Source organism: Dermacentor albipictus, chromosome 5 (genome assembly GCF_038994185.2).
Source record: "Dermacentor albipictus isolate Rhodes 1998 colony chromosome 5, USDA_Dalb.pri_finalv2, whole genome shotgun sequence".
Classification (NCBI taxonomy): domain Eukaryota; kingdom Metazoa; phylum Arthropoda; class Arachnida; order Ixodida; family Ixodidae; genus Dermacentor; species Dermacentor albipictus.
Genome location: NC_091825.1, coordinates 140,314,784 through 140,457,621, shown reverse-complemented (window position 1 = coordinate 140,457,621; position 142,838 = coordinate 140,314,784). Strand labels below are relative to the sequence as shown.

General features: G+C 46.8%; 7 protein-coding genes across 14 annotated transcripts in view; all 7 read left to right on the top strand.

The window, feature by feature from the left end:
- The first annotated feature begins 2,640 nt into the window (after positions 1-2,640).
- LOC135908367 (excitatory amino acid transporter-like) lies at positions 2,641-18,920 on the top strand. Its single transcript, XM_070539018.1, has 10 exons — positions 2,641-2,649; positions 8,117-8,252; positions 9,610-9,928; positions 13,666-13,708; positions 13,817-13,859; positions 14,108-14,294; positions 15,185-15,418; positions 16,531-16,725; positions 17,445-17,579; positions 18,640-18,920. Exons 1-10 carry the CDS (start codon positions 2,647-2,649, stop codon positions 18,797-18,799), a joined length of 1,455 nt encoding a protein of 484 aa, XP_070395119.1. The 5' UTR covers positions 2,641-2,646; the 3' UTR covers positions 18,800-18,920.
- An 11,045-nt stretch (positions 18,921-29,965) lies between these two features.
- LOC139046747 (cell adhesion molecule Dscam1-like) lies at positions 29,966-52,194 on the top strand. Its single transcript, XM_070539460.1, has 19 exons — positions 29,966-30,093; positions 30,225-30,506; positions 32,342-32,467; positions 32,931-33,074; positions 35,777-35,815; positions 35,891-36,172; positions 37,143-37,262; positions 37,374-37,520; positions 40,708-40,855; positions 41,544-41,692; positions 41,789-41,920; positions 42,945-43,109; positions 43,902-43,972; positions 45,626-45,863; positions 46,849-46,947; positions 48,530-48,718; positions 49,724-49,864; positions 50,329-50,516; positions 51,454-52,194. The coding sequence occupies exons 1-19, from the start codon at positions 29,991-29,993 to the stop codon at positions 51,523-51,525; spliced, it is 2,835 nt and encodes a 944-aa protein (XP_070395561.1). The 5' UTR covers positions 29,966-29,990; the 3' UTR covers positions 51,526-52,194.
- Positions 38,452-40,166, top strand: LOC139060128 (cell adhesion molecule Dscam2-like). Its single transcript, XM_070539016.1, has 5 exons — positions 38,452-38,541; positions 38,645-38,923; positions 39,649-39,762; positions 39,828-39,999; positions 40,093-40,166. The coding sequence occupies exons 1-5, from the start codon at positions 38,478-38,480 to the stop codon at positions 40,151-40,153; spliced, it is 690 nt and encodes a 229-aa protein (XP_070395117.1). The 5' UTR covers positions 38,452-38,477; the 3' UTR covers positions 40,154-40,166.
- An 8,838-nt stretch (positions 52,195-61,032) lies between the features above and the next one.
- On the top strand, positions 61,033-62,451 carry LOC139060129 (cell adhesion molecule DSCAM-like). The gene is made up of 4 exons (XM_070539017.1): positions 61,033-61,232; positions 61,320-61,601; positions 61,720-61,836; positions 62,268-62,451. The coding sequence occupies exons 1-4, from the start codon at positions 61,163-61,165 to the stop codon at positions 62,435-62,437; spliced, it is 639 nt and encodes a 212-aa protein (XP_070395118.1). The 5' UTR covers positions 61,033-61,162; the 3' UTR covers positions 62,438-62,451.
- Positions 62,452-62,930: 479 nt separating this feature from the next.
- Positions 62,931-72,870, top strand: LOC139060345 (cell adhesion molecule Dscam2-like). The gene is made up of 9 exons (XM_070539459.1): positions 62,931-63,021; positions 63,110-63,391; positions 64,079-64,219; positions 64,682-64,963; positions 65,693-65,809; positions 66,415-66,647; positions 67,800-67,974; positions 68,453-68,737; positions 72,689-72,870. Exons 1-9 carry the CDS (start codon positions 62,931-62,933, stop codon positions 72,868-72,870), a joined length of 1,788 nt encoding a protein of 595 aa, XP_070395560.1.
- Positions 72,871-73,041: 171 nt separating this feature from the next.
- On the top strand, positions 73,042-125,275 carry LOC135908390 (cell adhesion molecule Dscam1-like). 5 transcript variants are annotated; one of them, XM_070539010.1, is made up of 15 exons: positions 73,042-73,200; positions 73,324-73,611; positions 74,700-74,816; positions 74,891-75,052; positions 90,925-91,072; positions 103,952-104,100; positions 105,113-105,244; positions 108,703-108,867; positions 109,523-109,593; positions 110,725-110,962; positions 112,031-112,123; positions 112,972-113,163; positions 119,487-119,723; positions 120,575-120,798; positions 121,623-125,275. In XM_070539010.1, the coding sequence occupies exons 1-15, from the start codon at positions 73,119-73,121 to the stop codon at positions 121,704-121,706; spliced, it is 2,382 nt and encodes a 793-aa protein (XP_070395111.1). In that variant the 5' UTR covers positions 73,042-73,118; the 3' UTR covers positions 121,707-125,275. The 5 variants fall into 5 exon arrangements, with proteins under 5 accessions (XP_070395111.1, XP_070395112.1, XP_070395113.1 ...); XM_070539011.1 differs by lacking the exons at positions 73,042-73,200; positions 73,324-73,611; positions 74,700-74,816; positions 74,891-75,052 and adding exons at positions 75,515-75,726; positions 75,917-76,198; positions 77,012-77,131; positions 77,211-77,354; XM_070539012.1 differs by lacking the exons at positions 73,042-73,200; positions 73,324-73,611; positions 74,700-74,816; positions 74,891-75,052 and adding exons at positions 81,300-81,560; positions 81,964-82,245; positions 82,952-83,071; positions 83,205-83,345.
- Positions 125,276-138,057: 12,782 nt separating this feature from the next.
- LOC135908370 (cell adhesion molecule Dscam1-like) overlaps positions 138,058-142,838 on the top strand; it is a 45,357-nt gene continuing 40,576 nt past the window's right edge. Inside the window, exons 1-4 of one of the 4 annotated variants that reach the window (XM_065440140.1) lie at positions 138,589-138,830; positions 138,915-139,205; positions 139,280-139,399; positions 139,502-139,642. In XM_065440140.1, the coding sequence (XP_065296212.1) occupies positions 138,770-138,830; positions 138,915-139,205; positions 139,280-139,399; positions 139,502-139,642 (613 nt within the window). In that variant the 5' untranslated portion in view covers positions 138,589-138,769. Of the gene's footprint in view, positions 138,218-138,588; positions 138,831-138,914; positions 139,206-139,279; positions 139,400-139,501; positions 139,643-140,141; positions 140,327-140,490; positions 140,773-141,392; positions 141,513-141,618; positions 141,787-142,704 lie in introns of those variants that run through there. The other 3 variants (XM_065440134.1, XM_070539015.1, XM_065440135.2) reach the window with 3 other exon arrangements.

Here is a 142,838-nt window from a genome sequence, read left to right as displayed (position 1 = left end):
ACAAAGCATCCGCAATTGCGAGCCCTCTCTTTCGTTCTCCCACCAACGCCTCCCTCGCCAAGCGGCGGATACTAGCCGAAAGCTTTGTTTTCCGCGACGCAGACATTGTGACCACGTGTGATGGAGAATCCGCTACGCTTGCGAGGCCGTCGCTTCGAAAGCGCGCTCAGATGCGGGTATACCACACCACGCTGGCTGGGGAAGCGCTGCCTTGCGCCGTCATGCCGGTGTGACTCAACAGAGGTCACGGTCGCTGCTTGTGTACATGATTATCGGAGCCAGAAATGAGCTATGATGACCTGTCCGTAGGCGTTTTTGATGCGTGCGACGCGCCGAGCACTCGGCAACGCTGTGAGCACGAGGAAGCAGAAAGCAATCGTTGTCGTGAGTCTTTCGTTTTATTTGTCTTTGACGTAGCACGGTGAACGGCGTGGCCTTTTGCTGAATGTGCGATACCGACAACCAGACAACCAAACAACTTTTTGGAAAGAGCAGCCTGTTGAGTCATTGTTGCAATTCGGCGAGTATCTGCCTCCTTCGAATTTACTTTGCACACGTGCAGCACATGCACGCGTCATGTGCGCGAAATAAAGTTGGGCAAGAAGCGTTGACTTAAAGGTAACTCTACTTGTCGCTAACTTTCAACAAAGAAAAACATCACCAGAATTGAGGGACGACTCCTTCGATTCCGTACACATTTGCTGCGGCAGTGGCTGCTCGCCTAGCAACGCCTAACGCCCGCAACGAACGCTATGTCTTGAGCGCGTGCTTGCATTCGAGTAATGGGTTTCGCATAGAAAACTAAATGTCTTAGAAAGAGTAACTTTGATGGCGCGGTTTTCGAGATAGAATAGAGTAAGAATTGCCTCCGGTACGCTGGTACCTCAATAACCTCCCGAGTGAGCGCCGATTACGCATTTAATGGAGGAAAGCGGAAGTTGCGAAGTACGCGCACAGGGTTTCCTGTCTCGCTCACCGACAACGTTCGTTTCATTTCACCATGCAGGCAAGTGAATCAGCAAATGATAACGACGATACCTGTATTACCACAGTCCAGGATACTAGTGGATTGTTCATTTCAGCTGCCACTGATCGGCTGCAACTGTTCAAGCGAAAAAGAAACTAGCTGTGGGCGCCTTACTCGTTCTCGCTGGTACCCGAGCCCAGTCGATCAGCACTTCAGCAGCATCCGACATGGGCAGAAACAGTCCCTAGGTAGGCACTTACAGAATACACCCCTCCTTTTACACGCCATGAGATCACACTTCCGAAGTTCACTAAGCCTAGACATGGGCGAAGCCCCTGACAACTGGAAACACAGTTGTAGGTTTGCTAGCTTAATGGGTATCCTCGCCACTGGAGGCCTCCTTTTCAGGAAATTGTCGCGCCTTCCCAGCGATCGATTCATCAGAATTGGTGTTCGATACATCTACGCCACTGGCAAAAGCGGCACCGATCGCTGTAAGTACAGCCCTAAAATGGGCTAAAACCTCTCAAGATTTAATAATAAAATAACAACAAGGAATAAATAACGATTCTTCTACGCTCGTCAGGAGTATCGACAGTGCGTGTGATATAAAATTATTTCTTCAAAATGACGACGCGCTTTACGACGGCGATTTACCATGCGGCCTTCGTCCCTTTTCAGGCTTGTTGAGGCGCTGCCGCTCCACGATTTACTTCGTTCGTTGCGACCGAACAAAGCAGGCTAGCCGGTCCTTATCAGTGGCCAGCTCCCTAATAGACACCCTGCGAGACTTTTAGGGTGTCGAGAAACAGTTCGTAGCAGTCAAAGTTTCGCTCTAAAAGGAATCGTCATAAGTGGGCGGATGATGTTGGAATAGACCAATATAAATGTGAGTGAATTTTTTTATGCAAGCATGATCCACAAATGGACAACGAATTTAAGGGTATTCAAATTATTTCAAATACCATTGGCTGCTGTAAGAGATCCAACTAACAATCAAGGAAACTAAAATGGTATTCACCTTGTGGTACAAAAGCATTCGCAAATGCCCATGTAAACGTTGCTGCAGCTAAAGATCAATGCAGACGCCCCGAAGAAGATAATGTTCTGAGAACTTACAGAAATACCTAATTGTCGGAATAAAATTTCGAAAAAAGCCCTTCTGTGGTTTATAAATCGACGGAAGATTAAGAAGTAATCGCCAGTAACTTCAGGTTCCGTAAATGTAGCACAGAACAGAAGGCTCTAGACGAGACCTGCGTAGATGAAAATTTAATGCTGCAACCTTTCTTGCTTATCAGCAGAAAGCAGCAGCAGCCACCGAGTCATGCAAAGCAGTGGGTCCGCCGAAAAAAAGAAAGAACAGAAACAATGTACAATGATTTTAAAAGAGGCTTTGATATCTCATCGTATTGCTATAATATTCCTTATGTATCTATTACACCTTAATTCACTGTCGCCTTTATTAATTCGCAACAAGAAAAAAATTTGTGAATATAGTTAACGTAAGCTGTCACTGGCAGCTTTTATTTACCCGGCTACCAGAACCGCGTGACAATTTCAAAATCAGAAGAAGAAGCAGAAGAAGATACCCCGCGCCCGGCTTCCCTGTGTCGTTACGACGCAAGAGCAATCGGATCCTTCAGTGAAAGTTCGAAGCGACAGTCCGCAATTTCGTCATGGTAAGTAATCCTGGCACTCTCGAATGTCATCCCAACAGCAGTTGTCACTGCTTTACGAGTTGTGGACGGCTCTCAGGTGAATGGTTTACACTCGGGTCAATGTACCACAACGTACCGCAGAAAATTAAGACGAAGTGAGGGCAATGCTGCACTGTACGTGCTACGCTCTTCTCTAAAGGTTTCGCAAACCAGCTTATTTGAGTCACGCTTTCGTTTCGTGTATTTGGTCAGAAACCCATTGCCGTTAAACCGTTATTGACAGCACATACGTTAAGGCCAGCAGACGATAACCATCGGTTTACCATTTGCTGGGGCCTCTGGAGGTGCGCATATTCTGTTGTATAGAATTTTTTTTATCAAGAGAGGTGACGCAAATTGGCTTTTTGTCTGTGCCACCTACATCATGTATAGCTGTGAAATAAATCTGATTTGATTTGATTGGAGTTGACGGGACGTTTGAGATATATTTTGCTATATGCTCGCTTGTACAGCCTGGTAATGTGACTTGTACTTAAAAGTACATTCAAGCCTTCCTACAGAACCTCCACATGTTTCAGTACAAAAGAAGACCATCCACGGGGGGTGGATGGTCGTCTTTTTCACCATTCAGGAGTCATGGGCACACAAAATGGGGAGGGGAAGGTGGTTCCCCACCCCGTTCTGTGTACCCATGGTTCCTGAATGGTGAAATCGCCATATTGTCCTTGCGTTAGCTGCAACAATCGCTGCAGAGTCGGGAGCAATTGTCTAGTGACCACAGCACTAGCAAATCAAATTCCTTCCAGCACAGCTGTATAATGTGAAATTTTCTCAATGCATTATACTCATCGAAAGGCTAAATTAAGGCTGTAGCACTTGGTTTCGTAATGTAGACCTAAGCTGCGAAGAAAACGAGAAATTTACGACATTGGTCTCGAGGTTCTGCCTCACAGCTGTACCTAAAGTACCTCGTGAATTAGAGAATTCGTTACCATGCGACCAATAGTATAGAGTCCAAAATAGGGTTCATCAGCAATTATTTGGTGGCCGCACGACTAATTTTCCTTGTTTCTTTCTCATATGTCTCACCTTATACCCTGCTTCCTGCCTGTATTTCAGTTTCACTCATTTGTAAGTAGACAATGTTTGCAAAGAGCCAGGCGCAGTGTGAAATATTCTCTGATTTTGACATATCCAATACTGTTTTCCTATTTCCAGTCACCAAGCTTGAGCATCGGAAGAAAGGTAAGCGCTCAGGGACGGTCGCTGTGTGCAACTTGGAGCTTCATTTAACAACCCACCTTGTACTTTTTTTCTTCTTTTCCTGTGTTGTATTGAGTTTTTTTTTCTTTCAGTAAATGATAGGGAGCCTTCTTGCACACACTGGTCTCAGCATAGAGAATAGTAAACATCAAGCTAAATCTATCTATAATTTCGTTGGGCGCTGAGAAACACCGAGATTTCTTTCATTCGTCTCACCGCGTGCATTATCGGCCTGCCACTGCTATAACGCTGCTTCCGGCGTTTCTCATTGCACCAGAGTTGTAACACGCTTGGTATCTGCTAGGACACCTTTCCTACTACGCAGCAGCAGTTTCCTCGCGTGCTGCGCCACGTCATGTTGCCTTCGCGTATTGTTAAAACCCGGTGTGAGAAGATCGAGTGCAACCCTAAACCTTGATATCGCTTTCAGTGCTTCGCCTTAGGGAAGAAACTGCCAAAATGTCCATAAATGCGACACATTTATTTGCCGAGTCAGAGCCAATGTCGAACGCGAGGCCGTTCAAGGTCACAGAGTTTGTCGCTGATGCGCGCGCACCCTCCACCCCCCCCCCCACCCCCATGAACCCCCTCGCTGGCTGCTATTGGTTCGACCGCTCCTTACTCCAGACGCCGGCACGGGTGTGCGTGCCACGAATAGAAGTGAAGCGGTTGCGCTAGCCGTACCAAAGCCGCATGCTACCGACGTTCTGCGCGACGGGATACCGAGGAAGCATCAGCGGCCACCAAGGCCGGTAGGCGGGCGCAGCAGCTAAGTCCAGTGGGAGTGACATAGGGAGATACGGACCGCGCCGGCTTCCGAGAACGAGAGCGGGGTAGACGTGGCGCCGCGGCGATGCCGTCTCCCCTCACGCAACACCTGGCGCATTAGCGCAACAGGTGCCCATCCGGCCGCTCCGCTTCATCGAGGCGCGCTTGTTACGTGGCGTCGCAGCCAATGGGAATTTAGGAGCTGTTTCACTGTTACTGAATACAGACACCGGCTTTTTCACTCAATTGACCATTTGACGCTTTCGTATGGAGACGTGTGAGGGAACACACTGGACTGGTTTTTTTGTTGAATTCTTGATCTTGGTCTCTCGTCTACCTTGTTTCGTTGGTCAGTGTGACCAAGGAACCAGCTCGGTCTCGGAAACATGTCCAATGTTTTACGTCTTTCACTTGGTTGCTCACCGCAACTTCACCTTCGCTATGTTCTCGGGTCAGACCACCTTTATCGAAACCTTGGCTATATATCCATAGACATATTGCAGACCGCTTTGCTTTTCTATTCACTGAGTGACAATTAGAGCAAGCAACAGGTGCGTTGTAGACAAAAGTTGATTGAAATCTGAAAGCAATGGCTCCACAAACCATCGATGAACAGTCTGTATAGACTTCACACAGCCTGTGCACAGTCTAATGTGGCTGTTCGGGCGCGTTGGTAAGCGCTCGTGTGTCTCCTGTCTTCTTACTCTATCCTTGTCTGGTTATGCGCTTAAACGTTTTTGTCGAAACAGCTGAACCGTGACAGCCGAACCGTACACAGCCCGTACCACCTGTGCGTTGGATGAGCGTAGAAATTCTGTGTGATAGAGAAATACATTTTTGTCAGGCAGTACGCCACCCCGTGTCGGTTGCTGTCGCACACAGTTGCTCGTAAACGCATGACAAGGCACGGCACACTGTCAGGGCTGAGAATTCGACAAACAAGACACGTACTCAAAGACACCAGTGCACCGACGCGACACGAAGCTTGTTCCTTCTTACCCCTGTGTCCTGTTGGCAAGTGTTCCTGGCGCCGTGCGTGAATGCGCGAAGGCTCCCTATCGCGAGTAGCACTCATCCATAATTTGAGCGTCGTCCAAGGAGGTTACAAAGAACTTGCGGAGCGGAGGTGACGCCCGCCCCGAAACTGAAGCCAAAGACACAATCTTCCCAGGGCCGTAAGGGCCGTAGAGTCTTGCAGACACGTCACATTTATATTCACACTCTCTTCCGAAATATATATTCAGCTGATCGACAGCGCTTGTCCTGCGTCGCCCCAGTCACCACCATTCCTTGTGCGCTCGCACAGTGCAAAGACCAATGGACGGACATTACGGTTGACAAACCTATCGACGCGCTCGGCGTCCACCAGCGCGTCGAAATCGAGCGCTCGCAACACATTCGATTGGTCCATTCAGGGCACCGCGCTCTAGCTCAGAGCGCTCGGAGGTGCCCCCACCTTCAATGCGGGAACTCGATCACGTGGCTGCTCCGACAGCTCTGGGACTACCTATAGAACGTTCGGTTGGCGCAGCCTTTCCCTCTGGCTCGCATCTCGAGGAAGTTCCACATCGCTGGAAACCTAGTTGGAGAGTGGAGCGGTAGGGAACCAGTCGAACGCACAATTCATGAAGTTCAAGACGGCAGCGCTTATGACTCGAAACTAAAATAATCTAGTGCGTATATACTTTGGCCATCATAACAGTACTTAATCAACTATGCGACAGTGCATTGCCCTCTTAAGCAGACTTAACCGTTCAGATAGTCTGAATAGATCCTGATTTGTCCATGTCATTGCGAAATACGATTCAGACCAGCTTTTTCATATAAGCTCTAGACAAGACTCTTCGGAATATCTTCGAATAAACGCTTGCTACGCAGAATGGTTGGTGTCTCAATATTCCATAGAAACAAGTAGTGTCTGAAAATTGTTATACACGAAACACATTTATCGCTATTATCCATGTAACATCACCAGAAATCCCGCAACTTTATTGTCAGACACTGCATACCGACAGAGCTTCGAGGCGAAGGTCAAGACATAATTTGGCCTGAGGGTTCACGTAAGCATTCGTACTTAGCAGCTCGATTCTGAGCTTGCAGCAGTGCAACCTTATGCTACGTTAGAGTACAATGCCTTCTTAAATAATGGCAATGAACTATCACTAATACAACAGCCACGTGAAGATTCGCTGGACACTAAGCGAGGTTTGTAAGCCCCTGCAAAACGGAATGCGCAACTCCGTTTTTGTAGGAAAAGTGATTGTGGGTCCGTATGCTCCATGGTGTACAACTGTTATCCTTTGCTTAATGGAGCCGCTGCACACATTAGTCATCTGTTGGTCGGCCTATGCAATTCGCAACTAGAAAGCAACAGTATATTACAGTATACGGACTGATTCATTTTAGGTCTCTTGGAATTTTTAAAAATCACTTGTGGCTGATAGCATAACGCTTGTTCTCGAGCTGGATTATTCGAAGAGGCGGACATAATTATCACGAGAAATGAAAACGCATATTCCAGCTAACAAAACTGCAGTAATTAACTTCCTAATCACTTTATGGCACGTACTGCAATTCACCGATTGTAGCCGGTGAGTTCGCAATAGCAGTGAAATGCAGACACGTTTGCAGTTTGCGCGCAATTAATTTCTGTGCAAGGAATTTGTGTACAATATTCTGTCTGGGGGATGCTACTGCTCTGTTAAACTTGAATCGGTAGTAGATCAATCAACATAACCTTCCGCAACCCTGGAAGGGTATAAACTGTACGTTCATGCAAAAAATTTAAAAAAGGAACAATGCAAAAAGCAAGATGCAAGGTGGGGAGAGGCAGGAAAGTGGACCAAGGGTCCAAGTTGCAAGAAAAGAGAACAAGAAAATGAGTGTCCTCTTATTGGCCCTTTGTCCTCCTTTTCTCAGTTCACGTCCTGATGACAGCACTCTTAACGAGACGCACCGGGCAAGTCGGCGAAGCGATTCGAACGCGTTAGGTTTCCAACACTCTCGGTTAAAACAATAGCCCATGAAACTTGACACAGGGAGAAGAATCACGCCGCGCTGACTGACGACCATTTGTTTACTGCGCAACGATGTATAATGCGCGCCAAGAGAAAAATAAAAGAAGAAAGAAACGAAGGCGAGGAGGTTGAGTATTGAGATCACCTAGATAAATGGGGTATGGATTTCGGCCTCCAATATGTGTCGCCACTTCTCTAAGCCGCAGCAATCCTCGCCATGCGATTCCAGTGTTCTCGGTCTCCCGTTGGATGTATCCAGAGTGTAGACCGCAATGACCGCGCAATTCACAGAGAGCGCACGACGCATCCGCAATTTGACGCAGTGGCTGGGAAACCGCACAGGCGGTCAACGAATTTGACATGTTTCCTCGGAGATGATTAAGGAATGTACAACTGTTTGGACCAAGCATTGAATGACCTTTGTTCCCGCCTTTGAACAGGCCGACGCGGATGTGGGCAGCCTGATCGGAGAGAGAACGGGCCTCTCGTTCCTCGTCGGCAACATGCTCTTCTTCCTCACCAGCAGCTCCATCGTGGCCGGCCTCGGACTCGGATTCCTCACCAGGAACACCGAAGGCACGATTGCATTGAGCTTTCAGCTTCGCGTCGCGTTGTTTGGCTCGCTTAATTGCGTGCTGTGAAACACAAGCACGTTTAAAATGGGCGCGTCCAGAGGCGTGACACTGGTTGTACCGTGACAAAAGCAGGCGAATATTGCGCGGTTTAAAATCAGCCCTAGTTTTAGAACTTCTCAGCTGAAAGTGTAGACAGGGGGCGCGTAGAGGGTGGCCATCGTCGCGGACCAACCTCCTGCGATCAACCACTGACCTCGACATCATTCTGTCGACCAATTAACTGTAAAACGTGCGTCACAGAAAATGACACTGAGAATGTCATTTGCAGTGGACGTATTTAAATTATTTGCATTGAAAGAACTTGTGCCAAAGAAGGTGCGTTTGTGGTTCATCTCGTAATCGTGTTTTAGTATGTCTCCTTTTCCTTCCTTTTTTTTTTTTCGCGCGAACTGAGAACAACTTGCACAGCGGTGCGGAGGGTGCTGTTGCAGTTCCCGAACAATAAAAAAAAATAGTGCTGGAAGCTCTACTTAAGCGAGTGTAAGTGCTTCTGCTATGCGCAACTTCCATTCGGAGAGTTCTCACGCAACCCAGATGGATTGACTCTGACCGGTTAAAGGTGGAGTAAACTGACTCCATTGTGAAGCAACGGGGTTAGTCATGGGAGAATACGCATCTACTCGCACACAGGGGTTGCCAATACCGCCTTTGTTCTCCGATAGTAGAGGACACGCAGTTGTTGTCTCCACCAGCTAACTGGCCGTTCGTCGCGTACACAATCGTGCACTATATAAAAAAAAATGACAGAGATAGAAAGAGTATATTACTATATCCTTTTTTCCTATCCCTCCCTATGGCCGTATGATATCGCAGTAAAACCGAAATTGATACAAAGACAAGGAGATTGCAGGCCGTTGGATGCGACAATAAGGGCATAACATGATTAGAGAGGCAAACAAAGGAAGCTGCATGCTGAGGCTTCCTTTTCCTTCAATCGACGCGTTACCTCAGTGACTATGGCGTTGCACAGCAGAGCACTAGGCCGTGGGTTCAATTCTGGTCGCGGCGGCCGCATTCCGATGGAGGCAGAATGCAAACACGCTCGTACCCCGTGCATTGGGGCCACCCTGAAGAACCCCAGGGGGTGAAAACTAGTCCGGATTACTCCACTACTGCGTGCCTCATAATCAGATCGTAGACTTGCCCCGCAAGACCCCTGAACTTAATTTGTTTTATCCTCCTTTTCCATCCACTCTGGATCAAATCATCGTGTGTTTTGTTTTTGGATATGCGCGACGTGGGTTGCACGAGTTTGCACAACACAAAACGCTGGCTCATCGCCATTAATGGAATTTCAGGCACGTGGACGCGCCGGCACGTCTCGTACATGGCGTTTCCGGGCGAGATCTTCCTGCGGCTGGCCGGCGTGGTGGTGATCCCGCTGCTGACGAGCATGCTGGTGGCCAGCATTGCCACGGCGGGGCTGGCGGCCGCGCGCCGTGTGGGCCTCCTGGCGTTCGCCTTCTACGTCGTCAGCAAGGCGATGGCCATGGCCGTCGCCTACGCGCTCGCCGTCTCCCTGGACCCGGGAAGCCCTACGCGCCGCGTCGACGTGAGCGACGCGCGGCCCACCCGCGGCAGGACGCACTACGTAAACATAGTCCTGGACATCTGCAGGTTGGTAGACTGTCGCCTGCTGCCGTAGACAAGAACCTGTGCAAGAGCTCTCGCTCACGTATTCGCTGCAAGAAAGAAGGAATGGCTCATGAAAGGAAAGAATTGCCATCAGCTCAACCGTAGGAAGAAGCTACTACAGAGGAAATCCATGCCGATTTAAGCATTTTTCTTCTTCTGCGAAGCTTTCTTTTTGGGGAATCCGTATGGGCTTCTTTCGTACCTTCGTGCTGCAGTCAGGAGCAGGATGCTGAACCGAAAAGTTTTTGGGTTTAGTTCGGGCTCAGCTTCAGCCTACTGAACATCTTCCGGTTCGGTTCACGTTTAGCTCCGGAGCAAAAACATAACGTTCTGTACGAACAGGTATGAACAGGTTCATACAGGATCATAACGGTTCGCAATTAAGGAGAACCAGAAGAGCTTCAGGAAACGACGTTTTCCAGTCTCACGCGCGAATTTTATTTGAGCGAAAAGTAGTTTATTGCTACTCTTGCGTGACGAAGACCGATGTAACTTTGGTGTCTTGGATATTACGCCCCGAATTGAATACACTGTGACTGCAGGCGCGCATGCGTACTGTGATTTCTTTTCCTACACTCACGTTGCCCAATGCGTTGAAAATACAATTAATTCCGTTGTTGGGCCTGTAAACTGTCGTATATCTGCGTGAACCTCACCTGTTGGCGTTGTGGGACCAGTGAAGGAATAATATAGTAAGATTTGGTGACGGCACAGGCCTGTGTGACAGGCGTTTCTCTTACAAGGATGTTTTTTTCTGCACAGCATGCAACCGAACTCTAAAGTCGCGCCCATGCAAGTTCCGTTACTTCAAATGGCTGCAACTTTGACGCTATTACTTTCTTTTTTTTTTTCATAACTGTTTGAATTAACGCGCCTTTCACATTGCAAGCTTTGCAAAATTTTGTAGTTTGCTGTATAGTTGGAAGATATCAAATATTTTATGCTCATATGCACTCCAAACAGCCCTGGTTGCACAAAAATGTACATGAGTGTCAGAACTAAGTTGACGTGAAGAGATTTGAGTCCTGCCTGTATCGTGGGCATCGTTTGGCGGTTACGGGAGGCTTTGATCCTTTGTGCAACATTTCCCCTCTGACGTGCCCTCGCAGAGGGTCCACAGCAGAGGGTTAAAGCTTGCTCCAAGGTCCCTAAAATTGCCGCTAAGACACTTGAGCGAACTTAAGTAGCGTAGGCGTTTTGGAACGCTATGATATACGCTAACGTGGCGTAAATTATCTGCAGACATATTTCACGTTCGTCTAATGTCCATGCAGGTTGGGAATAAGTAGTGAATTGACCAGCAAAATGTAGAGGAATTTTGTTTCACTGATATCGTTTACCTTCAGGTTCTGAGGTTACAAATCCAGCATGATTCTAATGAAGACGCGTTATCTGAACTTCCCAACACGAAAACGCACTTGGTCCACACTGTACCGGCACACCTCAGTGAACATCCAACCTTCAGAGCACGCTTAACTATATTATTTGCATAATGCGTCACCACTAACCGTAACGTGCATATAAGTTATCTGCGGCAATGTTGTATACGTTTTAATTGTTTCCTTCATTGCGTTATTTATTTTTACGTCAGTGACTTGTTATTTAGTATTTATCAGCTAGCATTGCATAATTTCTTTTTGCTCCTTTTTTCGTGCTTTTCTTCTATCACCCTTTCATGCAATACTCATTCAGGGGCCTACGAGGTAACTGAGTAAATAGATAGATAGTGGTCAAGTCTTCTCCACTTATCGGTCTTCAGTTGTCACTCTGTCCACGCGGCATTAATCTTTTCGTTCGAGTAAAGGAACTGTCTCGCACACAAGCCTTAAGCGTACGTTCCAATCTCACTGGGATTGCTAGTTGGTTCAGCCGCGAAATACGTACGCAAGGTGCACCGTTCACCAACAGTCTTGTTTCAAAAACGCCGACGGCTCCAGCGCACAAATCTAATCTAGAGCCGTTAATTGTCAACAGATATGGCTGTAAAAAAACGATTCATATCCTCTTTTTACCCATGTCACTGCTACAGTCTAACCACGTGAGCTTGTATCTGGGCGAGTTGAAATCGATACACGGCTGAGCATACAACAAACAACGAAAATGCACGTACCGATCTACAATTGTCCACTAGCAACAGCACTCTCTTTGGCCGTCCGAATGATTGTATTCTAGTGAAGAAGGGACAGAAGGGACAAGCAGCACTGGGGCACTGTCATCGATATATAAGCGCGAGCGCACTACGCGAACTCTTGGTTTCGCATCAACGATCCCATCAACAAATCCCCGTATTAGTATGAATCAATGCTATATGTCTTTCTCGGTTAAAGGGGTACTGACATTACATTTACGAGTCTTCACTTTTTCGTTCGTTAATTTATTGAGCTGCAAGCAAAAAAAAAATTTACAAGCCTCAGAGCGCCGTGAATAACGTAATATAAAAGCTTTTACACAGCCAGTTTCGGTTTCGTTTCTCAGGAGAATACGGTGTCATGGCGTCACGAACTGTATGCGATCACGTGGGAGCAAGTCACTGCGACGCTTTTGATGCTCGTTCCGGCTCGTTCGGTCACCTCGCGTGCTGCTGCTCGTTGCGAGGACCGATGTGAGACCACAGCGGACGACCGTGGGAGGCGGAGAGTGTGTCGTGATGTCATGATACAGTAGCCTACTGAAAGGGAAACCGAAACAGGTTGTAGAAAAGCTGTCATAATAAATTATTGATGATGACCAGAGGTTTGTCACTGTTTTTCGTAGGGTTTATAGGTGCAATACTTTCATTTAACGTGAGAAATGAATAGTCGAAAATATCATGTCGAAGCATGTTTAAAGAAGATGGACCGATGACTGCTGTATGTATCTGTTTATTTGTTCAATACGATATACTTCAGTAGCGATTATAGACGGGTGCATTTTATTTTCGTTACTGGTTTTATGCTTCTCCTTGTGAGCCTGATAATAAGCCTCTGTCTCCAACAAAAAGTTTACTTGCGAATCAGTGCCCATTGTACACCTGGCGACAAAAGTTTACGGACCACGGGACTGTCTGAAAACGTTCAATTTCTGAGCAGCCTGTCGCAATAGCCAGTAAAACTGTGTAGGACAATGTCAGTATATTCTAGTCGAACCCCGCAATGCAAAACGAGTCTGCGTTGTGAGGTTGCGATGTTCAGTATTTTTCTGATTTCATGGTCCGTAACATTTTGTCGCCTAGTGTACGTCTTTCTGCTTTTGCTTCCGATGTTTACCGTAACGTACACCCTAACCAGGTGCTGAAGCTTGTCGAGAATTAGTGATATAGATCATAATAGACAAGTGTGTCTAATTTAAGCACAACGATAAGGAAACAGCACGGCAAGTTAAAACGTGCAAACCGCCTACTGCGAAGGCCGCGCGCGTTGTTTTCAAAAGTGCCTCCGGCAGGAAATAGGACAGCGCCGTGGCGCCATCAATCGCTGACCACCAGAACTAGAGAACGGGCGCGCGCAGCCTCCGAGCGTTCGGGTCTCGTTCAGATCGAGCTCCGTCCGCAGTCGCTAAACGATCACAGAGGTCAAGGCACTTGCTTTCAAAGTTGCGGAATATCGACACGGGTGTTATGGGGAAGATGTGACCTCAGTGCGCAGTTATTCAAAGCTAGAAACGCGCTGTCCGAATAGTTTCGAGAAACAGATGTCAGCTGTCACGTAAAGGGCTCGCCTTACACATAATCTTTTTCGCAGAAACGCGGTGCCGGGAAATTTAATGGAAGCGCTTATATTCACCGTAAGTACTTACATGCATGGGTTATGCGGAGAACGCAAGCAAAAATATTCTGTCAATGTATACTCGTAACAGCAATGCATATTTCTAACTCTCTATTTTTGCCTACAGCCGTACACTGTCGTCGAGGTGAACAGCACGGGAAAAGAAACCAGTAAGCCTCGTTGTTCGTTCATATACTAGCGAGAACGTGTGCATTACAGAAACGCTTTACCTTTGACTGGGTCGGCGTCTATTGTAAGAGGCGTTGTGCGTCCAGCAGCTGTATACTATCGATATCAGTGACTTTTTCTGCTACACTGTCCATGGACAGTCTATAGGTATTATAAGTTTATGTCCACAGAATAGCTATATATGTACACAGAATAGCGATATATATGTTTTTTTTTCTTTTATTGGCAGACATCAGCTTGGAGGGCCAAACGCCTGTGATACGACGCACTAGCGTCCCGAACTACGTGGGCATGACCGTCATCAGCGTGCTACTGGGCGCAGTCCTGGCCATCCTCGGTGAGAGCAGCCGCGGATTCATCGAGCTATTCGTGGCCGTCAACGACGTCATGCTTAACCTCGGACAGCTCATCATGTGGTACGGAGTGCAACGGAGCACATACGCGTAGCCAGCGCGCGGCACGGTTCTGTAAGCTAAACAGCACCGAACATGGATGCTCTCAAAGCCACGTTCTACTATGGTGGTGCCAGAAACATGCTCCGTTTATCACAGATGTACGTTAATCCCGCAGCTGCGGACTAAGTATGTGGGCAATTACGCTACTGAAGATACGCGTCTTTTGGACCGTGCACGGCATCCTATCGACTTGATGGGGGTGAACATTTCGCAGCCGCGCCTATGCGACTGGAAGAGTAGCACATAGAATGTATCCAGCCTAACAGTTGAAAACGGTACAGCAGCATTTACCTGGATGAACGTATTCAAGCTCACATCTGCTGAAAGTACTCGAGCATAGAAGAGGCAGGTGAACACCGCTAATTGTTCACTGACTGCAGCGTGATGGCAGGCAGGAAACCAAATTATGTAAATTCACGTTATGGATGACTGTGACGCTAAACTCAGGGACATCCTTGCCCTTAACTGGACGCCAATGTGAACCGTGGTTTCTAGGAAAAGGCCTAATCAGCCTTTTTTTTTTCGGTAATAGGAATAGTGCGAGGCATCTGTTGTCTACTCGTCGGGAACAAATTCAGCTGGTGGAAAACAAAACACACGCGACAGAACTGGTACGCCACATTTTCCCATCATTTTCTGGAATTCACCTGAAACCTCTTTCCTGTATCACTTCACAAAGATGATCGCACCTCATGAGAGTCCCAAGAGCGAAAAAGAAAAAGGATCCCTAATTATCGATGCATTATCGGCCTGAAGAATTCAAGTCGCATTACATGCTTTCCGCCAAAATGGTTTGGGAGACAGCTCTCATAAAATGGCTGATCGAACGGTTCCCCACGTCGTTTCTACAGGTACTTCCCCATCGGCATCTGCTTCCTGCTGACGTCTCAGACGCTGCGCTCCCATGAGTTCGTGTCCGAGACGCGCCAGCTCGAGACCTACTTTCTCAGCCTCGTCCTGGCGTTGGCCATTCACGGCATGCTGACACTTCCGGCGCTGCTGGTTCTGTTCAGCCGCACGCACTACCGGAGCCTCTTCTCAAACATCGGGCTCACTCTGGTCACTGCCTTCGGGACAAGTTCCAGGTTAGCATGAACGCCGCCCACGCACGGGCATGGTTATACCCAGTAAACCACAAACGTCTATACGATGTACGAATTAGGTCCTGATGTCTAAGTCCGAGACGGACATCTGCTAGACGTCATTTATGTATAAGTGCGCTTTCGCCAGAGAAATCCAGCACGTCTAAATTAAGTTGTTTTGATTTAAAAACTATATGTTATATCACATCTGATTTATGTTGTAACAACTTGACATATAGACTTTGTTCAGTCCACAGGTGTATAGTCGTCCTCACAAATGCTTTCGTTTCGCTGTGACAGAATTATGTTTTCTCATTTGTTCAAATTAGAATTTGAAATTATAATGTCTGCAGCTCATACGTGTGCATCGACTTTGTGTATTTTCTTACACAACCTACTTTTAAATCTATGGCTTATTCAAGATGCCACTAGGAGGCCTAGGATTACCCTGCACTTTTTCCTGCGCGTACGAGTGCAGTCGATGTGTATGTTCTTACTGTGCGGGTGTTCAGCCCATTGCATCTGTCGCATAAATTGGATAAAAATGAATAAGAACGTCTCACACTTGCCTTGGCTACAGCCAAGAACAACTTATGCATAATATAGTGACTTCATGGCTGCATTCACGGCGCTGATGTTGGTGTATTGACCCAAAGACTTCGCGACGGGGTCTCGTTTCAGCGGCTAGTACGGCGAATACCTGTTAGTAGCAATATCGCAGCCTTTCAAAAATTAACAACAGCGTCTAATCTGCCCTTCACTGAATCTTCATTTTTGCATCCTGGCATGTTTGGACTTTTCCTCCACCCCATCGTTTTGCCTATCGAGCTGTGTAGTTATTGCGATTCAACAACGATCCTCGGCGAATCCTGCGATGAGTAGCGGTAGTTCTAGACGCACGCGTTCATACCATTAAATTTAACTAGACGCCGGAATTGCTTGATTACGAAACTATATTACGTGAATCGCTACGGAGTGTCACTGGAAAGAAGTGACTACGTAGGTAGAGGGGTCGCGCTACTTACGACTCTGAATAGTCGAGTATTAGCATTGAGCCGAGGCGAGTCCGTGAATAGGGGTTAGTCGCCTCAAATTGCCGGTGTCGTGCGTTGCAGCAATATGACGCTGACCAGTACGGTGTCATCTCTGGAAGGCAAAGTGGGCCTCCACCCGACGGTCGTGCGACTCGTCGCACCGTTGGGGGCCACGTTCAACAAGGACGGTACGGCCATTTACATGGCCATCAATACCGTATTCTTGGCACAGCGAAGCGGGTACCATATCACCTTCTTCGACGTTCTCGCCACAAGGTATACACGGGAGAGATGAAACCGTGGGCATTTGCGTTTCCTGTGCTCCGGTCATGCTAATTTCGCACGTGTAGCACGCGTTGCCTATAGCTTTCAAGTGTACGAGGAACGTCGCTTCTACGAGAATCTGGTTCGTTCTCACTGTAACCGCTATGGAGGGCAACGTGTTGAGTAATGCAGCTTGCTCGGGGCTACAATGTGCAGAGCTGATGTGATTTAGTTGACATTAGGCAAGACACGACAATGTTAACATAGACGCTAAAGGCTATCCGGGACGTTTAGATATATCTTATGGGCACAAGTGGCTCGGTATGCCAGAAGACAACGTAAGAGCGGAATATGAATGGCAAGACTGCATACAGATTATGACACCACCGCTAAGTTACGTCAAATATTTGACAGAGTTAACTGTTTATGGATAAAAATGAAACGCGTGGGCCCCAAAAAAGAAAGGAATTCTATCTTGCAGCTTTCCCAGACTTTTAACGCACTAATTGTTATGAAATACGCAGCTACACAGCCACAAACCGCAGCCACGCACGCAGCCAGTCTAGACAAAACACGCAGCCAGTCTAGACACTGTGGTATTTTAAAACTATAGAGAGCGGCAGTTTTCGTGAACGAATTACATATACTTGGCGGTACGCGTGTCGGTACGTGTCGCGATCAAAAAGTCTAACGTAATTCCTGCCATCGCCTCTCCTTTCTCGTGTCGCCAGCGCCGTGACCGTGGTCATGAGCAGCGCCACGGCAGCCATTCCCGGCCAGAACGAGACGTGCATCATTCTCTCGACGCGGCTCCTGGGTCTTTCTTCGCAAAGCGTCGGCGTTCTCGTGCTCAGCGACTGGATCACGTAAACGCTTCATTTTAACGCAGAGTGGCGAATTACCGTGCCATCCTTTGGCAGACGATTGTTTTCGTCAAGTAACCAACTACAAATGCGGCGTTGTAGGTGCCGCGGATGCAAGCCCTACATAACTTCCCCCAAATGTTGGACAGGAGAGCACAGCGATATGACAGCCTCTGCTCAAATAAAAGACCACGCTTGTAGACAAGAGCTTCATGCAAAGAATTGTAGAGTCAAATCTAACGCTACAGTCTCCGTCCACCACCATTGTGTGGCAGCCAAGCCCGTATGGGAACGACGCGTAACACGTGGATTTGCCTAAACTTTTTTTCATGTGCCTACAGACGACTTCTTCAAACTCAATTTTTTTTTTCATCGTAGGTTATTTTGTACGGAAATTTGCACACTCAGAGTAGAGATATATTTATGCGCGGGAAATATATGCCTCAATAGACCTGTTTCTTGGCCTGTAGTTGGAGCTTGCTGAATTACGTTTTCTTTTTGCCCTAAATTAATGCACACACACAAAAAGAAGACACACAGAGGATGGCACGGGCGGCACGATGCGTTAGTTGTGAATGTTAAACACTGCACTGATCAAAACAAAGGTATCATAGCTCAACACAGCTGAGCGACATAGAGGGATAACATGAACCGAAATGTACTTTCCTAAAGAAGTTGTACTAAATAACAGCAAAATTACCGCGCACTGCACATCATTTCCAGTTTGCCTAAAAAGTTTCAGCGCCAGGCTTCTTTCTACTAATCTTATTATGGAACTCTCCGTTTGTAAAGTGACAAGCGCGTTTAAAAGCCACAAGGTGCCACAAAAATAACTGGGAATTAAAGAAACAATTGCGACAAAGAGAGCAGCTAGGAACTGACGACGTAAATCAGGGAATGCCCCTGACGATATGCTAAATGGTAACAGGAGAACGCATGCGTGGAGCACCAGTGCTCGTGCAACTGGAAGCAATGCCGTGAAGCCTTGCGATGCGGACTAGGCATCACCACAAATAAATGTTGTTTTTCTCCTTTGTGATGTCCACTTTCTCTCCGATCGCAGAGACCGACTGGCGACTGTGGTGAACGTGTTGGGAGACGCGGTATGCTGCTGCATCATAGACGAACGATGCAAGAACGTTCTACCTGGGACCAGCGAAAATATAGCACAGTCCCCACCAAGATCTCTCGACACGAGAGGGCCGGCAGTTCGCCCTGACTGAAGGGCCGTATGCTATGCCCGCAGGTGGCCCCCGTAATCGACTCACAACGGAATGAAGAAAATATGACAAGAAGCACGCTTAATGGATCTTTTGTTTTATGTTTACATTAAAGAATAAACGCAACAAAAAGTTTTCATGGAGACTTGTTTTTGTCAACGCCCGTTTATAAAAACATGCTCGCAATCACGCTGGCTCTGTGATGGGCGCTGGTAGCCACGCTGTGTTCTGAACAAGAATTTTAATTCAGGAAAGGGATAGCGCTCCATGCGTTACTTTGAACTCTGAATTGAACAACCACGCAATAGCACGCTCTGCATTTTTAGGTGGAAAAGAGAGACCCGTCCTCGCTACCAAGCCTTTGCTAATTATAATCAATCAATGCTCACTTTAGGCTGCTTTTCATACATACTGGTGACACTTTTCAGCTTCCACCGATATCCTGAACGTTTCATTATTGCTATGTATGTCTTACGGAAAGTGAAATCGTTAACACAAGAAAGCTAGAACAAACAAGCAGAGAACCAGCTTAGATTTTCCGGACGCCCACGACCGAAACTACGAACAAGTGCAGAGAAAGCGCAAACCTACGACGTGATCCCAGTCATGCGGTGCTGGCCATCCCCGCAGTGAATTCTCTACAATTTCTGTACACATTCATCGCAACCTGCGACTGTGTCATAGAAAACCGAACACACAGTATAGCTACTGGTTCGTGTTAGAACTTCCACTTCTAAAAAAAAAAAATACTCAGGGGAAACGAAAAGAAAATGCATTCAAAGTTTACTGCGAGTGGCGCCCTGTCCCGTTCTCTCCTCAGCGTTAGCCGCTCATCGAACGCAACCTGCCAATGATTTTAACGTGTTTCTGGTTCCGCCCATGTGTGTGATCAGGATAAAGACCATACGCTTGCGCCATATGTAAATTTAAGTCGGGATTTAAAATCTATTACGGAGTGTCAGTAGGGCTCGACGCCCTGGTATCGTGCTTTTCATTCTACTGCGCTCCGCTTGCAGCGATTCTGCTAGTGGGAACCAGATGGCGCCGCATCATCGAACTTCAGAAGCCTTAGTCCTAGTTGTTAAAATACACATATTACAGCTGAGAAGTGCGGTTGGCAGGAAAACAACGGTCCTATTAAATGGATATCGTGTCCCAGAGAAGTCGACAACGCCTTCTTCGGACAATCCTGGTGCTTTTTGTGTTTTCGCACAGTACAAGTGAGTGTTAGTTTTCGTTGCTCCGATTGACGCATACTCTGGGACCTGAAGCTTTATTATACACTGCAGGTAGACTTGGAGGCAGAAAGATCTCAGCGCCTGTAAAGAAAAAGAGAGATGGGCATAATTATATGTTATGAAATACGTGTAGTGATGGAGTATCGATGAACAAAAGAGTAAAGCAAACTGCAGGTACAATGGCTCTAATGCATGCAAGCCGATGTAAACGACGCAAAAAGAGAACGCTGTGTAGCTTTGCTTGGAAACAACTTTTCATTCGCGTTTTTCGCTTTCTGACAGCGGTGTTGTCCCTACGGCTGTACCCGTTCGCCTTTCCGGAAAAGACTATCGTCGGAACACAAGTGACCGCAACCTGCACAACGGTAGAGGCAGCGCAAAACGTACTTTTCCGCTGGTTCAAGAATGGCAGGCTGCTCACAGGATCGGAACCAGGTGGTCGAATACGTTTGAGAACTTTCCCCGATGTCTCTACATTGGTCATCGGGCCGCTTGAAGAGAATGACAGCGGAAACTACACTTGCACCGGTACGGCGGACCTTAAATCCGACTCCTACACGCAGACGCTACGTGTATTAGGTGAGTTACGTTCAAGTGGGATGTCATCGCAAAATTGCAGAGGAAACCGTTAATTGCCGACAATGATTGTTTGTTTAAGAGTTTCGCGTTTCTTCATAAAAAAAAATGAAACTTTCTTGCGCGGCAAACGCTGGCGATGCATAGCACGCCTTTCTAATCTCTGCGGCTGCACTGCGGCACTAGGATAAAAATTATGCAAGTTTCAATCAAAAGTACTCGCATTCAATTAAGCTTTTTCCTATTACAAGTATAAATTCATAACGCATAGCTCTGTTTATAGTAATACTAGATATTGGAATGTGCGTTGCACTAGAACTTGGTGGTTGAAGCGCAGACAAAAAAAAATATGGCGTGACTGAGTGATGTTGTGGCTGATGCCGACAGGTTAATATTTCATATTCGTTAAGAGCCCCGAAAACCGCTACGTGTGGGTCTGTCAGGTTCGTGGCTCGTGGCGCCTCCCGCGTTCCATGGCAAGAATTGGAGGATTCAAGTGAAGGTACTGAGTTATCTGGGTAATGAAACGACGCCTTTTTGCTACATCTCACAATAATGTGGCATTGCAGCGTAAGCTTTGAGGCACGCACTAAACTATGCTCGAGAATAAGTAGACAATGCTGCGACGCCGAGGTACTTGCGGCACAGGCGTTTCTCCAACAGCATAACCGCAGCATCGCATGCAGTCCAGGTTGGCTGACGCGAGCTATAACTCATGTTCCAGTGGCTGATTAATGTTAAGAAAATTTAGAGTAGGTCGAAGAAACGCACATCACTGCTGGAAGTTATACAGCTTCCAACTGCAGCCACATGACTAGTACGCACATATGCGTACCTGCGCGCTCGAAAATCTTATTTTGCAGTCAAGCTTACTTGGAATTCAAGAGACTTTCGTGCTATTGCAGTTCCGCCTAAATGGACCCACGAGCCGAGCGACGTCAACGTGCGAGAAGGCGACAATGTCACTGTCAGCTGCAGTGCGTCGGGCCGGCCAACTCCTGTAATAAAGTGGCAACGCAAGGGTACGTGAGTTGACAACAATACGCAAAAAACAATATCTTACATATGTGCGATCTGTATAATAAGGCATGTTTAACCTACCAAGATTGATAAGTGTAGCTGAAACGTCAGACGTGAAGCTGTGGTTCTGGCTACAACTGCGACCGTTGCGTTATCCAACGCGCTGTTAGATGCGAGCTGCCACACATTTACAGATGCATGCAATAACCGGACAAATGCAAAGGCGACGGAAGACGGAGCTGTCACTGGTATTAGATCCTCGTTAGAAAAACTCGAATGGCTGTTGTGCCTTTCTGTCTGCTCCGCTCTTTTGTGGTTTTGTAAATAATTCTGAAGAACCAAAACTTCAGGTATCCTTATTACTAGCTTTGATTGTCACATATTTTGCCTTTTTGACAGCATTCATTACTTAATATAGCTAGACCACTTGCACTGTAGTACAATTGGCGGTCGCATCAGAACGCCGTTTGACAAGCAGTACAATGCACCAGTTCGTGCAACAGCCGCATGCCTAGCAACGCGCCAAACATCTGTGACGTCAAAACTCTATTTCAGTGGCGTTTTTCATATGCGTCATTTAGGAGACAAAGGAGGACAAGGCCATGCCAACACTTCTCAGGGCGGGACTTTCAAAATCTCAAGAACAACCAAGCTGGCCAGCGGAGTCTACATCTGTACCGCAGACAATGGCCTACCACAGGTTCTGGAGCGGGAAATACGTATTACCGTATTTGGTAAGCAATCAAGCAACCCAGTCTGGCACAAAACCATCAGCTCCACAATTTAAAGTACGTCATTCGACAATACATCAGAAAAAAAAAACTGAGAGCAGCAGCGACGAATAACAAGCCATTGATTGGAACGCAATAAGGAGCAGATTGCTTCCCTTAATTTTGTAGTGCCATAAACAGCGGCGACATGTGTGGTTGGACACATGAACGCCCAAATGTCGTTAGAATGTAAAGGACAAATGAAAAGAGTAGATAAGGGAGAGTACGTAGTAGACTGCATTGTAGTTGTTTGACATACACCGTACAAAGCAGGGATCCATTCGATATCTTTTCGATGGCTGGGTTCAATATGCACTTTTGACACAGACTTGCGTGTGCCGCTTACACAACAAATCGCCCGCGCAACTTTTACGTGGCAGTGCCAGAGATGGCGCCAGCAGTCTGTGCTGAGCTCCCCAAGGCTCCAGTGTCTTCGCAGTGTAATCATACGCACGCTGAAATCGCCACAAGTACTACACCATAACCAACGGATGATGCTCTGCTTTGTGATAGCTATAACGCTGACCTTCCTACAAGCAACGAGCCCCGCGAGTGGCCAACAAGCTTCAGGTAAGCTAATAGACACAGGAAAGTATCCAACGAGTCTGAAGTTCTGACGCTTGCCCAATATACACGCAGGGCGTTTGAAAGGAATGTTTCGCCTTCAGCCATTCTCTTTTCCAAGCGATCCCACTGAAGGGAACAAGGTCACCGTCATATGTGCCTTAGTCACCGGAGGCATAACGTCGGGAGTCGAGTTCTCGTGGTACAAAGATGGAAAAGCACTAGCGCTCGACGACCGAGTCAAGATTCGCTCATTTCCGGACATGTCGACGCTGGTGGTGGATTCTCTGAAGCAAGAGGATTCGGGAAACTACACTTGCATGGGAAGGCTCGGAGGCCGCAAGGACTCGCACACGGAACAGCTGAGAGTTCTTGGTGAGTGAGCAATCCCACATTCACTTGCATGTATTTGAGGCAGCATCATTTTTAACGACAATACCGCGAGCCCAACAGAAACTGAGAATTGCACTGGACTACATCATCGCCTAGTTTCGTTAAGAGCTGCGATCGTAGGTTGTAAAATGTATGTTCTAGATACGCTCTCGATGAGGACATGCCGTAAACAGCGATCACAAATGTCGCCAGTGCGATTTTACGACATCGGTAAGAAAGTACTTCAGTTGCTTTAAACTTGCGGCTTTATTAACGGGTGTGTATCTTAAGAAGCGGCGACTTTACCAACACCGGTTGTCATTGACCCATTAAAAGGAAGATTTATTATAAGCGACAACACCATTATATTATAGTCTCTAAGCAATACTCAACCATATATTCTCAGTGCTCTGGTGTACATATGTGAATTTCGTAAGGTATTTAGTGCTTAGAATGGGGCATAAACAGGTCCACCGATATTAAGCGGCGTAATGTTAGCCACACAGATCTAATGGCACAAGGTGCGCGATTAAACAACAAACTGAAGGGGCCTCAATAAACAAACGGGTAAAGAAAGATGAAAAAGCGAGTATTATTCAAGCCTAATTTCAGCAGCGAGAGAGGTACCAACATGCTGCGGATACTTAGGAACAGCGCGAAAAGGCAGGATGGCAGACAACGCAAGGCAGTGTTGTCTCCTTTTGTCCAGTTTTCTAGCGCTGTTCGCAAGTATTCTTGTTAGTACCAACAAGCTCGATTTTAAATCCATGCTACAGATACTCTAGCTAAGCATACTTCGTTTTTACCGGAACCCCTATTGGAACTCTTTTGTTGAACGTTATGCTTGAAGCCTTGTAATGAAGCTCTGCTGTATATATATACGAGTTAAAAATAAAGGAGCACGTACGAGAACTTCACATTTACTCGCCCTAGAAATTCGAAATAGGACAGAAATGTAGACAGGAGTGGGCACCTATACAAATAAATGAGAATGCCAGCGATAATGGTGCGTCCTGTATTCAGGTAGCTGATTGTGCAAAACGTGAATTATTCTGAAGCATGAGGCAATTGTGGGCAACCACTCCTGCGTTTTTTTTTTCAGTGGAGAGTTTCAGCATAGCGGAGGCGCAGAACAGTATATATATGCAGTGGTGATTATTATTATTATTATTATTATTATTATTATTATTATTATTATTATTATTATTATTATTATTATTATTATTGCACTCCACTTTGAAATGGGGCAGTGACAAATAGGCACCTAGCCTGCTTGAGTTACTTAGGTATGCTATACATGCTTTTCATTCTAGTACATTCTAGTCTTTTTTTCTCTTCCTCAAAATTTCGCTATCTACCTTGTATTGCTACCTATGCCTGTAACGTATCCGGTCGTATTAATATCTTCTCTGCTTCTTTTTTTTCACCAATATTGTAAACTTCTCTTGCTTATCTCGACAGCTGACCGGTAGACGCTTAATGTGGAGTCGACTTTAAACCCACACGCTTCTGCAAGGTGTACTTTACCTACGGGTCTCACTGGGTGAATACCTTCGCATTCCATTGGGTTGTGCTATGTGCTGCGTGGTCTCCAGATTTTCGCTGCAGCAGACGCACGCCTCGTTTTCTTGCGAATATTCGCTCTGGCACGTTTTTGTCCATAGACAATCAGCTCGAGCCTCGAATAACGATAGACATACGCGCCCGCGAACAGTAGCGACGCTGGAGACATCGCGTGATCTTGAATAAACCGCAATGCTTCGGAAAAGATCTTGCTCTGCACGACTCTTGCGTTGGAATAACAAAAAAACACAGACACAAAAGGACCCTGGCGAGCGTTATGTGGAAGCAGACACGCACACGCCAGCACATAAGTGTAACAGTCATTCATCACACTATGCATTAGCAGTTAGTGAACTTTGGATCAACACGGCGATCACACGCTTTTCATTTTTTTGACCCAGGCTGCCACCGTCTAAGGCATATTGTATTCTGACACACACCCTAGGCTAGTTCGTTCGTGTTTTGCTAAAAGTATCTCACATACAATCTTAAATGAACTTCCTTATAACCGGAAGGAAGGATAATGCGGATAGCCTGTATTCGATGAAGCACCGTGGTACCATAAGACGACACAACCGCCTCCTTCCAAGAGTAACGCTGAGCGTGGTAAATGTTACTTTTGATGACTACAATGAACACGCTCCAATGAATCCGCAGTGATATAAATTCGGATTCAGAAACGTTCAGGATATTGTGGGTCGACAAATATCAAGTTGTCACCTAAGGCTATTGCTTCGCACACTTAGGACGATAGGAATGTAGCATAATTTGGTGTACAAATTGCAAGAAACAGAAAACAATCAAGGACACAGCCTAATTTGTTTATAGAAAGCGGATGCGTCAAAAACGTTTGCGCGCTACAGTTTCCGTGCGCGCAAGAGTTTGAATTTGCTTCCAAGTAGACATTATTCAGCATGATTTTTCTTTCGTAATCAAAGACAGTTGTTGCCATTGAAAAATCAGAAAAAAGTATTTAGAAGACGCAAATTATTGCCAGAGCCCTTCTGCTTCACTCTTCGATTACTACTATCCCCATGATGTCCATTGCAGTTCCAGTGAAATGGCTGCGAGAACCCCACGACATTACAGTGAAGGAGAGTGAGAACACTACGCTTCGCTGTGAAGCAACAGGCATACCCAAACCAAGCATCAAATGGGAAAGAGAAGGTAATACCACGTGCCTTTACACTGCGCCTTCTGAAGCAAAAGTCTTCGGAGCAATGTATTACCTAAAAAAGAATTTTTTCTCAGGGGTCAAAGCGAGCGCATTATATTTAAAAGCTACAGCATGTATTTCCTTCCACATCCCAATGCGCTCCGAACTCCAGGGTAACTACTGAAGCCGGGAGAGAACTTCCTCGCTACTTTTGCACTCCGAATGCTTTTGTAGCCGGGCTCACTTCCCAAGCTAGGGTGTAATGATCAAAACACTCAGTGACCAGGATTGTACAACGAAAGCTTGTTTCACACTTTTTGTATCCCTCAAATTATTCTAAATTCATTAACCACGCTTATTTCAGGTGTCCTGCTCAGCGCATCAGGCTCAAAGCTCGAGCTCTCCAAAGCATCAAAAGGCGATACGGGGCTTTACAAATGCACGGCGGATAACGGACTGCGGGAGCCACTCGCTAAAGAAGTTCGAGTCACCGTTTATGGTACGATCAAAATGACACAAACGACAGGGATTGACAGTTCCGGATACGATTCCGTCCTCCACCATCGACTGCGCCCCGTTGCCATATTCGAAATTCTCTAATTTCCCACCGCCGAACTGTGGCGTCTTTCCAGCGCTGCACCACAGATGGCGACTCTTGTAAGTGACATGGCTTGGTCCACTTTGGCAGACATGTCTTTTTCGCGTTATACACAACGCCTCGGCACAGGTCGCTCAGTTGTGTAAGAAGCTTTTCGAAGATCAATCGCGAGATAACCATGGGCTTACATCCAGTGTGCTTACCGAATATCCTCGCTGCCCTGGCTTGCATCGTTCGCTGCGGAACAGTCGGTAAGCGTTACAAGCTCATTCTACATGTTCCAGTGTGTATAGCGACGCTAACATCGGCTTTTTTTTAATTAAATGTCTTTAGCGGGGCTGAGGAGCAATCAGTGGTACAGAGCACTTCATACTTCCTGCAGTGTTGTTATTTACGCGCTGTCTAAAATTAAGTGAACAGACTAACCGCTACGATGGCTTGTACACCAATCCTAACTCCACCCCAATGTAAATGCTGTCTACCTTACTCTAGGAACATATTAGGAATAGAATTACAAGCGAACGCTCTAGTTGTGATCGCGCTAGTAGTGATCGGGCTACATGCACTAATCATAAGCAACGTGGCAGCAGGTGCTCTTCTATACAATTTAATGCACGAAAGCAGAGCAAACGCAACAACAGAATATGAAACTCGAGCAAGGTTTTGCCGCTGCAGGGCAAATGCGTGTATAACAAGCCCGCTCCTCATACCGGTAATTAAACATCGGTACTACTTTCACCTTGTAGCGATAGATAACAGTTCTAATCATTAAAGCATTAGATAAATTGTCTATTTTAGTAGCAAATGACAAAACAAAAACGTAACCAACACGCGGTTGGTGGCACTTGAAGTTAGGAATGACCGTGGCGCTTACAGCGCGAAAGAAACTCTCATGTGAACAGACTGTTGCTGTTCTGCATACGGGCGTGTGTCACTCGAGGTTGTAGCGACAAAAAAAAAATTATCCTTTTCAGAATTCAAACTGCAGCCTTTCCGATTTCCCTCGGATGCTGTTGAAGGAAAGATAGTCACTGTGACTTGCACAACAACCGCAGCCGTATCCGGCGTCCAATACCGGTGGTTCAAGGGTAATCAGCAGATATCCGAGGGCAGCAAAATAAGGCTGAGAAGCTACCCTGAACTCTCGGCCCTCATCGTTGGTCCATTGGAAGAGAGTGACAGCGGTAACTACACTTGCCATGGAGTGTACAATGGCAAGAGAGATTCCTTTTCCGATGCGCTCCATGTTCTGGGTATGATGCCAACTTATCGCTATCACATGACGCGAGATATTCAAATAATCTCGACCAAAAGGTGTGTAAAATGAGTGACAAAACAGTTTTTTTATTACCATTTTTTACCACAGTTCCTCCTAAGTGGATCGAAGCTCCTGAAGATACGATCAGAGTGATGGAAGGAACAAACCTGACAATTCCTTGTCGAGCGAAAGGAAAGCCGAAGCCAACTGTTACTGTTGTAAAAGAAGGTGAGAAATACTGAGACACTATAAGTATATGTAACTAAAGCGCGTGTCCTCGTCTATTCCTTGTGTTCGCGCTTTGCGCACTGGTCTAAAACGTCGTACACGTTAGGTCAGAAACAAATCCTCTTGCAACAGATATTCCGCTATATCTGAAAGCAACGCTTTAGAAGCACGATATTGTTTCAAATAGATATTTCATGAATAATGAACTTCCACGACAACCAGAAAGGTTTGCAACATTCCAACTTCTCAAGATATCCACACTCGATGACAAGTGTGAACTTCATGGACTACCGCCACATATTCTATGATTCCACAAGTTACTGGTGTATGCTGCTGTTGTATGTCTTTTGCTCGTATGCGCAGTGCGCTTTGGACGCCATATTAGAAAGAACTGAGGGTCCAGAATAAAAATCTTGTAACAAAATGGCCCTAAAGATGGGTAACCGGACACTCATCTGAATTTACCTATTTATTCAATTGTTTATACTGCTGATCCCTTTAGATATCATTGCAAGAAAGGGGTTACAGCAAGACATGTGAAATGCCACAGTATGACAGCACGAAATAAACTTCTATGTACACCGTCGCCACATATGAAAGGAAAGAGCGCATTTGTCTTCGAAGTCGGTAATTTTCCTTGCGTCTGCTTGTAATGAGGAAAACATTCATGAGCAAGATCCTTCAACTGGCGAAAATCATAAGAAATAACAGTCAGCGAGTGTCTGACTTTGCACGTTTTCAGGAATCGCGGCTCGAACACAGGTGAAGTGTTCCCTTTCATACTGGACGAAGCTGTACTCGCAGTAACAATGCAAAGAAACAGAAAACAATAGGACATTCGCCGTAGCGCGTACATGTAGATAATGTTTAAATATAACACAATAATGCAATAGAAAGTAAAAACGAACACCATCACTGCAACATATTACATGAACATCATCGTCAGCATCGTATACATCAGCAATCGTCTACAAAAGACCAAACCAGAACACGCTTAGACCTACTCGTGCAGTGCACGTATCGTTCTCTACTACGGCTGTATTTTACCAGTATTTTACCTGTATTTTAAACAGCTGGGGCGAGATCTACATTCAGTAAATGGCACGGGATGCTTGTGGCGCCTAGGCCTTGTACCTGTAAAGGAAATATATCTAGTTGAGTCTATTTTCATTTGGTTGGGGAAGAGCTGGCACAGAATGACAAAGAGCTGGCATATTCGGGATAACTTGGCGCAGTTTCGAAATGTGAGAATGCGTGCGTTATTTAGTAATCGGGTGGGTGAGTTTTGTGTAACGCTTCGCTAAGTGTAACGCTTCGCTAATGTTTTCGAGGTCACTGGGTGAATAAAGGTTTTGCTATAGCTCACAACTGTCTGCGGATTCGTGTATGAAATTGGTAGGGACTTAGGCAAACGAAATATTTGCTATTCTTTGCTTCCTCTCTACCCCCTTTTCCCTTCTTTTGCAGGCAAAGATCCTGTCACGTCATCTAATACACTTCAGATAACCAAGTCAACAAGAGCGCACTCTGGCCTCTACATATGCAAAGCCGAGAATGCGTTAAATCAGCCACTTATAAAACAGTTTCGGGTGACGGTATACGGTAAGCGCCTAAACGGCTATCAGCGGCAATTTATTTTCCTTTGTATCACAAGTAACGACGACCGAACAAAACATTTTTGCAAATCGGGCATCAGACGTTTTCGGATATCCCGCGAGCGTTTAGGGGAGCACTGTTCGTGCCTGGACCAGCTAAGAGATGGCGCCAGAATCTTTGATTACACCGTTCTGCAAGCGCGGTTTCCGCCTAACAAAACGGCCCACCACACGGACTGAACACAACGGAGAAACAATGTACGTTAGCGTACTGCGATCGGCTGCTGTTTATATCGGGATTACTGTTCTGGTTCTTCGAGTCTCGTCGCGACAACACCACAGTTCTAGAGATTCTCAAGGTAAGCTCTGCATTCGACATAAGCGCCAGCGTCATGCCTGGCTTCCCCATTTTAGCTGCCCAGTGCACCATGTAACGCACCGACCAATTTGGAGAAAGATTTCATCTAATCGCTTTCCTCTACGACTGCAGGCTCTCTACGGCTGCAACCGTTCTCTTTCCCCAGCAAAGTTGTCGTTGGAAATACAGTTACTATTACATGCACGACGATCAGCAGCACTGCCAATGTCAACTTTCGGTGGCTCAAAGACGGGAAAGAACTGGCCAAGAACTCCAAGGTGAAGATCGTGCACCATTCCCTGTTCAGCACGCTCGTCGTTGGCCCAACTACGACTGAGGACAGTGGAAACTATACCTGTGTCGGAAACATGGGCCCGGAGCTGGACAGCCACTCACAGCAACTCAATATTTTAGGTATGCCAACTCGCCTTTCACGTTATTCAAGGTATGTGACTGCATCCGCCTGCACAGAGACGTTACTGCGGCGAACGCAAGGTGAAAGGAAGCAGGCACTGTGAAGTCGAAATCTTGCATTGTGCAATTTGGCGCATTAAATTCTGACTTAGAGCTGCCGTAGACTATGTCGACATCGTCCGTAATTTCGTTGTGACGGTACAGGTCTCACCATTGTAGAGCACGGGCTTTCTGTGGAGCGATATTTACAGTGTAAACACGACACGTAAAGGCATTACCGCTTTCGTTACCGGTGAAATTTGAATGTGCTCCTTTCCGGCGCTCTTACGTTTTAACATATTATTTCAGGACGTAGCATTCGCAACGTATACTGCGACACATAAAATTATATCCTGATCATTGGTATTTTGAATGGTTGTATAGCAGTATTAATTGCCCAGACAAGTATTGAGAATTGTTATGTGAAATTGCAAAGATGCATCTCAAGGAACACAAATGAAAGTAATAATTTGCTATTTTTATTATAAGTACTGACAGAAAAAAAAATCTAGAACATCCAATGTAAGCATCTGGTTCCTAGTTAGCAGCTTTTTTAGGTCAGATCACGCAAGAAATTTTTTATGAAAGTTTGATCCTGTCACTACTGGCCACAGTGGTGTCCATGCTACGCGGGAAGGCAGTAGCTTCGCAAAAGTGAAAACGCGTAACGTCCCATTCTAGAGGGAACATTTATTTTTACTCATTGTAGTAGGTCCTTGGTTTGTTTTTTACTGCATCCTTTGGCTCGCAGAACAATGGTTGTGAGGTCAGTGAGGATGCAGAAGCCACCTCATATTTGATTATTGCATTCGATCAGCTTTTCTGTACGAACAAGGTGGTCTAGTGTGCGATCAACTAGCACTGAAGGTCGGTCTGAAATAGAGTGCGTGCTCTTGTGTGAGTGAAAACCCCACACTACGGGAAGGATTGCTCGTAAAAATTGTACATACGCTGTCGAAACGCTGATGGATACAAGCAACCCATGGTGGGCAAAATAAAGTAGCATTTCATATTAGGCGAACACAGTTATAAAAAGAACACGCACTCATGAGCAACGACATCGGTATAAGTCATTGTTAAAATAGCCTATACGTGGGATCTGAAAACTGACAACCCAAAAGGAGAGTCTGTGTCTTCACTGCTGCTGTCGTTTAAAAAGTACGTTGCTGACTCGACCAAAGCGCGAACTTGTGCCTTTTAAATGAAAAAGTGCTAGGAGCACTGAAGGCTAGTCTCGACGATACCTCCAGTCAAAGTTTTATATTGCCAGACCACCCCCCGTTCCCAATTGTGCTAAAAATTGGTGAATCGGAAAAATAGGTAAAGTTCAGCATTCATTTCCGACTGTGCATGATGTTGCTAGAGTTAAAATAAAAATGTTTATCGCTTAGAAGCACTGTCGACCCGATTTAACGATTACTATCGGCACGGAAACAAAAAAAAAAGTTAATTACCGCTGATTCTTCTAACCTATATTTCACTGCCCAAGATTGCATACGGGGCTTGGCGTTACCCACTAGTGTCAATTTGTGCACTCTTCTTCACAATGCAAAAACGATAGCGACTATTTATTACGTTGATAATGTAGTATGCAACGTCCCGATATTGAACCCGGACACACACGGCGGTGGGTCAGCAGCAGAAGAAACTTAAGCAATGCATTAGTTCTCTTTTTCTGTTTCCGTGCCACAAAACAGGTTATTCCCATCTGAGCCATCGCTTTTGTTCTTATGTAATGAAAACGGTAGCGGCTACCTGACAGGACTTGTGAAAGAGCGGCATTTGTTGCTACGCAGCACCACCACAATGGGTCATCGAGCCAACGGACACCAGACTCCATCTAGGCGGCAATGCGACTATTGCCTGTGAAGCTTCTGGCAATCCCACGCCGTCTGTGAAATGGAAGCTCATCGGAAGAAGCGGTTGAGTGGCAAGATTCTAATTACCATCTTTTTCCGGTTCATCCGCAAAGCATGCTGTAAGCAAACATGGCGTAAGACTATAAAGATCTGTTATTGAAGTTACTTTCTCAAACTGACAGGTAAAGCTGTGCTTTCTAGAGAATGCGTTCTCTCATGGTTAATAAAACACGCAGCAAAATGACATGAACACAACGAAGAACCGAATTTTTCCAATGCTCAAGAACGTATTCCGTTGATTATGCTTTGTGAAGATGTGCTAAGTGTGAAATTACACGCTCTGAATGCGAAAGAGCATGCATAAAGTATTTTATACGGAAGGTTAAAGCAGCAAGGCTTCTACGTGTGTATGATGTTTTGGTATAAACACACCGGCTTGCTTCCCTCAACGTGTTACTAAATTGCACAACAAACTGCTGCGGTAACGTTCGGTAAAACTAATTGCTGCTTGTTCATCCATTCGCAGGTGTTTCTAAGGAAACCAAGTCATCAGGAAGAAATCAACTCCTGATAAGGAATGCTTCCAAAGCGGACGCAGGCTCGTACGAGTGCAGCGCAGACAACGAAGTTCCAGAGCCACTCGCTAAAACAATTTTATTATCAATTTACGGTGAGAGAACAGAAAGCTCTGATCCACTGCAGCGCGTTTCCTACCGCGCCTTTTGGAAGTGTAGCAAAATTCGAAGTGATATTTTCTTTGGCGCATAGAACAAATACGTTTTGATAAGATACCGCAATAACGCTGTGCAGCAATGTACATGTTCTAGGAAATACCAGGCATCGCTTGTCAGAGTCACAGACACCACAGTAGACAGGCAACTTAAGATTACATTAAACGAATTCAACTGCCACAACTGCATTTCTTGCACACAAAAAAGCGCTGTTCGCGCAATACGTATTTCGAGCGTGATACGCGACAGGCACCGCTACTTGACGAAAACGACCCTCGAGGGCGCCACAAACCCTTCATATGACCCAAAGCGACGACCAACCCGAGGCATTACAATTTCGTGTTGGTGCCTCTTCCCATTTTTGATCACCGAGTCACCGAATGTGCTGCCTCGAACTGTCTTCAGGCCGGCGTTTGAACAATTTTTTTACACCCATGGCGACGTCAAACAGAAGTGTCAGCAACAGCAAAGCACACCATGCAACGGACGCAAAACTTCTATGCGCGATCCTGCTTCTACTGTGTTTGGGTAAGCGACGCAGAGCATCTGATTTCTCGTAAAAAGCGCGGTTCGAATCATACGCTAGCCATCTATTTGCCTTGCAGTGAGGATGTGCATACATTTGGCATGTATTGTTGTGCTTTCAGGATTCGGGCTCACCGTCAAAGTGCAACCCTTTTCCTTTCCTACTAACCTCGTTGAAGGGTCGAGGGTTAGTGCAATGTGTTCCCTGCTAAGAGTATCCGAAGGAACGCGGTTCATCTGGACGAGGAACGGGAAAGCACTAGGCGGAGAATCAGAAGGTCGAATTAAAACGAGGACAGACACAGACTTCTCCATGATTGCGATTGACCCGGCACGTCAAGAAGATAGCGGGAACTACAGCTGTACTGCAATGTCCAAGGGGAAGTCTGACACGTATTCTGCTAACCTTGTAATATACGGTAAGCATGTAATCAGTTCTTAAGCCAAAGTAAGCAAAGATAACACATCGTTCTGTATAATAACAAAGGAACGGAATGTATTTACCTGGCACTTAGAACAAACTATCTGACGTCAATAACTAGGAAAAGAACCAGCCGCAAGGAAGGAAGCGGAATTTACAATAAATTATTTCCCTTCATGGAGCGCAAAGTTCACAGACGGTTATCATCAAAGGGTCGAAGCGTGGAAACGTAAAGGTGCGCCTATACATCTACGCTACGAAGAATAGGTACATCTTTAACACAACGCACGTTATTCATACACATGTTGTTTGCTACACACCTTCGGTCGTTGCCTCACCCACCCGACTTACCCATCTTTTCCCTTTAAAAGAACCCTGTCCATTTATACTGTGCCGAGGAAAGCGTACATCGCCTTGAAGAAGACAAGTCCACTTGTCGAAACATTGGCTCCCACTTTTACCTCGTTCTCGTTTTGTTCATCGTCTTGAATTACCATCTTCCGCCTTCCCCGTGAGGTCCTTGTACAGACACACGTAATGCAGTAATCTTCATTCTAAATTTATTTGCTTGTTGCATGCTGCTGGCTGTTGCTCTTTCTTTGCCAAGAATTAAAGGTGAGAAACATGCAGCGCATGAAAAAACTTTCTTTGTTGCAGCTGCTCCGAAGTGGACGCAGCGACCAACAAATGTCATGATCACCGAAGGGAATAATGCCTCTGTCATTTGTTCGGCGTTGGGAAACCCTGTGCCTCATGTGGTTCTACGAAAAACGGGAGGTAAGGGGCCTTTATGACGCTATCAAACATTTTGTACAACCACCGATACAGCTGGACCTCACATAAGGTATTCCTCTGTTTCAAAAGCTAGGCCAAAACACACTGCTGCTATTTGTCCTCTTATACAAATAATTCTGGTATTTCCACCACACCACAACGTCTCGAGGATGATACCATTATGTATTTAAAGCGAAAATAGTAAAGCACGTGTGTTTTCTATAAGGTATTGTAAACGAAATGCAAGAGGTATCCCGGCTAGGCGTGTCCAAAAAAAAAAGAAAGACAGCATGTGTGGTTACATAGAAAAGCCATTACTGCGCAGCATGCCTTTACGTTTCAAATCACATGAGCAACTAGCAGCAGCTCTCCAAGAGCTTTCAGAATAAGACATGGGCGTGAAACGCAGCACTACAGTATGCATTTCACAGTTAAGAGTCAATCGAAACACTGTTATCAGTAAAACGACCTTGCGTTGATACCCTCTTGCTTTATCTACCTCTCTTCCGCAGGCAATGAACACGCGAAGGCAGAAGGGAAAGGAAAGGTGACCATGGAGATAACAAAAGCAACAAAAATGGACGATGGAACGTACACTTGCACAACTTCAAACGGTTTCGGCGCCGACATACACGAGAAATTTTTCGTTAAAGTATATGGTAAGAAAAATACTGAAACAAGAAGAAAACAATATATTTCAGTGTTGTAAAGTGCTTTGAAGGAATGCTAAACGTTAAGAAGCAATTCTATCTTTGTCGTTGACTTTATGTGCGTGCACAACCATGGCATTCACTACTAACGCCACACGCTTCGGCCGCTGTAAGACAGAGGGCGTTAGGCATCTGCCACCGTACGTTTGCCTCGGGATAATAATGAGCTCGCATATTACTCAGAACTTTGCAATGCGACTTCTACTCGTAGCGATAACGACGTTCGTCATCCTTGGTTCATCTTTTACTGGTGAGTAATCTTCATGAATCAACCTTACAATTCTATCAGGGCATCAGAAATCACAAGTGCATTTACTGCTTACAGAAAAAATCGACGTGGTGCCATTTTACATAAAGGACAAAGTGATGCTTGGAGACACGGTGAAAATTGTCTGCTACACAAGCACAGTGCAAGCACCTTTGTCGTTCAAGTGGAAAAAGGACGGCAAGGTTCTGCTCGCTAATGATAATGTCCAAATCAAAATTCAAGCTGATCTATCGACGATAATTCTTGGACCCGTAGAGGAGTCACACGCAGGAAACTACACCTGTCAAGTCCTGTCACCAACGTCTAGTGGATCGTACACAGCCCCTCTCGTGATATACGGTAAGGTGGTCATTGCACGAAAACCTCCTCTATTAATATGTGGAAAAACTATTTCACCATGTTTTGCAATACGCGCTGCTCATTCTGACCAATGCTCTGCAAGGTTTTTTTCCGACTTAAGCACAAGAAAATAACTTAAAGATACGAACATACCAAACTTCTCGCATAAATAGACCGTTCTCCAGCAGAGGGTCGACGTTTCTATGATTTATGGACACGGCTACAATTCCGAATCGAACATCAGCAAAATGTATAAAAAAAGAAAATTATTGATTCACGAAAATGAATACATTTTGCAACAACATTACATTATATCACGCTGGCAAAGTACGAATTTGGCTGTTGTATAACGCGCTATACTTTTACGATGCTACGAGGTTCTTCTCACAACAGCTAGGTGCCTTTAAGCACGTTACTTTTTTGTATATCACCGTTAACAAATAAAGCGTAAACATTAGAATTCAACGGCTTTGTTGGTGGATTTATTATAAGAGCGCAGTTATTTTCCCTATCTTTACCTTTACAAAAGCCCACTAATTGCCTAAAGTAGCCGTGGATAATTTCTCTATTTACCCTTGAGACTGTTCCGTTGACATTCAATTAGTTCATAATAGCAGGCTCCTTTGGAGCACTCCATGACCTATATAGTACATTCTACGTGCGGTGTGTAAGGCGTACTTGATGTCCTGCTTTATTGTCATACCCATCAACCCATGTAAGCCTTGCTATACGATCCTGGACACATCCAATGGCATGGGTACAGAACGTTTCAGAACTATTACATTCGTCTATTGTAAAGGTAAGGGCGAATAAAAAGTACAATACATTTAGAAGCGTTACCATCATCAGGAGCCTGTTATTCCCGCCAATCTGATCCACTGACAAAGTTTTCAGGCAACTTTCAGACAGCGAACTCTCGTCAATATAAGGCCCAACAGTTTGCAACATGAATGAATGGCTTTTTTCGCAGCGCCACCTGGCTGGCTTATAGAACCACGTGACCAGCGCGTTCCGAGGGGCTCGAACCTGACAGTTTCCTGCGTCGCATCCGGACAACCAGCGCCACAAGCGACGTGGAAGCTTATCAGTGGTAACGTGTGCTATTTCATCTACCTATACTGCATATACTACGCTTAATACAGACCAAGTTCGTGAACGAGAAACCTGTGCCACTTTCTTTTTTTTTTCTTTTTTGTGACAGGGTCCCGAATGAACTCGCTTAAAACTTCGCCTGACGGAAGACTACATCTCACAAACATACAGAAAGAAGACCAAGGCACCTACTCTTGTACTGCAAGCAACGAAGTTGGGAGTCCACTGGAGAAAACCATAACCATATCTGTTACCGGTAACACGCCCACAGAAACACCAAAGTCATAAATACGCTGTAGATCTGTGCTTTGAAGCCCCGCTACAATTTGTTAATGAACTGCTGGGAAAGCGATAAAGGTCTAGCATACGAAAATAACAAGCAGCACTGGCTATAAGCTATGTAGCAATAATGAAAATTCAAGCAACGTCAATAACTGAACGGCGTAAATGCGATCATAATGACATTCATCAATCATCGACTTAATAGAAGTGAAACATACATAAGGTATCACCCTACCCAATGCAACTATGAATTCCCCAAAAAGATTCGGTTTTCGCGCAACGGGCATCATTCGTGCGTATAAGTTAGTATTGTTATCAAAGCATTCTAAAGTAAAGAACATAATCATCCTGCTAGACGCAAACATTAATGAATAGTCTCACTAGCCATGCCAAGCATAGCAGTAAATAATATATAATCTAAAAATGAAAGGAACCTTGAATCTTTCTCACGATAAGCCACGGTCGACGTCGACATGCCGACCGCTATCTTTCGTCAAGCGTTGCTCATACGCTACTACAAAACTTCCCACTTCTGAAACTGTTTCGCGCTTGAGGCGACCTCTAGGTAAAACACGAAATGTTACTTCGCCTAGACATGCCGTTTTCGACATCCTTCAAAGCGAGTGAAAATCTCACACGTTTGGCGTGATCATTCTCCTCTGCCCTGCTAAGGTTTCCATCAACAGTATCAGCGTATAAATAAATTGCCAATGGCTTTTCTTAAGCGCCAAACCGTTCTTTCCGTCTAGCAGCGCCGTGTTTCGCTCTAAATGCCGCTAAAATTAACAGAAACGTCAGCTCTAGACACTGGCAATGTTTCAAGGATTACTCGATAGATGGCAGTGAGACCGTATTGTGCGACAGAGCACTGGCAAAAAATCACGACGCGTATAGCCCACCTGTATTCTTTCAACCTGGCACTATACTTACGATGCGTTTTGAAATGTTCGTGGCGTATTTCGTGCACATGTGTTTCCAAGAAGCCTTGTCAATAGGTAAGATTCTTTTGATATTTGTTTGACACAAAGTTACTGAAATCAAAGCACAATTCAAGGACTTCAATACAACGCACTTTAAGCGCCGCTGTTTCTATTCCAGAGCCACCAGAAATTCAGGCTATGGTGTTTCCAAAGAACCTAAAAGAAGGGGCCAAGTTTCGGGCCCTCTGCTCCGTCACTGGAGCGCCCCCTTTCACTTTCAAATGGCGTAAGAATAACCAGAACCTTCCCGAAGACGATACAGTGTTGACAGAGAACGCTCAAGACTACAGCAGCCTTGTGATCAAGAAGCTACGCAGAAGTCACACCGGAAATTACACATGCACTGCCATGAACAGAGGCGGAGCTACGCGGTACACAGCGGAACTGATCGTGAACGGTAGGTACCACTTCATTGCGCGGAAGTTCCTTCATACCTTCATTACAAAACTGGAGAGGCTCCTTAACACCGACACATGCAGAAAGCGGCAAGTATCAAATATCAGAAAGATGCAAGTATCTTCAAACGTCATTTGATGTAGGTTACGTGCGTTGTGAAAGTACAAAAGACTAATATATTTCACAGAGGAAAGGTATTGAGATTTATTGGTTGCATTGTTGTCATCGTTTATACATTTTCCTGCGATCCGAGAGAAGCGTCAAGGAAACATTATGAAATGTATACCATACAAATCTTATTAAGAATCACCGGGCATAATATCGTCTGCAAGGAAAAAAAAATAAAACGTAAGGCGAGAGTTTAAAGGTTCTGTGCTTGGAGCTTCAATAACTAACAATAATGTTTTAATATACGGCCACTACAGAGCAGGCACACATAAAGACTATTTGCATTGCGTCAACATGCCTCAGTTATACGCCAGATTAGCTTTCTTCTACAAAACGAATGCGAAATTAAAGTGGCAACATGTAAGCGGCCTTAAAATTGGGGTCGAATATCGGCGAGCGTGTTCTTTTCGCACAGTAGTACAATAAGCGTGCATGGCTATAAAGCTCATTGCAACATTAAACCACATAGGTGTGTTTTGCTGAACGTTGCAATAGCCAACGAGACGAACCGTGTGAAACATAAGGCAAGCCTCTCCGGTTGCTTTTACATGCGTGAAGCCCCGCCAGCATGGACTGTCGAGCCAAGCAGCGGCGTGGTCCTACTGGGGGACAAACTGGAAATCGGATGCCAGGGCCACGGTTACCCAGAACCAACAGTGGCATGGGTCAAACGTAAGTTCGCTAGACGCGGCTTTTCGTAACGGCAGGCTCTACTGAATTACGTGTGACCGTTTCAGGCGGCGTCTCAGGGGGCACCACACTTGTCTCCGGAACCACAAACGGAACGCTGCTCATACAAAATGCCACCAAGTCCGACGGCGGGACATACGTGTGCACTGCAGCGAACAGCTACGGAGAACGACTCGAGAAAGAAATCGCCGTCAGAGTGATCGGTAACGCACCATACAAGTAATCTGCGAAATTCCCTTTACGCTTGCATTGCTTTCTGCTGTTTGTCGAAGACAAGAGCGCTAAACTCCTTCCTCGCATCTTACTTTTCAGATTCGAAGTGAACGTCGATGAGTGCTTCTCTGATGACCTGGGAAAGCACACTGCGCATTAAATATTCATAAAGCCCGAGAGAAGTCTTTTGAAGTTGTGATATCGCCGGCGTCGTCAGTCCTTAGTGTTTAGTGAGAATAAAGCGCTTTCTTTTACGTCCCAGAGATTAATGAGTGCACAATGTGAACATGAGTAGAAAGATTAAATCATACATTGCCAGTACGGAACATTACTTTTATCATTAGTCGCATTACTATCATCGGTCGGCAAAAAATAAAGGAACTTATTCACACTCGCTCACAATATATATATTTGCCTACATAGCTCACTACGACTCGGACTCACCAGAGTTCTGTTCATCGGGTCCCTCAGTCAGACTCAAGACTAACCAAAATTCTACTCCGCCTGGCTCACTCGAACTGGCTCATGGGTCGGTCTCAGTCTGAGTCAGTCTGACTGAGTCGACTCATGAGAGTTTGCCGACCTATGAGTGATGAAGAGTGTAAACACATTCCAGCTGCTATAAGCGACCACATCCTATGATATATAGCTACCACCCTTGACTTTATTTGACTTTACTGACTTTAGTGGCTCTATTTGATTATCTTTCTAAAGTGCCCGCCCGGTTCGAGGAGAAGTTCAAGGTGCAGACCGTTCGGAGAGGAGAAGCGGCGACCTTGCAGTGCCAAGCAATCGGGGATTCACCACTGGAGATCACTTGGTCCCAAGACAAGAAGCGGCTCATATTCGCTCCAGTGACAAGGTACGGCTGGGAAAACACACGAGGAACATAATCCATCGTCAGCAAAGCACGGGTATAGACGTTTTAAGCATTAAGTGCAAGTTTCTGATGAATCTTTACGTTCACAAACTGAAATCACCCGTCCTAGAAATGTGTCAAGAACCGACGCTGCCACAAGACACGGCGCTACGATATAGGGAGCGGCACATACATGGGATTCATTCTGTTCACAAACATATATTACAAATAAGCAGCACATGCCAAGGCGCTTCACAAATGTGTCACGTATTCTAAATCCAACAACCAAAATTATTACAAAGTGATCACATCGCCGTGATCGCAAGGAATAAACTGCCGTTTTAACAATTTTCAGAAGTAGCAGCAGCCTACTCAAAGCTATCTCCAAGGCAACAGTTCGCCAGTTTCTATCATTATCTGGCAGCCTCGATGCGCTTAGTGTCACTTAGCAGCCATAAAATTACTCTACTGTGGTGAACGGTGATTAGTTCTACGCATTACAAAGCTTGCCCAGTTCCTTCGCTTTGCGTTTTACTCCAGTCACGAATATCAATTACTCTCGTTTCATGCCTCATGTTAGAGATATCTTGCTACTGCAGCTCTTCCATTAGAGTCATGAAGGCTGCATATAGCAGCGGCCACACTTCCACGGTTTTAGGCGGTCTCCTCGCCCACCGGCTTAAACACGCAGGTACGAAAAGTTCGAGTCGAACACGGAGAACGGCGTGACCTCAGAGTTGGCGATTCCGACGACAGACAGGAGCGACGCAGCCCTCTACACCTGCGTCGCAAAGAACGAGTACGGCAGCGACGAGAGGAACATCAAGCTGCTCGTCGTCGGTGAGCTACGTTCATTCTTCCCGAAGACACAGAAGAAGCAGCGCAAGCGCCACCATTTAGGGAAGCATGCTGTCAATATTGTACCTGTTGTCACAGAGGTCCCCGCTCAACCGCTGGACCTTCGTATCCTGGAAGTCTGGAGCCGCAAGGTGAACGTCATTTGGTCGGAGCCGTACAGCGGGAACAGCCCGATCAGCAACTACATCGTCCACTACTGGAGGGACAGGGGTATGTGGGCCTTCTTTTCCGCGTAACTACAGGTGTACAGTGTAAAGTAAAAAAAAACGAAAGAAAAGAAAATCACCTTGCAAGACATTTTCCCCGTAAAGGACTACCTGCATCTTGGCAACAGCAGAAGCAACACGAATTGGGAAAAAATCATTTCTGCACACTTCCGTCACAGTCGGCTAAAGGCTCTCACTGAGAGTGAACAGTGACGCCAGCGACATGTATTCGCACGTGGAAAATGAGCGCAATGTTGAAAAAGCGTTAACTTGCGTGAGAGCTATTCCCTCATTGACAACAATAAAGGTTTGAAAATTTTGATGGGCAGCCCTTGCTCATATTCATTCGTCAGTAGTGAAGGACTTGCACTTCATTTTCTTTTACTGTTGACTGTAACAAATAAAAGGATGGAAGCGCAGTAGTCATCCGAAATTTTCTTGTAGACGTTGACGACGAAGCATCTCCGCCTATTAAGCTGCTGTTCTATGTCCTTCTATGTCCAGCAATGCACGCTTCCTGTCAGTTGCAATGAAATAGGCAGTACTGCGGACGTTTTGGTACTATGAAGATTATTTTCGGCCCAGAGTTATGCATCGACAGCGTGGACCAGCCAGAATTACTACAGCCGGAAACGTTTGATAAAAAAGAGGAGGGAACACCAGTAAAGAACTCGAAGCCTCGCCTCATCCCAGCTCAGAATGAAACTCAGTCTCCCCATGCCCCTCTGCTACTTTCCTGAATACCAATTTGCATGATCATAGCAAGCACATCAGCGGAATTACTCTTCTCCCCTCCAAGCGCTGTAGATTGCTAGTGCAAGTCTTTCGTCAAGCGCAGAATGAACGCGAGAAAGGAGCACCCCTCGTTGTCTCCGGTCGCTACTCTTCAATGATAAATTCGTATGCAGACGCGGTCTTTGTATTCAAATTCGCCCCCATCGAAATAAACGGATGTTCGTACCTAATGGTACTCGTGCAACTCCCGTTCACACAAACAACTCTGGCGCACCTTCCGCTTGCCGCCGCAGACGGGGCGCATCGCCTCATGGAGCAGACCGTGCCGAGCGGCCAGACTTCGGCCATGATCAGCGAGCTTCACCCGGGTGCCTCCTATTCTCTCACCGTGACCGCCGAGAACGAAGTGGGTCAGGGTCCCCCCTCGGACCCGGTCCGCTTCCTCACCGCCGAAGAAGGTGAGTCAGCAAGCAGCCCGCCTTGCATGCAATATGCATCACGTAAGCACCCGCACAAAAGCGAATCTCGCTGGGCTCAGGACGTTACACACACCACGCACGATCGCTTACGCTTAAGGTGGTGCGGACGGCTTCGCACCTGCTTGCGAGCTGGTGGCGACCTTGCCCGTCTCTGAAGGCTGCCAGAACCGCTGCCAACAGCTCTTGTAACCTCGACGATGACTTAAGCGATCGGCGTGCTGCTTTCCGTTATGAGCCGTGTAAGTCCAGAGCGTCAGATGTGTTGCGAGTAAGGTCGCGGTAATGAATGAAGACACTGTCCGTGGTGTTTATAATACTGCCCTACGTTACTCCCACTCAAGATTTACAGGCAGCTTTCGCATAACTTATAGCCTTGGCGCGCTCACGGAAAAAATTATGGGGTTTTATGTGCCAAAACCACTTTCTGATTATGAGGCACGCCGTAGTGGTGGACTCCGAAAATTTCGACCACCTGGGGTGCTGTAACGTGCTCCTAAATCTAAGTACAGGGGCGTTTTCGCATTTCACCCCCATCTAAATGCGGCCGCCGTGGCCGGGATTCGATCCCGCGACGCGTTCACGGAAAGTGATGGTCAAAATGAAGTTGGTAAAACACAAAGAAGGTGAAAAAATGCTCTAGATGTAAGTGGAATGTTCGAATATATACTCAAGCAAATATTACCTACAATTTCTCGGTCTTTTTTATTTTTTGTAGCTCAACATGAAAACTCGGTAACATGTATCCCTTGCGCGTGCTTTTGCCTCACCCAGAGCCCGGCGGATCACCAACCGACGTCTGGGCAGCTGCCAAGGGACCTACTTCTATCGCCGTTTCGTGGAAGGTACTTTTCCTTTATGTCCAGTTCATGGCGCAGACAAGCGCATCGCTTTATCTTTGAGGACTTAAACATGCGCCAGCAAGTTGTACAACATAATCAGGCTGGTAACATAAATCATGGGAAAAGAACAGAACGGTCCCTGTCGACGAAATATAAAACAGTAGAGCACGGACGTTAAGAACAATGCCAATCTTTTGCATACGTGCGCACGCCTATGTGTTGGTGGATATGCGTAAATAAATATGCAAGCGTGCGCGTCTACTCGCACGCTTACATATACATTTGCACATATCCACAAATTGCGTTACCCACAGGAGACTATGTTTCCTTTCCTATCTTCTTCTTTCTTTTTTTTTTCCTTTTACATCGAAGCTTTTAGTTTCCATTTAGTCGGGACTTTTTGTGTCCGTGAACGGCAGCTGGTAAGCTTCGCGCTCAGTTTCCGCGTAACAGAATTATGTTTTCTCTTATGCTCGAATAACAATTTCATGCTATCACGTCTGCAGGTTGTGTGTAAGTCGTACTTTACGAATATTGTGGCGCATTTTACTAAGTTCAATAGCGCACTTGCGCTAGGCGGAAGGCCTACAAGAATGAGGATGTATGATGTGCTAACGGTACCGCCACTGCAACGGTACCGCGGCTGCGGCCACTCAGACAGACCTCAAATGGAAGCTCAATAAGGGCTTTGTCTTTCACTTTCCGCGTAACAGATTTGTTTTCTCGTATATTTGACTAACGATCCGAAGCTATCATGTCTGTAGCTTGTGTGCAAGTCGTACTTTACGCATTTTTCTGTCGCAATTTACTTTGAAACATTCATTTAGTTCAATAACGCACTTGCGCTTGGCGGAGGGCCTAGAAGGATGAGGATGCATGTTGCACTTCTTCGTTGTCTAACGTCTAACGTTGTCTAACGTCGGCAACAGCTTCGTTGCCATCCACTTTTACAGGGCGGAATCCAGGCGGAATGCAGGCGGACGTTTTAGTTCACTAATATACATATGCTATGGTTGACGAATACGTTGGAGACGAAAACGTTCAGCGCTCGTACACTAGGCACCAATTTTCGCGCCGTGCACAACCTTACGGCGGAGCCCTCAATGATAACTACTTATGTGGATTACGCTTTCATGTATATTTCGCAGCTCAGATACGCGTCTTTCACTTACTGCACGCGGGTAAGCAAACGTTTAAATTAGCTGATGTTGAACTCTTACATACTCGCAAATCAAGCCTTAACGGGCATTTCGTGTTCGTACGTAAGCAAAGCGCGCAGTGCGAACGCTGGGACAAGAAACAAGAAAGCAATTAATTTGTATAAAACTTGATCTCTCGAATTTTAAAACGAACATATACCAAGGTTGTGTAGTTATTAATTATCTGCATTAGTCAGAATATATTGTTATAACGATGTGATATCGGCCATCACACAGAAAAAACACGGCGCACCCAAGAGTAATTTTCTTTGTGGCATCCACTCTCGCGCGGTAAAAGAAAATACATCGTAAACAACACCAACTTGCCCAGCAGGAAGTCCTTTTGAACCACATTAGTCACTTACGCATTGCTGTGACGTGTTGTCAAATCTTGCAAGACGCTGACACAATCGCGATGCAAGTTTTCAGCGTTTTCTGCATTGCTCGACATTTGTAGCCCCCTCCTCGAGACACGTGGAACGGCCTGCTCAAGGGCTACTACGTGGGATACCGGGCGGCCGAGTCCAGCCAGCCGTACTCGTTCAAGACCGTCGAGACGGTTGTCAACGGATCCCAGGAAGTCACGCTCGTGGGCCTCACAAAGTCCTCGCGGTACAGTGTGATAGTCAAGGCCTTCAACGCCATCGGAAGCGGACCACCCTCTGAAGCCTTGCTCGTCTACACTTTGGATGGCGGTTAGTACGCAGCACGAAACGTTCGTCCACACAAGCTTATTTTAGCGGTGCGCAGCGTAGGATAATCTTATTGAAAGCTTGCACGTTACAGGTAGTTTCCTGCACATTTTCTGCTGCGTAAATCACTCTGTCGGTTGCAAACAACTCACACCTTATTCACCAAGCGTCTCATTATTTGTGTCACGTGCATGTTAGGTCTCGTTCATAGAGCAGTTTGTATACCATTCTGTAGCTTCCATCAGCCGGGAGGATTTCCAATCGAGTTTCTCTACGAAAACGAACCGGCGGCAAATAAGGCCAGCGTTTAATTTCATTCATATCGTTGACAGCTGAAAAAGCCACGCACGTTTAAAACGAGGCAATTAAGTCTCACAAGCGCCTTGAGTTACTGCTATTCGTGACATAAATGAACAAAAAATGACCAATTAAATAAATCTAAAATTTAGTATTGGTGCAAATGCAAATTAGGATTGCATCTAAGGATTTGCCCAGCAGCTCCGCGGCAATACGAGTTCCTTCGACGACTCAATCGACATTTTGAGCTCTGTGCCGTCTCCCGTCAGGCGTTGACCCTTTAATTTTTGAAGCTTCAGTGAGCTACGAGATTGGTCCTGCTGTGTGAATGAAGCATCTACCTATTCGGACACTTCAATGTTCAGCAATTCACAATAAGCGAACTCACCAAGACCAGCAAATAATTTACATTTTTCCGAAGTTCCTTTCACAGTACGTTTTTGCGAAATGCTGTTATGCCGCAGCCCGACAATGTAGAACACCTCATCGTTCTACTCCGGAGCCTCCACTGGAGCGTGCTTAAGCGCTGAAAATGGCTTCGGCAATCCTGCCGCTGCGTTCGGCTCATCTTTCGCTCAGCATGTGTTTGACGAAACCATAGCGCTTCATAACTTACAGCGAAGAGATCATCGCTCACGAAGCCGGTGTTTACGCCGCACTTACGCTTACGCGCCACCATTCATTCTTGCAGATGTACCATTCCCTCCCGCGCTGACCCTGATCTCAAGCACCGACTCGGCCTTCAAGGTTAAGTGGACCCACTCCAAGGCCACTGCTGCTCCCGTAACAGGTACTGTCGTCGGAAACATATACGGTAAACATAGCATGGATGAGTAGATCGGATTTGATGGAGTGATTCATTGTTCAATTTATTTATTTATTTATTTATTTATTTATTTATTTATTTATTTATTTATTTTCAAACATGTTTTCCCTCTCAAAGCAAGACCTTGATTGTGAGGGACCCCGTGATGGAGAACTTTCAATCACGGCGTCACCTATAATTTTTTCTACGTGGAACGTCTTAACGCGAAGTTCCAATGCGCGAGCATTTTCTCATTCTGCGCCTAAAGGCATCTTGCCGAGAAGACCGGGAATCGAGCGCGCGAACTCGTGTTAAGCAACAGAACTTAACCACTAAACCTTCGCAACAGGTAACACTTCATTATCGCCAACGATAATGAAGGCAATTGGCTCAAGCTTCATAAACTATAGCAACATTCCACTTGTGACTCATTAAACTCTAAGTTACTAATGTTGCAAAATAAGCGCGGCATAAGCTATTCGGGCAAGCCACGACATCTGCATCAAAGTTATGGGGCAAAACAACTCAGTAAGGACGCCAGCCTTCTGCCACGAGACTTTCGCTGGCATTTACGGAAACAAATAAAATTGTGTTCCCAGTTGGGACAAGAATCGACAATCATCGAAATTTTTAACCACTGCGAGGGAAAATGCAGAAGTGAAAATTACTACAGCCGAGCTGCGCCACCTTACTTAACATTACTAGCCCATCATTCCCCATTAGTTGTCATAACTCACACATGCGCCAGCAATCCCAACGCCCTCACAAAATGTATTGTTTATGTGGATATGGCATAATTGACTGCAATGAGTAACAGTTGACGTCCTCGACAGCCGGCTTTTGGGTCGCAAGAGTATAGCCTAAAGGCGGTGGTTTACCAACGTAGGAATATCTTAAGTTTCAAAGGGCACCGGAGACGAATATTAAGTTAAGCTGTTTAATTAAATTATACTTCTGCAATGAAAAACTGCCACTCTTAGCGTGAGTGGATGCTTGGTAAGCCAGAAACAGACGCAAGAACGAACGAACAAGTGGCGAGGCCGCCCTGAAGTTCCCGCCTCGCTCTCGTCCAGACGTCACTGATTCTGGCAGCGGCTACTTGGGTCTAGTCAATTGCCTATCGTTAAAGAAGGACTACACATCGTATCTGAGACGAAACCAAAGGCTTAACCTTGGAAGTTTCAATAACATTTTCTGAGCCAGAACGCCCAAAATACAAGAAAACATTTTAAAATCCCTGACGCCTTGCTGACGTACCGGTGATGAAGTTTCGGTGCGAATTTCAATAAAGGTAATTTCGATCTTCATTTTCTTCCAATAGCAGTTAAACCTATTTAGTGAAATAAAATGAAAACACTGTTTTGACAGAATACTTTAGCAGTCTAAACAGGTGTAGTGCGGCTCCATATAGAGTTCCTTTCAAGTGAGTTGCGAGCGAGGACGCGGTGCGCCAGCTTAAGCACCTAAAGAACAGAACAAACCACGGACTCAAGACAGTTTAATGTTAGCGCTTAGCGCTAACCTTAAAGCTACAGTTTTGAGCAGGGCATTCTTCATTCCTCACCAGGCTACACGCTGCACTACAAGAAGAACACGGGCCCCTGGCACCACATCCCGGTCGTGGCTTCGGGTGACACGAGCTACACGCTCACAGACCTGGACGGGGGTGCGACATACAAGGTGTACCTTACAGCGTCCAACCAGTTCGGACGCGGGTCTGGAAGCGAGGCCATCATCATCAACACCACTAACCAAGGTAAGCACTTTCCTAACCTAACCTGACTGTAAATAATGGAGCATTATTTAAAGTCGCTCTCGTTTATCTATCTTCATTCGAGGAAACAGCAAAAAAGAAAATCCTAAAAAACATAAGCCTTTCCTGTATTGGCCACAGCGCGTGCTACGCGCAAGCGCCAGGAATTGCGACCAAGGAAGCTTTAAATTTTTTATGTCTGTGCAGTCTTGCAATGAGCATTAACGATCACTAACATCAAAAATACTGTTATGTGGGGGGGAGGCGAATGATTGTAACGCAGACGTTACATTTTTACGAGTAGCTTACAAGACAGCTTACAAGACAAGGAAGGACAAAATCTTCAGCAACATTTAAACACGAGAATCCGAAATTTCGAGGCCGCTCCATCCTGACTTAGATGGCCGCAGAGACGGCGTCTTGGCTAGAAATTTTGTCTCTTCCTGATTGTTTCATTAGGCCTCGCAGACTTCTCTTTACAAGGTACAAGGCACCAAAAGAGCATCAAGTACAAGACGACATGTGGACCTGTGGATTTTCTTTATCTGTTTATTTTTCAATAGGTGCAGTATCGGCTCCGAATGTTTTCAGAGCACGGGTTTCAAGGAGGAAATAAATAAATAAATTAATTATTAATCAATTAATTATTTATTGATTAAAAAATTAAAAATAAAAACAATAAAAGCACAAGACAAACTTCTGCACAGTTTGGATATCCAGTTCGTAGCCTTGTGGAATTCTTAACCACATAACCGGCGACTGAATACCACTGCAGATTGCATTGCTGAATCCAAGGCTGCCATGCCCAGGCTACAGGTAAATTTAGCCCCCCTTCCCCCCCCCCCCCCTCACACACACACACTTTTTCTGTTTCGACGATCTGACGCCCCATAAGCTTTAGAAACCGGCAGTGCGCACTTAAGCGGCACTCTGCGACAGTTTCCTTGCACTGAACATCGGACGACATAGGCGAGATGGCTTGCCACACCATGCATTTCTGCGGCGCAGGTCATGACAGGGCCTGGGTCTTCTACAAGGATCCATCCCTGCTGGTTCCCGCCGCATCCTTTCTCATCGCTGTCCTCGTCGTCATCACCGTTGTCACCATCTGCATCAAAAAGACCAAAGCGCACAAGAATTTCGAAAAATGTGAGCATTTCTTTAGCACCACTACCACCCTTGCTAACAGTGACATGAGGGGGGCATGAATGGTGACGAGAAGGCGAAAGAAAGCAAACAGCGGAAAGCTCTGAATGAGGACTGAATACTTCGTGTTAGAAATAAACAAATTTGGCAAGAAGCAGATGAGGCAGACCTGTAGCGTAGTGGAGAAAAATCGGAGCCAGCAAACTGTCTAGGGTCTCTAGGGTCTAACTAAAACTTTAATGAAAGTAAGAATGACGAATACTCTCCTCAGGCTACATGTGAAGCTAACCACTGCATTTAGTCGCTCGGTACCCCTGAGCCTACTACAAAACTTTTACAGCCTTCTGTCGTTCTAGTAAATTTTTTCCTGGTGAATAAAGTATCAAGGTGAGGTCTTCTAACGGTCTATTCCCGCCATTTCTCCGCCTGTCCCCATCCCTGCTCCTCCTCCCGTGGTTCGGCCGCAGCCCTGGAAGCAGAGAAACGCCAGAGCTACGGCGAGGTGACGCAGCAGCAGCAGCGCTACATCGACGTCACAGAGAAGCGCAACCGCTCCGACTACGCCACCATCCAGAGCCGGAGGAGCCTCTCCGGCAACTACAAGATCGAGGAACTGCGCTCGGCGGCACCTAACAGGGGATACAATACTACAGACGTGAGTTCTCTCATTCCGCTACGAAGAAATGCGTGCCTACTACCTGCGTGAGCGTATGAATCTTCGGGGGGAAATTCTGCGCTCGGGTTCTGCACACGAAACAGCCTGCTGTATTCTAGGTGCGTGTTTGCTGCATGCGGGTGGAGGGGGATGCTGGTGGGAGAGACAGCACTGAGAAACAAAAGATTCAGCAAAGGTGCAGTTACGCACGCACAATGGAATGACGTGCGTGACGTTACGAACAGACGGAAGGAAGTAGAGATGGAAGCTCTGGTCGGCTGCTTTTGAAAAGTAGCATATATAGGCTTATAGCGCGTAGAAATACATTTACATAATTCTGGTTCGGGCTGAGTGAATGAAATCGCAAAAGCCGTCGATTTTCTGCATAATGAAATATGGTTCTCGGAGAAATAGGAATAATGATAACGTTGAGGCTGCCTTATTTATTTTTACTTCGTTAAGTAAAAGCAACTCTAAACTTCGTTTTGTAAAATTGTATCAATAAAATTTATCTCAACGACAAACTCCTACAAACATAACAAGGTCTCGGTGCGAGCTAGTTGGCACAATACCTTCATGGTCAAGCAGTGCTAGAGACACACAGACGAGAGAAGAACACAAGGAGAAGATCAGCGCTCGTTCTTGTGTTCTTCTGTCGTCCGTGTGTCTTCAGGTTCAGCATGAACGTATAACACAAAAAGCAAAATTCTAGCCTATATGGTAGTTTAAATCATTAGAAACCAGAAACCTAGAGAAATCATTACAAATACCAAAACTATGCGGCCAAATGTGAGAACGAAGCTTTGCAACAAGATACCTCGCACAGCGGAAAATAACACACATGTTAGTTGTCAGCAGCTGTCATTTCGAATGTCTCACACATGAATATGCACACATAAATATGCTTGTAAACGTTTTTTTAACCTCTCTTGTGCAGGCCAAAGACAGGCGGCGTTCGTCTCTTCGAAAAAGCAGCGCATCCTCCCACGTCTACGACAGCGCGGCGTGATTCTACCCACGACAACGCCGGAGGAGCTGCTGTTGACATCTTGAAAATTGTTGAATTTGTTCTTATCCATTGTTCTAGTCGCGCGCCAGCCGTACAAGCACATTACGACGACCCCCATTCTGTACTTACAATTTTCTCTCGCCACTGCCCCTCACATTATACCGTGAATAACTTTGTCCCCAATATAGTCCAGATGTGTCCCACCAGTATACCGAAGAAGCTCAAAGCCCCGTCTCCATGACAGATCCTGTGGCATCTTAGCATCCCACAAGCACATCATGCGGAAGTCTAGGATTTACGAGTCATAAAAGGGTACAGAAAAGCGAAAAGGACAGCAATTTTCAAGCTCATGGGGATGAAACGGAAGAATTCTCTCGAAAACAACTAAGTACGAGCACAAGATTGTGGCACAAGTGCTGCGTCACGAAGTCTATACTAATACTTGAGGTGTGGAGGAAGCGACATTGACGTCGTAAACCGCCGAGCGCTAGAAAGCTTGTACAAGGTGTGTCTATCGCTGGAATGCTTTCGAACTCTCGTTTCAGGCACCAAGTGAGTGTGCAATGAGTATTATTTACCATTCTAGTCATATTAACACAATGATGAGTGTTACCAAATGTTCTAGTCAAATGTTTGTATAATAATGAAGCTTTATCATTCCTTACGTGAGTAATATTCTCTGTTTCGTGTAGTGCATGACCGGTTCTTTACATTTATCTGCGTTTTCGTGACACCTGTGGACGAGTAGATAGATCGGGGCTTGTTACAAATGTCCTCGCGCGTACAAGCTGTCCCTGCTGTTGTCACGCATGGCAAGTCTCAGGGCTTAGACTATGCTTATTGAGAAAGAACTTTAGTAGAAAAAAAAAGCATCTCCGAGATATTGTAACATTAGGTTTCGTTTGTTGACTGCCGTCACTCAAAACACGCCTAGCAAGTTTGAAGCCAAGTAAACATACAGTTATGGCCACGAAGACAGCCCGGTGCAAGGACAGCACGGTGCAAAGATAAAGACTACGTGAATGTGTTGCCCGACAGTCACCGTTTGTGAAGTCTGATACAAATGACCGCTTTCGTGAGTGTGCACACCTGGAAATGCGTATTTGTGTGTTATGACGAGTTTTCGTCAAACCCTAGACTTCATTATAGTCGCAACAACCGCAGGGTCGGCGCGTAGAAATATGAAATAGTCTACACGCAATGAAAGCGTTTCAATATTCTTAAAGAGCACATTTTCGTAATCCCATCAAACCACACGTACGTCTTTTTCCTAACGCCCAAGTCCGCCGTGCTCTTGCCAACTCAAGTCCCTCTTGCTCAACAAGCAATGTACGTGTTCCTCGATGTATATTTATTTATGCAATTCACAAAGAGTGCTAAAGGCTCTGTTAGAGCCGTTCTGGTAGTACAGGGCATGAATGAATGAAATGCTCAACTATACAATTACACGTGTTCTTTGATAGTTATGTCATGCATTACTGTTTAGTTCCGACGAACATTGCCAAATTATGTCATTTTGCAGGGTACCGCAGCATTATGAGGATGAATATACCAGGCAAGAAACGTGTGCCAATCATACACAGCGTTTTAGCTTATTATCAGCACACAAATGTGGCTCAATTTATTTTGCTTTATCAGGGTTAGCTCTCTCAGCGATATATACGATTGAAAGCTTGATATGGTTTAGAGTCATGCCCGAAATCAAGGGATCGTTTGAACGCCAAACAGCGTCGTCCATTCCTAAAATCACCGAACAAACTTTTTTTTTTTTTTTTTTTAGAAACGGCGGCTTCGTGCAAGCAAAGTGCACGCTAGCCATGTAGGGGATGTTTGGAAGACACGGAGATGTCTCATTTTCACATGCAGCGCGAATAGTACTGTTTCTCCCGAATTAACTGAACGTATGACGCTGAATGCTGGTTTCTAACATGTAACTTTCGATTTTAACCATGTGCCGTCGCGACAAGAACCACAACTTTGAAACCTTCACTGGTACTTTGGAACAAAATAGTCCGGCGGTCTATTTTTGTTTTCACGTTCAGAGATATGACAGGCATGAAGCATTACTCAGTGCGTTAATTTTTCATCGTGCTTGCAGAAAATTCAGGTTTTTAAATATTCTGATGTGCATTGTAGCATGGTTACAGGTAGTGCAAGCTTGACATCGACACAGAAAGAAACAATCATTAGCATTAAATTTCACTGCAATTAATTTTGACGCAAAAGAAAACATTTAAATGTAAAGAAAAACACACACACGCTCGCGCGCGCGCACAAAAGAGAAACATTTCTTACAGTGTGTCATCTCAATGCCATTCTTGTCTACCGACACTCTGGAAATCTCAATTACATCTTTTTGCAATTGAAAAAGTGAGCTATGGCACTCGATTGCATTGTTTGCGCACCACTGTTCCGTTTTCATGCTGCGTTACTTCACGGCTATTCGCGTCTGCAGAATGAAACCGCAAAAAGTCATTGGTACAGATTACGACAATTAACAGAGCTACTTCTTTTCACTAACACTGGTTCTCGCAAACGTGTACATCATTATGGCAATTGTTTTCAGCAAGTGTGCGGTAGATCGTCTGAGGCTATCAATTAAACTACATACCGCTGCTGTTTGTTTAACCTCCTCCCCACCTCCGAAAACGCGGAAGCGGCATTCAAGACCTGAGCGACGTATGTACAGTCGAGTGTAATAAAATTACCATTTGAACCCGGTATGTCTGCATTTGCACTACTCGGTTGATACACTCAAAACAGCAATCGCAGCACCATAGTAAAACGCCATAATATACTTTGAATACACAAATTATGTCACTGATGTAACTCAAGAGGCTAAATATCATACCCGGAGGCTAACTATCCAAGGGCATAGCATATCTTTAAGACTTAAAAGCAGTCATTGCCAACCGTTCAAACTACTGCCGAACATGCTATAGAATGTAGAGCAATCTACTCAGCGTACCCTTTGCATCCGGCAATATGGTATGCGGGAACCAACAATCAGCGCTGAATTTACGTCGCTGGATTATCCACCCTGGCTCCGCATTTTAACTAAGTGGGAACGAGAGTTTCTATGTATATCCCTTGTTAAAAAAGCCACGCAGCCCAACTCTCACCCTGTAGAGGGTGCTTCACTGTACAAAGAGTTCCAATGAGATGAAGCCCAACGACTAGAACTCGGGCGTGTATTGTATGAATTTAACGCAATGAAGTTAGAACTGAAAAAAATTAAAGGGGCATTTCACGGCATTCCTGCTTTTTAGAGTGCCGCTAGAATATAAAGCGTTCCAACATACGACCGGCGAGAATAGTTTGTAGCAAGACAGAAAAGCATAAGATGAAACGCTCACGCCAATCACAAATTGTCTTCTACACTGCCCCCCTCCCCTCCCATCATACGAGTAAAGCAATTAACTCCATCAGCATGCAGTAAAAGAGGAAGTGCAAAACTTCTGAGCTCATCGCGTTTAGCTATTAATCCCGCAACCATCACAGCGGAAGATGCGCGGCTCATTCGACCGAACCTGTGTGAATGTAAACAAAAAATGTAAACAAGAGACGTAAACACCAGATGTAAACAAACCAAAAGTAACATTTAAGATTTAAATTTAATAAAAGTTAATGTGCTGCTCCACTAGCTTAATTAAATTGTCTATCTAACACAGAATAAACAGCATGCGATACGGCAACATTAAAAGGCCGTTCGTCAATATGGACGCAAGTAAACTTAGTTTGCTTTTAAACAACAACAAAAAAGGTAGCATTAGAAAGCTGTTTTTAGAACTTCTTCTTTCTTCATATCCGCACCGCTCCACGGCATTAAACAAAAAAGAAAGACAGGGAAAGAAACAAAGCAAGCCTACAATTACGTCCTCACAGTTATAGTAACGCTACATATATTCAATCGATGGCGCCAGAAGAACAGTTCGCGCACTACACTAGAGCGACAGAAGCAGCACAGACAACTTGTAAACAGAAGAGTCCCACGCTGGTGCAAACGATGTCACCGACCAAGGCGCGCTACGCGGAAGGGCATTCGCACGTTTCGACACGCGCCAAGCAAGGCCAGTGGGCCACGGCCCCGAAGCGCGCCAGCGTCGATGTTTGGAAAGGACTACAACCCTGGTTCCCTCGTTTTCCCTTCCCAACCACCCAGCCTCGCTTTATTTGTTTAATTCCCTACTCTCATCGGTGGTTGCCATGGTTACCGCCGGTGAGCCACCGGCGGCGGAGGGCCACGTCATAGCCCCGTCATTATACGGAAGCGGAAGCTGGGGAAGCCACACCCTGTTATCGATTTTACAGCCAGGCGCGATAGCAGCGCCCGTTTCATGTTTTCGACACGCTCTTCGTTCATTCTTTTCAGTGATTAAATTGATTTTTGTTACCCTTGTGCGTACATGCAACACAAGAAAATTTGATAATATTATTACTTATTCTAGAAATGAGTAGTAACGCTCCGTCAGATAAGTGCAGACATTTTCGCGTTCTTTTTGCCGTCATGACGGCACATTATGAAAAGCGACGAAGGCGCCTAACAGCGGATATTCATAAGCTCAAGAAATGTGAATAAGGTATCGCTGATCCACTGATCAGCACACGATGAGGAAAAAGACTATGCGTGATAAAGTAAGCTCAAAACACGCGTCATGTTAGCGAACACCGCAATTTTAAACAGTAAGTCAGGGTACTGGGGCGTGCGAAAATTTTTTTATAAAGAATGTCGCGTAAGCAGAATAGTCTCACTAGAAAGTAGCATGTGAAGAAATAAATTGCAGCACACATTTATTCATATCTTTCAGCGAGATTAGATTTTACGACAACACGACAATTTTGACCCAATCGATTTGTAACGCCTGGTGGCGACATTCGGCGACACGAAAAATGAAGCGTGCGCCATCTGTCGGCCGAACACGTAGACGCGAGGCCGTGCAGTGGCGGGTCGATCGGCGGCGAAACAGAAACTGAAACTGGGCCAACTCGTGTCATGGGTGCGGCTTTTGATCGGGGCTGCAAGAGCATTCTGCGATCAAATCGCTGTGATAAACATTTTGACGTCGCACGGTAGTTACTAAGAATTAGAAATTTACTCGTACGGCACGCGATGTGTTCACGTATGCGTAGCGTCGCAAAGCGGAACCGATTAACGACATATTATACAGACATATCGCACTCCGAAGAATGAAGTGTACGCTCGAAAATACAGAGATATTTTTCTATCATCTGCTTTTTCTTCATTCATTTATTATTTATACTTGACCTACACTTCGATGTGTCCATCCACCTTCCACTTTCTTGCTACAAGCAAAGCTGGTTGACGTGCAATTCAATCTCAACTTCGCAAACGAATGTAACACGTCTCGGAAAATCAATTTCACTGGGCTTCTTTGATAAAAGTCAACAACCAGGGAAGTTTTTATGGGTCATTTCTCGAGAAAGAAGATTGCCTATCTGCAAAAAGATAGCGCAAGCCATTTCGCCTTTCTAATTTCACATGCAGTGTTTCTGAGAACAATGACATAAACGATTATAACGCGTTAAGGAAAACAAAGATTGTAATGAAAAAGGGTCAATTACTACACTCCTGCTCTTTCCGCGATTTGTTTTATTGCCGTTACCGTGTGAACACAAACTCTATCCCACAACTTACCACAAAGGCTATTCATGAAGTAAAATCTATTCATCCAGGAGCCTTTATTGCTTCAATGAGGGCAGTTCTAGGAGACATTTGAGAGGTATCAGCGAAAGAGTTGGTTTGCCTCTGATAAACAAACTACATAGCACTGCTGCTTGCCTAGAAGGAAGATGGAATAGACAAGGGGCAAAACTAAATAGAAAATAAAAATAAGGGACGGTGGCCCATCGGCTAGAACACGTTCACCAAGCACAGTAGCAGTCACCACCTATGTGCACTCACGAAATGCAAGCCCCTTGCAAATCCTCCGCACACCTCCGCACACCTCCTCTCCTCCCCCCCCCCCCGCCTCGGCTCATTTACCCCACATTATATCTAATAACTGAAAGCCTTATATGGTCACGAATGTTTATATGACCAATAATTATTTATTTTTCAGAAATAACTAGCAATTGCAGATACAGAAAGATACGTCCTTTGAAGACATGTGACAATAAGGGTGCAGCTACAGTACGATATCTTAGCACGCCACGTCTTGGTCAACGTTACCGTTTAAACCCTTCGGCTCCCCCGAAATGATGCGAAGTGACGATGAAGTTAGGAAAACACGTGGAAGTAGCCACAATAGGGAGAAGTTCGAGCCTCGTCGTGCATATAGTTCACAACATGTCGTCAGGGTGGCGCTAGGTTCCCTGCCGTGAGCATCGAAAACTTACAGCTCCAGGACGCAGTAGCGACGCCATTGGCACAAGGAGCTTGTGGAGCGTCACGACGGGCTTATACACGTTCAGTGCGTTTGTAGCCGGAACGCTGTCGAATGATGGAATACACAGTTGCAACCGTGGTACTCCTCGCCGTGATAATTCTTCCACAAGGATACAACTGCTTACGGCCAGGTAAGCATAAGTGGTTGTGGCTTCGCATCAGTGACGGCACACTCGAAAAGACAGTACCGCTGGAGGCAGTAACTCCGAATACACGCACTTCTCACCAACAAAGTAACGTTGAAGGGAACCGAGATAAATGGCCAGAGCGATGGGCATATCGATGTGCAGCGCGATAAATATCAGAGACGACTTCGGTGTCTATGAACAAGCTGCACATCGCTGACTCCAGTTATGTAAAAAAGCCACTTTTCTCTCTGTTCCTTTTATCACATTGAAAATTTATCCGTTTTAATGCGCGTACATGTCCGCAGTGACACGCTAAACACATGCATGCATCCTGCGTCGCGCAGTTCCACCGAAGATATCGCCGTTCTCGTTTCCAAACAACGCGACCATCGGTCAAAGGGGGACGGCGACCTGCACCGCCACGGAAGGGGATCAGCCGCTCAGCTTCCGCTGGCTGAAGAACGGACGGCGCCTTGACGGCGGGGACGCCACCATTACAGACAACGCCGACTTCTCCGTGCTCAAGATACAATCGCTGGACGTGGACAGCTCCGGGAACTACACGTGCGTCGTGACTAACCTGGTTGGCTCCGTGTCCCAATCTGCCACGCTCGTCGTTCACGGTACGGAGCTTTATTTGTGGAACTCTGCTGGGGGCGGGGCTGCGCTTTGCGTGCATTGCACGAAAAATTCAATTCATCCATTTTCAATTTTCAATTCGTCAGCGCCTCCGCGATGGATTCAAGAGCCGACGAGCGCCGTCGCCACATCCGGCGAGACAATATGGATTCCGTGCAGAGCCTCGGGCAGCCCACCACCAACGATCACCTGGACGAAAGCAGGTACGTGCCAAAAAAGTGAAGGCATTATCTCGACAACATGCCCAACTGCAATAATTTGAGTAATAGGAAAATATTAAGACGATCTGGCGCTTATAACCGTCACGCGAAAATACCCTAATCACAGTCCGTGCGTTTCTTCCGCGCCAGTCGCTGTTGGCCGCTCCAATAATTCGAGCTAGTCTCTTGACGTGCTTCATCTGAAGTAAATCAACGCAACTGGAACCTACTATAGAAATGTTTAGATACAGCTTATTCGAAAGCGACAGCTACCCTCCATGTCCTTGAGATGCAGTAACGCTATGCCGACACCTGTGCTGCCTCTGCTTCTTGTTGTATTTTCCTGCGTTATTAACGCAGCAACTTAAAGTGCAACAGCAAGTAAAGTATGGCAGACGGCCCTCTGCGCTAAATATTTCCATCGAAACACCCCAAGTTTTCGAATAGCGTAAAAAAGCTTGTACCATGAATGAAAAATGCAACATTAAATCCTCCGAAAGCCGCCTTTATTATTGAATCGTATACTGTCCCATTTGCCTTTATTTCCCGCGTTGTCAGGAGGCTTAACATAAAGCATCCATTTTTCGTCACAAACGAGAAATTCGCGACGCTGCAACAATTCTTTTGTTGAATGTCTACTATTGCTCAGCAAATACTTGGCCGACTGATAAAACTGCGCGCGATCAACCCCTAAAGCTTGCTTCAGTAGATTATTAGAGCACCCTGTGCCACGACTTAGTGGGATCTGTAATGAGATGTGCTGGACGTCGTGCTGGGGGCAAGTGCACAACAGGTGCTCCATAGTTCCTTCAGACCTACAAGTGTCGCACGCTGGTGTATGGGCCATTTCAAGACGGACGAAATAGAACCGTCGACGGAAACCGAAAGTATTGGTGCGCTACTGCAGTCTTTTAGGAACACCAGCCTCATGACCAATTGTAGTACTGCCGTGCGTCCTACTGTGTTCGCGCACTGCTCCCTTCTTCCTCTTTTTATTCCCCGTTTCTCTTAATCCCAGTGCAGGGTAGCAAACCGAACGCTTGTCTCGTTGACATCCCGACTTTTGCTTTGCTTGCTTTCTTCCTTTTTCACTTTCTCTAGCACCTTATAATATGTATGGTTCTCAGTAACTGACAGTAAAGCGGTGCTCGTGTATCATAGGCACAATAACAGGTGTTCCTTCCAGAGATCTGCCGCTGTGGTGACCGAAATACATAGAATTCTTTATATAGTCGTAGTCGTGTCACACCTGGCTTTACTGCTGGTATCCTCCTGACGGAACAAAAGCAACCTCGTAGAACAATATTCGAAAGAAAATGTCAAGGTACAAATATGCAAAATGCGCGGGCTTCAAGAGGAATTAACAGTAGAGCTTTACTTCAGTTGAATGCTTGCAACGTCCTAAACTGGTGCAAGATATCATTTTATTTTTTCTGAAACGTTTCTTCTGTAGGACAGCAAAACCTGGGGGAACGCCGACAGTCCAGCAACGGAACATTGATACTGACTACAACAAGCAGCAGTGACAATGGAGAGTACAAGTGCGAGGCCAGCAACGGAATCGGACGGTCTCTTCAAAAGACAGTCACCGTAACAGTCAAGCGTAAGCTTAATTTGCAACAATAAATATGCCCGCCTCCCATAAAAAAAGAAAATAATCAATAGACAGCACAACAGAAATCGAACACCAGCCTACATTTAACCCTGATAAACGAGAGCGTAGGCATGTCGCATCGTCTGATGTGACACTGGAGAAATGTTCCTCTGGTAAATCTTGTGGTTGACAGCAAACGATAGAAAAAAAAAAAAGATGTGCCGCAGTTAAAATGTGTGCAGAAAATAACACAGCCACTTTATCTTTAGAATTCCTAGCGTTTCTTACAATGTGCAAAACCCAACACAGCAACAAAGCGCGAAAGGACAGTCCTGGAAGCGCAATACACACTGAGGCGGTCATTTCACTCACTCTATGGCGCACAAATCGAGTTTGCGAGCGGACCCACGAGATGACGCAACGTATTTTACACGGTGTATCTCAGTTGGGTTTGTGATGCCGAAAGCAGACGAAGTGTGGCGCTAGGTGTCTGTGACCTGCGACCACACACAAGCGGTGTCTGAACAACATAATCCGATGACACTTTCATACGCGATTTGTGCGCGCGTCCTGCACCAGCCAACGCGCGATTCCTTGTCCTTGATGATCTGTTTCGTGCGCGCTAAACGCCTATGAGGGAGTACCAGCAGGACACATCAAACCACCAGTTATGCTCCTCAACAGCCTCTCAACCGTTGCGGTCATCACACTCATTGGATTCACGTCGGCTAAGCCTACCGGTGAGTCGAGCAAAGTCGTCTGATCCTTTCGGACATGTCTGTGCACCCGATATTTCGATGCGGTGACCCTTTCATGTGCAATTGCAGTGCCGCCCAGGATTACCCCGTTCAGTTTCGCTACCAAACTAGTGGCCGGCCAAAGGGCAACCGTGACATGCTCCACTTACGAGGGCGCCCAACCACTCACGTTTGTGTGGCTCAAAGATGGATCTGTCATCTCCAAGGGCGAGAACGTAGAAAAAAGCGAAGGAGAGGCTCACTCAACCCTGAGCATAAGTCCCCTGTCACTGCGAAACAGCGGTAACTACACCTGTGTGGTCAGCAACGCAGCAGGCTCAGACTCCGCCTCCAGTCCGCTCATAGTTTACGGTGAGTTCTCTGTACACGCAGTCGATTTACTCGTGTCATGTACAGCTGCAGGAACTGCGAGCGTCGGTGGGGGTTCATGGGGATGCTGATATTTCTTATCATTCTTCTGATCATTCAGCACCACCGCGATGGACACAAACTCCGAAAGACACAGTGGCAAGCGTCGGGGACAGCGTCAGCATAGCCTGCGCGGCTGCTGGTCACCCGGCTCCGACGATCACGTGGTCCAAGGATGGTACGTAATTGTGCCACTACTCCGTGCTTTTTTAGCACCTCATAGGAACTTGAGTTAGGTAGAAAACGTGCAGCGCTCGCTGTGTAGAAATTCAACAACAGTATGACAGGAATTCTCAAATAATGTTAACGTAATCATGCCGAGATACTGCAGAAATAACATTTTCCAATCACATTTTTTTAAAATGCTCACGCTATTCCTTCACAAGGTTCATACTGAAAATAAAAAGGCATTTTGGTCAAGCATGTATGCACACCATTGTTTAAGTGACGCTTAGCGAATCCGCGAGAACAGTAAACGTGACAAACTGTGCTAACTGGTTCGGGTTGAAAGTCTAGAGTATGTGTTGTTCTCTTATTAATGAATGTGTCTATTTGCGCTCACACGATGTAGTGCGTCGACCACTAGTGCACGTCTTGTTTTCCCTGAAGGTCACCTCATGAAAGAAGGCACGACAACAACAAGGTTACTGGACAACGGCACCATGTCGATTGTGAAAGTTGCGAGGGATGACGCAGGAAGGTATCAGTGCGAAGCCAGCAACGCCGTCGGAGACTCCCTGAAAGCCGAAGTCCGGATCACCGTGAAACGTACGAAATGATAACAAATTCAAAGACTGCATCATTTCAACATGCATGAGCACTAACAATGCGTATACCTGAGCATTTATTTTTGTACTAGCGGATAGAATGATGGCTGGAACTTGCGTGTATTGAGTAAAAGATATAACAAGCCACTCACCGATGTCGGTGTCTTCAAGGCGCGATCTTAACGGTGTGCTGGACAAACTAACATCTGCGTAAACCGTAAAGACAATTTTTGTCATCTGTAGCCAAATAAATATTTTTGTCTAATCATTCACTATCACTAGTGGAAAAAACTTACAATGTAGATCCCGCCTGAAGACAGCCCCACTTTTCGCGATTACATAGGCTGCAAATAGTACACACAACTCACACTGAGCGGCGCTAGGAGTCCACTGATCAGATCAGAGTGCTCGCACTCACACCACCAGCGCGTCCGATGCCAGCCATTGCTGCACAACGTTCCCGGACTGACAAACCGGGTAAGCCTTGGTCGGAGGCAAGCGCATCATGCGGCGAACCTACATCTCTCAACAAACTCGGTGCATATCCGTGCTTCTCGTGTGCTCAGCGTTCATCGACAAGCTTCAAGCTAACTTAGGTAAGTTTTACAAGACAATAGTTACCCTTACAAGATGTCTGGACAAGCGAGCCCAGTAAGCAGGATCACGTTTCGTTGAACGTTTCAGCTGCACCAAAGGTTCTGCCCTTCGTCATACCAAAGAACCTACTCGTCGGGGAGAGCGTCAGCCTCATTTGTTCGGCTGCCTCGGGAAGCAAACCATTGACGTTTATGTGGATTAAGGACGACACGACGTTACACCGTGGAACTGCCCTGCGGATTACGGACAGTGCAGACTACTCGACCCTCACCATCGAAACCTTGAAAACGAGCGATGCTGGGAACTATACGTGTGTTGTGAGCAACTCAGGAGGAACAGCTTCGCACTCGGACGTCCTGCATGTTAAAGGTAACCAGCTCTGTCTGACTCTTAACGAATCCGATAAAGTTAATCATCAGCGCTGAGTGGTCACGTAAACTGTAACAAAACTCGTAAATCGTGCTCTACAGGGTAAAAACTTGGTTAGCTAGACAATATGTGCAATCATATCTGCTTCCAGGAGTACTTTGGCGACGGTTAGTCTCTTACCGCGCTTAACATAACACGTCAGCGCTGTCAAATGCTTGTTTTTTGTTAAATTGTGCTGCTCAATAAAAAAACTAAGAGAATAACCTGTATCTTAAGCAATCACCAAAGGTCTGAGACCCGCGGCACATTTTTCAACAATACGATTCAAACGAGCGGCCACTACGTTACCACCAGTACACTGTCTACTGAATATACCTGGCATGAGTAAACTTTCCTTCTATGCTGACCTGATCATTCCTAGCTGCGATAAAATTCGAAAGTTGTAGAGACTGCGAAGCCAATTATACCGTTCTTAAAACCATTTCAGCTGCTCCTTCGTGGATAGTCGAGCCTACAGACGTCACCGTTACGGCCGGTGACACCGTCATGCTGAAATGCAATGGAACTGGCTTTCCTCCGCCAAAAATTTCGTGGACGAAAGAAGGCAATTATCTTTTCTGCAATTCCCAGCCACTCGCATATTCTAGTTTTAAAAGCGTAGTTGCAGACTCCACACATCATTCACAGGTGGCGAGACAACCGAGAGTTCCGGAGGCGGCGTCATCCAGATTGCGTCAGCCGCCAAGAAGGATGAAGGCCACTACAAGTGCCACATCTCGAACGGCATAGGAGCTGACCTCTACAAAACCGTCACGCTGGCAGTGAAGTGTAGGCCAAAGACACTATTTTCTAACGCATTTACGTTACAGAAAGCAACGCTTGAACAAGAGCGCACGAACTAGTTACGAAACCGCGTTCGCGGTTGCTAACCCTGCAACACCAACGTAGTGATCTGAGCGCTCGAAGTGTGGCGCTAGCAGTCCACAGTTTACACCAGCTACTTTCCCGAGGCCTACACTGCTTTAAGCACGGTGCTTGCCATTGTCACCGCAGTATTACATAGCGCTTCTCGTCGTTAAAGCCGGCTGTCCCATAGCCTCGTCTTGCTTTCCGGATAATCTGCGCCCGGCAACGAACGAAAGAACATGTGCGCTTTCAAAGTTGCATATTTCGTGCTTTACACTGCAGCGACAAGTCTAGCAGGTAGGCATCTTCTAGTTCCCTCGCCAACTACTTGTTTCGGAACCATCGTACACGCAAAATGTCGCCACCTGGCTTCATCTTTTCCAGTGTCTACAAAGATATCTCCCTTCATATTCTCCAAGAATCTGTTGGTTGACGAACGGACGAGCGTCATGTGCGCAACGACGTCCGGGGACCAGCCGTTCAGGTTTTCTTGGCTGAAGGATGGAAGGCCGTTGCAGCAAAGCACGAAGATCAACATAGCGAGCAGCCCGCAGTTCTCGGCGCTGACCATTGAGAAGCTGGACCTTAGGGACGCGGGAAATTATACCTGTTCTGTCAGCAACGCCCATGGAACTGTATCCTACACGGACACGTTGGAAGTAAAAGGTAAGGGCACCGAATTGGTACTTCAGCCACATTCGGCAAACTCATTTTCGTTTAATTAAATGCTGAGAGTTAGCATGCTGGTGTAGAAACGACGTTAGTCTATTGCACAAGAAATTTTATTGGCTCCATCGAGTAAGGTCAGGGGGAAAAGCAAGGAGATACGCATGTTTGCAGCTTCCTGCAACATTTACTCTTCATGGTTTTCGACATGTAGTGATTTACGGCGCCACGCTGGGCCCCAAAGCGCCCGAGTCACTTAGGAGAAAAAGAAATCGTGCGAGAACTGGATTGTCTGTGACTGTGGGACAGCGTTATTGTAATATTCTTGTTTCTTGTTGATGTTGTTGTTCATAGCATAAGTGGTAAACTGCTGCGTTCTTCTTTAAATTTGATTTCGACTTCAAGAGTTGAAAGGCAGTAAACTTAGGAGCAAAGACAGCAGGCCGCCACGTGGTTCCGAGCCGACCATCTCCCCATGACACGTGCACTACTGCAGTAAACGACCTGCCCCGGTGGCTGTAATTTTCCAAAAAGCTCTATTACTGACGAAACATGGAGAAACAAAATTGCACAAGCAGCGATGACACAGCGTATGAGTAACCTGCATGAGCTTGCTACACTATATCGCAAATATAGCACACCACATGCTGGAACTTTGTTACTAATAGGTGACAGGTCTGCGCCGGTCGGAGTAAAGTGTATCGACGCCTAGCGAATGTCTTCACGCAGCCCCACCGACATGGAAGGCGGAGCCCGTCGATATCCACGTCAGGTCTGGTGAATCTGTGGAGATTCCGTGCAAGGCTGAAGGATTTCCTGCACCCACTGCAACATGGCTGAGGAACGGTAACATAAAACTAACCACATTGTTCCGCTGGCCATATTCGGTAACACAGTGTAGTGTACTGAACGAAAGCTTTCTGTTACAGGTAAAGCTACGACAAAGCCCTTTTCGAGTGACACATTTAAAATAGCCAGGGTTTCCAAGAGCGACGAAGGATCCTACACATGCAGGCTTGACAACAACGTGGGTCGTCCGCTGGAGAAGACTGTGCAACTGCTCGTGAAACGTACGAAAACAAATTCAGTTCGTAATATAAAACATATTCTGGTTTCGGTTTCCCACACGAACGAAGTGTACCTCGAGAAGAATCGGAGAGGTGGCGCTAGGGGTCCCGCATTTTACAGCATCGTCGCAACAGCGTCGCTTACAGAGTCGGCCATTGAGCTCAGTCAGTGGCAGAGAGATAGTGCAGCTTCTCAAACTTGGCCACATCATAGGACCTGGAATGAATAATGACCTTGTTAACGAACCTTGCCTTCACCACAAGCTTCGTATTCAGTTTGCAAGCATGGATAGTACACAGCTCTGGTGAGTATCCCATAAGCTGCGTCGACTAATTTTCCCTCCGTCACTGCCAAGTGCCCACTAATGCCCATGTTCTTCGCAGCGGCAGCTCCAAAAATCCTTCCTTTTGCGTTTCCGCGCGCACTGACCGTCGGAGAAACGACCAGTGTGACATGCACGACTACCGCCGGTGATGAGCCATTCAAGTACCTTTGGCTCAAAGATGGCTCGGTGGTGCAGCCCGGAGATAACGTCAAGGTTGTGACATCCCCCGAGTTTTCGGTGTTTAAGATCGACAAGCTGACGCTAGAGAACGCCGGTAACTACACCTGCGTGGTAACCAACGCCGGAGGAACAGTGTCCCACGCCAGCACCTTGGAGATTAGAGGTACCGTTCAATTGTGCGTTTTCGAAAGCTTTTTTTTTTTGCATGCAACCAGCTTTACCACATGAATTTTAAAAGCAACGCATTTCCCTATGTTATGCAGTCTCGCTATGTCGCCTTGACCTATAGACTGAACAAAATTTCGCTAAATATAAAACAAACAATTCCCAGCACCACCATAAAATATATAATAATAATACGAATCACCAAAGTAATTTCCTATGCCCTTCAAAAGCTGAGTAGCTCAAGTACGCTGGACGAAGTCATTGTGCACAATAAATATTAAGAAAGTTGAATTATTCATAAAAAAGATGGAAAAGAAATCATAAAAAAGATGATTCAAGATACAGCTAAAAAGAATGAATTCCGCAAACAAAAGTAACAGCGTCGACAAAGAAAAAATTATTTAGCCAGTCACCTTTCTTTCTTTTTCTGGGGGGGGGGGGGTTATCAAGTCGTCCCTGTGTGGTCACAATTAATCAGTACACGAAGGTGACACTGTATTAGGGGGCCAAGTGCTAAAGGATGGCGCTGTCAAAAGCAAGCGTGTTCAATGCAGGCACATGATGTTCCTTAGAGCAAAATATTTTCACGTTTACATGGCATACGTTGTCAATGAACTTCGGTGTGCTCTTTGTTTTGCTAACGCATGCGTGTAAAAGTTCGGTGAAAGTACCACACGTTGAGAGATATATGCACTGTCAAATTCAACCTCTCATAGTTTCCTGCAAAGTGTAACATGCAGAAACGTAGGGGAAAAGAAGGAAGTTATTGGTGAGATGAGGACTTTTAGGAGGGGGCGGCTATGCCGCCAAAAAGAAAGAAGGAAATAATGTTAGGCCAAATAGAAAGAAATGTAACTGCACTTCTGCTTGAGCTATATTACCTGACCACTGATTTCCGGTTTTGCTTGTTTTGACGTACGAAGCTCCGCCTTTCTGGAAAAGAGAGCCCCATGACACAACAGTTAGCGCTGGTCAGCAAGTCAGTATTGTGTGCGAAGGAACTGGTCATCCATCTCCAACGATCACGTGGAGCGTAAAAGGTAAACCGGCATTTTTGCAACGACAGCTTTCTCTTTCTCTCTCTTGCAAGGACAATAGAAGATTAAAAACACTCACTTTCTTTTTATTTCAGGAGGCGGAAGAGCTCTGGACACACCCGCAGGCAACTTGACGTTACCGTCAGCCGCCAAGGAACACCAGGGGTCATACACGTGCGAGATTTCGAATGGGATCGGGGAGCCTCTGCGGAAGACCGTGATGCTTTTCGTTAAAAGTAACCAGCTTTATGGATCTTACAGCTAGTACATATCGTTCGTTTACGCGTTATTCAGTTCCGATTTCGCGCAAGCAACCGGGTGACCACAGCAGTGTGACACTCCTCCGTTATGTGGCGCCAGGGGTCCCTTGTGAGTGAAACTCCCGTACAAAGCGATCGTAATGCTGACGCCATAGCACTAATGTAAGCCTCACGGCTGACGGAAGCACTCGTAAGGTGCCGGTGCTGTGTGTTGTGCCGTTCAACGAGTGTATGTTTTTGCCCGATGCATCTACTCGCGGACGTCGCGAAGACATCGTTACTGTGGACTTTGCTCCTTTTTAGCACGCTTTGGAGACATCTGCAGGCCGCAGGTGAGCCCTCTCCCCTTCATTTTGACTTAAATACGTGAAGACATCACTTGACGCGGAAGCTGCTTTTTGCCATAAAGGAATTTGTGACTGCATCATAATGCGATATTGCACATACTACGCAGTGCCTCCATCCATACCGCCTTTTCAATTCCCGAAGAACCTCGAAGTGCAGCAACGCATAAGCGTCATTTGCACAATATCAGTCGGAGAAAAGCCACTGCAATTCGCCTGGCTCAAGGACGGCTCTGCACTGGCCAGTGGCTCGAGGAACGTCCGCATTGTAGACAACGCCGAGTCTTCTACATTGCACATCGATCTGCTGACACTGGAAAGTGCTGGGAATTACACCTGCTCGGTGACCAACAAGGCCGGCCACACGTCTTACACGGCTCTACTCGTAGTTCACGGTAATAACAAGCCCCCTGTTATAACCGAATTGTCGCTGTGGTTATGACTGCTCTCATTTAGGAAGCTATCCATTTGGAGAAATCGCGACGTCTGTAGGCTGATGGCTAACAAATTATTACAGTTGTTTGTGCTTTGATAAGGAGTACTGTATTGTAAAGCGTTACGGGGCATGTATTTGGACGTGTCAGTAATTCCTGTTTCAGATAGCAACAGCGAACTTAGGACAAGATAGCGGAGTTCATGAATGTCCCTTTGAATGCTGTCCCTTCCTAAGCACGGTGTTGCAAGTTTTAACTGCCACTGTAAGCCATAACACACTTCTGCACCAATCTACGAAGTCAGACTATTTTGAGACGCGGTTATCAAGCACATATGCAGAAATATATTCCGAGTATGTAACATTCGTAACTGCGTTGCTGCAGCTCTCTCACTGTGTTCTTTGTCGTGCGTGATATTCAGGAGTCATCCAAGCTCCGAGCTGTTAGTAAAGGCGCGCTGAGTTGCATGTTATAAACATACCAAATCATAAACGTTGGGATGAAATCAGGTCTGCAAGACTATACTACTACGCAGCTCCGCCGAGATGGCTAAGGGAGCCGCAAGATGTCATGGCCACTGCCGAAACTAATGTGACGATCGTGTGCTCGGCGAATGGCTTTCCAGTGCCCACAGTAACCTGGAACAGGCCAGGTAAGTATACACAGGGATCTTTTATAACAGGTCTATAATAAGTTTCTCGATGTCTTCACTAAACACCGTCAATGACAAAGCGGCATTTTTGCTCAGGTGGTGAAATGCCAGTCACAAGTTCCCAGCACGATGGCCATGGCACGTCCAGTATCCTTATCCGCAACGTCGGCAAGCATCATCAAGGACGTTACACCTGCCGCGTTTCGAACGGCGTCGGACGCGAACTCTCGAAGACGATCACGGTCAAGATCAAACGTATGTAATCGGCGAATGCGCTGACAGCTGTTTTGAGTTGCAGCGGTAAAAGCTCTGAGCCGCAGAAGGGCGGTTTCGTTTTCGGCAGCACAGTAGTTCGCGTTGGCACCGAAACGTGGCGCGATATGCCTGTTCTTCGACGGTTTTATTAGGGAGTTTTAGTGTTGGGGACGCAAGCGGCTTGCGTACGCAAGAACTAGGGGCGACGTTACTGCGCATGCGCACACCGCTACGTCTACTTGCGTCCTTGGGTTGTTGGAGCGGCCGAAAACATCGCTGCCCCTATAAGAGGTCACGTTACCCACGTGACTCTTGCGGTGTAGGAGAACTTACGAGTAGCTAGCGGGTAGATAATCTAATAAATCTTTCGCCAAGTGTCGACAGGCGTCGTTTTTATGTGTATTAGAGAGGTTTAGCGTGTCTAGGATTCGGATAACCGCAGTTGGGGTGTTGGGGCGGAGCCATAAACGGGAGCGTCCTGCTTAGTGCATCCACCTGGCGGCGCAAAGCTCAAATCGACAAAAGCAGCTAATATTGCTGTAACCAAGTCTATTCTACTTCGCTGCTGGTGTAAATTATCGGCACTGGCTTAATTGTGTTGCTGCCAAAAATTTATACCCGCAGCAAAGTAGAATACACTTGGTTACTGCAATATTAGCTGTTTTTGTCTGTTTCAGCTTTGCGCCACTAGGTGGCAGCACCATGCGGGACGCTCTAGTTCATGGCTCCGCCCCAACGCCCCAGCCTGTGTTTACCCGATTACCGGACGCTGTAAACCTCTCTATTAACTGCTTCTAATAAAAAGAGTTTAATGTACTTTACTTCATATGCTTCATTTCATATTTTATAACATGATAACGCAGCAACGATGAGACGTTGGTGGTGCTGCGAGCGCATGCGACCTCATTGCGGTTTGCGCTTGGGGCCGCTAACCTATAACACGTTTCTGCTTGCGTACGCAAACGCAAACGCACCCAAGCGCTTGGGGCCCCAACGCCTTGCGTCCCCAATACTAAAACTCTCTATTGTAAGCGCAGGGAACAAGGTACAACGCGCACGCCATTTCCCTCGTATACGCGTCAAGCCTGAAGTCGGCTGAGGCGACAGGGCTTCCCGTCTGCGGTCGCCGTCCACCGGATGCTGAGTGTAATGCACTGGCTGTGAAGAGCAATGGTACTGGATATACGGCGCATGATGGTTGTGTGCGCCACTCTTGTTGGCTGTGCAGGATCAGATATGAAAGGTAAGAGTTCATCCAATCAGTATGTACTATTTATCAAATTTAAACCTCACCAAGGTGTTTCTTGCAAGTGGCGTTTCTTCACTGCTAAGCTGATACAAATGTTCGTTCTTTATCTGATACCTGGTTAGCGGCTGCTTAGAAGCCAATCTATTCAAACATTCCATGCAGCTATGTCAGATAGCGCTTGTACGTGGCACATTACAGTTCGCTATGTGAGTGTATGATTATCTTTACAAGAGAACACAACCTTAACGGAGAATCAGCTTATTCATCTAATTCAGTGCTTTCTTTCTTTCTTTTTGCAACGTCGCCGTTTCTAACATTCCCTTGTTTATTTTTCGAAACAGCGCCGAAGATCCAATCTTTCTCGTTCCCTGCGACGCTGAACGTGGGAGAAAGGAGCGGGACAATATGCATCGTGACGGCAGGAGACAAGCCACTCACATTTTCGTGGTTCAAGGACGGGTCTGCGTTGACTACGAATGATAACGTTAAGGTGACAAGTAACGCCGAGTTTTCAAACCTCAATTTCGGATCGCTCGAAGTTAATCACACTGGGAACTATACTTGTTCCGTGAGGAACAGTGTAGGATCTGCGTCGTTTACGGCTTTTCTCGCCGTCCACTGTAAGTTTATCGTTGCTATCCCTTTCGCGAGAAGTTGCAAAATAAAATAACACGAATGCAATTACGATCTTTTTTTTTTCAGCACCACCTTCGTGGGCGGAAGCCCCAAGTAACAGAGCACTCACTGCTGGAGAAACTGCTAACTTGACGTGCAAAGCACAAGGATTTCCTGGCCCGACTATACGGTGGTTCAAAACAGGTAAGGGTAAGGAAATTTTCGTTTCGTCTTGAAAATATATCGCTGTAAATTTGTAAATGCACAATCACCTCGACAAATGAGGGTAAGTAGGAAACCATTGATTGCACATATCGAGTGTACGGATAGCGTGCCGGCGAACCAGAAGTCACTGGTGTAACATCTACTAACAATTATATCCCCTTGAGTCACAGCGTACATGTTTGTGGACGCAACTTACTTTTGCCGTTATACTGCGCAGCAGTTGCAAGGAATGGACAACAAACATTGAGCTTTGAGCAAATTGAACATTCTGCTTTCTTAAAGTACACCCATTTCACTTCTGAAGTATATGTATCGCTTCAGATGACCGCTTTGGTGAAGGCACCAACGTGTTTGACGGGACGCTTGAAGTGGGGAGTTTCGACAACAATTAGGAAATATCATTTTTTTCCTTTGTTGAGAAGCTTGCGCCCCAATGATTAACCTGTGCATGTAATTCGAGCAGGTGATTCAGTATTTTTAATGAAGGAACGTAGCATGACTGACTGTGCAACAAATGTGTATTTAATTACTATGTAATTATGATGGGTCACCATAAAATGCACATAATCATTCCACCACCTTGAATTGCTTTTTATATGGAGTCTCCAGTACCATGGGCATAAAATTATGTAAGTTTTACACATTTATAAAAAGTTGATCGTAATTCGTGACTGAAGGTGGTATTAAAACATAACTTCCACAAAGCCTCGTGCAAGAGCGTTTTACAACATCGATACTGGGAACTGTAAGGTCAAAAACGGGTGACAATCTGACAGTGCAGCCACCGAATGTAACTATTTTTTATTCCTACACTGTATTATTTCATAGACAATAGTTTATTAAATTTATGTCATAGTAAACAGTTTATCAAAGTAAAGGATATGAAACTTACTCTGCTCATAATTTTCGAAAACAGATGCAGTTGCTGACGTTCAATTGGAACACGATGATGGCACGTTCAAGATTCTGGCCGCCAAGAAGGAACACCAGGGGACCTACAAGTGCGTCGCAGACAACGGCATAGGAACTCCAATATCAAGAACAGTGCGCCTGGAAGTTAAATGTAGGTTAAGTAGCGAGAAGCTCAGCAAATGCTGATTAAAAATCAGAAACAAAAGTCACAGTTTGAATCGAGCTCATTCCCTACGCGTACGAGGCCGTAGTTCCCTGTTTTTTCGATGAGTGGCGCTAGGCACCCACGATAGACGTACGTCAGCACACATAAGCGACCGTATACATGCCGCCCTATCGCGACGCCATAACCTCCTTGCCACCATAGCCGACGCAGACCGCGACTCCTACCCGCACTACAACTTGAGACAGAAGCACGGGCTTACGCGCTACCAATGAAGTCACGGTGCTACGAACATCACGGCCTGCACGCTGTAGCGTTCTTGGCCACCATGATTTTGTATAGCAACGCAGCAGGTGAGCTTTCTTGGTGTAATACCTGCGTCAAAGTTCGTTTAGAGCGGCAATAGATGGCAAGCACAGGCCATCAGAGCGAACGGTGAACTTTCCCTTTCCGTAACTTCTGCGTCTTGTTTTCAGAGAAGCCGAAGCTACAACCTCTGGTGTTCCCACGCAGCCGGATTCGTGTGGGCGAAAGTGCCAGTGCGTTGTGTGCTTTGGTGGCCGGCGACCACGACGTGAAATTCAGGTGGTTTAAGGAAAACGTCGAGATAGGTGGTGCCGTGCCTAACGTGAAAGTGAAGAATGACAAGAAGGTGTCCGTGCTAACCGTCGAGCCCGCCACCATCCAAAGTGCCGGCAACTACACCTGCACGGCGGAGAACAATTATGGCACCGATGCCAACTCTGCGACGTTAGTCGTCGAAGGTAAGTCACGTCTCCTGCTGTCATTGTTGAGGCTCTTATTCTTCTTATTTTAATGGCCTCACAATAACCAATGTCCTTGTTGAAGGCGTTGCATGTGCATGACGGCTCCTGATATATTCAGGGGCGTCCCCCGTAAGAAGTGGTGCCGCTTTCTCTCGCAGAAGAGGTACGTTCCGGCTGTACTCATACCTATTATCATTTGAAATGTTACAAAAATTATGTGGTTTTGCGTGCCAAAACCACGATCTGATTATGAGGCACGCCGTAGTGGGTACTCCGGAATAATTTAGACCGCCTGGGGTTCTTTAACGTGCTTCTGAATCTAAGTACACGGGTGTTTTCGCGTTTGGCCCCCATTGAAATGCGGCCGCTGTGGCCGGAATTCGATCCCGCGACCTCGTGCTTACCAGCCCGACACCATAGCCACTAAGCAACCACGGCGGGTGTTAATATTCGTATTGAGACACAATATGAATTGCTAGCTGTGCAAAGGAAAGTGCGACCAGTTACGCTCAAGCTCAAACGGTGACGCTCTAAATTACCAAGACATGTGGACACCTTGAAAAAAAGAAAGAAAGAAAGAAAGAGAGAAAGAAAGAGAGAAAGAAAGAAAGAAAGAAAGAAAGAAAGAAAGAAAGAAAGAAAGAAAGAAAGAAAGAAAGAAAGAAAGAAAGAAAGAAAGAAAGAAAGAAAACACGAACCAAGAGCCCTCAAACCGCTAAGCACACCGACAACAATGCCTCTTCCCGCATGGATAGTTGGATATTATTGACAATCCATCAAGCGACGAGGTTCTCAAGTAGAAATTACAATTCCGTTTTCATTTCACTATCACTACATATTAGCATTACTGCGTCAGAAGAGAACAAAAGAACTCAATTATTTCGCAAGACAAAATGAAGCTGGTCAGAAAACTCCCGTACACTTGATGAACACGGAAATGAAATAGATCATTGGAATACACTTTCACAAACGAAATCACTGTAGTGCATTAATTAAGTGACTTCAATGCGTAGGCCGTGTGTCGCATGACCAAACTTATTGCATAATATCACAACATTAAATAGCTTATTTTGCTTTTCTTACAGCCATTCCGCAATGGACAGCAGAACCGAAAGACGCGTCAGTCACTGCTGGACAGGCGCTTCGAATAGAGTGCTCTGCGTCTGGATTTCCAGTACCTAATGTATATTGGCGAAGAATAGGTAGGAGGTTGTTGAAGAAAAACTAGTGTGTGGCATTTTGGCTGTATAAGCTAAAAGAATTTACTTTGTCGCAGAACCTGGCAAGGACGCCAGCAAGACATCAATAGCCACTGGAAGCGGCTCAACAGCATTGATAGCGCCAAAAACTACCAAGGATACCGAAGGAAAATACATTTGCGAAGCGGACAACGGCATTGGCGCGGCCTTGAAGAAAATCGTGTTCGTTAAAGTCAAGCGTAAGAGTCCTAAAATATCTCATGTGACGCACATGGTACACTCACGATGACTTAAAAATCATTTTCAGTGGCAGCTCAAAATCATGGAGGCTGAGTTCCAGCAACGACGAAAGGGCTAGCATGTGAGAAGGAAAAAAAATGGTAGCTAACGGAGCATAAGGGTAGCACATACAGCCGTGGCTCCTCCTAAGTGACCACAGTGCCAGACCACCAGCAAACTGCTATCTTTGGCATAAAGAAAGAATCACTCCCTGCCACCACAATGGCCGCAAAGGTAGCATTTGCCGTCCTACTTGCGTTTACAATTCTACTCGGACGTCTGAGTTTTAAAATCATCCCTCGCGTTTCAGCATGAATTCTAGTTCACCGTATCGACAAAACGGGGCGCCAGTTGTCTGCGAAAGCGTCGCAAAGAAAAGTGCTCGCAGCGCCACTACCGGCCGTGTAACATTTCTCGCGGAGATGGAGCACGAAGAAGCTGCGATGTCACGAGAAGACAAGTCATGAAACCCGGACGTCCATTTCGCGCGCAAAGTGTCTGCTTTGAAGGTTTGCGCGCCGGCACCGATACGATGTACTAAGCTGCATCAGTACATACACAACCATGGAAACGGGATACACCTTGGTTTTCTTCTGCGGCGTCCTACTATGTCTAAACCTCGTCGCAAGTCTCGGTGAGTACTGGTGCCTACTTATGTTTACATTAACGCATGATAATGCGCACTGGCCAACATATACGTCATATATTACACTATTCTAAGTATTTCATAAGTAGCCACACACTTCGGTCTTGCATCGAAAGCAAGTACGCCACCAACGGGGAGAGAAAATTACATTCGCTTCGCTCTCTGTTTTTGTCGACAGATGCCCCGAAGATACAGCCCTTCTCTTTCAATAACAAAGTGCGCATTGGAGGACGTGCGATAGCAACGTGCACCATAATGACGAACGCAGCGCCCGTCACGTTCACATGGTCTAAGGACGGCGCTCGCCTACAGGAGACGAACGGCATGTCCATACAGGAGACAAAGCTCGTTTCTCTGCTCGTCATACAACGCACGGATTCGTCAAGCCGCGGGAATTACACATGTCGGGCCTCCAACTTGTTGGGGGCCGATGAGCACACGGCAGAATTAATAGTTGAAGGTAAGTGGTCCACATGTCCAACTGTTTCGCTACGTATCTTCATCCACAAGGTGGAAGCTGTGAGCACATTCCAACTCAATGTTCCCCGGCTATAAAAAAAAATACTCGCACTTTCAGCATTTTTCTTTTACTCATTAGGGTATATCCTTGTATCAGTCATGTACAAAACAACTTTATAATCGGTCTACCCTGAATGTGTGGTTGAAGCCCCAAAGCTTCTGACACTGCCTAAACATAGGACTTCATTCGTAGTAACCATTGCCGTAATGGGTCAGAACACCTGTTCTCACTAATCGAAAACCAAGATACAGACAGCGCTTGGAGTCTTGAACCACAGACTTGTTTGTTGCCCATGTCGCATTCAGTAATATTGCAAGTCGCCGATTGAAACTTCACTGTGTCTCTTTATGTGCACAACGTAATCCTCTTGGCACTGCACATTTCAATTCGAAAAAACATTTTCTATATCCCACAGTACAGGCTGAAAGTGCCGAAAATTTCCATGCACCCAGGCACAAGTAACACCTAGCGAGTACCCGCCTCAGCTACGGCAGTGAAATGCGTTGTTTGGCGCGCGTTTTAACTTCTGCGTCAAAGGGAAAGCAGGTCTTTGCATGGTGACAATGATAATCATCCATACCAGAATTAAACGCAATCGTGACAGACCACTACAATTCTTTTCTCGAAACTGCAGATCGATACTCCCTACTATGTAAACGAACACCTTGATAGCTACTCTCGTCGTTTGCATATGCGCTCACAAGCAGCTCGATTCATACTTGTTACATATGATCATTTTAATGCTCACCACAGCTCCACCAGTGTGGATAAATGAACCCCGAGACGTGTCTGCCATAAGTGGCTCGAACGTCACCGTGCAGTGCACGGCCAGTGGATCACCGCCTCCAAAAATAACGTGGACAAGAACCAAAGGTATGCGAATTGAATATCAACTATGTGTAGCATGAATGTAACACGCCGCATTTCATTTCCACTAACAATATCTTTCCAGATGGCGGTTCAGCTATACTGCAAGCGGAAAACGGCCTACTCTTCATCCACAACGTCCGCGTATCTGAAGCCGGAACTTATTTTTGCAGAGCCGAGAACGGTGTTGGTCCAGCCATAGAGAAGTCGGTTCGAGTCACCATAAGCGGTACACTGTCTCTTCCTTCGATTACAGAAATGCACGAAATCAACGTTACTCCATATACTCTTTAGGTGTACAGTTACAATGTTACGACAGGTTCAGAGGCACCAGGGACGTTTATAAAAACTACCCTTCCTTCAAACAAGTGCAAGGTGGCGTCACCTATGCGTCAAACCACGTAACTGGATGACCCATCCACATTCGCTCAAACCACAGAAAGTTCACAGTGTAGTCCGCTGTGCTACCGACATGTGGCGCAGCATCCCTGTACAGCGCGTATCGTCAACCGCTGTCCCAACTAACGTCTGAAGCGAAGCTACGCTACACCCGCCATTCGGCCAGTTATGACGTCTATGGAGAGCCAGGCCTCTAGTACAGAACGAACCTGTCGAAATACCGCGCTCTAGAAGATGAACCGTTCCAAAAGGACCGCAGTACAATGGCGTGCGACACCTTGCGCACAATGGTTACTCCTCGCAGCTGCGTTGCCATCAGTGGCCGCAGGTAAGCGCTATACTGTCAGTTCATCGACAGTAGAACTTTACAGAAGCTTGTTCTCGATGCTGTACAAGATGCTCGAATTTTTACAGAGCCGCCAAAGATGAATCCTTTCTCGTTCACCAAGACGCTTTCCGAAGGACAGAGCACAGCGGTTACATGTACCGTCACGGAGGGCTCCAAGCCCGTGCAGCTTCAGTGGCTCAAAGACGGACACGAAGTCGTCAGTAGCGGTGCTGTGAAATTGATCAAGCACGAAACGATAGTGGTGCTCTCCTTTGAGCCAGTCAAAGTCGCCGATTCCGGAAACTACACCTGTGTGGCTCGGAACAAATACGGATACGACCGCTACACGTCAGTGCTGCAAGTCAATGGTAAGAAGAGAATGTATTTGTGTTGCGAAACCAGTAAGTCGGCGTTTGTCACAGCATGAGTTAATGACGAAGTAAACAACAACAAAGAATTACATATAGAAGACGATACAAGATACTAAAGTCTAGACAAATAAATAATAATCATTCTAAATTCATATTAGAACACAGCCAGAACTAAAATCTTTAGGGCTAGCCCAAAGGCGTATAATCTCGATGTTAATATATGAAGGCGGCGTTTGTTCTCACGTGTAGTCATACACGAGGAGGTAGCACAAAGGTTAAAGAGCGAGTACGTTCGCGCTCTTAAAGTTTAGAACCAGATCGATCAAATAAACTGGCTATATAAGTATGCCCAAATCCTTGCGATCTACCGGCTGGATCCGTTTTTTTAACGGAGTCTTCATCTTGGCGGCCAATCACTGAACCTGATTGTTCTGCTCGTTTTCTAAAGTAATAATTTACAGCGTACTCGCAACCGTATACTTCCTGGGACAGTCTCCAATAGCATATAACACTATGCTAGCTGTTTTCAAGTCATAAAATAGCGCTACAGAGAGTTTGTGTACTAGTTTTGTCATGATGACAAGCAACATGGCACAGGGAAACGAATTAGGCGCATTTAGCATTCAGGTTGATTGCAAATTTAGTGTTAGAGATGCAATCGCAGGGATTTGCAATGCATAAACGTTCAATGTCAAGCAGAGTACCCGAGTTGAACAAAACCAGCCAGCGCTCTTTCCGTCCCCATAACGTGTGCTCACCACTCGAAGCAAAGGCATAAGTGATTAAGATATCGAGCTCAGACCAAAACACTAATGGGAGTGCAATTATCGAACAAGAAGGTACATGGTTCGCCCTTACCCGCGCTTTATTCTAAACAGGCACTGCAACACTTTCATTCACGATTTTCTGTGCTTTAGTCTTTAGCAACTTTTCGTGTGCAAGTTTGATCTCGGACACTTCCGGGTGGGGTACTGCAGATGAAACTATTGTAATCACAGTGCGTTTTGCAGCGACTAAAGGGGTCGGAGAGCAAGAACACAGGCATATCTTCTAGAGTTAATGCTGCCCTCATCCCTTTTCTGCAAAGTATTTGAGTTCTTCTGGGATAAAAAAAATTCTGTGCTCGCAAACGAGTGTACAGTGACGTCAAGAGCCCACAAGTAGAGAATAGAGTACTTTCGTCCTTTCTGGCGAAGCTTCTCAATCTTTGCCTGCAATAATTTGCGGCTTAAACAGCTCTTCTGTGGCGATGAGGAGATCACGGCGATTATGAAATCCCTCGCACTTTCGAGCATTGACAGACGCACGGCACAAGATCTACCTGTGTGACGTCGAGATGTGAAGGCCTCGACAGTGGGGCTTCCACGCAGTTGTTAAGGGACAGCATAGATCTCAAATGTATGACACTGCAAAAATTAATTGTGTGCACTATTTTTACGACTTTATATGCTCGATCTCTCGGTTTTTCGGTTTTTATTAGGCTGACTGTTGAGCTACTCTTGTATGTATGCAAATATGTATGCGTCCCTGTATTTGACCTTTCTCACATGCGGACCACTTGTGCACATACGCCCTTCTGTATTTGGCTGAATAGTTTCAGCCAGTGCCTACTTTTTTATACAAATATGGCACATTCCTACCGTTCACGTTTCAAAAGCATTTGCAAATGAACGCGTAATGATTCCTCTTGAGTACCGCCATTTCGCTTGTATTAGAGACAGAGAAAACAAAAGAGGCTATCAATACACAAATTCTTTTGTTTCTTGTCTTCCTACCCCTGCAACAGCGCCACCCAAATGGGATGTGGAACCACAGGATGTAGTGCTCAAACGGGGAGAGACGTTGGAGCTTCACTGCAAAGCTGTGGGCTACCCAGCACCTGAAATAAGGTGGCTGAAAGAAGGTAAGTGTCCAACATTGGCAGAGTGAAAAAGTAATTTCGATTTGACGCGGACTGTAATGGTCGGCCGTTTTGCTGTCAAACTTCAAAAAACAAGTAAATCAGTGAAGTAGTCGAACGGGGAACACGGTTTGCATACTACTTGACTAAGAATACAATAACAGCCTAAAGCAATTATCCAATGAAGATAACTGTCGTGAATGAAATTACACCTAAGCCACAATACGTTTTCTTGCTCACGTGTGTCCATTTACGGTAGATAACTTCAACCACCGAATTGTTATGGCAGCACTGTCCGCCAACACAAACTCCCATCTTTCTAAGAAAAATGCGACGGTATATATCACGTAAACGTTTATGCTGCTTAAATCTCAGCAACAATAGCTATCTAACGGGAACAAAAAAACTCGTACACGTCAATGATACATTGGAAGTGCAGTTAAGTAGAATTTGAAGTAACTACAGCAGTATCGTGCACGTGCACAAGGACCGTGCGGCTCGCATCCTACGACTGCATTGTTCGTTTAATTTATAGCTCTAATGCAACAATATTATAACGCAGCAATCCCTCTGAATATCAGGCATGTTTAACTGCGTTTATGAGCACGTCATACCTATGTCAATGAATTCCTGTTCTTGTAGCGTAACGACGCTTTAAGTCCAGTCACAAAATTTTAGCTAATAGGAGCAGTAAGCACCACGTATTTTACAACCTCACGTGTCGTGACTTCAACTTTAAACACCGACAGGTACAGAGTTGAAGAGGCCTTCAGAGAACAGAGCCCAAGTCCTGCAGAACGGAACGCTGGTCATCAGCAACGCAACGAGCCAAGACAGCGGCAAATACTCTTGCCTGGCATCCAACGGAATCGGTGCTGCCTTGACGAAAACAGTGTCCTTGCTCGTCAAGAGTAAGCCTGCATTCAGATCTTACAACAGCCACCACATGTCATACTATACAACGCCAACTACAGCGTCAGCGTGCTTTCAAGGCCTTTTTTTCCCCCAAGCCTCGAAGCTCCAATTTTAGCACATTCACGCTCTACCCACCTGCAAACACTTGTTACACAGTGCTGGCGAACTTAAGCGTCCTTCCGCGACGCGGCGCCACGATCCTGTGTCGTCTACGAGCTATGGGACCGGCACCACAAAAACGCTCCCAGGGTTCTCGCGTAACGCCGAGATGCGCGCATGGCGAACGGGTGGCGACACGGGACCCTCGAGCCGCGAAGGGCTTTTGTTTTTGCGCCCCCCTTGCGATGCTGCTCGCGCACGCATGGAAACCGGGTCTGCCCGTGACGGACTGCACGGCTGCGCGATGATCCCGGTTACGCAGAGCGCGTGAGCACGTCCCGTCGACCGCAACGATGTTCCTGCAAGTGCGGCTGCTAGGCCTCTGGGCCGTCCTGGCGTCGACTGCCATCGCCAGAAAGCAAGGCACGTATGCATAGCTTTCGATGTGCTTCTTCTTCAGTGCTTGTCGATTACGATCTTTTGCCGCAAGCTGCTTCTGCTCTTTCCATGGAGATAAGTGCATCTAGATCGAGCGCAGTGGTTAAAAGTAAACACTGACATCCCGGAAAATACGTATACAACTGTCACCGTCACTAATCCACGATGCTAGCAAATGATCATGCTGCCTGTGAGCGACAAGAAAATTATTTTCTGTGCCGTAACAGAAATATTAACAAAAATTTCGTCCATTAGGAATATGGTCTAGTGCGTGTACCTACCTTACGTATACCTACCTATAGAACACGGAATCATGCAAGTCAACAGATCAAGAGTATATGAGCAGCAACGAGTTGAAGATTTGTTCTAAACTGACGCCTTATTACAGAAGCGCCAAAGATCCAGCCATTCCAATTACCTGCCCGTGTGAAAGCCGGTGACAAAGTGATCGCCACGTGCAATCTTGCGTCGGGAACACCACCTGTCACCTTTTCATGGCATAAGGATGGCAGCGATGTCACAAGTTTCTCTAAGGATATCAGCTACGGCAGCAACATTGTGTCCGCCTTGGCTATTCCTTCGGTGTCGCTGGACTCGCAGGGTAACTACACCTGCACGGCAACAAACACCTACGGCAGCGACTCTCATACAGTTCAGCTCAAGGCGGACAGTAAGTGTGCAGCGTCCTCCCTTTTGTTTTTCCTTATCGCTTAGCTCAAGTGATAACACGAAAAAAGCGCTTGTACGCTGTCTAGAGACATAATGTTAAATTACCCATGTTCAGCTCAAACGAAAGCAGTACAACCACGTCAATTTTGATAACTTACAAGAGTATTTAACGCCCGTTCTAAAGACTTTCACTGAAAGTCTTTAGAACTGTCACTGAAATCTTAGCATTTTCACTGAAAGGCTGACAGAAAATAGCTTTACGATGCATTTGGACAGGGCCGTGCGCGCAGGAGGGAGGCGAAGAGGAAGTGGTAGGCTGTCTACTGGAGCTGTGACCTTTGTACTAGCCTGCGCATTTGCCACTAACCTTTTCCTGTGTAAATAGTTATACATACGTTTGTGCTTCGGGATTCCTCTTCGTAACATTTGGTGGAGGTGCGAGGTTCAATAGATTTTCTCTGTAATACAAACATTACCAAATATACGTATCTAAACATTTGCTAAAAGTTAGGTGTAGTAAACACTGCATGTAATGATGGTAAAGTGTTCTCCAGACCACCACATGAAATGTCACCGCTCCTTGTTTTTGACACCACAGTACTTATCGGGGTATGGACGCGTTCAGATCCTTTCTCGAACGTTGTAGTCTCTGTGTGCGCATACACAGAGTAAAACTCTTAGCTTGTTTTGTACAACTTTGTTGATAGTGCCGCCAGTCTGGATTGTGGAACCCAATGATGCGTTCGGAACTGTCGGAGGAATGCTGAACATCACATGTGTGGCATCCGGATCGCCGGAACCGACGATAACTTGGAAGAAATTGGCGGGTGAGTGATTATCCGGTCTTTCACTGTCTCCCAGCGAAAAATGATCACGTCCAAGCCATGAAAACTGTATAATAGACGTCAATCGAAGCCGTGTCGCAGTCAATATGAAATTTCTTGCTACTTTTCATTGCAGATAAAAACTCACTCGAGACGTGGAAGCAGCCTGTCGTCTCCCTCTTTCCGCTCACAGAAGCTCATCGAGGAAAATACACGTGCGATGCAAATAACGACATCGGAGGGCGGCTTACCAAAACTATTTCGGTATCCGTCAGAGGTAAGCGCTCATTTTTTCAAAGACGAATAACCCGCTGTTTTTCAATATGCAGCCCCCACAGCGAAAAACTTCGTCAGCTGGCGCCGCACTTTCCATTTATACCCTGACGATGTCGGGCCCTGCGTGCCAAAAGGCACCTCGTGGTTAAAATAACTTCACAGGCAACAAAAACCCAGCAGTCAGCGTCAGTGACGCCAGCATCCACCATGTGGCGCCAAAAGTCTGTGCGGTGGGCTTTCTACTGCAAACGAAGAAGACATGTCGGCGTCCATGCGCCGACTTGCCCGAAAGCCCGCACCGAGCTTGGATTAAGAGCGGATTACTCGCCGTAGTTTCGGCCTCCAGCTGTGCAAATGCGCTTTCCCGTGCGGTGAAGCCCTCCCACCAGTATAGTCGTGATGGGACCAGCACGCTATGAGGTTTCAACCGGCCCAATGCGGATGGTGTTTGCGCTTACAATTTTGGCGCTGAACGAAGCCGCGTCACATCAAGGTAAGCTTCACTTCATGTTCTGTAACGAGCACTTGCCTTGGCGCTATGACAAAATGTATGGTCGCTGCGTAGTCGGTAGCAACGCTCGCATGGTTACATGTCGTGCGCGGTAAAAGAGCATGGGCAGAGCAGACCACAACACGATCTGCCACGTCGCCAGCAGACCTAAAGTAGCACAACAGCTCAACGTAGTCTTAGCGCCGAATTCGACATGCATGTTCCTAAATACCAGAGGTCGAAAGCTTGCTAACATGAACTCGGAGACAAGGACATGCGCGTGTGTAACCAAGTGTATTTACTTTTCAGAACCGCCAGTCATTCAGCCATTAGTGCTCCCCTCCGACGTTGTGACTGGCGTCAGCACCAAACTCTTCTGCAACGTGCAAAGCGGAACGCGGCCGCTGGCATTTTCTTGGATTAAAGACGGTGCTCCCGTACGAGAAGGAATATCGTCGCAGGACGATTTCTCGGCACTGAGCATAGACCCAGTGACAGCTGCCAGCGCAGGAAATTACAGCTGCGTGGTGAGCAACGCAGCGGGTACAGACCGATACACATCAACGCTGGAAGTGAAGCGTAAGTGTGCTCCAAACCGCCTTGTTTTCGTCATGCTGATTATATGTTATTAAGATTAAATATAAGATTATTAAGTTAGTGCAAAATCAGGAGATGCTATCTACTTGTGACAGCAACATTTCGTTTCGTTTAACTATGTCGGCATGTTATAAACAACTCGTCGTCCCCGAACAAAGTGATGGTAACGTTGTATTAAACACACTACGCACACATGCGTTATCGGCACTTGCGAAATTCTCTAAATTGTCAGACCAAAAACACTTAAAAGACAAACAGCAGGAAAGCGTTGGCCATCTTCATCTCGCTAATGCCTAGACGACAAAGTGGGTGCACCTTAAATACGCGATGCCCAGCGAAAGGTCCTCACTATGTGCGATCCTCACTATGTGCGATCCTCACTATGTGCGATCTCGGAAACGTTCGCGGGCGTTCGCAGCTTACAACGCTTACAAGCCGGACGTAAGATCACAGCCACAGAATACCATCATAACTAAATTATCGCGTAGTCCTCGAGCTAGAAAGGGTGTGGGAAAACACATGAAAAAGAAAGAAAAAAACCAGAGAAACGTTGCTGAGTACATGTTACTTAAAGCAGGCGTGCAAACACAAACACAAGTAGGAGCAAAAAGCACAACACAAACTTGTGTCCGTATCTTCACGCCTTCCCTCTTTAACTCGAATCGCTACCAACTTGCTTTCAGTCATACAAAGTCGCGTAGGGTCAGCGTGCGTCCTATCTTCTGTTTACTGCGGGCGATCATATCCTGGTATCCTACCTAGTACCTAAAGTGAACGGATTTTGGAAAACTATTGCCAACTACTGCCCTGTTTACGATCGTCTCTCCTGGTGTTCGATGTGCAGAGCCTCCACAATGGATCGACGAACCCCGCGACGTTTCCACTGCCGAAGGTGCCCAGGTGCAGGTTAGGTGCTCTGCGGCGGGGCGCCCACAGCCCGCCGTTACGTGGAGCCGATGTGTCTCCGGAGGTGAGCCGAAGTGAACATGAGCATGACCTCACTTACCGCGTCTGTTAGGCATCGTTCTTAAACAGGCAGAGCTGTAAGAAGGAATGCATTGTTCGCACCACTTGCAAAGTGTACACTATACTGCTTACCACTACGAAATACAAAGATAGAGATCTGGGTACTATTCGCAGTATTCAGCGTCGAAGGAAAGCTTGCAGAGATTTCATTACGTTCACTATATCGTTGAATATTGGCTTTATGATACCGTTTTATCGCAGCGTTCCTAGTAATTTCGCACTGTAAATACAGAACTGTATAGTGTCATAGTAATTGCGCAATCAAACGAAAGAGATAGAGAAAGAAACAAACGCCGCTCTCTACTATTTCGTCACGTGCTGTGTTGCGGAATACTGACGGAACCGTAGACCACACCATAGCATGCGAGACGTACGGCAAGAATTACCCGTCCGGTTCACAAGGAGATGCACACATTCTCTCTTGCTCGTACTTTACCACCGTTGAATACGTTGACAAGGAGAGACTCTTCATCTAAGGCTACCGAGCAACGTAGGATCCTGTTCTTCATATGGCGTTAGGGCGGTTGACAGAGGCCCAAATCAAGGAGAACGGAAGCCGCGTCAAGAAATCTTCAAAAAAGAAAATAAAGCGGGGTAGAATTTTCGCTAAGTTGGAAGAATCGCGCGGAGCTCTGTCGATGACGGGCGCTAGAGAACGACCTAGCGGAAGGAGATGAGCACAAAGCTGGGACGAACAAGAAACGGGGGACGCAGGCACGAGAGACGCCGGAAGTCGGCCGGTTCCGCACGGTGGCCATCGCTCCGCCGCGGCGTGCAGCTGGTCATCCTTGACCCTGGCTTCTTACGGCAAGTGCTTCGTGCCGTGCCCTCCTCTACGGAGAGCAAGTGAAAGCGGGGAGGAGTCGCGGTGGAGACGCCGCGGGACAGGAAATCACTCGCCCCGTCTCCAATGTCGCGGAACGAGGGGCACCGCCCCGAACTATAGCTCTTCCTGTCCCTAGCGAGCGTGCGTATGCATGAAGCGCCGCAAGCCACGGGAAAGGCACACACGTGCCTATGACCTGTTTGTACAGTGCCGCGTGGAGAAGACACCTGTTCGAGGAGCTCCTCGTCAAGGGTATACCTTGTTGCTTCCGTGGCCCTTGCCATATGAAAGCGGCGGCGTTAGACGAGGCGTGCCAGGGAGGAAGAAGCTGCGCTATTAACCGCTATCCATGACTTTCCATCTGATCGCCTGTGAGTGTGCGCGCGAGCATACGCCTTTCCGTCATAAAGTAACACATTCCCATTTAAGTTAGGACCTTTAATTAGACCTAATCAGATTGTATTGATCCAGAACTTGAAGCTTACAAACCTGTTTTTTTAATTATCGACATAAGCGGAATGTACACTAGTACATAATGCATATTTCTAATTACAGCCTTGAGCAATAGAGCTTTACCTTATTTTGAAGGAAAGATTACTCGAGACATGCGGATTCGAACCAAACTTAATTGTGAATCTGCATGAAGTAGATTTCCCATTGAGCATTAGGTAGGTAGGGTAAAATGGGTTTTAATCCATTTACCTTACCTACTAGTAATCAGGAATCAGTAAGCCTCTGGCTACTTGATTGAACTTGTATGCAAAAAGTAAATTGGGTTTAAAATTTTAAGAAAAGACACGATAGGGCGCACAGAACTTACACTTACAGGAGTTACAGAAGCGACATTGAGCATTAGGTATATCAATAACCTTTCAAGTTGGGCTCATGCCAGTATCACAGTTTCAATTAAAATTAAATTTGGAGGGGGGGGGGGGTTATGGAACAAAGCACGATCTGATTATGAGGCATGTCCGCATAAAGGGAGACTCCGAATTAATTTTGACAACCTGGGGTTATTTAACGTGAACCTAAATCTAAGTACACGAGCACTTTTTGCATTTCGCCCCCATCGATATGCGGCCGCAGCGGCTCGAGCTCAGCGTCACAACGACTTAGCCACTAAGCTGCCACGGCGAATCCAATTCAAATTTGTATATTGATTGCCCTACCTTTGGCAGAAGCGCAGACGAACCAATGTTCCAGAACGGCAGAACAAAAAGTGCCTAATGACAGTTTCTAAAGGATTACGCGTGAATAATGAACTGTTTCGCGACGCCTCAGAGGCATCATTGCACCATTTCTGTATAACCCTGAAGCGGCCAACTTTTTTTGTGCAGGCAAGCGCAGCCTGGTCTGCGGTGACTCCGAGACACCGGTGCCCGTCAGGACCAGCAACGGGAGCGTCACGTTCGTGCACATTACGAAAAAGGACGAGGGGAGGTACGCCTGTTTTGTGGACAACGGCGTCGGAAAGCCGCTTAGGAAAGTGATCCGCGTGGCCGTCAACGGTAAGCAGATACGCCGGACACCCCATCGACTCCAGAAGCCCCAAAAATACTCGGGAAGCAAGACGCGCGGCTTCCCTTCCGCAGCCCCGTTCCGCCTTCGGCTTCAGCGAAACCATTCGACGGGAGATTTAAAAAAAAAAAAAAAAGCTCGACAGTGCTTGCGCTCTTGCACAAACGGGACATCGTCTTTAACTGTTGGCACCACATTTAATAGAGCCATAAGATATAAGGCGTCCAACACAAGGCAGTGTCAGAGACGACAAGGAGGACTCGGTAACGATGATAAAGGGCATAAGGTTCTGCTTGCAATGTGCGCTTAAATTTTAACACAAGAATATTTCTGCATTTTTGTTCACTTCTCAGTGCGGCTGCTTTTAATACCGAAGATGGGTACTGAGGGGCTGACTAGAAAGGCGCCAGTTGCCACAGCACTAATGATGTGCTCCTTCCTTTCTTTTAATTATTGTTATTTATTTGAGTTAGCTTAACAGTGTAGTTGGGTGAGATCAATTATTTATCGTCGCCTGAACAAGATCGATTGATTTTTATAGCCTGATGGTTCTTCTGGAAATCAAAACACACGTTACGAATCGCACCCGACACGAACAGTTTCCTTTCGAACATTAAAGTGCATGATAGTTGGCAACGCCAGAGCAAACTTATGATTTGTCTATTGCCATTGTCACGCTTTTTAAGCATTTACGTTAGAAGAAGCTTATAAATAAAAAAAAACACATGCTGATCCCACGCGCTGTGGGAATCGATGTAAGCGAAGATTGCGATGCTGTTCGCTTTTATTGACGATAATTAGCGGTGATGTTGGCGGCGAACGTGCAATTTCTTCAGCGTTTAGTCCAATACGAGAGTGGTGAGTTGATGTTAAACGTTACCTTGCGTGCAAAACTGCTGTTTGTCTATGTAGTACACAGAACACACAGGGAGACGTGTTTGCTTCAGGCGTTGTTGTGCGCCATTGTTCATAATATCTGGGAGGGTTGATTGATTGATTGAGGTTTGAGCTTTAATGGCGCAAGGGCGAGGTATGGCCAAAGAGCGAGGGTTGAGCATTATCATTGCCTCACATGGAACATCGCATCCAGGCAGAAGTGTTAAACTTTATTTGAATTATGGGGCTCTACGTGCCAGAACCACAATCCGATTATGAGGCACGCCATAATGGCGGCCTCCGGATTAATTTTCACATCCTGGTGTTCTTTAGCGCGCATCTAAATCGAAGTGCACTAGCGTTTTTGTATTTCGCTCCCGTAGAAATGCGGCTGCCACGGTCCGGACTGAACCCGCAACCTCCAGCAATGCCATAGCCATCAAGCTACTGCGGCGGCCACATAAGTGGTGATTTTACGTGTGGCCGCTTCTGTAGCGTCGCCTAGACTACGGCGTTTTAATGCGGCTTTACGTCTGCGCTCTCTGCGTCAGTTGTCCGCTTGGCAAATTTGCGTGGCGTTTATTTTTCAGAAACAGCAGAAGTGCACCCTACCTTCAGCTTGCCCGCTACCACTGTTTCCTTCCCTTCTCACACCATCTTTACCCCCTCCCGCCCTCTCGCCCTGTAAGGGAACCAATTCTCTGACCCCCCCCCCTCTCTCCCCCACCTCGATGCAGTTCTCCATACAGGTCCCCTCTGAACTTGCTCGTTAGTAGAAAGGCAAACGCTGCAGTTTCTGCAACGCTTTTGAGGGGGGCCACGGATACGGATAATTACAGCTTTCAAGAGGCTAAAGTAGCGACACCTAGGGTGCTCCAGAGGTCATTGTGCACATGCCACGCGTTGGAAACGTCCAAGCTAGTTTCTCGCCTCGACGTTTCTTTCTGCCACGCTCCAGCCATGTACATACAACACTCTGAACACCCCCCCCCCCTTTCCTACGCGGTGGACAAGAAAGCGGCAGCAGCGTAAAAATTCAAGGGAAAGGCAAAGAAAGCTTCGCTTTAAAATAAGCCTTCAAAAAAAGAGTAAAGGGAGCTGGCCAGCCCCTGCCTGAACACTCTTTGTACTCGCTCTGCGTCCGTCACTCGGTGCGCACGTGCGAGGTTTCCTTGTATCTGCTTAACCTGTTCCCGCTAAGGCGGGAAAGGCCTTAAGTTTTACAGTGCGGAGTCATGCAGGTGGTTTCTCTCGAGTGCCGACCAACATCTCAGCACATGTGATACACGCCATGTTTTACCACGATTCTTTCTTCGCGATCCCAAATCTGTACCCAGTTTGTGCACCCACACCGACATTAAATAAAGTTTTATCACAAATTTCATACAATCTCACGTCTCCTTCTTCATCTCCAAACGGAGGTCGTAACTAATGTTTACACTTTAAGTGAAACTGTATTGTATCTCCAGTGTTTCTCGTTGATTGTACGAACGAAAATTTTTCCGTTACTCTGTTTGCACTGCCGTAGTTTACCGTATACACGATCATCACAAAAAAAAATAAAAAATACGCCTCCAGACCTGAGTGTGGTTTTCATGCTGACTGTTCGATACCGTGTCGGTCTCACTACACATGACGCCGGCTTCCCGATCATGAGATAACTGGGTTCTTTCGGGAAGCTTAGCGTTCGCGTCGCTCACTCCGTTTCCTCGATTTCTACAAAGGACTCCTAGCGCCACACTTCAACATAAATTAAAGCAGTAGCAAAATTGCAGGTTTGAATGTCTGGTCTATATTATCCATTGCAGTTAGAACTAAGACAGATGGATTAATTGCTGTGTTTACACAAAAAGAAAAAAGAAAGAAATGGGCAGAATGAAAACGAAGTTGGCTAATCTGTAAATGACGGACATTGCGGTAAGCGCCTCATGAGGTTGAAGTGAAGACACATGTTTTCGACATGAAATTAATATGCGACGTCGCGGTGTTGAGTTGCAATGTTCTGCATCTGATCTAACAGTGCTCCCTTACTTTTGTTTCCATTATGAGAGTCCTTGCTTTGTGCATCCAATGCTACTTAGTGCCTTCTTCAATGTAACGTTCCACGTCCTGTCTTTCCAGCTGTAGCAGAAACGTAAGACGAACACTGTCTACCTTTCGTACTCTCTCGCATCGCGTGGCGTTATGAGACGGTGGCCACGAGCGCACATGCTAATGGTGGGATGCTCTGCACGCGGACACTCGCAGTGCCGGCCAAGTTCACCGAGAAGCACAGCGTGGTCACCGCTCGGCGGGGCGAGAACGCGCGGCTGGTGTGCGACGCCCAGGGAGACCAGCCGCTCACCGTCGCCTGGTCCAAGGGCGTCCAGAAAATCGACCGAGGGGGAAACTCACGGTAAGATTCTGCTTGCTCTACTTTCCTTTTTCTTTTCCTTCGTTTTTTTGTTCATTCTTTATTCTTCTTGTTAGCACTTCACACCGTGTGTCCCAGCTAATGTTAGCCAAGTTGTCCCCCACCCCTAAAAAAAAGAAAGAAGAAATAAAGAACACTGTACAACACACAATTATAAGACTTACGGTGCTCGGTCCTCAGAGGGCTGACGACGGAACACCGTAGGTCTTCAAATCGTATCTTGCACCATGTTTTGTAAATCTTCTTTTTTTTATTTCGTCGAACATGTTGGCTAACGTTAGCTGGTACACCCTGCATAATACCTAAAGTGTGTTCAAGCCGGCAATGTCAGACAAATCGACTGTGAAACTACAATGCGGTGATTTACATGACTTGAAGCTGTCAGCTGTTATACGGCAAGCAGCGATTGGGCACCTCTCTGACGTTCGTGACATGATAACTTGGCGATAATGTGTACATCCATGCAAGGTCTTATCTGACAAACTGAATTCTTAAAAGTGTGCGTGTATACACATAATAGACAGGAAAAGACGAATATAATGGAGGCTAAACGTGCATAGATTAAGCGAAGACCGACTACAGGCAATCGACAACTTGCGCGTTTAACGCGTACATCTCGTGACACAAATTAAAACTGCGAGCAAATAATGAACCAGAAGGTGCCATCCACTGGCACAGGACAATCAGTGGCGATCCTAACAGCGCCGTAGCACTTCAACAAATAAATATCGTCGACAACGGTACTGGCGAAGTCAGTGAGATTGTAATCGGTGTAGCGTTAAATAAGCACCAGCGGCGGTAAACACTTCGCTACTAGGCCTACTTTGCTATGCCGCTCATATCACATTTCACATCCTACTATCTACTGTGTGCTTGTGCGTGGCGCTATGCATCCCATAGGCAAACAATCTGCAGCGGGTTGCTTTACTAGAGCATCAAACTGAAATCAAACAAGGTGTGAAATTTATATTCGCTATATGTGCCTACGGGAATGCGTCGCTATCGATGTTATTCAATTTGATACCGTTCAAAAGGAGTCGTTCAAATAAATTGTATCGTTAACATACTGACGACTACTGCTCGACCTCGTGCTGGGCAGTTCGAATGCGGACTACAGTGGCGCAGACATGTTATCATGCGCGTTACGCTCTACGCTTGTGTTATTGTCATAACGAAACGGAAAGTACGAGTTACTCTGATTCCCGTACAAATATAGGAAGACATCATTAAACTTGAACACTGCCAGAAAGTCAGCACAGCGCTAACTTCGCTCCAGTTGCTGCTTCGAAATTTCGCCGCTGCCTATAGATACGCATGAAGTCTGAAGCCAGGCAAGACATCTTGCGATCCAGGCTTCATGTAGTCACTAGTACGGCAATCAATAAGCAGTGACTGCCACCTCCCATTCTCATGCGTGCGCTTAACCAGCGTGCCACCTAGTTGTGGGTGTTAACAAATTCAAGTTGAAACTATCTGTCGGGAATTGTAGAAACACTACCGGGAAAAAAAGTATACATATACACCTATATATTTTTACGGTAATTAGGCACGCACTTGATGCGAACACGCTCCAGATACTGTCTGTGAAGCCGGGCAAGTTAAAAGAAAATGTGCGCCTCCAAATCGAACTGCGCGTGGGCTACATGTGCAGCGCTAAGGGAAGGATTTAATTAGGTTAATCGCGTAATTAAATCACGTCACACGGACGGCACGTTCGATCCATGTTTCCGGCCCTGCCTACGGAATGCGGCCGAGAAAGGCTTTCGGTGCAATAGTTAACTTTTATTTTCTCTTCTTTCTTTTTTTTGAAAAATTGAGAGCGTAGCGCGCGCTTCAAAGTGCCGCGCGAGAAAACAAACAGCAAGGACAGCAGAATCACACGTTGCGAAAAAAGGGAGGGAATTATCAAGCTCCCGGACGTAAAACTCGAATAGACTCGAGCGCCTTTAACAGGCAGATCCATCTGTGCTCGGCGTATTGATTTTTCAGCTGCAGAGAACCACCGATGTGTACGCAGTGGTTCTCACACAGTGTTCGAATTTATCTATATGTATCAAGCATGCAGTATATATGACTGAGCTTATCCGTTGTGCTGCAGCCGTCACGTATACGTGGAAAAAGTGTGCACCAATTGTTAAAGACTGCAAAGCACGGCCCGTGTTTTTGCCTGACAGCATTTCGCTGTTCTCTGTTTGCTGTGACGATTTTATTTCGTCTCATGTAGGTTCCTCTTTCTCTTTTTCTTTTTTTTTTCCTAAATGCATTAGCATTAGCCGTGTCAAAGTGGGAGAAAGTGTATGTGTGTGAAGTGTTGGACGTATCCACGTGGTGGGGGTATAATGGGTATGGGAGAGCTAATTGTGTGTTTGTGTACATATACATATGTCTTGCATTTCCCACTCAATCGCCACTGAATCTTTTATGCTGTAAAACAATTGAAACGACATAGCCGAGGTGCTTTAGATCTCGCTCTCAATTGCACAACACATTTACAGCAGAACGGAAAACACCGACGAGAAAACGTGACGGCTTGCAGCTCGTGACGAATGTGCTACGAGCACCGAAGTGTTAATTCGCATTCGGATCGGTGACGCAGCGCAAGAACAACTACGCATCCCGATATTTCGACACGCGTTGCAGAACTCTCCACGCTCAAAATTTATTTGTAGTTCTCACCCATGGCGTCCCTTATAGACAAGCCATATTTCTGGGACGCTCAAATCGATCAGTCAGTCACGAAGAATGGAGGTTTCAGTTTCTGGCGTCATCCGCATAGCGATGAAATCTATAAGCAAATGCCATCGCGCTGATTTTTTTTTGTTTTCTGCGCGTTCACTGAAAGAGACACGGCAAGTACGCACATCTCGACGAACAGTGTATACTACAGAGGCCTGTAACTGCGTATATTGTTTTCAAATGAGAGACACACGGGTTGTTGAAAACACGATGGTGCTTACAGCGGCGACCCGTTGCATTGCGCGCACATCGCTTGCCTGCGCGTCAATCGCGCAAATTTTATAAGTATTCATCGCGTGCGTAAAAGCGTGGAATGCTTTTTTCGCAAAAATAAAAATAAAGGAAAAGAGGACACCGCATCCGCTGGCAATGTATGTGAGGATTACGTCGCAGTGGCATATACATACTAGAGCCCATGTATAACGGAGCAGGTGAGCTCGTGTGCGAAACGCGAACAGTCTGCCGGCGTAACAAAGGAACGGGGTTTTCAAACGGTCACCGCTTCTGCCTCCCATTCATTATGGAAGCACGAATGCCCGCAGCGTGCGCGCGCATGTATTCTCCGCTGTGGCCCAGAAACGCAACGCAAGAATATAACGAAAGAGTGCCCAGAAATGCGACCGAAAGGGCAGGGCAGCGATGGGTTGGAAGGCATAGCCAGAGAAAATTGTACAACGAGAGGGAAATTAATGATTCAAATGTACGCCATTTCGTGAGGCTTTATGCGGAAGCGAACAAAATGTGTTTTAACGAGCTTTTTACTTCATCGCAGTTCAAGTGCACGCGAGCAAATTTTAAACTCGACACAAAGATGTAGGGAAGGATACGAGAGCAATTCTGGCAGCTCGCGAGCAATTTCGTTCGACCACGGAACAAGTAGAACACCATCATCGCATTCTCTCCCTTTTTTTATTGTGTCCGCGTTGTTTAAATTATATTTTCACAGTGATTATTTGCCGGCTGGGTCAGCTTTCTATTATCCTGCCAGTTGTGAAGCTGTGAATCTCACAGTAGATCCTGATTGAAAGTTTCCTGTGAGAAAAAGCACAAATGTTTTTGTTTTTTTTCACTACTAGATGTGCAATAAGCTTACAGTGTGCAGTAGCTTAAGGGCAATTGTGGTGCATTTTACGACGCTCGCCAAGCATCCAAATCGGAAACGCCTACACTATGGTCTCCGAAGATGCGAAAAATAAACCGGTAACGCCACTGAAATGAAAATTCCGATGTCACGAAAGCACGAGCTATTGACGTGCTCGTTCCTGCTGAATATACTGAATTTTGTTATTATGTTTTATTAAGCACCTGCGTGTCGTCCGCAAATTTCTCTAAGCAGAGCTCCTAACTTTCAAATTCCCTCTCGACTCCCGCAATTACGCTGTCCTTAAATCACACAGTACAGCAAAAGCTCCTCGCGCCAAATGGACACTAACACACAAGACGAATACAGGCGACGAGGAGTGCTCCGTCTCGTCTACTGTGACGAGACGGAGCACGCAGTAGAAACGCAGTAGAAGCGTTTTCGTATAGCAACGCACCATCGCCCACGTTCGAGAATCCTGCATAAGTAAGCAAAACATGTATGTGAGCAATGTACCGTGCCACAGCATATAAATGTTCAAAAGAGGCGGGCAAATGTACGCTGGGTATCGAGCAGAAATCACTCGGCTTGACTTTGACGTCACTAACACCGAGTTGTGTGGTCTGCTCAGCAGTGTTGTTCAGCATTCCGAAGCAGCACCGGGACTACGAGAGACGCCGTTGCGGCGAGCCCCTTGTTATATTCGACTATTCGAGATTACTTAGCGCACGCTGTGCTTCAATCATAGTGCAAGAGCATTTAGCACTCCGCCCTCATAACAGAAGTCCTTAACAGAAGGCACACAACAAGAAAGCAGTCACCGGGCGCATTTCACTGCCTGCTTCCCTCTGCCCTAGTTTTAGTCGCAGAGCGCACAAGTCGTCGTTGCGCGCGCGAGGATGCGGACATTCAAAACCGCATACATGAAAAGCGTTACATACACGCACAAGCGATTCTTAACTGCGTAGCGTCTGCCAAAACGGGAGCGAGCGAGCGACCCAAAAAATGTGAAGGTTAAGGAGGCCCCGGGCTATATAGCACAACAAGCGGCGGGGGGATCACCCACGGGCGCCAGTGGCAGTGCCAGTGCCGGCAGGGAGCCCGAAGCGAGCCACACCGGAGGGGAGGAAGAGAACAACGCCGCCGAAAGGGGCCACCAGGCACACCCGGCGACGCGATCAATATTATTCTCCCGCCCTCTTCCGCACACGCCTGCTTCCGCGGACGCTGCAGTGCGGCCCCTCCCGCTCCACATTCCCCAGAACCCTCTCCCGCTCCCCACAACGCTCCGGCCGCAGTAGTCGCCGTGGCTGAGGAGTCTGGGCAGCGGGCCGAGCCAGAGCGCGCTCAGGGAGAGGTGACGTCATCTATTTGGGAGCAACGAACCTGCATCTCTTGCGAAAGAAGGAGCGGCTGTTCCTGCGCGCGCTGGGTCCCCGTGCGTGTGTGGTGTGCATTTATAAGTGATGCAACGAGCCTTGCTTTCTCTTTCTATCTCTCTCTCACCGTCTACTTCTTCTACACAACGCGACAGCGGAGATGGGTGACATCGACAGGTTTCATCTGGCTGTACTGTTAGGCCCTTATCGGCGAAGAAATCCGTGCAGTGCTTTCCTTTGAATCTTGGCTTTCAGACACCGAGATCTTCCTTTGAGAATAGATTACTATTCCGCGTAGCGGAAGAACAGCATATGTTCTTGAAGGGTGTGGAGTGGATATAATGCACCTTGTTATTCGGCAACGCAGAATTGTAAGCGGCGGATATAAGCAAATGCATTATAAACGCTGTTTGACAAGAGTGATCACTAACTGACTTCCCAATTATTTAATGTATGGCACATCTCGGCCTAAATTTTAGATCTGCTGCAACTGCGGAATGAAGCAGCTCAATGCCCAAGTCTTGTTCATTTGAAATATTGAGAGTGGCTGCCTCAATTCCGAAAGTAAAAATGTGCGCCCTGAAATAAATAATTATATACAGCAAACCCTGTGGAAGCCCCTCTCCGCAGGTTTTGTTTGGTCTGTTGAACGTGGTATGCTCAAGTATCTTATCCACTGCTACCAGTTGCCCGCGCGGTTTCTCAAATGTTCACACAGCCAGCGTTGCCGACATGTTTATAGCTAAATACTACAGCTCTACGACCTCGCTTCCTTGGGGTTCAGCGATTTCATCGATAATCGCGAGAAAGAAACAGATTATCTCAAATATATCACGCTTTCAGAAAACCAATATAACTTATTGGGGCAGTAGAGCCACTGCAACGTGCACGCGGTCTTACGCACTGCGCCACTTAACCACGGCCATAGGTCACAGAAAATTAACTTTGTGCCCAGCGGCGTGAACCAAGCGCGAACAATGGAAGTAGCGCCGACAGCGTGCAAATATAGTCCGCAGCCCCGATCTATTTAGGGGCCGCGAAACCGTGGAGGCCTAACTTCGAGGGGCTTATATATACTGGAAACTTTGTGCGCTGTTTCACCAGTCGCCTAGCAGAGCCTTTTTCACCCTCGGCTAAGCCAAAGATTAAAGACGAAGTAAGGCGATCCAGCAAACGGTAATTACCAGATAAGTTGCACTATGCTACAGCCCAGTGGGACGGTAGGGGACATCGAGAGAAAATAATTCAATGTGATTAATGATCGTAATTCCAACCAGGTAACATTTTACGCCATCCGGGACGTCTAAGTGACAGAGCTGCGGAGCACCGGAGAAGACGATGCTCCAAGTCGTGACTCTAGTGAAACAGGATTCGGAGAAACCAACCAAAGCTCTTGTTGATAATGCGCGAACAGTTTCTCTCTTTTTTTTTATTTTGTTGTGTTTCGGCTAATCCCGCACTCTGAATCGGCTTAAGTCACTGAGTGTCCCGTCAGCGTTATAACGCGCCCCTCTCAACGCTTGCTCCTTCGCACATCTTGTACTGGCAGCGGCAACTCGCCGACGTTAGCGCTATGATGTTTGCGTGTAGGCGTGTGTTCTGTATACGGCAACAAAAATATGGCCACAGAGACACAAACTCGCCCATGCGCAAAGCTGGGTTGCAAGCACAGGCGCCACACAACACCGCTAAGCAATGTAACCAAAGTACGAGCCAATGATTAGCTCTTGCCGCCAACGACGCGCATGCGAATGGATTCTCCGAAGCACCGCCGAAAGCGTGTACGAGCCCTAATAGAAACAATGGAAATGTATAAGAGGCTCGAATTGACGTAGCGCACGCAAATAAACACGAAGGTCAGAGGCAGCAAGAACTACGTACTACAGCGTGACTAATGACTCCGCCGAGCGGTGCTAAGCTATGTTCTAAGGCGAATCGCTCATTCGAGACCACAGACGACGACGCCGAGCGGTTCCCACGTTTCGTCACGCTTTCCGAGAATAGAATGTGCTGCAGCCGCGAGACACACGCTAAATAAAAATACAAAAAAATAGCAGAGAGGGATGACACTGTATACATAGCGTTTGCCAGCGAGCATTCCATGTTTTTATCATATACGCGTACGCGAAAAACAGGATACGTACGCTTCCTCTCGCCACCATTCGTGGACCCGCTCAGACGTCGCATCGTCTTTTTTTTTTCATATTCAGCGGCCTAGTTACACCTCGTTTCATTCTTTCTTGTGATTTTTCTTTTCTTCTCTTGTTTCTCCTTCAACCAAAGCTCATTCCTCCAACTTACCTTCCTTCCCAGGTTGGGTCGCGCGCTCGTCCACTATTCTATTTTCCCCTTGCCCCTTACTCATCGCTCCAGTAAGAAAAAGAAAAATACACGGGAAAATCAGAATCGTCAAAATGTGCAACCAGGCGCGCCATGGCCGCGCAATTACCCGGCCACTCTCGGAGTCAGCCGAGCGGTCATTTGTGAAGTCACACCGCGTGCGACGAGATTCCTTTTTATTTCATTCGTCATTCCTTCCTTCTCTCTTTCTTTTTTCTTTCTCCCTCTCTCCTTTTCTTTTCCTTTGCACTTCACTTCCACTGTTTGGCCATCTCCTCCCCGCGTCTCCGACAGCCGCGAGGAGCTTCATTTTCGCGTTTCAGGTCCACGGGCACGCAGCAAACAAAGCAGTGTTTACGGAGCACGCGGCTAGTCTATCGGAATTAATCGGTCGCGAAAACAATCGATCTTTGGAAGCAGCCGCTTGAGCGAAGCCGCCGCTTCGCAGGGACAGCGACATCAAGATTGCAAAATTACAGCGTGCGATGGCCGTGCAACGAAGGGTCACGCCAGCGAGTTTAAGCGTGAGCTAACTTAAATAAGAGGATAAGAAAGCTTAGATTGTCGGAGTTGAAAATTCCATAGTTCGTAGTTGCAATGATGTAGCGCCACGTGGTGTTCTACCAGGATTCCATCCTACGAAAGACCGGCTTCAGTTGCCACGACGCTGTACAGCAGCGAAAGGACACAGACGACACAAATTGATCTTGTTATACCTAGCATTTTAAACTCATGCTATGGTGCCAGAACGCTTCTTGCGTTTTGCCTCCGCCTGCTGATTGTTGTTTTCAGAATCCCTGTTCGAAAGCAGAGGTGCGCGTGGTATTCTCTTTTTTTTTCCCCCGACAACTACAGTCAGCTGCTATAGAACATAACGGAGAAATGCCACAAAAGCAGCTAACGAAAAAAGATGCGCCTGTGAGTAGATGAAGGAGAGAGCGAGCAAGATAATGGTGGTAAAACGGTGCGGCACGACCATTGACCTTGCCCAGCCATTATTTCCGCGACTAAGCAGAGAGACACACCTGAAAAAACGAAGTGATGATGGCTTCTCTCCGGCGCGACGACACTTCAGGCGTCCGCCCAGGGCGAGAATGTTGCGGTGTCCGAGGTTATAGGCACCGCCTGCCGGCATGACCGTAACCTTCAGGAAGTCCCTCTGCACACAAAAATCACACCCGCCGATTTGATTGCGTTTTTATTCAGAACGACTATTTGTAAAGCTTGAAAAGCTTCAAAGGTTGCTAACTTGGCCATGCCACCCAGACGGCAACGGCAGCTTTTCAATCGTAGTAGGTAACAACCTGCTAAATACAGATATGTTGAATAGGGTATGCAAATGTTTCATAGATAACTGTATTTGTGATTCGATTGTCATGCCAAAATGACGAAATCAGGATATGTTTTGGTTTACTGGGAATAAATGAAGTGACCGATGAAGCAGCTACGAGTGTGACGCAGCATTTCTGGGCGATTGCAGGCTATTCAAATTTCAGCAACCTAAATGAACAGCATCATCGTCATGATCATCATAAACGGCCATCTGTCTTGAGTTCACTTAAGGTCAAAGGACGCTCCCAGAGATCTCCAATTACGCTGGTCCTGCACAAGCCCAACCAATCTTGCGTCTGCAATTTCATCCCGCCATCTTATCCTCTGCCAGCATTCACTAAGCTGCCCTCTCTTTGGCGATGGTTCAAGCGGGCGCCAACGGTTACGTGCGCTCCATCACCAGTTTTGACAGGAAGACACAATGGCATGCCCATTTTTGTGCGTCGAAAAAAAGAAGGCTGCGTCCATTGTGTGCGTCTATGCGGTACACCGTGCCGGAATAGCCCACTGCCGCCATTCGCTAAAGGAAGATACTCCCAGGGGCGTGGCCAAGGCATTAAGCAACATTCTTCTCGACAAAGTTGTATTCAAAGACATGCATCAAACAGCGTTTTCTGTTCAACGCCCCGTACAAGCGGCGCAGAACGTTAGTGACACCCTCGACAACTCGAAGTGACTGACGCCTGAATGCACGGGCGGGAACGCGTCCAGCCCAGAGACGCCAGTGTGCCGAGTCATCCGGCGGAAATTAGGCGGCACGACGAAACCGCCAAGGCTTGCTCGCAAACGGCCGCATGTATACCCAAACAAATTCTTTGCCTTCGCTGAGAAAGAAAAAAAGAAATTGTAAAAGCAAAGTAGGAATTTTTGGACACTCTGACGAATCTAGTTGCAACTAACAGCAGGGTCATGTCCCGCAGCGTTTACGGTTTTCCACAGCAGCCATGGAATGCATGCATAATCGCGTACGGCGCGTACGCGCGATGTTCGTGTACACAAGGCCCAGATTGTATGCTGTACTGTAGATTGTATACTCTAATATTGTGTGCGAAAATTTCTGCTGCGGTGGTATTACTCGTAATTCCTGTCTATGCCACCACATGCTTGCTATTTAAAAAGTTATATTCCCGTAACAGTTACCAGCATGTTGAGATATAGCCGACTACTCGCTGAGCTCTCGACCTATATTTCTCTCTTTCACTGCACGGTCACCTCTCCAAACTAAAGAAAATGAACTCACAAGTCGCTGCAGTTTTACGGCATCTATATAAATACCAAATGGCAAAAATCGGCTAGGGTAAGCGATATCCTTGAATTTTGCCAAGACATGAGCTTAGGTAGCAAGCTTACTTGTTTTGGCATCTTTTATGCAACTTTTCGTTCATACTTTCAACATGAAAGTGATCATCCAGTTGCAAATAGGTGAAATCAATCAATGATTTGCGATAAGCCTCGGCTAACGCCACTGCCCAAGGTTAGAAGAAACAATTTATAGTGGCAAGACAACTTGGTAAAGAGAGCTCGCGAAGCTAATGATTTTCTGCTGACGTTTCCCAGGCGAGAAATAAGAACGCGGCATCGCATAAGCGAACGCAATTGTTCTTGCGCCACACGATAATAGAGAGTTTTAGAATTGGGGGCCCAAGCGGCTTGGGGACCCAAGAAAATTGCGCGCCACAAGTGCGCATGCGCAGAACCCAAGCCAGTCTTGCGTTCTTGCGTTCGCGTTAACCCAAGACCCAAGAATTGAAAACTAGCGTGGGCCCCCAAGCCGTCTTGGGCCGCCCTCGTGGGTGACAGCGATGGCGTACAGCAGATGGTCGCAGAGCATACGTTATTTACTTCGACTGATTTTCGTCATTTCACATGGGTGAACTCGCAGTTTTTTCGCAGCGCGTCACAAGAAAACACCAACTAAGAATACTTTGCTTCGATTGGCTTTGCTTGGCTTAAAATCGCACACTTAATTCGCAATGCTAACCGGTACTAACACAGTTTCTTACATTTTATTGTTTGTTCTTTTTGCTCAAAAATGCATTCTGTTTGTTTTCACGTGTAAGAAAAGAGGTTCATTTTTTTTTTCTTTCAAGCACCTTTCTATTTTCCACACTGCGGCGCCCCGAGCGCTCAACCCAACGCTGTCTGCGTTCGACCCAATCCTCAAACTCTGCTGCTCACCTAGACCCAACAGCAACCGACGCAACGCGGCTTGGGGCCCCAGAGCCTTGCGCCCCCAATTCTAAAACTCTCTAATATCAGCATTAAGATTTCTGTGGACGATAGCTGTCAACAAGAGCTGCGCGTGGCGACTGCGATTGATCTGAAATCAGCTAGGTTCAGCGCCACAACACGAATTTCTTTGAACATGCATTTGCGCCTTGGACGCGTCGCTCGGTCTTAAAACCCGACTCTAGCAAAAACTGGGCGTGCAATACACAGCGAGGAATTAGCACGCCCCGTTTCAAAAAGCTAACGGTTAAAGCAGAGAGCAATGCGAAGCCGGCAAAAGAAAGCACTCGGCATCTGGAACCACCGGCCCAACCATATGCTGCTCCTGCCGCGTCGTCTAGCCGCTGGCGCGTCGCCAGAGAGGATGACAGAAGGCGAAGGACGCGCTCTTCAACCCCGTTCGCTTCTTTGCTGCCTGAAGCGTGCATTCTCGCCCTCCTGAGGGCGTGTAAAATGAGACAGAGGCCGAACCAATTCGAGAAAGGCAGCGGCGAAGAGCGGCTCCGTCTCCCCTTCCTTTGCAGTCTTGTGGGCTGCGCTTTGGTCGGCCCGCTATCGCTTTTAAAGCCGCGGGAGCGTTCGCGAGACTTTTGAGTACGAGCGTCGCCGTGAGAGAGAGATCTCAGCCGCGCGCTTTGCCAGGCGGTAGACCAACCCTTCACGCGTCCCTCTTGACGTGGTTGAATGTCCCGGTAATGAACGAGTTCTAGGCTTGACAGTGTTCTGAAGCCAGGAGGACAAAATAAAGAAAGCAAGATAAAAGGCAAACATATCTAACGATATATATATATATATATATATATATATATATATATATATATATATATATATATATATATATATATATATATATATATATATATATATATAATTTTTTTCGTGCATGTCAAAGACGACTAAAGCATATCAGCAGGGTTCGTGCGGAACATTCGGCTCAAAGTTCAAGGAGAATTCAAACATTTCAGGGATGTCTAAGTACAAATTTCAAAAAAGGGGAACAAAACTTATTCGTACAAACACGGTGAAAATGAGTCAAATCTCCTTCTAAGCTATAATTTTTTTCAGCTGAGCAGCTGCTGAGTTGGAGCTGGCTTCAAACTCTTCAGGTGCTTTTTGAAAGTCGACTTTCCGTTGTAATGATGTCAATGACTTTCTGCATATAGCGTCCGCCTTCACCCAAGTTTACACGTTGTATTAAAGCCAAATCGCTGAAACATGCTTTCCAACAGGCATTTCTAGAGTCTATAGGGCTCGAAAACAGAGCCATGATGGCTGCGGCGTGAACCAACTAGCCAAACAACAACACATTGACACCGCTTGGTCACTTGATCTGGCTTTATGCAGCTCCACGATGACAATAATGACTTAATCAATCACGTCGTTGGTGGCTGTCGTCAACATGCCATACTGCAACACTGAAAAAAAAGAAATGTTTCTTGATAGACAGTGTCCATGGCATAGCCCCCACGCGGAGTTCGTTGCTCTGAATGCTGAAAAGTCGGCCTAAACACGAAGTTTTCAAGGAATTAAAGGATAACATTTGTCTTCAAAGAGATTTAAGGCCCTTGGATCATCTCATTTTCCAAACTTAATGAATTTGTAATTTTTCGCGCGTGCGTGCGCGTGCTTTTCTGTAAAGGACGGGCGGAAATGGGGGGGGGGGGGGTTCAGTTGCCGCAGTTCACTCAAAACATTCAACTTAAAAGTTCCGCGCGGAATGACTCCTGCAGTATTCAGACGTCGCTACCCCTCTGTGTTCCACAGGCTGGAGATATTCGAGACCATGACGGACAGCGGCCTGCGCTCGGAGCTCTTCATTTCCAGCACGGAGCGCAGCGACGGCGCAGTCTACACCTGCCGCGCCGAGAACGAGTTCGGCCACGACGAGCGCACCAGCAAGTTGTTGGTCGTCGGTACGAACACTCTCGTTATTCTTTCTTTCGCTCTGCCCTTCTTAAACCACAATTCGATTGGGCTCGTCACAAAGAACACGTTTAGCTAAGAAGCGCGTTTTGACAAGGTCATTACTTTGCTTCAAGAGAACCGGAAACATATTGCTAGCAACGCACAGCTTACCTCCGTATTGTAAAACACGCACCACGCATTCATAAAGCAGGTATCCCGACGCAAAGAAAAGCATTATATTTTCAGCCGGCTCCCAGCATGCGAAACACATAGCAGCTTAAGTTTACACAGGCCCTTCTACACTTTCAATTAAAAGCCACTATCGAAAATATTGTGCATTCAGAAACTCGTTTTCTCGTTGTTGAGCGCAGGGGAAGTGCCTTCATGCTCATGCGCGTGTTGCGCCAGTTTTCTGACAATTTCTTTCGGTAACACTTTCACTTCGAATGCAGAGTTACCTCTGTAAATGCTCCACTTACAGCCCAGGACGCAGTGAGCAAAGCGCTCAACCTGAAAAGGCCACGATCAGTAAATTACCTTTCTGCAATATGAAAAACGTCCCTCTTACAAGAATAAGACGCTTGTTAAGCCAGAAACAGCGCAATAGCAAAATACGGGTGGCGACGCCTCCTTGAACTTTCCCGCACCACCTCGCTGTGACGCCATGGATTTTGACAGCGTCTTCTAGGGTCTAGCTAATTCTTTAGCGATAAAAATAGACTAATTGTGTTCTAAAGGAGCCAAAGATCAAACATGGAGAGATTCACGAACATTTGTTGAGCCATCACGGCCTAAATATTTTTTTAAAATCATGCTTTGTATCCAAGCGGCCATCAATCGACCAGGGGGGTTATATCGCGCAACCCATATGCTTCGGCACAGTTGCACCATGCAGTGAAGTGTTAGTTTTAAACTCGGCAACAGTGAAACCTCGAGTGAGCACACGCGACTTGCAAGAATGTAGATACTGGGCGAACCACGGTCCTCGTCGTCCGTGAACAATTTCTGCTTCTTCCGCAGAGGTTCCCGGTCAGCCACAAGATGTCAAGGTCTCCGAAACGTGGAGCCGCTCGGCGAGCGTGAGCTGGTCTCCGCCGTACAGCGGCAACAGCCCGGTCGCCAAATACGTCATACAGTACTGGAAGGACTCCGGTGAGCTACGAGGGACGATGTACCTTCCTTCTGCGCATTGATGTTCCAAAACAAAATTTAATTCTGGGGTTTTACGTGCCATGAGTGCAATATGGTTATGAGGCAAGCCGTAGCGCATTAATTTTGACCACATGGGGTTCCCTAACGTGCGCCTAAACCAAAGTACACGAGCGTTTGCGCGTTTCCATAGAAACGCGACCGGAATCAAACCCGCGACCTCGAGCTCAGTGCAACGTCATAGCCACTCAGCTACCGAGTCTATGTTCCCCGTCATCGTCATCCTTTAGTACGCCTTTAATGCTTTCCCGCAGTGCAGACTTGCAGGCTGGATCGTGCTAGCACAGGCAAACTTATCTGCCTTGCTGTTAGTAAAATACTTTTATGCGAAGCATATTACGAGAGCTCAACCCAGCTCCTCAGGCGCGGCGGTGTCGCCTTCAATACCACGTGACACCGTGACGTCACGACAAACGGGGCTCCAACTCGCGCCGTCGCTCGCGGCAGCTGCGCTTGCCTCTGCTAGACACTCACGAGGTGAGATGCCTCCTGGAGACAGAGCTGCTCGTTGCAATGAGAAGCAAAGGTTGCGGCGTGCTACAGAGACTGTTTCTAGGCGGCTTTGCTACGGCGCAGCGACTACGCGCCCCGCATCGGACGCGGTGAGCGTCGAGCAACGCAGCGTTCGGCGCGACAACGAAATGTGCGCCTGAGCAAGCGCCGCACGCCTGAGCCGACGCCGACGACACCGGCTTTTCTGCGACACGAGCTCCTTAACGCTGTCGCGTTAAAATAAAGGCGAGTATGCTTCGCATCCTGGGCTTAACCTTAGCTAAGCCACAGCCAGTTTTTTTTCTCTCCTGTCTCGGCAGACTCTCAACGTTCTTTTGTAATTAGGTACGAAGTGTCTTTCGCATGGCATGCTAACAAATACACAAAGGAAAAAGAAGGGAGAAGGGGGTCACGTGATTGTACTATATAAAGACTAAACAAACAGGCGTGCTGGAAGGATGTCGAGTTCGTCCTAGCTTAAGTGTTTTGCCCCGTTAGTAATTCTGAAGAATGTAAACACAAGCGGTTGATCTAGGACGTCTATAGTTGGTTTCCTACACGAACTTTTTTTTTTCTTCCAGAGTGCCAGCGAAGATCATGCCCTTATATGCGCCCTCGTTTTTATTGCACAGAGGCTGCCTACAGTTATACTGTTCTGCTTATGTCTACATCACACAACCGTGTATGTCGTGCTCTTCGCGAGCACTAATGAAACCGCGCTAAATGAAAAACGAAAATATTTACACTGGAACAAGCGCCACGAAGAAAGTACTTAAAGGAATAAATACATCAAACAGACTGGCGCTCCTGAACAGACGAACTAGCGATCAATAAGACAAGACCCAATGCGATAAGGCCCAGTCTATACAGAAAGCATCATCACGACAGCCCGGAAGAGAGAGAGAGAGAGAGCGCAGTGGCAAGAAGGGAGGCAAATCGTAACTCATGTACCCACAATAGCAGTAACCAAAATTAAACAAATGTGTTTTGACAACCTTGTCGTTTACCATGTGCTTGGCATTGATGGAGCATAACTGCGCTTCGTGTCGCGTGGGTATTGGCCTCGAGCTCCACCACTGGAAAAGCTGGCGCCACCGTCGGCGTGACGTGCTAGGAGGGATCACGTGGACATAGCGGCCGCGTCGGCTGCTTCGGGCGCGCCGAAGCGAGCTGAAAACGAGTTTAAATTCCCTCGTGCGCTGCGGTCCTCATTTAGTGGCGAAATTTTCCCGCTTCGAGTGTCTCCTTTACAACGCTTGAAAGCACTAAAATAGGTAGTGGCTGCCTTTGAAGGCGCGCAACATGGTAGGCTACTGCTCGGTGCCGCAATGCCGGACGTATGTAACGGAGGCCGGTGTCAGCCTTATTCACACGTAGCCGCAGGACAAGAAGCTGCGTGAAGCTTGGCTCGCGAAACATAAAACCGGCAAACAGTCATCGGCTACAACTCGGGCATGCAGCAAGCACAGACGCGAGGAAGATTTCTGCTATGGCGCCCGGTCTGCGATGTTCTGAAAGCGCGCACATAGACGGTCGCCCGAGTCCGCTGCCCGACTAATGTCATGACGGTTTGGTCTATGAACTTGTCGATGCTATAGATACTGGCAAGTTCAGTGGAGTGGAAAGGCAGCGGTAAGAAGCACATTTAAAAAAGCATGGCATATATCATGTTTGTGTTATGAATTAATGCACTGGATTACAAAAAAGGAGCAGCGGGAAATGGCACGCTGAGAACACCGATAAACATACAGTGCGACGCAACTCGAGAAATAGTATTGAAAGGTCAAAGAATTTAGAAGAAAAAAAAGATTGAATCGTCGTGATGTCACATCACAGTCCCCGTAGGTGTCGAAGTCTCTACAATGAAATTATTTTTGAACAGCTCTGATAGCGCCCACGCAACAATGATAGCTTGTATACTGTCAAATGCTCATATTCTGCGGCCTAAAGCTCATGGCACGGTGCGAAAACGCGCGCGCGGAGAAAGCGACACAGTGCGCGGACAAGCATGCAGACGCGCAGTCGGTCGCTGCGAATCTGCGCGATCGCTGCATTGAGGTTTCGTTCTATCACACTCCATTTAGTTATACAAACACTATAAGAACATATTTCACATAGTTTGCTCCCAGCGTTTACCTACCTTTCACGCAAGAAGCGGGTTGGGGAGACTCCATCGCGGCGACCGCGCGCAGTGGCGTTCACTGTACGTTTTCGGTAAAGAGATAGCGTCTGTAAACGATTGTGTGCTTTCAGTTTACCCAAGATTATTATTTAGACAGTAAGAAACTTCTCTCCTTTCGAAAGTACTTACAGAAATGTCTGGGAGAGCTCGCGCATGGTGTTTTCAGTGAGCGCTGACAGCAAAACCTATGAGGAGCGCGCCACCTGATCCCTCATACTACGCCAGCGAGGCGCTTCCGATAGATGGCGACTCCGTAACTCCTCGCCGCCAATACTGGTGACTTGTCCCTTTGACTAAACGAAGACTAACCCTCAGATCACAGGTACATATATTTTCAAGCCGTAGAGGGTTTGGCCCCACAAGGGAACATTGTTGACAATTAATGAGCAGATTCCACGGGCGCAAGCTGCGCGACATCGTAGGTACTCCCGCGAAGGAATAGATGTTCGATACCGAGTTCTTATGCACCGCCCAATCAAAGTACGTCACGCAGTGTTACTTCTAGCAGTAATGACGGATATCTCAATCCGCTGTACTCATGCATCTTCCGTCGGGTTCTAGGCCCAATGTAATCAAGTCTTCGTCTTCTCGCCCTCCCTTTGTGCACGAAGCTTTCTATTCAGTAGCCAAACGTCTGTTTTCCAAGTTTCCTGTCGCCAGCGTATGATTCTTCGTCCGGCACTCGACTTTGCAGACGTGTCTCGCTCACTGTCCCTGAAAACCGCAGGTACAGCGCACAGGCTCCAAGAAGTGGCAGTGCCTGGATCGCAGACGTCAGCCCTGGTCGGCGACCTGCACCCCGGTTCCACCTATCACCTCAGCATCCTTGCCGAAAACTCGGTCGGCGTCGGTCTCGCCTCTACGCCTGTCAAGCTGCACACGGGCGAGGAAGGTAACGCAGTATAGTACTCACGTGATCCCCGCTTGGTAAACAGGGGCTAGAATGCACGTAGGTTTTCGTTCTCAATTCAGCATCGAATGAGGTAGACAGCAACAGCCCCTGTATACAGTGAAAAAAGAACGCTCAAGGCTCGTCATGTAGATGCATCCACTATTCCTCGTTTTCGAGCCTTCACCTTTTTGAAGTTTCTCATAGGTGGAGTAATCGCTTTACTTGATGATTGCCGAGCGCAAACACTGCCACAATCGGCAAGATTTTTAAGAGCCCATTGACCAGAAAACGGCAGATATCGTGTTTGAGATATGTACTATAGACATTCTCGTTTCACTTTTCCAACTCGTGCTTGTAGGCATTTCTTCGTAACGATCACTCTCCGTGATAACAGAAAAGCTTGCTGGAAGCTTTTGTTTTATTTGCTGAAACGGAAAGAATCATAGAGTACTCGCAGACCGCCGTTACGATTGCGCCCCCTTTCACAGTGCACTGTGCTTCGCATTACGGTTATGTGAAAAGAGGAACGCCCCCCAAAAGTACGGTTTGACAAACGAGTACGTGTCCATCGCGTGTGTAGCTATCATGGCGCTGTGTGACCCTTCTATTTCTTGCTCTTCTTTGCTAAACGACATTTTCTTCATGCACGTTTCAGAGCCAAGCGCAGCACCAACTGACTTCCACGTCGAGGCCAGGGGGCCGAGCACCGTGCGTGTTTCATGGAAGGCAAGTCCGTCACACTCCCTGCGACTGTTTTAAGTTCAAGTGACGTTGTCACATTGCGCAGAACAAGTAAGCTCGCCGATATAGTCAAGGATGCACGTTTATGCACCAACTGCACAAGAACAGTGATCCGCGTAAAATCGGGCACATAAAATAGTGATTGGCCGATCGTTATTTTTATTTATCACGTCACGGTATGACAGGAGCTGGATGGAGAAAAAAAAAACGCCATGATTGATCGTAGAGTACATCGCCATCATTTGAGTATGGACAAAAGTAGAACTACAGACAAGTTCAATGCAGCGAAACGAAAACAAGTTGTCTTAACGACAACCGACCATTTAAACTAGGCATCATCGAAGGTTCGAACAATGTACAATGTCTACATCTTGATGTACAATATAACAATGAGTGATGGGGTTTGAGTCTTACAGAGGCACAGAGCGGCTAGCCACCTCCCGGGTAAAGACAAGCGTTTTCTTTTCTCTAATAAGTTCGTTCTTTCTTTTCTTTGACGAAAAAGTCTGAAATTCGCTGAGAAAAGAAATCAGGTACTGATGAGAAATCGATGAAATAGCGTGGGCACTTAACAGATCCTTCCTTTTTTCGCCAATATCGGCCAGAACTGAGAGTAATGAAAAAAAATAAGAAATGAGAAGCATTAGTGACGTCCGCCGAGACCACCGCGTCGAAGATTTAGCTGCACAAATCGAATTATTCATATAGCCAAATAATCGATATGCGTCGTACCGTGCACTTGCCCCGAAAAAGCGGGCGCAGGTTTTCCTAGTGCATTTGTATTCGGCGTGCTAACACCGCTTCAAGCAAAGCTAATGTTTACATTTCCCCGGTGGCAGATTTAAGAGCGCGAAAGACGGTACACATTACCAAGGACACACAAACACCGATGACGATGCCTAGTACCTACCTCTGTCGAAGTTATGACTTCATCACAAAAGCACGTCACGACGAATGCAGTGTTTCAAAGGGAAACTGCAGATTTGTTTTCTGTTTATAAACACTGTAAAATCAACAAGGATGTGCGACCAGGGCAGAGAATGCGAGTGCTTCACGAAACAGGAACACGAGACTAACGCAAGCTCGCCAACTCGGGCTCTCCTATCTTCGATGCAGCCTCCTCCGCCGGACGAATGGAACGGCGATCTGCTTGGCTACTACATCGGCTACAAGCCGACGTCGTCGGGCCAGCCATACTCGTACCGCACCAGCGAGTTCCGGCCGAACGCCAGCCATGAGTTCTTCCTCACCGGCCTCCAACGTGGGACGGAGTACGCGGTCATCGTGAAGGCCTACAACGCCGCCGGCTCTGGGGTCGCCTCGCACGAGCTGCACGTCAAGACACTTGACGGGGGTAAGGCTGCATTTCGCTGAGGTTATGCATGCATTTCCAGCACGTGTGATAAACACTCTACGACGCATACACTAAAGTTGACGCACTCCATAGGCTTCCAAGCTTTTATGGAACCGATGGCCATAAATATATATATATATATATATATATATATATATATATATATATATATATATATATATATATATATATAGAGAGAGAGAGAGAGAGAGAGAGAGAGAGAATCTCCGCGGCCATGATAGGCTCCACAGTAGTGAATTAAACTGATGCCATTTCATTTTCCATATTACTACGCGTAGTTATGATAATTCAAGATGCGATTGTTGTTTGATTAACTCACAGTTACCGTCATTAAATGGGACACTGAAGGAACATATTAAGTCAAGCTAGATTGACAGATTAGGCTACTGTAACAACGAACTAGCCCTTCGAAACGAAAACACAGCTATTGTAAGCGAGGAAATAACGAAAATGTAAAATCGAAGCGGCGCCACCTATTGTGGATTATGGTACCTCTCATGTGATGTCAGCACTCGCTGATTCACAGAGAGCGGCATAGAGGGAGATCACGTGGGAGATTACGCCAAGTGGAAGTGGTCCGTTACGCTGCAGGGTTCAAATTGGGAAGTTGGAGAGGCCACCTTTGGCGGCTATTTTCTGCGCAGAAAACTATAATAGACTTCTAGACGGATAGTCTATGGATCTGAGCTCGACTTCACATTTTCCTTTAGTGTGCCCTTAAAGACTGTAGCTTTATCACACTCATTGTCATACGACAGCGGTATGAAAACCAGTCACGCTTACATTACCGCATACTGAATACCAACTTCTCTAAGAGCGATCGGACATGGGTGTAGAAATACTCTTTTTAAGACTTTGTCTCTTCGACGACTAGGTCAACAGAGAAGAGGCAAGCGTCCGATTAGACACATTCACTATGTAACTGCCATTCGGCTGCAGATGGTTTCGCGGCGGGTGATCAGTCACGAAGACTTTTATATTAAGTACGCTTTCGCTCCTCCCCTTACTCGTAGCGCTTCTCATGTCATTCCTCCTCCCCTCATTCAGATGTGCCGCCGCCTCCGAAGGTGTTCGTCTCCGGCACGACGCATTCGTCCATCACTGTCACCTGGCACCAGCAGTTCGCCAGCGGAGTGAGAGGTAAATGAACGCCACTCCGCAGTCGCTGTCGACCACGCGTCTACGAGCGTGTGGAAAGTATACACACACGGAGATGCTTTGCCAGGCCGTCTCTTCTTGCAAACCTGTTGCGGAGCGCGAAGAGAGCCACGGAAGCAACTTGTATCGAGCCCGATAGCGAGGTTATTAAGCCATACTAGCTCATTTGATCAATCACCCACGAAAATGTCGACAAGAGAGTTTCCGGGCGCCGGCTGGTCTACCTGAAGTCGCGGGCTTATATCGGCGCAACGCGCAACACCCCGGAACATGCGCATTATGCCCCATCGTGCATGACTCTAGTTTAAACAGACGGCGTAAATCCTGGCAGCGTGCTACTGAGTTGTAACCAGTTGCTGAATGCTCATTAGGCGACACCTTCCACACCAAAAACATGTATCCCGCCAACGGTAATTGCTTCGGTGATCGTGAAGGCTACAACCATTGCGTCTTCCAATTAATATAATGAGTAAGCGTTTCCTCGTGGCCCTACGCTATGACACATCGATGGAGAAGCGCGATTCAGAACAACTGTGTTCACCTTTTCGCTCATTTCTATTCTCATCGCTTTCAACGCACTAAATCTTGCATTGACGTATACACCGTACATCTAAACACTTTTGCAAGAAGCTGTATATGTGGGTTGTCATAACATTCCGCCCGAACAGACATTCCCGCCAAACAGTAAACGGCGTTCCTCGCTAAACAGCACATTTGGGTATTTGCTACATATAATACATATCAACGCGAGAACTCCCTCATAGTTACGCGCCAACACAGAGCATGCAAGATCCTACGTCCGCGCATTCGAAACGCGTGCCCCTGCGCAGGTTATGTGCTGTACCATCGGCCAGAAGAGAGCACCCAAGACTGGAAAGAGGTGAACCTTGACTCACGATCGTCCTCGTACACCGTGTCTGGCCTCGAGTCCGGCGTCCTCTACCAGATGTACGTCAGCTCCACCAACGAGTACGGCACGGGCGATCCCAGCGAGATCATCACCGTCAGGACGCACAAGGCCGGTGAGTGTCTATGCATATAGCTGTACGCCACCGTCTCAAACGCAAGCCGAATACACAACACACAATTACAAACACTTACTTTGGTTGGAGTATGCGGTTTGTACAAAGCAACTAAATGCGGTTTTACAAAGAAAACCACCGAAACTAGAGCATTTGTGAAGAACTGCCAGCGGAATAACTATCGCCATGCTTGCTGCAAGGAAGGGAATGGCGCCTAAGGAGCGTTATGGATAAGTATAACGAGAGTTGTACTTCAATTAAACGGCTCGCGTGTCTCAGTGCTCGACCTGCAGCTCATACGAACAGTTAGTTGCCTGGCAACACATCCCGAGGCTAAGCATAGACAGCACGCCGCGACTTCGACATCAGACAACCATCGGCGTACAAAGTACATCGGCGAATGTCATTCAACTGCCGCGCACGGAGTGACGCGCAGATTGCAATATCAGTCCTTCCTGTATACAGCGCCTAGGAGAAACCAACGTAGGTACTGGTACATGTTTTTCAGCGTTTCGACACCAGGAAAGAGCAAGCAGCATTGCAGACAGTAATGTTTCTTTTCCCGTGAGGTTAAGGGACGAGGTCCCTGTGTTGTAGCTTGGCGGGGGTGAATGAGCATCCGTATTTACAGGCAAACTATTTCCACCCACAGAGCGTGCGAAGAGCTTTAGCAGGCTGTCACTCTTCTACACCTTGCTTGGTGTTAGAGCCCAGGACGCTGCTAGAACGTACGTAATACGGAGCCTCACAGTTCTGCCACTGCTTGGACAGTTACAGTCCAGACTGCCCGTGAGTGCCTCGTACTGCTGTTTAAAGGCAATGAAAAAAAAAACGAGAAGAAACAAAAATAATGCGGATCCCACGCACTCTGGGAGTCGATGTAAGCGAAGCTTTCTATGCTGTTTGCTTTGATTGACGATAATTAGCGGTGATGCTGACGGCAAATGCGTAATTTATTCAGCGTTTAGTCCAATACTAGAGTAGGATGTTGGCTGTTAAACGTTGCCTTGCTTGCACCACTGCTGTTTGCTTAGTACACAGAAGACACAGGGATACGTGTTTCCTTCAGGCGCTGTTGTGTGCTATTTTTCATAATCGCTAAGAGGTCTGAGAATTATTATTGCCTCACGGGCAAATCACATCGTGGCAGAAGTGTTAAATTGAATTCTGGGGCTGTACGTGTCGAAACCACGATCGGATTACGAGGCACGCGATAGTGGCCGGACTCCGGGTTAATTTTGACATCCTGGTGTTTCTTAACTTGCACCTAAATCTCGTGTTTCTGTATTTCGCTCCAATCGAAATTTGGCTGCCACGGTCGAGATCAAACCCGCGATTTCGAGCAATGCCGTAGCCGCCAAGCTACCGCGGCGGGCTCAGAAGTGTCGATTTGACGTGCGACCGATTCCGTAGTGCCTCCTAGCCCCTAGTGTTTCAATGCGGCTTTACGCCTATGCCACACGGTATTTATACTTCAGAAACGCTGCACGTACTGTACGTGCTAGCCAGATCGTAAACGTCACGCAACGCAAGTTATCGAAAACTAGAATCTTGCAGGCTAACTTCGATTCTCTAGTTCTTACGAAAAGAAAAGCACCACACAAACTCTCTCCAACTTTCCTCGGGTACTTCTCAGCACCTTCTAACAAGCCGGTTTTCGTTCGCAGCCGTCTAAGAACGTTTGCTCCCAGCGAAATGACTGTTCATAAATCAAGCTCAATGTCGCTAACCAGCTTTTACCGTCACACGAGAGACACGAGCACTAGCTTATCAATATTTTACGCGGACCAGTGTCAAAGTCAGGCGTCTTCAGACGGCGTTGCGCTTCGAGTCTCGTCAAAGCGACGTGCGCGGCGACACACGCATGGGTGACGCGGGAGAATTCAAACAGAGAAAGGTGAGGCGCGTCAAGCCACGGCCGTGAAAAGAAACCATAGTGAAAAATGTCCCCAACAAGTCGAGAATTTCGCCCGCCTAAGGTCGAGGTCAAAAGGTCCCGCCGTTCACGGTTTACCGCGCACGGAAGCCACCGCCCTCACCTCCGTCTCCTGCTTTCCTCTCTAAGCCATGCATTGCGCCAGTTAGCAGGAAACGGGCAACACTCCGAAGAAAGTCGGCAAACAGGTGGCGCTAGCTTCTCTTCTAAACTTGTTCTAAAGCAGCACTACTGCGACGATGTCAGGCTTCGAATGATGCCAGGAATGTCGTGCAGTTGCCTCTAAGCGGGTATGTTTTTTTCAGTCAGTGGGGCAACCGCGGGAATCGCGGCTTAGGTAGGGTGCTGCAGGAAAGCCAAACCGGAAGCTCGGACGGAAAGCCGCTCATCTACATGCGGAAGATAAAAACTTGAAAGGAGTGAAAGAGCCTGTTCAGCGCTGTAGTGAACTCCGCAGCGCGACGAAAATGCCTGAAGAAGGACGGGATGTTTGGTAGTGCGCCTTGAATAAGAATGTGCCACGGCTTCTGTTTTGCTTTTTCCGACGCTGGTGCGAGTAGCTTGAGGTAGATGCAGTGACTGGCCTCACTTGTGCTTCCCATGCTAAGTGGCGGGATTTATGTAGTATAAACGTAGCATAATGTAGCATAAACGTAGGAAAGATCAAAGCAAGACATTGTTAAATGGTCATACGTTCTGCAAGCACTTGTCCTAGAGCGTCGCAAGCTTTATTTATTTTTGCCATTTTGCAAATTCTATAACGCGTACTACACTTACGAAAAGACGATGATAATATTCCTAACCACTCTCGCCTGGTACAACCCCCACATCAAAGTTGTAGACGAAATTACATAAGCGACTACAACGCTTGCATTTTTGGTTCGGAACATCAGCTTGTTCTAGAATCAGGTGCCGGTTCTGGACTCCGCCATCAGTCATCATGCAGGATGACTGATGGTGATTTTCATAACTTAGAGAAGTTTCATGACCTTTACAGCAACTGCTCGTTCGCGAATTATTTGTTTACTTTTTTTTTCATTACTACTCGGAAGGCAAAGTATAGACAACAAGCGAGATCGACAAACAGAATTGGAGCTCACGTGCAACTGGCCGTCCCGAATTCAGTAGACGGAGTACATAAGTAACTTTGGCCTCCATGATCTAGCCCCTGTGACTGAACATGCAAGCCGAACTACAACAGTGACACTATAGTGATACTGTTGACCCAAGTTCATACCGCGCATTGATTCACTGCTAGCAGGCGAAGTTACCCGGCAGGAGCCGTTAAAAGACAAAACTTTTTCGAAGACGCCGTTGAGCTCGAGCTCAGGAAAAAACAAAAAACAAGATCTATTACTCAAAATCTGGCCAGCCAGATTTAACGCACGCGTGCTGTAATTGGCACCTTACTTCCAATGCGAAGTCCGGTCTATAACAGTAGCGCCATGTCCTCTTGAAACTGACAGTGCAGGTTTTACCACAGTGAGGTATTCGCAACTTTCACAGATGGTAGTGACGCCATGCGGCAGCCGTCGTAAGCCTCAACGAGGGGATGCCCGCGTTTCGTACCCGCGTCGCCCGTGTTCAGTTAGTGTGATGCGCTGGAGCCGTTGTTTTGTATTTGTTTGGGGTCGCTTTTTACAGCGGTATTTCAGAGCTCTGCAGTGATCTACGCAGCTGAGGCACAGGTTGCCTTTCGCAGAGGCACTGTTCTGACGGGTTACGTGTTTGATGTAATGGGCAAGACGTACAAGAGCAACAAAATGGGCAATGTGCCTCAGTGCACACGCCGTGCAGTCAAAGGCGAGGTAAGCCTTCACTCGTTTCCTTGCGACGAACGAATGAAAAAGGAGTGGGCAGTGAAATTATGCATTGGGAAGCCTGTCGCGAAAGCAATCTGTTAAGTGCATACTCTTCGAGAGCTGGCTTCTCGCACGCCTTGCCATATCTCGTGGCGTCGTTTCCTTGGAAGTTTTGCGTCAGCAGTTTTTCAATTTTGTTTTGCCAGCTGTTTGTTATTGATGGCACAAATCTAGAATGTGTGGCACTTTTTTCCTGTTATTTTGAGCATTCGCTCTCTTTGCCACTGTGTATTATTTTGCCCAGCAGTCTCGGCACAAATTCTAACTGCTTGTGCTGAGCTCACAGCAACGATGTCCTTATAAAATGTTGCTAGCTGAGCACTCAAATGGTTCATATCAGCTCTGTAAATTCTTAACCTGTCCCAGTCTCTGAATGCGACTTCGTAGAAGAGAAGTTCCTCAAACTTTTGTGCATGCTGGTTGGTGTGGATATGCTGCACAATCAGGTACGGCTCACAGCCTGTGTTGCCTGCTTGCTTGCCTGCTTTGCAAGAGCAGTGGCCCTGTGAAAAAAAAAATTGTTGCTCCAATGCAAGACAGGCACTCTTCATGTTATGTGAATAAACGTGATGTATTGCTCTTTCTCCCGTTTCACTGTGTATCTTTTTTCCTTTCGCGCTGCCTTCGTGCAGTATTTTCTTAGCGGCTTTTCGCATCTGGGCTAAAAAAAACAAAAAAACTTCGAGTAAGTACTGGAAGAACCACTTTTGAGGTGTGGGCACGCGAATCGAGTTCTACGGTTCATCGGAGAATAACCAAACCAATGTAATGCTCCTGCGGCGATGAAATCAGTTTTGTGGCATCATTAAACGTTTTCCATGTGCTGTACGACTGCATAGACGATGCTTTAGCAAATGAATGCGAGCGAATACCCTTTGTTTACTAGCGCATAAAGGCAGCATAGTTTGCCAGGCAGCGCGAGGCAAGGGTTCGGACACTGAAGCCGCGGCAGTACAAGGGGCCCCTCTTAGCGTGTAGCCGTGCTCACAGCCGCGCATCGTAGCAAAAATGCAGACGACGTGAAGCAGCAACTCGTGGTCCCTTTACGCATAAACCAGTCTGCCTGGAAACGCACATGTGTCGGTCGCACTTGCAGGCCGAAGAGCGCAGCCATGTGATCGCGTGTTCAAACTAAGAGTGGACGACCGAATATGTAGTACACGTACACCATGCTACACGCACCAGCAGCAAGCTATTCATTCTCACGGAGCGTTGGGGCCCGCTCACGCCTCTGCAGTAAATACAATGAGCTGTTTTAATTTCCTGAAGTGCGGCCACTGAAGCCTATTCGGCGAGGGACTCGCAAGAAAAAAAACAAAACAAAGCCAGTAAATAGCACATGTACCCATCTTTATGGTTTCGTCGCTCCTAAATTCGAACCACAGCTCAAGCGGTTTCTGCCGCACTTGTAATGTTAGCAAGCACAATCCTTGGACGGTGTACGACGAGGCTGTGCATTCTTTCAAGCCGCAGCAAACGATGTGTCCTGCGTTCAACACTTCTTCACCTTCAACCAGTCACCGAACACGCGTTTCTGAACCCCCGATGTGGGTAATAATACATCCCAGAGTCAGTAGTCCTTGAAATGAAGACATGACAATACCACGCTGCGGCCGGAAACACTACGCGATCCGATGCAGCGTGTACACTTGCCGGTGGCGTCTACACGATCCCCTTAACGACAGCCATATTGAATTTCGAGTAGCGCCACCTATAGGCGGTGAAAGTTGCGAATACAGAACGTACGCCATATAGCGACGACGTGAGTTAGTGTTGGTGAGCCCGTGTGCGTTTTGCTGTTCACGCCGGTGCTTAAAGTGCATCATCTAGCCTCAATGCATGTTTTCCAGTTTCCACGTGTATCATCAGCATAGACTGAAACGCTAAGTGATCAGGGGCGGCTTGACGAACATTTAATAATGAAAATAACAAATTTAAGAACGCGTTCTTAAATGTTCCATAAACAACGCCTAGTCCACATAAGAATGCGTTCTTAAATTCGCTGTGTTTACGTTATTAAATGTTCGTGCAAGCCGCCACAGATCCGAACGCCTGTTACGCGTAACAACGTGAACTGTGGCGTGCAAGTAATGAGCGTTTAAACCCTGTGTGACGTAATACAGCAAAGAAAGCAAATTATTAGCACTAACACAGACGTCACCATTTATCGCCAACCGCGGTGTGGTTTAGCGGCTAAGCAGTTGTGCTGCTTCAATTCCGCCAATGCTAAATATGCGAGTGAACCTGGATATAGAACAACGCGTTGGAGCAGATTCGCAATTGTTCGTGTTTGAATATATGCTTATAGTAAACTTTTTCTTCAAATGCAGCTCCCCGCGCATCAGCTTTGTATACGAACGCCGCGTATTTCATGACTTCGCACTCGAAGGCTCGCAGCGAGTCGGGGTTTCGGCCTGCTGCGCGACTTTGCAACTACGTAAAAACTGAACACGTATTTTGGCTGTCGCAAATTTGCACTCTCCCGCAACAACGCCGCCGCTCACATCTCTGCTCTGTGCACGCAGGTGGCGTGATGCAGTCCCCGATCTTCGGAGACGCCAGCACCCCGCTCTACCTGAACCTGTTCATCATGATCCCCGTGCTGGCGAGCTTGGTGACCATCGTGCTCGTGGTCATCGTGACGTGCGTGTGCCTCCAGCGAATCAAACGCCGACCTCCGCAACCGCCGCTCCAGCCTCCACCGGGCACCATGGAGAGGCGGAGCAAGCAATTCGCCGCCGGCTTCGACGGACAGCCGCAGAGTGAGAACGAACCTTTGCTCGTTCAAGCCGCGACACCAACCACTAAGCGGTGCTGTACTCCAGTAGTCCAGCGTTGCCTAACTCCAGTAGTCCTAGTAGTTCTGAGTTGCCTACTACTCCATGTAAATTACTACAGGCTACAAAAACTAACAAGGCCAAAATTTGCCTTGCTTATCTGTAACGATTCAGCACAGAGTGACACAGACACGCAAAAGAAACACTCGCGGCGTTAGCTTTCGCTGCCTGGCACAAAAGCAGATCCATGGACTCGGGTAACTCCGAGTGAAGCTGGTAGTGTTCAAAGGAAAACAAATACTTATCCGTCTAAAAGTGCTGGCCTCACCGCCTCGAACTACGTAATTTTGAAACAAGACTTTCAATCTGTAGACAAGGGCGATACATCTTGCTTTCATTTTTTTTAACAGCAAGTGCATTACAATGAATTTCCCAGTGTCTAGTTGTCTGGTTGTCGCGTCGTTCAGGCGAAAGCTCGCATATTTTTTAAGCACGGTCACAAAATAGTGTTACATTTTAAATTACATAAAATAAAACAAATATTCCTGACCCTGCCCGCAGCACCAAAGAATCGGAAGCTTCCGAATCTTAAATAAAATGAATTGCACAGCTGTCAATGTGAATACATCTGAGAACGAAAAAATAATATCATATAAAATAATAGGGGTATACTACCACCGCCTTCGATCAAGCACTGACAGAGAGACATTCAATACGACAGGGTCGAACAGACTACTCGTGCAAAAGCAGTGGAGCTGCGTAGTAGGTGAATCTGACATTACGTCTAGCTGCCCGATGAGCTCGTGCTGACTGGTGCTCGGTGCATTTCTGCGCAGTGACATCGACGAGCGCGCGGCACGCCGAGAAGGCACAGCAGGCGGCCGGCGAATACACGGGCCTCTCGCAGCGCTACGTGGAGGTGCAGCCACCGCCGCTGCCTGCTGACCACCCGTGCGCGCTGTACCCAGCGCCCTGCGCCACGCTGCCCATGACCGAAGAGCTCGAGGCCAAGATGGCCAGGCACAACGTCAACCAGGAGATGAAGACGTTCCTCGCACAGGTACGCCACGCCGATCTGTAGTAATGCGTGGCTACAGGCAGGGGGCTGTTCTCGTAGCAAGCACGGCTATAGTTTGCTACAGGTTTTTCGAGTGGCTCGCTGCGTCGAGTCTCACTTTGCGATCTTCATGGAGGCTGGAGCACCCAATTGCTCCGGTAGGCGCGATGTATCCGTAAAATGCGTTGCTGAAGCGCCAGTTACGCAGGTGAATAGACTGACATTCACTCCAGACACCAAGTAAGCTCGGAATCAGCAGAAGCCCCTTGGTCTGTCGCTACATACATAAGGCAGGAGAAATTTGCAGTGACGGACGGCGAGTACTCAAAGTGCAGTGTGCTGAGATTTAAAACAGGACCTTATGACCTGCGTGCGATATGCAAGCATTCTTCCAGCAAGCTAAACTGCTGCGTTAAGCAGCAAACGATGACGTCCTTGAATGCAGCCCATGGTGGCACTGCGTGGGAATAGAGGTTAACAAAGCCGCCACGGTTTGATGCAAGCAACTTATTTGACATTCCCCGACAGTGGCATCGCTGTACGTGAACAGTAAATAAATATGATATAAGCAGCTGCTGAAAACTCGAGTGAGCTGTTGTGAAACACAAGTATCGATGAAAAATTCAGCGTATTATTCGCTTTCTTGCATATCCGTATACCGCTAACGGGGACGTTCGCAACATTATTAGTAGTATGGGCACATAGACAGCCGCTAGATTACGCCCTGGCAACAGCACGCTTTTATCGACATGCTGCTAGCCGACTTTGACGCAAAACTCGCATTCATGATCGCATTCATGACGTGACACCATTCCTTCCCCTCGCAGAACCGGGAGCTACCAACGCTTCCCATGGGTGCCAAGTCCTGCATGTCCATCAAGAAGGACCACATGTACGAGAGCGCCCAGTGATGCCACGCCGCGTGAACTACGCACGGATCCCACCGTAGAGGTGGAGTAGGCATCGGGCGCCCTCGAACCATCGTCGCACTCGTTTCTCTCACGTTTCACCACATCCGCTAAAAACCACAGAGCACACATCCGGACCCCGCTGTTCCCAACCCTCGGCGTTCGCGAGCAAGTTACGCTCACTGTGAGCGTGCCTAGCGTACCACGATGCAGTGCTCTCTGTCCTGTTACGCGAGTGCAACGTGCATAGCGGATGTCGCGCATGCGCAAACCTGGAAAGCTCGTGAGCTGCTGGCTCCTCATCAAACTAGTCACGGCAATCCCAGCTGCTCACCCCATGAGCTCGCAAGCGGGCAAGTTGACACCTTGCGAGTTCATCACCGCGGGCAATGTGTTCTCTCAGTGAGTCAGTGAGGTACCCTACGGGGAGCGCGGTGGAGCAGCACAGAATCCTTTTTTTGCAACAATAACGCAATGAGATAACGTGTGTGAGAGCTGCAACTTTTGATCTGGCCTCCCGTTAAACCAATGATATGTCCCACGATGCTTGTAGCTCATGTACCGCTTGTGCGACGTTGCTAGCTGCAGTCGCCAGTGCTTTCCGTCGTTAATTTGAAATTTCCTGACAGACCAACTTCCTCAGTTCGTTGAAGTTTGCCTACTCTGTGATTCAGTGCGACCGTAACAGTGTTACAGATGCCGTGCGGTCGCCCCTGGTGTGAAGCGATCGCAACGATTGTGTTCAATTGTCAGCGGTGGCTTGCTCTACGGAAACGATAGTACGTTCTTGTGGAGAGCTACAGTGAGATTTGAGTTTATAGATCCACGAGCGAACAGTGTATGGTCGTTACAACAGTGGCCGCACTCTTACTCGTTCCCTTACGGGAATGCTTTCATTTCTGCGTGACGTAACGTCCAAAGAGACGCCTCGCTGGAACGACGGAAACCTGTCAACGCACTCGTAAACTGTGCACTAAGAAAATAACGCTGGTGGAAGGTGCGTGCCTGCATTCGTCACGATCTCTTACGTTAGCTTCGCAAATCAACGTGCAATGAAAACAATATCCCCGAAAGTGGTCGATGGGAAATACGGTCCCAGGTTGCTGAATACGCATACTGTTAGAGAGGTACGAGGCCGGATATGACACGTCGCTTGACGCCATCGCAGAGACAGCCGATCGTGACTCTACAAGCCCGTGACCATAATGCAGCCGAGATTACCATTTGAATCTGCGTGCATACGTACAGGCAGCGCTTGCGAAACGCTTGAGGAACCCACCAATTTTGTTTGAGAAACATTTCTTTTTTAACCTTCGCACGCCACGCTCCGTTTATGCTCAAGCCTGTTCAGAATGGTGCGTGAGGAAATACGTATGAGAAACGGTAGCTAGGCGCTCACCTGAAAAGGTGACTTGGCGTTGTACATATGTATTTATGATTTGCTGCTGCGAAATTACATTCGATGGTTTCCACACCCGTTTATGCTGAGCATTCACTTTTGAAGGTGCGTTAACTTGCCGCGCTTACGTCGCATCACAACATTGGTGTTGCCGCATCGTTGCTGCAGTCGCGGCTGCAAGCCAGCGCGACACTTAGTTACGACTTAACGGCTGCCCCGACATACTTTCGTTTTCCATAAACGTCAATTACCATGCCTATAAAATCTCTTCCTCCTTCACACGAACCTAAAGTGTCCCACGTCATACCCTATATAATATCTTTATCTTCATTCGAGCGCCGTTGGCGCAAAGCCCTATCTGATACGCGACACGACAACCGGCATCAAGAAATAGCGTCACGCGGCGCGGATGACACTTCGTCCATATGCCAAACGTGCCGGACGTGGTGCTGTAAGGGCGCCGCCTAACGCCTGTAGCGCCGCCTAACGCGAGCAGCGGCCAGCAGCAGCAAGACAGGAACTGAAGTGGCGCTAAGGTTAATCTATATAGGGTATTGCCAGTTGCCAAACAAGTGTAGGCAGGAGTGAGGTGGTGCGTGGTAGGACAATTCCTAGTAGAAAAAAAACAGACGTTACAGGGTTGACCCAGCGTCTTGCGTGTCGTGCCATACAAATTGTGCTGTGACATTGCGCTGTTGTCGTGGAAACTGGTTCAGTCTCACTCGTGGACTCTGTACTCGTAGATGGAATCCTCGCGTCAACGCATCGTTTGAATTATTTTCTTCGCGCATTCTCTGCGGAAAGCGCTCACAATCAGTTCCGCAGCCAACACAGCGCAGTGAAAGCGCACTAAGGTGTCGAGCATCAAAAGTAGTTCCACAAGAAACTTATTGCTCTTAATTTAGTTGCACAATGTTAGCTTTTGTTTGATGCTTAGCAGGTTGACGTAAACAGGGTAGCAAAGTTTACCTTGCACTTTGTGGTACTATGGGTCACAAACAATTTGCGAAGCAGCGCTTGAGGCAAGCTCATACAGCACCGCGAGAGCGCAGTCAAAGACCATCTTTGTTTTGGTACGGCTGAACCCACCTGTACGTTCGCTTTCGATCAGAGCACTGCACCAAAACAACATGAAGCGACACCGTCGGAGCTCTCGCACATAATTTTGAGTCTGAAGCAGGAAGATTGTCCGCTGATAAAGCCTTTCGTTGCAAGTCAATATTTCCTCTCTTTCTTTTTCTTTTTCCGAGCAACGTCTGTAGTACGCGACAGGGTTTCTGAAACCACAAACATACGCCGTGAGCATCTTCTATTTAGACAATATTTCGACGTAGCAAACGAGGTCACAGGAACATTGGTGTTATCTCCCACCAGTAGCAGCGCCGTTAAAAAAATGTGTCCTTTTGCTTTCGTGCAGTTGTTTGTTGTAAATACTAGGTTTCAGGTTTCGATTGTATGTCTTGTGGTGTTCGTCACTTAAGCGTAATGAATGCTGAGATGCCATGCAACCCCCCTTTTTTTTTCTTTTTTTTTTGGGGGGGGGGGGAGTGGGGGCAAGGAATGTAGAGATAATTTATATTTATTGCGGCTGCTGGTAACACTGTTGGACAGCTTCTGCATAAACTGAATACTTGCGAAACGACCTGGTCAACGAGAACGCACGGTCTCTTCCGTGCCATCACATTGATAAGCTCGCTCAACCCCAAGGTTTGTTTTTACAAACGAACTGAAAGCTTTCGAACATGTATAGTCTTCTCGCTAAAATGTTAGATTTTAGTTTAGCTCAAAGCTAAAGCTGGAAAACGTATAATTTCTTCTATCCTTATCTCCCCCAGCAGACTTTCATAGTTTCGCGAGTTATTCCGCAGAACTGTCCTGCAGTGTAGAGGAGTTGCTACAGGCTTCATGTACAGTGTATATTTCGTTTCACATTCTTTCTGTGTGCAGGCATACTTCTCAAGCTGCTTCATATGTCGTCTGTGGGTGTGATGTGAAAAAAAAAGAAAAAAAATAACACTACTGTTGTCACACTGTTTTGTCTTGTGGCTGAATCAATGCGTGCGTCTCGAATGAGCCGTTCTTTTGTAAAATTGCATTACATACCTTGTCACAATTTGTAAATAATGAAAATAAAGAAAAGATCACCGTTTCGGTTGTCCTTCAAACCATCAAACTCTGTTTCCGTGCACGTTATTTAAACGGAGTCGCCACATGATACGAAAATTCGCTAATAACACGACTATTTTTCCGCAAATCCCTAAGAAGGAGAAAATTTCATGAAAGGCAAAGTCAGCATCAACGAGGAAAGTATCGAGACTCAACAAAGGATACCGAAGCGGGCTTCTCGGAAAGAAATCTTTGCAGGGGAAGAAGAGCTTTTCATCATACCAAGTCGATTGTTTCTTCACTGCGAAGCTATCCCATCGGGGAAACTGCTTGGGTTTTCTTAGTGCCTTCGCACTATACTTTCTGGTAGGTGCCTATTTCCGCTTTCAATAGACACTAAGCAAATAGCCACCTTTGTGCATACAGTTGAAAACTAAATCACGAGAAACAACACATTCATTAGTTCTTTTTTTTAAGGATCTGTAGTGGTCTCGCATAGATCGTGTAAACTATAAATGAAGGCCAGCAATGGAGGGAGGGATGGAAAGAGATGAGGACGGAGCTGAGATATCACATGAACAGTCACTGCACAGCTCAGCCCGGCGATCCTGACTTCCGTTTTTAGAGAAGAAAACAATTTCGTCGATCTAAATTTCATTCCTACGAATGGGATCGTCGAGTCTTATCTAGGCCAACATGAAAGCCGACAGCGTGGCTGCGTAGGAGCATGAGGGCAGAACTGTACGTTATAGATAAAGCCCTGCTAAATGCCTATGTCCACCACATCATATTCCACACAGAAAAAAATGTAATACCTATAGCGTCAAGAGAAATATCCTTCAGGAAAAGAGTTGTCTCTCGGTGATTTCCAAAGGTATCTGTTGCTTCAAAACGCACTCTGTATTATCGCTCGACGTCCGCTCTAAGCGACTGAATATTCCCGATCTTAAGTCCACTCGATGTCACTCATGTGTAACGACAAGAACGCGCGCTTCAGCCCACACGCAGGGAGCCCGTTTAAAACCCATCGTTTAAAAGCGAGGCTGAATTCCCGCCACGACAACAGCGCCGCTGCGGGTGGAAGAGCTGTAGTCTCTTCCTGACTGGTGGAGCCGTCGTCAGTGCCATCGCGGCCACACCCAAATCAATGCCCAAAGCATGGCAGCCCGCGGCCTATCATCGAATCGGTGACCAAAAAAATATTGCCATAGCGCTTGCTTGCAGCCTTCAATCTTAAGGCTAGCATGCAAGTTGCCCAAGCTTTACGCGCAGCTACACGTCATAAATCTGCAGTTCAAGTTTTCTTTAAAAAACAGCACTGGGTTTGAACTTCGCGCCACTGTTTAGGCGCAATAAAAACTGATCAGAAATAAACGATTAGGCCTCCCACACGGAGTGCTCAACACCTGTAAATTTTGAAAAACACACTTAAACACGCAGATGGGAATTGTACATATGGGAAAAAATCATTTTCCCGTAGGAATTGTTGAAGCGCCAGGCTACAGAATGACTAGAGGGCGCTGCCCAAAAGGTGAAAAATCAATAAAAGTCCCTAAACACAGTAGAGCCACGCGAAACCTGAGCCATGCGGAGTCTCTGTATACGAGCGGAGCACGCGCGTCAAACATGGCCGCTGCCAATCGATGTCCCACAGGATATCGACTGGAGCTGGCCCAGCGCCCGTTAATGACACGGAAATGTAGGGGGCAGGTCGAGCGGTTTCTGTACCACCGGCCTTTGGTAAGAACAAAGCAAAACAATTGGTTCTGTACCGGTGGCAGCAGGCACGCTTCAGAAATATGTTGTCCAGTTTGTGATTTCAATGATACAGAGAGCGCTATCAGGTTGACAAACTTAATTTAGATGCTGTGCTTGCGCAATGTGCGGCTTTTATTCGCAAACTAAGTTTGTCTGCCTATACTGCAGGGTATCTTGTACAGTTTAGATATGTTTCACGTATTCATCAGGTGTAATATTATAAAACAAAGTGATATGTCAAGTTGACTTCGTATTGCATCGGCGCATATATAGTTTTTGGCACATAACTCAAGAGCCAGCTCACCAAGCCTCTTCATAATTGTTCAGACGTTCGTCCTTGAAGAACAAATTATAAAGATAACTCGAGAGTGTAGAACGAACGATGACAGAAATGAAATTTGAATTGATTTATGTGGAATGCGTAAGCTTAGTATTAAATGTTAACTTTGGAACAACACCCAACGACGACACAGACTGGCGCTTAAATAGCAACGCGTCTCTTAGTAGGGCCGGAAGATGGGGAGTTTTATTCAGCAACTGCGTAGTGATGAAAAGCGCCGTATGTTCAGTTCAGTACAAAAACATACACACGTGACCAGTGCATCACAAGACGTTACTTACCAAGAAGCAAGTTCTAATAAACACAAGACGACAGACATCCATAATAGGGAAGTGCAATCGGATAATATCCGCGTTTGCAGAGTTCTCTAAGCATATCCTCAAAAACATTCAAGAGATGTCGTTACGCCATTGGTACGACAGCGATATTATAGAAAATGATAATACAAAGAAAGAACAAGCAACGAAAATAAAAATACAGTTGCAGATACGAGAACAAGCTTACACATGCAGGTTTCAACACGTACTTAAATGTCGCGTTCTGTTCAGTATTCACCCAATGCAGCTATGCGGGTGTTCTATATTTATCTCGAACTTTATTGTCCAATAGCCTAAAATCAAGCTCTGACCAGCTCTGGGCAAACGAAGAGAAGGGAAGTCAACTCGTAGTGCTCAGCCGTGCATTGTATAAGTTTGTGGGCATTTGTGACACGCTCGAGCATGGAAGAAACAAGCTTGGCGAGAATAACTTGACGATCCCGCCCAAAATAACAGCTCATGCTTGTGCTTATGCTTATGCTCATGCTTGCCCGTGTGCGAATGTGTTCACAGTTCCTCTAGCAGTTTCCCGTTATAAACAATTCATGAAACAACACCCAGTAGAGATGTTTTCAAACCACCCGGCGGCAAACAAAAATTTCGTGTTTTACAGCTACGCACTTTGTTCGCAACTATTAATGTGTTTCTCTCAATACGGGCATTTCTAAAGCGCGTGAGGAAGCTTACGTTCACAACCATATCTAACTTTGTGTTCAGCCCATATGAAATTCGCATCGAATGAACTAAAGAGAGAACGAGAGTGTAAAACGCACGCGGGTTATGCTTTCCCACGATCTCATAATTTAATTATCAATCTTCTTGAGCCGCCTTTTTGCGATCGGATCACGCTCTACAATTTTTCAAGGACCGTCTTCTTTCTGAAATATAACGTCCTCTAAAAGAAGTTATTCCTGCTCAACGCTTCGTAAACGCTCTCACGAAAGTGTAAGCTACGGAAAGACTGAATACGTTGACGATATGTGGCGCCCTATGTCCGCTTGGATGAAGTAAAGCAGCCACCGCCAGGCTCCTGAAACCGCCATTACAGCCATTGAGTCCGTGCCTATAGCACTACGAAGACGCCAGACATGTCCTTGTGCAGTTGAGGTGGAAGGATGAATCCTACACAGCTGTGCATACTCGCTCTGGTGCTACGACTGGTCCGAGCCGCTTCATCTGTCGGTAAGCGCTGACAACGCTACTTCTGTTCGCGCTATTATTCAGTGACCACAACCGATGCGAAGTGCACGAAATTCATGTCACAGTACTGATAGAGTGCGTTCTGCAATGCAGAACCTCCAAAGGTCAATCCGTTCTCCTTTTTGAAACGCTGGAGAACCGGTGAAAAAACGTCGGTGACATGTATGGTTGCATCTGGTACCGCGCCTATGAAGTTCATCTGGATGAAAGACGGCAAAGAGCTGGTGGAGACTAGCAACGTTCGATTCAAGAATGAGCAGGGATATTCGATGCTTGTCTTCGAAACTGTAGAAGTGAACAGTGGCGGGAACTACACTTGCGTGGTCAAGAACCGAGCGGGACTCGACTCGTACACGACGTTTCTTGATGTAGAAGGTAAGTGTGGACAAAAATGCATGCGTATAAATGTAAACTGCATAGAATGAGTTCGGCAACAGTGTTTAGAAACTAAAGTAATCGCAGTTTGTGCGCACGCGAGCCTAAGAATTAATTACATTGCCGCTGGCATGCCAAGCGTTTGGACTACGAATTTTGTTGCTTGCATAAAGGCAAATTGCATGCAGCTGCCGTGCTTGGATTTTACAGCGTCCCCGAAGTGGTTTGAGAAAGTTGGAGACCAGAAAATAGCATTCGGAAGTAAGGCCAAGCTTTACTGCCGGGCTGCAGGATCTCCATCACCTACGATCACATGGGAAATATACCTGGGTAAGATAGCATTCCATTCCAAGCAAGTGTTTAAATATGAACGCTTTAAGTCCTTCTTTTAATGCAACAATTGCAGAAAGGCATGAGTAAGAAGTGATGAAATCGATAACTTCGGAGCTAAACAGACGAAATTTCTTAATATACCATAAGCAAATATGTCGAAAAAAAGTAAAACTCCTTTCTAGCGGAGACTGAGCCCAACGTTCAATGACTGCTGAATTACGGCGCTCCACAGAGTCAGTGAAGTCATGGAGGAAGCTGAACACAGAAGGACAGGATATGGAGATCCCCAAAGTGTCGCTGAATGAGACCGGCAGGTACCGGTGTACGGCTGCCAACGGTGTGCCTCCAGACATACGCCACGATTTCCTGCTCTCCATTTACGGTAAGCACTGAAAACCGGGATTCCGCCTTTTGCAAGCACAGTGCATAACGCATAAGCCTGTATTTCCCACACTAAAATATTACGGCGTGCACGAGGCTGAGCATTTCGGCGGATTGGCCTGTGGTTTTCTACCCTGCTGTAGACCAGAACAAATGCACTCCAGTACGTTCATTGAGCGTAAAGGTGCTTTCATAAGTTGACGACATGTGGCGCCCCGAGTCCACACTTTGCCCTTATTTTCATCGCCCAAGCATCAGTGGCTTGCCGCTTGCTTCCGCCATCGCCACACACACAGAGCGATCACCACATATTTAAGCCGGTCGTCGCGTTTCCATATCCACAAGTTTCTGCGAAATATTTGCTCCGCGTAGTGCATTTCGAATGCTCCCAGTCGTCAACCATGGTAAATAGCCTGCCGCCAAGTATTCTGCAAGCCTGGAAGTTGGCTTGTTTACTCTCCTTGATGCACGCCCGAGAAGTACTCCTTCTTGGTAAGTCATGTTTTTATGCATATAGTTGTCAAACAGGGTATTACGGTGACATACAGCGTGCTGCATGGACATCGTGCAGGCGCACCCAAGATTCTACCTTTCAGCTTTCCGAACCGGCCCAAAGTGCTTGGAAGGACGTCGGTGATGTGCAGTGCTGCCGATGGAACGCAACCGTTTACGTTTTCGTGGCTCAAAGACGGCTCATCCGTGGCAGACGTAAAGAATATTCGTGAGGAAAAGAAGAATGATTACTCCGTACTGATTATAGAGCCAGTGGAGGCTGTGCATGCTGGAAATTATACCTGCATCGTGAAAAACAAGGCCGGATTTGACAGCCACACCGCGTACCTGGAAGTCGAAGGTATCGAATTCGCGCAGTTCTTCCAAATTAGGTTGATCTCATTGACTGTCGTCTACCGCAGCTCCTGCAACATGGAAGAGTGTTCCGGGAAACACGGACGTTGTAAAAGGGAAGGAACTCGTCTTATTCTGCAATGCGCTTGGATCCCCTTCGCCTAAGGTTACGTGGATGTTTAAACAAGGTGCGCGTTTCATTAACATGGTCGATTAAGAAAATACAGAACTCAACTAAGCTTCTCTCATTTACAATTCACCCGCAGGAGCAACCAAAGAATGGACTGCTGTGGAGAACAACGACTTACGAGCAGTCGTGAGTCCCAATGGAACCCTTGTTCTGAAGTCGGCTCAGGAATCACAAACTGGAGAGTTCAAGTGCAGCGCGGATAACGGAATAGGAAGGCTGATCTCACACACGTTCACAGTCAAAGTGCGGGGTAAGGCAATCAAGCGTGCATGAAATGCCATAAAAGGTGCGAAAAATCTTTGCACTAGTCTGAAAGCCACAATTATCTGTTTCGCAAAAGAAGCGTTGTATAATATCCTGTCAAATGCACCCCTCCCCCCACCCCCATTTCTCGAGTCAAGATGTCACAAATTCTCTCGTCGAATTACTACGTACACCGAAAGGAAACCAGTCTAATGAGTACGCTCAACCTTGAATTTTCACAACGGGAAAGTGTGGAGCTGCTTAGAACCGAAGTCTGACACGGTGTGGCGCGCCGTGTCCGTGATCGCAGAATCTGAAGCCAGCCGCGTAGGATGCGACGACGGTCTTAACTCGACGGCGAGTTGTGTTCGCACCGCAAACAGTGTACTTGTCACATAAGACAAATCCAAAGATCAGTGTTTGTGCCAAGAAATTCGCAGCATTGAAGGATATGCACCTAGTCTTCGCCCCGCTGGCTTACCCTATCGCTGCGCTGTTTCTCGGTGTTCTTTCACCGTCTACAACAACGGCGAGCACCAACAAAGGTGAGACACCATCCCTTTCTTGCATTGCTTCATGCACAACTGCTGACAGCGCATGACGGTTTCTGTACTAAAGAGCTAGCGTGTTGTAACACTTAATAATTTGGTCCATTCCAGTGCCTCCCAAGATCATATCTTTTCGCTTCCGCAACACCATAAAGCCAGGCGAAAACGCGAGGACGACCTGCCTCGTAGAAGCAGGGGACGCTCCGATGACTTTCTCGTGGCTGAGAAACGGAGTGGACGCGTCTTTGACGAAAAATGTCCAAGTCAACACGCAAGCGGACTTCTCCATACTGAACGTCAGTCCTGTGGACGCCACGAGCGCAGGAAACTTCACTTGCATCGTCAAAAACAAAGCAGGCTTCGACAGCTTCACGGCGTACTTGGACGTTGAAGGTGAGATTGCGGCAAACGATTATTCCATTATTGTATGACCTATAGCACTACGGAACAATGTGAAGATGGAGTACCCTGACGTCCACTGTTCTCAAAGTCAAAACCAGCCAACTAGATGGCATGCATATCACCTGAGAAACCGTTTGCACAATATAAAGTGATAATTATATTTTTTCTGCCGATAGCTCTCAGATTTTGCACTCTGGCTGCTGAGGCTCTGCGACTGTGGGACAACGCGGTCGCGGTGAATTACAATCTTCACGAATCATCTTTTTTGTAGCAATGGCGAAGGATGTGTAGCCATTCAATGTTCTTGCTAGATACTGTGCAAGATGGCCATCGCAGTATACCGAATGGCACCTTGCGAATTGAAACTCAATGACAGGAAACGTGTGTATATTGATATGGCACCCTTAGAAAAAGAAAAGCAGAACATGAAGTGAAAAGCTGGCAGCAGCCAGCTTATATTCACAATTAATACCTGCGCAACTTTCACAAGTTACTTTTCCATCTGAACTCGTTGATTTCGACATCTTAATATTCTTAGGAAATAAGAGAATACACTACACCTTGGTATTATGAAAGCAACGCTAGGAACAATTAACGAAATTTGGGTCTTTGTGAAACAAACTGGATGAGTATGTGATCAGACATTTGTGCAAACAAAGCAAGACTAAATCCTTGCATTCCAAAATTCCATACCCTAGCTTATATTCAAAGCGTCATATAGCTGAAAGGCACAGCCACTCTTCAAATCATGATGACTGTTTCGTCACTTGCAACAGCTGAGTGCGCAGTGCGAAACAGTAAGGGTTTTAAGGATTTCTTACATCACCGTTTGCTGTTATTCACCTCAGCCCCAAGCAGCCTGACATATTCTAGTACAGCCACGAGTTTTACGGGTATTGTCGAAGTTGAAGGTTCGAAAGATCAACACGGAGTGGCGCAGCATGTCCACAGCGCACAGGCTTTATACGCCACTGTGGCGCTGTTCTTTCACACAAAACATGGCGCATTCGTGTGCGGTAAGTTGTCGCCCATAATGCCACAAGATCAAGGCACTCCGCGCAATATTTCTTCATACGTCACCGTCTAGTCAAGGCACAAGACACGCTATGTTTTTCCTACAGTTTGCAACTTTCTGTGTGTGCGTGAGCACGATATGTTCCGAAAAAGGTAAGCCATGAACCGTCCAAATCAATAGGGAAGTGGCAACGTCGCTAACGCTTCGCGAATTGCCTGTAGTGGCACCGAAGATACAGCCTTTCCACTTCCGAAAGACGGCAAAGCCTGGAGAGACCGTAAGAACATCGTGCCTCGTGGAAGCTGGCGATCGTCCGATGACGTTCTCTTGGCTAAGGAACGGTCACGACGCCTCATCATTGCCAAATGTCAAAACCGACAACACGCACTCCGAGGTATCACTGTTGACCATTTCGCCCGTCAGTGCCTCGAGCGCAGGCAACTTCACGTGCATCGTGAAAAACAAGGCGGGATTCGACAGCTTCACCGCACTCCTAGAAGTCGAAGGTAAAACGAGCGCAGGCTGCAGTTCGTGCATCCACTTTTAAGCAGAGATACTCGCAGACAGTTCCAGAGCTTAGAAAACAAATAACTGTTGAAATGTGCTTTCTTCTGGCCATCATGAATCAGACAACGATGAGTTTCTATGCACGTCAATATTTTTATGCTAAGTTCCATGTTCTCGGAAACGTTCGGTATGACGACAGTGAGAGTGTTTTGACTACTGCTAAGGACGCCATAAACATGACAAGCTTGCTCCTCGCAAGCTTGTCGTGTTTGCAACATGCAAAAACATAATTTACGATTAAGCGAATTAAGCGGCACTCGCATCCTGACCGCAGGCTCAACTTCAGCTTTCATGCCTGAGATGCTCGTGAAACTCGCGAACCATTAATGACTATTATAACTGTATATGTTGCAATTATTCCAGCTCCACCCGAATGGAAGCGGGAGCCAATGGACAAGGCTGGTGTCGTGGGAAGCAGCGTGCACATCGAATGCTTAGGTTCTGGCTCACCCGCTCCTAGAATGACCTGGCACACGGCACGAGGTAAGCCCCGCTGTATACCCATCGTGTGGACGACGCCGACTAAACGTATTATTGCACACTGCCGGTGCAGGTGACGGCCTTCGGCAACCTGTCAGTGAAGCGATCCCATCAAGGACCACCGTGTACCCGAACGGAACCCTCGTTATCCACGAGTTGGACATAACCGACAGCGGGCAGTACACATGCACAGCCGACAATGGGGTGGCGCCTGTGCTGAAAAAGACGATAACGCTGAAGACAAACGGTAAGCGTGGGGAATGACACAAATTGATAACAATCGAGCGTACCTTCACCGTGCGCTAGCCACGTTCTTGCCAGTGTACTTTGTATGTCAAAGTATTCACAGCACACTATTTCTACCCTGCAAACATTACACGGCAGCTGTAAACAGCGCCCAAACGACACGTCTCGCGCACAAAACGTGTTCCCTATATTCTAGCACGAATTTGTGATTTCGTCACAAACCAGAAGGGCCTCTTCGTGAGAAAGGCCAGACACTTCCACAATCCATTAGAAGATGTGGTAAAAATACGCCAGCACACATACATGTGCACAGCAAGCGCACAAAGACATTTCTGCCAACTTGAACAACGCGCAAAGCCCACTGGGTGTGTGAAACGTTCGCGGCAGTCGACGACATGTGGCGCACCATGTCCGTGCTCAAGGTAGTAAGCGACCAAGCCAGCGTAGGAAACGCCATTCTCGATGATGTTTCAGCGTACCCGCAGCATCGCGATGTCGCACAGCAGCAGGGAACATGGTGGAGCGACAGCAAGAATCTGCCAAAATGAAATTTTCCAAGCAGTCAAGCTTTGCCTGAAAGTGGCAACGACACTTCAGCTTCTAGTAGCCTACATTCCCTTCCTCGAAGCAAGCAGCATCAAAGGTAAGCTACTTGAAGCAACGTGCTTGCAGATATATTAATAGCGCGACGAGGCCGCCGGGTGACTCTGAATTTCTAATAAACACGCAGTTACTCCCAAGATCATCGCATTTTCGTTCGCGGGAACTGCGAAGCCAGGGAACAACGTCCGAACTACCTGCCTCCTCGCGGAAGGCGACATGCCCATCACATTCACTTGGCTCCGAAACGGCTTGGACGCATCCCATTTGAAGAATGTTCACATTGTCTCACACAGCGACTACTCCCTGCTGAGCGTAAACCCTGTGGATGGACAGAGTGCCGGAAACTACACCTGCATTGCAAAAAACCGCGCAGGGTTCGACAGCTTCACAGCATACCTCGACGTTGAAGGTAATAGCTTTTACGCATGTGGCTGGCATTCACGGCATGCATTACAATGAGACAGTATCTACAGTAAACATGGAAGAGGTGCCTTAAAAACGATACCACACCTGTTTTGCATAAGGGCCTGATGGTGTCCACTGCTTTCCTTATTTCTGCTTTAGTTACGCTTGTGAAGTAGGAATCTTTTTTTCTCCGAAAGGCTGATAACAATGCATATTTATTTACAAAAGTTTGGTTGCTTCAGTTTTTCTTTCAATCAACAAAGTTGCTGCTATTGTAGCTTTGATTTGAATTAGAATGCTATACAGCAAGTGCACCACAGAATAAGTACAAAGAAACAAGAGCCGTAAGGTGGCGCAGAAATTTATTTCAGAAAGCGGCTTGCCTTTTATTATTATTATTATTATTATTATTATTATTATTATTCAAACGCACATTTAAGCTAAGAGAGCGATGAAACCGTGGACGCTCATTATTCTTTAACATGAAGGCCGGGTTAGTTGGTTGGTTGGTTTCTTTACCAATAACTCGTTTACTACACAATAATTTGGGGGTAAAATCACACGCGAACCGTAATGGGCTCCTCTACAGTTTCCTTTGTTTTTTAATGAGCAGGTAGCCACAGCACAAACAAACAAAAATCGAAAAAGATACATGCCGCTGTGACAGTTGATAATTTCTCCAATATTGCTTTTATACAGCAGGAAATCGGCAAAGGCCTCTAATTTATGACTAAAGGACTACCGTGACCGTTAATAAGGGAAGCTATTTCAAACAAAGTCATGCTCCTTCCAGCACCTCCAAGTTGGCTACATGAACCTCAAGACGTGGGTGGGACGTTGGGCACTAGGCTCGTCGTCGATTGTACAGCATCCGGCTCACCTGCACCAGTCATTCGATGGTTCAAGCTTCAAGGTTTGCTACGTTTGCATATCATACACCAAGATCATTAATGGCCAATTGTTCGTCACTTTAACAGCTTTCTTTCTTTCCTTATAGACGGGGGTTCTCCACACTCCAAAAAGACGGGACAGCCCCGCGAAGCCAACCAGAACGGGACGATGGTAATACTGCACATAGAGGCGCAGGATGCTGGACAGTACGTCTGCGAAGCTGACAACGGCATCGCGCCGACGCTGAGAAAGACTGTCAACGTCAAAGTAACCGGTGCGATTTCACAGTACGAATGTAACATTCAAGTCCAGGGGCACTTGCACACACTTTTGCCTTACAATGGTGCCTTCTTCTAGACTAGTAGTGATCATACTCTGTCGAGCAGAGCGACTCTCTTCGAACATTAACAGCGGCACCTGCCGATATGTGGCGCACCGTGTCCGTTCCATAGCGTAGGTTGTAACAGCAGTGCGTTTTCAGGACTGCCGTCATGCCCACAAAGCATTGGGCCACCTAGCCAAAATGTCGTCACTCCTGACGGGCAGCAAAATATTACCAAAGGCTGTCGTTTTCTTCATATGTGCCCCTTCGTACACCGAGAAAACACGCGCACAGCTGAACATCTTCGCTCTGAGCTTTCTTCTGCTACACACGATTTCGCAAAGCAAAGGTGAGTGTTACTGAATTTGGAAAGTGCAAAACAGTTTATATATGTCCAAGGTGGACCATTCAAGCGTGTTCGCACCGAATTTCTATCCAACACTTTTCAGAGGTTCCTCAGATACGACCATTTAGCTTCTCCAGGAACATACCGGTCGGCGGCAAAGCCCTCGTTACATGCTGGATAACGTCCGGAGTGCAGCCTGTCACATTTTCGTGGTTGAAGGACGGTCAGTCGTTGAACACGGTGCAAGGAACGCGACTGAAAGCTGATCCAGACTATTCCGTGCTCCTTCTGGAGCCAGTAGTGCCTTCGCACGTGGGAAACTACACCTGCATTGCAAAGAACAAGTTCGGATTCGACAGCTACACAACTGTTCTGGAAGTAGAGTGTAAGTAGTCAGACAAACCTATCTTTGAGCTTGTTTTTACTGAATGTGCTTGTGAATGTGTTACTTCTCAACAGCTTCACCGACGTGGAAAAAGGCATCTGGGGATATTTCCGTTGTTATCGATGGAACACTTGTCATCGAGTGCTCAGCAGCAGGCTTCCCACAGCCAACGCTGACGTTTCACAAAATCGGAGACAAGTATGGTACGTTATCTGAGACGTCACAATTTCACTTGCACTTGCGCTCTGTACAACATGCGACAGTGATAGCGTGTTTTGTGTATTATAGTTATATAATTGTAACATTGTAACAAGTAACATTGTAACATTAACATTAACAAATAAGTAACATTGTCTGTTACTGTAACGTAGTGAACAGGTGGAAGCACTACAGTGAATCTCCCTCTTCCTCACGCAGGATTAGCACTAGTAGGCAGTGCTTAGCTTATTGACCTGAAACCACCTTTAGCGCTGAAGCCTGTACTTAGCGGGAAAATGTGCACCTTGATTTAAGAACTGAAATGCCGAAGCATGATGCCCAGGCGTTTGCTACGGGTGCACAGACGAGTGCTCAAGCTACGAATGCACAGCATTTTGGCCATTTTGCTATCGTACAGACATTAAAGTGCTTTCTGTGTTTCCTCTACTCCAGACAACCCCGATGTCCCGAAAATGGATAACGAGCGGCTGACAGTTCATCGCAACGGCACTGTGACCATCACGCAAGTGTCGATGAAAGATGCGGGAACGTACGCTTGCGAAGCTCAAAACGGCGTACCACCCAGCGTACGACACACGGTTAAAGTCATCGTCAACGGTGAGAATGGAGACCTCAAACCACAAAAGATGACTGGCTTCGCAGGAAGAATATCGACATAACATATATGCCTTGCTAGCCTTCTCTGCGCGTGACAACGACTAAATCTCGATCCTCGCATAATAACCCATTGCACAAGCATTTTCTCACTCACATTTAAAAGAAAAAGGAATGCTAATCAGCTCTCGCACGACACTTTGTCGTCTGGAACACAAAACAGGCATCTAAAATCGCGCTTCTCGGCGCAGAACCCACGTAGTTTGTTATGTGCACACAGTGTGTCGCGATCAGTCCACCATAGCGCGCAAGGCCTATCATCGCCACTAGGGAGCGCGCAAACAACGTTCGTTTTCTATCGAATGTGTGTTTGGACGCCTGGGAAGCGCACCGATACTAGGACACATCCACAGCTTGAAGGCCAGTAGCTATGCGATTGGTCTGCACCATGCTTGAGACGAAGAAGGATAATGTGCCAGCACAAGCGATTTCGGGCGACGGATCCTGCTAGCTACGACATCAACTGCTCGACGCCGTCTGAGAACACAGTCAAACATGATACGTGGACTCCTTATATATATCATATTGACGGCTGAGTGGCGGAGCTCCCAAGGTGGTAAGTGAAGGCTTCCATTTAATCATGCGACTGCACTCCGGTCACTCAGCAGTACAAATACAGTATCATCTTTTGTATTTACAGCTACAATAGACGCTCCGAAGTTGCAACCATTCTCGTTTCCCGGTTCCGTAAAACCGGGCTCTCGCATCTCGGCAATGTGTTTGGCAACATCGGGCACTCATCAAGTCACCATGTCCTGGCTCAAAGACGGAAATGACCTGAGCTCAGCAAAGAACGTATTCGTGGAAACAAAGAGAGGCCTTTCGACTATACTCATTGAGCCAGTAGAAGTGTCCAACGCAGGAAACTACACTTGTATAGCAAAGAACAGGGCAGGCTTCGACAGCTACACAGCAGTGCTGGACGTTCAAGGTGCGTGAAGCACCTCGAAGGTAAAAGATTCGTAAAATAATGATTTCTTTTCTTTCCAATATTTCCCACGGCAGCACCGCCGTCGTGGAAGAAAACTCCGGGAGACGTCAGAGTCAATATAGGAGACCGCGCCATATTTGAATGCTTGGCGTACGGCTCTCCAGCACCTAAGATCAGGTGGATAAAACAAGACGGTAAGTGGAACCCGACCAGCGAATTTATATGCACGCATTTGCACCATGGCTACGAAAATGCTCACAGCTATCTTTTTTTCTCCGCTGTCTTTTTGTTTGCAGGTATAATAAACTTGAGTTTATCTAGTAACGGCACTCTGATTATTGACGACGTTTCCGTGGACGACGCTGGCCAGTACGTTTGCGAAGCGGATAATGGAATCGCACCCACAGCCTCGCACAGCTTCGCTGTCGTCGTCAACGGTGAGATGAGTATAACGCGACCCCACTCTGCGACGAAGTAACATTGCACTTTGTTCGTTTTGACAAAAGTACAGTAAAACTAGTCAGCGGCGTTGTAACAAGCCTGAGCGATGTAGACAATACCTAAGCAGGGTATATTCCGAGTAGGCAATGTGCGAGTACAATGAACTGCTCCGTGTGTTCGAGGCCCGCGCTACAGCTAATGTTTGCAGCGCAATGACACCACTCATTCCCGAAACACGGGTTATATCTCTCGCTGTGACAAGATTTCTGGGGTAGCTGAGCAAAATTTGCACCCGCAAACACGCACAGCTTGGAGAAGTGTACCTATGTGCTTGAGTAAGCAGACACACAACTTCAAAATGACACGCTTTTTCAACATTTAACTAGTAATATCGTTTTTCTGCGACATGTGGCGCCTCATGTCTGTGTGTCAAGCGCCAAAGAAAGCCCTCTGGCAGCAACTCCGAGCACTAAACCCGCCAAACGCCAACTGACCATGGCTGTCACGACAAGGCACCACGCATAGCTTCGTGGCTGCTTTTCGCAAAATTTCCGACGAGTCCACGATGAAAACGCTAAGCTTGGGAAACGCAACGAACGGAACTTTTCTACCACCGGCAGTCGCCGTTCTCCTCTTCAGCGCAGTGCTTTGCATCATCACACAGGGCTACAACTGCTCAAGTAAGTAGGACCAGCCTTTTTAGCGGCCTATGCATGTTTATCTGTTAACCTGCCGTAGAATAGGTCGGCACACACCAATTAGTGTCGACAACCTAATGAAATAACGAAACCAGCAACGCTGGTCAAGCTAATTCAATAGCTCATTGCCACACTTTCTTTTGCAGCTCCGCCAAGTATAAAGCCTTTCTCGTTTCCCAAAGTAGCCAGCAAGGGCGAGAAAATCAGTATCGTGTGCTTGGTAAGCGAAGGAACGCCGCCCTTTTCCTTCTCCTGGTCTAAAGATGGCAAGGAACTGCAGACTACAGACAACGTGAAGGTGAAAGCGGAACCAGAGTACTCCGTGGCATTCATAAATTCCGTCGACGAGAGAAGTGCCGGAAACTACACGTGCATCGTCAAGAATATATTCGGCTTCGACAGCTACGCGGCCTTCCTAGATGTAGAAGGTAAGTTTGCTACTGCTGAAAATATCTGTTTTGGAATTAATGAATACGGTGTCGATACGTGCACGACACAGGGCTCTGCGCTGCGTTAAATGCAGTAACAACGAACATATACAACGATAAAACCTATGAGTATTTTCTGTCAGTTGGCAAAAATACACTGTATCGTTTTGTTAGCCTCATTATTCAACGCGCTATTTACCCCAACGCTGCTAAGACATTGCTCTTCCTATCACCTGGTATGTTGTGCAAGAACCGCAGTGCTCAGCCAGTCGTAAAAAAAGAAAATCCATGCAGCACCGTTTTTATCCTTGCTTTTGCCCGACGTGTCTGTAAAGTAGCGTTCTACTACGACTGAAGGAAGCCTGCCAAAGGAAGCTGTATTGCCCGTGACGCAACGACTTATGTTTTGGCATCAATGTGTCAAGAACGACCACGCAGCAAAGCGCGATTAGTCATGCTGTAGGGCTTTTCCAACCTCACTGGACACAAATGAAAGGAAGGAAAAGACCTAAGTAATGCGTAGCAAATGTTTTTTGCGTCGTTGCTCAAGTGTGAAATACGTCATTGTTAACATTCACATCGTGGGAACAATACAAACCCATTTCTTTTGCTTTCTGCAGCACCACCAGTGCTCAAGAAAACAACGCCAGACACGAACGTTGTTCAAGGCGGCAGCGTCACCCTGAGTTGCCATGCTACAGGCTCGCCTAAGCCCAATGTGAATTGGTCAAGACCATCAGGTATGACTCTACACACCATATGATAACCACAAAATACATTTTTACGTGCGCGAGTATAAGAATGGAAAGAAAAATACCTTTGCCTGATTGGCACACGGAAATGCAGGAACTGCCGGCGAGGCGGCCCTTTCTGCTGCCAACCCTCGGATGCAAGCTTCTCCTAATGGCACACTGCTCATCGAAGAAGTAACAGCTGAGGACGCCGGAAAGTACACTTGCACGGCCCAGAATGCAATCGGATCGGTCAGCCACTCGCTGTACTTGCACGTGCGGGGTACGAAACGACGAATTATTCCGAGCACAAGCATCGACAATTAATACAGTTCCATTAACACGCTAAACATTCATTTTGCTCATGGCCGACGCACATATACGATAACAATACTATACGACTGTGCGACGCTTTAAAAAAAAAATTATGGGGTTTTACGAGCCAAAACCACGATCTGAGTATGACGCACGCCGTAGTGGGGGACTTCGGAAATCTGGACCACCTGTGGTTAATGTGCGCATAAATATAAGTATACGGGCGTTTTCGCAATTCGCCCCATCGAAATGTGGTCGCCGAGGCCGGGATTCGATCCCGCGACCTCGTGATTAGCAGCCCAACACGATAGCCACTAAGCAACCACGGTGGGTTGTACGACGCTTTCTTGTCAAAGCCAACGATGCTCAGGAAATCAATTCGAAAATATTTTATATGGGTCTCAGATACTGTTAGGTTTATGCGAGCCTGACGCCGCATTTAACAAAAATAATTGTCTAGGAATCTCGCCAAGTTATTTCATAAAAAATGTCAAACAGAGTACATTTTGTTTCTCTAATGTACGAAGCACTGCTTCATGGCCTGACATACCCCAAAACTGACGACAAAACACTGCTGAGCATATTTTGTTACTCCTGCAGCCTGTACCTCTCGTGATGTGGCAAGGGTTGCGAAGTGACGACACAATGTTTACATCCGTAAAAGTCGGGAACACAAAGCAGTGGCCGTACATGTTCTGGTGAGGAAGAACACAACTTCAAAAAGCGACGCATTTTTTACACTTAGCCCGTAATAACAATTTTCTACGACATGTGGCGCCCCTTGTCCGTGAGCCAAGGGTGAAAGAAAGCCCCCTAGTATCGAATGGAAACACTAAAGCCAAACACTGATCATGGCTGTCACAGCAACGCACCGCACGTAGGCATGCGATTTCTTTATACTATTCCATTTTCAACGAACGCACCATGGAGGACAAATCATACAGAAACATAAAAGGAGCTCTCCTACCATCGTCAACAACGTTTCTGGCGCTCTGCGCTTTCCTGTACATAGGAATTCGC

Excerpts from the sequence above, each read along its gene's own strand:
- LOC135908367 (XM_070539018.1), top strand. Across the intron at positions 8,253-9,609 it reads CCTCACCAGGAACACCGAAG|GCACGTGGACGCGCCGGCAC; the intron begins GCACGATTGCAT and ends ATGGAATTTCAG. Across the intron at positions 13,860-14,107 it reads CAGCACGGGAAAAGAAACCA|ACATCAGCTTGGAGGGCCAA; the intron begins GTAAGCCTCGTT and ends TTTTATTGGCAG.
- LOC139046747 (XM_070539460.1), top strand. The coding sequence starts at position 29,991 with ATGTACGTTAGCGTACTGCGATCGGCTGCTGTTTATATCGGGATTACT. Across the intron at positions 32,468-32,930 it reads GAAGCTCATCGGAAGAAGCG|GTGTTTCTAAGGAAACCAAG; the intron begins GTTGAGTGGCAA and ends ATCCATTCGCAG. Across the intron at positions 37,263-37,373 it reads GACGTGGAAGCTTATCAGTG|GGTCCCGAATGAACTCGCTT; the intron begins GTAACGTGTGCT and ends TTTTTGTGACAG.
- LOC139060128 (XM_070539016.1), top strand. The coding sequence starts at position 38,478 with ATGCGTTTTGAAATGTTCGTGGCGTATTTCGTGCACATGTGTTTCCAA. Across the intron at positions 39,763-39,827 it reads AACAGTGGCATGGGTCAAAC|GCGGCGTCTCAGGGGGCACC; the intron begins GTAAGTTCGCTA and ends TGACCGTTTCAG. Across the intron at positions 40,000-40,092 it reads ATCGGTAACGCACCATACAA|ATTCGAAGTGAACGTCGATG; the intron begins GTAATCTGCGAA and ends CTTACTTTTCAG.
- LOC139060129 (XM_070539017.1), top strand. The coding sequence starts at position 61,163 with ATGCTCCTCAACAGCCTCTCAACCGTTGCGGTCATCACACTCATTGGA. Across the intron at positions 61,602-61,719 it reads CAGTCCGCTCATAGTTTACG|CACCACCGCGATGGACACAA; the intron begins GTGAGTTCTCTG and ends CTGATCATTCAG. Across the intron at positions 61,837-62,267 it reads GATCACGTGGTCCAAGGATG|GTCACCTCATGAAAGAAGGC; the intron begins GTACGTAATTGT and ends TTTTCCCTGAAG.
- LOC139060345 (XM_070539459.1), top strand. The coding sequence starts at position 62,931 with ATGCGGCGAACCTACATCTCTCAACAAACTCGGTGCATATCCGTGCTT. Across the intron at positions 67,975-68,452 it reads CGTGATGCTTTTCGTTAAAA|TGCCTCCATCCATACCGCCT; the intron begins GTAACCAGCTTT and ends CATACTACGCAG. Across the intron at positions 68,738-72,688 it reads GGCTCTACTCGTAGTTCACG|ATGCAGTTGCTGACGTTCAA; the intron begins GTAATAACAAGC and ends TTTCGAAAACAG.
- LOC135908390 (XM_070539009.1), top strand. The coding sequence starts at position 83,744 with ATGGGACCAGCACGCTATGAGGTTTCAACCGGCCCAATGCGGATGGTG. Across the intron at positions 83,838-84,143 it reads CGAAGCCGCGTCACATCAAG|AACCGCCAGTCATTCAGCCA; the intron begins GTAAGCTTCACT and ends TTTACTTTTCAG. Across the intron at positions 110,963-112,030 it reads CGTCAAGACACTTGACGGGG|ATGTGCCGCCGCCTCCGAAG; the intron begins GTAAGGCTGCAT and ends CCCCTCATTCAG.